This window comes from Vigna unguiculata, chromosome 2 (genome assembly GCF_004118075.2).
Source record: "Vigna unguiculata cultivar IT97K-499-35 chromosome 2, ASM411807v1, whole genome shotgun sequence".
In the NCBI taxonomy this organism is placed as follows: Eukaryota; Viridiplantae; Streptophyta; class Magnoliopsida; order Fabales; family Fabaceae; genus Vigna; species Vigna unguiculata.
In genome coordinates, this window is record NC_040280.1 from 30,192,960 (window position 1) to 30,335,880 (window position 142,921).

General features: G+C 32.0%; 17 protein-coding genes, 1 long non-coding RNA gene and 1 other non-coding gene across 24 annotated transcripts in view; 10 read left to right on the forward strand and 9 right to left on the reverse strand.

The window, feature by feature from the left end:
* The first annotated feature begins 15,929 nt into the window (after window positions 1–15,929).
* LOC114171258 (AT-hook motif nuclear-localized protein 23-like) lies at window positions 15,930–17,557 on the forward strand. Its single transcript, XM_028056400.1, has one exon. The coding sequence runs from the start codon at window positions 16,314–16,316 to the stop codon at window positions 17,124–17,126; it is 813 nt and encodes a 270-aa protein (XP_027912201.1). The 5' UTR covers window positions 15,930–16,313; the 3' UTR covers window positions 17,127–17,557.
* Window positions 17,558–23,503: 5,946 nt separating this feature from the next.
* LOC114174064 (auxin-responsive protein SAUR77-like) lies at window positions 23,504–24,215 on the reverse strand. Its single transcript, XM_028058806.1, has one exon. The coding sequence runs from the start codon at window positions 24,108–24,110 to the stop codon at window positions 23,718–23,720; it is 393 nt and encodes a 130-aa protein (XP_027914607.1). The 5' UTR covers window positions 24,111–24,215; the 3' UTR covers window positions 23,504–23,717.
* A 3,143-nt stretch (window positions 24,216–27,358) lies between these two features.
* On the reverse strand, window positions 27,359–31,551 carry LOC114166607 (AT-hook motif nuclear-localized protein 8-like). Its single transcript, XM_028051361.1, has 5 exons — window positions 30,929–31,551; window positions 30,795–30,847; window positions 30,540–30,683; window positions 28,321–28,482; window positions 27,359–28,182 (listed from the first exon to the last, which is right to left on the reverse strand). Exons 1-5 carry the CDS (start codon window positions 31,323–31,325, stop codon window positions 27,889–27,891), a joined length of 1,050 nt encoding a protein of 349 aa, XP_027907162.1. The 5' UTR covers window positions 31,326–31,551; the 3' UTR covers window positions 27,359–27,888.
* A 3,573-nt stretch (window positions 31,552–35,124) lies between these two features.
* Window positions 35,125–41,551, forward strand: LOC114166596 (AP-2 complex subunit mu). 2 transcript variants are annotated; one of them, XR_003599972.1, is made up of 13 exons: window positions 35,125–35,440; window positions 35,901–36,078; window positions 36,310–36,400; window positions 37,764–37,858; window positions 38,234–38,323; window positions 38,400–38,448; window positions 38,521–38,659; window positions 38,885–39,001; window positions 39,832–39,922; window positions 40,009–40,233; window positions 40,425–40,539; window positions 40,974–41,018; window positions 41,132–41,551. XR_003599972.1 is itself a non-coding variant. In XM_028051346.1 (13 exons), exons 1-13 carry the CDS (start codon window positions 35,358–35,360, stop codon window positions 41,210–41,212), a joined length of 1,317 nt encoding a protein of 438 aa, XP_027907147.1. In that variant the 5' UTR covers window positions 35,127–35,357; the 3' UTR covers window positions 41,213–41,551. The 2 variants fall into 2 exon arrangements, 1 of the variants encoding a protein (XP_027907147.1); XM_028051346.1 differs by having other exon boundaries at window positions 35,127–35,440; window positions 40,009–40,151.
* Window positions 41,552–41,979: 428 nt separating this feature from the next.
* On the forward strand, window positions 41,980–44,487 carry LOC114166617. The gene is made up of 2 exons (XM_028051371.1): window positions 41,980–42,403; window positions 44,052–44,487. The coding sequence occupies exons 1-2, from the start codon at window positions 42,173–42,175 to the stop codon at window positions 44,280–44,282; spliced, it is 462 nt and encodes a 153-aa protein (XP_027907172.1). The 5' UTR covers window positions 41,980–42,172; the 3' UTR covers window positions 44,283–44,487.
* A 1,661-nt stretch (window positions 44,488–46,148) lies between these two features.
* On the reverse strand, window positions 46,149–49,023 carry LOC114174628 (protein LOL1-like). Its single transcript, XM_028059456.1, has 6 exons — window positions 48,951–49,023; window positions 47,587–47,646; window positions 47,074–47,187; window positions 46,847–46,954; window positions 46,621–46,730; window positions 46,149–46,441 (listed from the first exon to the last, which is right to left on the reverse strand). Exons 1-6 carry the CDS (start codon window positions 49,021–49,023, stop codon window positions 46,403–46,405), a joined length of 504 nt encoding a protein of 167 aa, XP_027915257.1. The 3' UTR covers window positions 46,149–46,402.
* A 2,941-nt stretch (window positions 49,024–51,964) lies between these two features.
* Window positions 51,965–55,450, forward strand: LOC114169258 (MND1-interacting protein 1-like). The gene is made up of 3 exons (XM_028054326.1): window positions 51,965–52,119; window positions 52,230–53,739; window positions 54,713–55,450. The coding sequence occupies exons 1-3, from the start codon at window positions 52,082–52,084 to the stop codon at window positions 55,214–55,216; spliced, it is 2,052 nt and encodes a 683-aa protein (XP_027910127.1). The 5' UTR covers window positions 51,965–52,081; the 3' UTR covers window positions 55,217–55,450.
* A 1,638-nt stretch (window positions 55,451–57,088) lies between these two features.
* On the forward strand, window positions 57,089–59,825 carry LOC114173215 (aluminum-activated malate transporter 12-like). The gene is made up of 6 exons (XM_028057475.1): window positions 57,089–57,586; window positions 57,729–57,869; window positions 58,047–58,319; window positions 58,659–58,780; window positions 58,881–59,024; window positions 59,120–59,825. The coding sequence occupies exons 1-6, from the start codon at window positions 57,277–57,279 to the stop codon at window positions 59,732–59,734; spliced, it is 1,605 nt and encodes a 534-aa protein (XP_027913276.1). The 5' UTR covers window positions 57,089–57,276; the 3' UTR covers window positions 59,735–59,825.
* A 1,132-nt stretch (window positions 59,826–60,957) lies between these two features.
* Window positions 60,958–63,049, forward strand: LOC114174209 (protein ABCI7, chloroplastic). The gene is made up of 3 exons (XM_028058998.1): window positions 60,958–61,835; window positions 61,930–62,189; window positions 62,552–63,049. Exons 1-3 carry the CDS (start codon window positions 61,017–61,019, stop codon window positions 62,859–62,861), a joined length of 1,389 nt encoding a protein of 462 aa, XP_027914799.1. The 5' UTR covers window positions 60,958–61,016; the 3' UTR covers window positions 62,862–63,049.
* A 1,408-nt stretch (window positions 63,050–64,457) lies between these two features.
* On the reverse strand, window positions 64,458–69,886 carry LOC114174702 (protein phosphatase 2C 29-like). The gene is made up of 4 exons (XM_028059529.1): window positions 67,953–69,886; window positions 67,273–67,386; window positions 66,407–66,671; window positions 64,458–65,084 (listed from the first exon to the last, which is right to left on the reverse strand). The coding sequence occupies exons 1-4, from the start codon at window positions 69,717–69,719 to the stop codon at window positions 64,960–64,962; spliced, it is 2,271 nt and encodes a 756-aa protein (XP_027915330.1). The 5' UTR covers window positions 69,720–69,886; the 3' UTR covers window positions 64,458–64,959.
* A 10,911-nt stretch (window positions 69,887–80,797) lies between these two features.
* On the forward strand, window positions 80,798–82,018 carry LOC114173111 (glycine cleavage system H protein, mitochondrial). Its single transcript, XM_028057335.1, has 4 exons — window positions 80,798–81,080; window positions 81,164–81,252; window positions 81,494–81,664; window positions 81,787–82,018. Exons 1-4 carry the CDS (start codon window positions 80,972–80,974, stop codon window positions 81,913–81,915), a joined length of 498 nt encoding a protein of 165 aa, XP_027913136.1. The 5' UTR covers window positions 80,798–80,971; the 3' UTR covers window positions 81,916–82,018.
* Window positions 82,019–83,492: 1,474 nt separating this feature from the next.
* On the reverse strand, window positions 83,493–86,100 carry LOC114174667 (beta-amyrin 11-oxidase-like). The gene is made up of 8 exons (XM_028059494.1): window positions 85,862–86,100; window positions 85,216–85,699; window positions 84,815–85,075; window positions 84,609–84,698; window positions 84,454–84,532; window positions 84,248–84,354; window positions 84,010–84,131; window positions 83,493–83,873 (listed from the first exon to the last, which is right to left on the reverse strand). Exons 1-8 carry the CDS (start codon window positions 86,098–86,100, stop codon window positions 83,780–83,782), a joined length of 1,476 nt encoding a protein of 491 aa, XP_027915295.1. The 3' UTR covers window positions 83,493–83,779.
* A 2,217-nt stretch (window positions 86,101–88,317) lies between these two features.
* On the reverse strand, window positions 88,318–90,647 carry LOC114168370. The gene is made up of 2 exons (XR_003600666.1): window positions 90,493–90,647; window positions 88,318–88,749 (listed from the first exon to the last, which is right to left on the reverse strand). It is a non-coding gene; the product is annotated as an uncharacterized LOC114168370 (long non-coding RNA).
* A 16,871-nt stretch (window positions 90,648–107,518) lies between these two features.
* On the forward strand, window positions 107,519–113,268 carry LOC114166398 (protein NRT1/ PTR FAMILY 7.3-like). The gene is made up of 5 exons (XM_028051129.1): window positions 107,519–107,712; window positions 107,955–108,069; window positions 110,996–111,213; window positions 111,323–111,885; window positions 112,059–113,268. The coding sequence occupies exons 1-5, from the start codon at window positions 107,680–107,682 to the stop codon at window positions 112,918–112,920; spliced, it is 1,791 nt and encodes a 596-aa protein (XP_027906930.1). The 5' UTR covers window positions 107,519–107,679; the 3' UTR covers window positions 112,921–113,268.
* An 845-nt stretch (window positions 113,269–114,113) lies between these two features.
* Window positions 114,114–124,129, reverse strand: LOC114173201 (pyruvate kinase isozyme G, chloroplastic). 2 transcript variants are annotated; one of them, XM_028057458.1, is made up of 12 exons: window positions 123,763–124,129; window positions 123,402–123,683; window positions 122,217–122,382; window positions 121,828–121,962; window positions 121,580–121,690; window positions 120,604–120,692; window positions 119,355–119,417; window positions 116,417–116,592; window positions 115,692–115,791; window positions 115,410–115,558; window positions 114,542–114,650; window positions 114,114–114,454 (listed from the first exon to the last, which is right to left on the reverse strand). In XM_028057458.1, the coding sequence occupies exons 1-12, from the start codon at window positions 123,925–123,927 to the stop codon at window positions 114,341–114,343; spliced, it is 1,659 nt and encodes a 552-aa protein (XP_027913259.1). In that variant the 5' UTR covers window positions 123,928–124,129; the 3' UTR covers window positions 114,114–114,340. The 2 variants fall into 2 exon arrangements, with proteins under 2 accessions (XP_027913259.1, XP_027913260.1); XM_028057459.1 differs by lacking the exon at window positions 123,763–124,129 and having other exon boundaries at window positions 122,939–123,569.
* A 10,435-nt stretch (window positions 124,130–134,564) lies between these two features.
* On the forward strand, window positions 134,565–135,987 carry LOC114166972. The gene has a single exon (XM_028051855.1). The coding sequence runs from the start codon at window positions 134,700–134,702 to the stop codon at window positions 135,765–135,767; it is 1,068 nt and encodes a 355-aa protein (XP_027907656.1). The 5' UTR covers window positions 134,565–134,699; the 3' UTR covers window positions 135,768–135,987.
* A 1,361-nt stretch (window positions 135,988–137,348) lies between these two features.
* LOC114174773 lies at window positions 137,349–137,444 on the forward strand. Its single transcript, XR_003602735.1, has one exon. It is a non-coding gene; the product is annotated as a small nucleolar RNA Z101 (small nucleolar RNA).
* Window positions 137,445–137,706: 262 nt separating this feature from the next.
* LOC114169807 (peroxidase 20) lies at window positions 137,707–139,403 on the reverse strand. 2 transcript variants are annotated; one of them, XM_028055134.1, is made up of 4 exons: window positions 138,812–139,403; window positions 138,513–138,704; window positions 138,265–138,430; window positions 137,707–138,166 (listed from the first exon to the last, which is right to left on the reverse strand). In XM_028055134.1, exons 1-4 carry the CDS (start codon window positions 139,022–139,024, stop codon window positions 137,739–137,741), a joined length of 999 nt encoding a protein of 332 aa, XP_027910935.1. In that variant the 5' UTR covers window positions 139,025–139,403; the 3' UTR covers window positions 137,707–137,738. The 2 variants fall into 2 exon arrangements, with proteins under 2 accessions (XP_027910935.1, XP_027910927.1); XM_028055126.1 differs by having other exon boundaries at window positions 137,707–138,181.
* Window positions 139,404–140,432: 1,029 nt separating this feature from the next.
* Window positions 140,433–142,921, reverse strand: part of LOC114169790 (type I inositol polyphosphate 5-phosphatase 2-like) — a 5,033-nt gene continuing 2,544 nt past the window's right edge. For all 3 annotated transcript variants that reach the window (XM_028055098.1, XM_028055106.1, XM_028055114.1), the window contains 6 exons: window positions 142,269–142,921; window positions 141,885–142,069; window positions 141,672–141,780; window positions 141,422–141,570; window positions 141,047–141,301; window positions 140,433–140,810 (listed from right to left, as the gene is read on the reverse strand). The exon at window positions 142,269–142,921 is cut by the window's right edge and continues 146 nt beyond it. In XM_028055098.1, coding sequence (XP_027910899.1) covers window positions 141,094–141,301; window positions 141,422–141,570; window positions 141,672–141,780; window positions 141,885–142,069; window positions 142,269–142,921 — 1,304 coding nt within the window. In that variant the 3' untranslated portion in view covers window positions 140,433–140,810; window positions 141,047–141,093. The remainder of the gene's footprint in view (window positions 140,811–141,046; window positions 141,302–141,421; window positions 141,571–141,671; window positions 141,781–141,884; window positions 142,070–142,268) is intronic.

A 142,921-nucleotide genomic window follows, 5' to 3' on the forward strand; every position in this document is an offset into this window, starting at 1 on the left:
AATTCTTACATTTCTCAGAAAAAAGGGATATTACAAACGAATTAAACCCAAGAAAGTTTAAAAAATAATAATACAACCTAACTATATAAATGTTCAAAAATAGTTTTAGAAAATGCTTTTAATTTATGATACGTTACTGTCACTGTCACATTCTTTACATTGATTTTAACAACGTCATTTCAAGAATGTGAGTCTTCCAACATCAAAGTGTCCCAAATAGCTTTATTCCTTAGTCGCACAACACAATTCGAACATAAAATCCCAAACATATACATATATATATATAGCCACAACTTTTTCTTTCAATTACTTGGACTTAATGATTTGATTAGGTTCAAAATTTCTAATAAATCCCACGAATTAGAAGAAACACACTTGACCTTTTACCAGCCATATATACAAATTAATAAATCAATCAATGAACAAATTTATGAAGAAAGTAGTAAACCAGAAAATGTTGAGATTGCGTATTGCCTTTATTGGACAAGACATAATCAAATCCCAAACAGCAACTGAGACATTCCATCCAAATCTCACAAAATATGTATATTCTGCATTCAAAAAGACGTATGAACCAAACTTTTTCATTGCTCTGACATGTATAAGATTTTGCTGATGTAGTTGTAGCTCTCTCCTTTTCATGAGAATTTGTTGTTAGTTTACAATCTAAACCAATCTTTTGTATAAAAGTAATCAAAATCGTCATGATCTTACATCATACTGGAGAAGATATACCTTCTGAGTGAAAACGTTAGTGTTCAGAGGTATCGGCTTTTCCCACTTTCAATATCACACTTGGTCTCTCCAATAATCACTTACATCAACAACCATCACAATCCCTTAATTCATGCTATGTATGTTCAGAAATTTGAGATATGATTTCTATTTATCCGACAACTTTTTCATTGACTTCAGCGTAAGATTTTTTTTTTACACGAATCTTTTCTTCTATTCCAACAATTAGGAGTGTTCAAATCATCACTCAAATTTTGTCACTTATCTATCTAAAGGTTCACGTTCCAGTAAAATATGATCTGCAAACAATCCCGCCAATCTGTACATTTTTTTTTTATTGTTTTAATACATCTTGAATTTTGTTTATACTTATATATGTGTATGCATGCAGTACTGTGTCTGCATGAAAGTTTTGCTCAAGATATTATGTGTGTGCTTATGCCATTATACAATTTTCTTGTTCGGTTTCTTATTTAATAAAGAAAACTGCGAATTAAAAAATAGTGATATTTAAAAGAGAGGGAACTTTTTTGTCTGGTTGTCTTTATATACGGAGGAATAAAGTAAATGAATAATTTTATAAAATAATTAAAGAGCAACACTAATGCTCTCTTTTGTAGGTTCTTCCTTGTCAACACGCAACTGCCCCAGCAGAAAAACCTTTAAGGATTGAAATGAAAAGTGCAGTAATAAATTACGACCGGACACACTTGAATGCAGCACATATAGGACAATTAGTGAAGAAATTAACATTTCCTGAAGAGAAAACATAGGTTTCTTCGCCAACGAACAAACCAAGAAACACCTTCCATACGTTGTAGTGTCATTGTTTGTGTCGTCCCACTAGTCCATGCCACTAAATTCCCATACAGACATGAAAACTTAGTTAATTTTATAGTTCACTTGCACTACAACTCAACATGTTACGTTCTTCCTTAGTTAAATAAACAATTGCATATATCCTACTTACTGAAGAAGTATATAACGGTACGTTTATAATGCAGTTCAAAGCAATGTTATATTTGTTTCACTGTCTCTGAGTCTAGTGAGTAACGAATTGTTTGGATATTTTAAATTTGTCTTTATCGGATTATTAGCCTTATCGTTCCGAAGTATATTCGTGGTGGCTGGTGTCACCAATTCCCAGCTCTCATCGCTTGTTTTGCAGTTGGATGAGTATGTGATATATCAGATTATTACTAATCCAATAAAAGACAATGATAAAGGTCGCTCAGAAAGAAGACAAAAGGAGAAGAAAGGGAACAATTCTTGGAAACTTGCATCACAACAAATCTTGCATACGTCTCTGTCAGATTAATTAACTAATGTTTCCTAAGGAATGATTACACACTAATAAACTCAGTTAACATACGACTTCGTCTTTAAACTGATTTTTTTTTCTCTCCAATTTATCATAATTATCGATGCTATTATTTCTTCCTGCATTTCTTTTTTCCTGTTAAATATTTTCTCTGATTAGGGTGTACAAAAATAAGTTGAAACAAAATAAATTAAAAATAAAACTAGTATTTTATAAGTCCAAAAGTTACCCGAATCAAGTAAGACAATGTCTCCTGTTTCCTAAATTTTAGTTATATATCAAAAAAGAAAATAATCAATTCTAAAAAAACTTATATTTTATGTTAATTTTGTTTTGAATTTTTTTTTCAAAAACTGTTTACAAATTTTGTTATATTTTATGTTAATTTTTTTGTAAAATATTTTATATAAAATACTTTTCACGATAAATTTTATAAAAGATTCTCAAAAATTTTATAATTTTGTACGAAATAATTATCTATAAAGAAATAATTATTTATAAAGAAATTATCCGTCAATTAAGATTTTTAGTTAATAATACATTATTTTAATAGATTAAAAAAAACTATCTTTAAAAATTGACGGTTAAAGATTTAGTTAATCATTTGGTATCGTGATTACAAAAACTATTCATTTCAGTCTTGTGGCTAAAATAATCTTATTTTAGTTCGTGCGTACTCATACTATTTTCAATTTTTTGCAATCCTTGAAATTGAGCACGTAATAATGTCAAAGCAAATTTCAGGAATCTTTCCTCTCTTTTTTTTCTTGCATACATTTTGGGGGTACTAACAGAAATGGGCTTTCAAGCTAAATGGATATTGTACTGAAGCGTTGTTTAGGGGGGCTTCTCCCTACACCTCCAATAATATCTTCAGTACCCCCAAAACTAATTTTATTCCCATGTTTGCCCATGGTAAAAATGAAGAGTAACTGGATATCTTTTTTTACCGCATCTCTGCACCCCAAAAGCACACACTCTCGCCCTCTGCACCCCCCAAAACGTACCCCAATAAAGTAAAGAGGAATCAGATTCCTTCATCTTCTTGAATATCTCATCAGCATCTTGTGGCACAGGCTCTTGAGCATTTGGATTGGAATCTGACCACTTTGCTTCTTCAGATTGCTTGCTTGCAGCAGCCTCTGACTGATTAACTGCTTTATCATCAAAAGCAAGCTTGAATTTGTCAAGGAAATTGTCTCCTGATTGCCCCAAATCCTTATTTGTTTCTGCCACATTCATGCCCTGAAATGCAAGATCAATTTTGGAAGATTTATTTGAGTTGTCCAAAGCACCAGGCGCACCATGGCTGTCATCAAATCTTGGAGGAAAGGAACCTCTACCAGATTCTCGGAAACGTGGAGGAGGCTGATTAATTGGCTTCCCACCTCTCAAAGGCCTACTTGGAATTGAATCTGACAATCCCTTTTCAACATTATATGCCTCATGGATTTGCTTGCCACCATTGTCTTCAAAACTTGAGTCCGACTGTTGACGAAGAAAATCATCACGTTCCCCAGTAGAATGTTTGCTTCTGCCACTGAAATCATCGGTAAAGCTAAAACGGAATTCAAACCCCTTTTTTTTTTTAAGGAAACGGAATTTGGAATCCGTTTCCCACAGACCTGAAACAGAATTCCAAATCCGTTTCTGTATTTTTTTTTTTTTAAAGGAAACGAAATTTGGAATCCGTTTCCCACAAAGCTGAAATGGAATTCCAAATCCGTTTCTGTTTTTTTTTTTATTAAAACGGAATATGTATTCCGTTTGGTGTTTTTTTTGGTTTTCCATTGGAGAGGTGGAGAGAAGAGTATTAATGATTGAATTTGAATTGGTAAAGGAACACATAGTGGGGTGTGTGCATGAATGGGTGAGGGTGAGGGTGTAATTTTTTAATGAATGGGTGTAAGAAAAAAACAAAATATATCAGAAACGGCATACAGTTTTCATTTCATAAATTTGTGAATACGATTCGGAAACGGCATACACTTTCCATTTCAAAAATTGTGAAAAGGATTCCTCTTCCCAGAGAAAAAGAAAATCCTTATTAAATTAAGAAAGGTAGCATCCCAGAACCAGCTACGAACATGAGAGTAAGGTTTAAAATTAATGGGGTGGGGTGTAATTTTAGCATGGAAAAATCAAAATGCATGTGAAACGGATTCTGTAATCCGTTTCATACAAAAATTTGCAATTTTTTTTGAAACGGAATACAGAATCCGTTTCACAGTATTATGAAACGGAATCTGTATTCCGTTTCAAAAAAAATTGCAAATTTTTTTATGAAACGGATTACAGATTCCGTTTCATAATACTGTGAAACGGATTCTGTAATCCGTTTCATAAAAAAATTTGCAAATTTTTTTATGAAACGGAATACAGATTCCGTTTCACAGGTTTATGAAACGGAATCTGTATTCCATTTTGCATACATTATGATTTTTTTATGAAACGGCTTTTGTATTTCACAGAAGCATGCAAACAGAAAAACAAAAAATTTAACCTGGAAGGCTAACCTGATGATGGAAACTACCACTTAGAGAAGATAACGGAGTTCCTTGCAACCTCCTTCCTTCAAAGAACAACACAACCTTCGATCACAAGAAGCACAAAAGTAAAGACAGTGAGTGAAGAGAGTGAGTCAGAGAATAAATAACATTCCTTAAAAAAGAATAAAGGAAAGTCATACAAACCAGGACCACGAACCAGAGACAATGAAGGAATGACAGAGAAATTATAAGGGACTACGAAGCACAGAACTTTGAGGGACCACGAAGTACAGAGAATGAGAGAAAAATTTTAAATGAATGTCGGGATGGAGAAGAAACGAAACGGAGCCGAAGAAATAACGTTTGGGGGTGTAGGAGTTGGTGACGCAGTAAATGAAATTTACTGCGTCGAACGCACTTTCACCCACTCTCTCACTGCTAATTAATAAGGGTGTAAGAGACATTTTGGGGGGTACAGAAGAATCTTTTGGAGTGCAGGGAGAAGGCCCCGTTGTTTAGTCCTGGAATGTTTTCTTTGTTCTACTTTGGGCTTTTACTGCCTGCACTCTCAATTTTCTCATGCACACTCTAAAATTTTAAAATAACCTTTTTATCCTCTGTCAAAGAGACTTCTACTGAAGTTTTCTCGAATAAGCTTTTTAGAATTTCTAGAATAATATTTCCAGAACAAAAATTTTGAAACAGAATTTTCATAACAAAAATTTCAAAATAAGTATTTAAAGAATGCATGAAATGAATTCCGGAATAAATTTGTTGGAATGCATATAATGTTTTATGGAACCAATTTGTTGGCCTTTATGTCTCTTTACTCTGTAGGGGCCGGTGGTTCAAATCTTACAGAAGCCCAATTTGTGAATAAATTTGATTATAGAGACGTTTAAACGTATCTTGAACCAGATTCATAGTTTTTATATAAGAAATGCTTTAAGTTGAATAGATATGTATGGTGTAAAATGAAGTGCATAATGAGTGCAGTTTCTGGAGCCTACTTAAATAACTATTTTGTAATTAAATATAAGAAGAGTGTTGCATGTGCGAACAGAAAAACGATGTAAAGAACCCACAAATTGAGAAGGTCTACCAATATGAATTATGATAATAAAACGACAATATAGTGTCATTATCACCACGTGGTCCACTGTTTAATGATGTTCTTTTGTTTTAATCGTGCTTAACACTTTTTAATAAACCACAGGCGAGGGAAATAAATTTTTTAAAGTGTGGCCCCTTTCTCGGAAAGAACAAGGAACATTTGATTATTAATTTATGTTGTTAACAAGTTGGCCATTAATGTGTTACAATGAACCAGAGTTTTGTTCCAAACGATGCCCATAATGGGTGTGTTTTCAGAATTTAATTAAGGGTTAAATATATTTTTGGTACTTCAATTTTTAATGAAAATTAAAATTAGTCTTTCTTGAAAATTTTAAACCAATTTAGTTCCTTATTTTTAAGAAATATGTGAATTTAATCCTTTAAACCAAATTTTTTTAAGTTTATTTGACGTTTAAAACGCGTTTCTCAGCTACTATTGAAACGAACATATGTAAAGGGTGTAAACGGTTAGGAATTCAAGTGTGAGTGTAAGTCCCACATTGGCTAGAAATGAGAAAGTAGAACGCTATATAAAAATAAATACCCATAAACCTATTGTCTTCAGATTTTGAGTTGAGAATGATGTTAGTGCTTTATATGGTTGGATTCAGGTTTCGTTGATGTTATATCCCCAGTGAAACCTCCTCCTCTATAAACCCCTAACAAAAGAGACTCACCCATAAAGTTTTAGGTTGAAAAGAGAAAAACATATTTAACTTTTAATTAATAAGTTTTGTTTTTATAGTTGCATATATGGATTATTGTCCTTTCGCGAAGGTTAAAATAATTAACTCTTTTATGTAACTTAATTCTATGTAGAATATGTCAAAGAACAAATCTAATTATAGAGTTCACAAATGAATTAGTCAGCTGACACTTATTGTTGTTCTTTTCTCTATTATTATAGAACAACATTGGATACTTATGTTAGGTATTTTTATAATGATTTATCCGAAAGAGGAAAATATCCTAGGTAGGCATGGCATTTCTATCATCCCAATAATGATCAGGACAAGAAACACATATTATAAATAGTAACTACTGCTTATTGTTATGTCTTTTCAGTTATATAGAAAATTTACTTTAAAGAGTTAATTAGTATATATGACATATATAATTAACATATTAAAATATTTTAATTATTAAGTATAAAAAAGGAATTAAAGCCTAGGTAAGCCCTCGGATTTAAATGTGTTATAAGGTTAAGTTAATACCTATTTGGCTTCCGAATTCTGATTACGAAACTGATGTTACCTAAATTATAATAACGATGTTTAACTTAAACTATTATTAAAAAAAACGACAATTTTGTGTGTGAATTGGCATTAGAGATAACAGTTGCTTTGAAAAACCCGAAAAGGATTAGTTTAATGAATCGTTTACCTTGTTAATTAAAGCCATAACCCTTAATGTAAGTTGAGTTGTAGCCACTGTCATAATCGACATTAATTTAATGAAAAGAAATGGTATTGCAATGAACACATCATACACGTAGGCATAAAACTACAGATACCACTTTTAAATATTCGAAAGGATCATATAATTGGTGACCTTTACATTGTTTTTCTCTTTCACCACTTAATCAACGTACGAAAATGAATAATATTACATAAATATTACATAAACATTACTGTTTGACTTTTCATTTACAGCAAAAAAAAAATTAAAACGACAGCATAGCGGTTAATTAATTACAATATTGGTTCAAAAAACAAATTAAAAGCTAAAGCATGATTGCGTTTTATCATCCATTCTCTTCCTTCAATCGCACCCTTTGAATATCTTTGGGTTTTAATGCTTCACAGTTAAGCTTGTAATCACGATTAATGTTGATGCTGCTGTTATTCAGGTATATCACAGAGCAGAAACATCATTGTCCTCAAAAAGTGTCTAAATATGATGTTGGTAAAGTGAAGAATTCATGAACATATGTATATTGGTTTGAGAATGGGTGATATGAGAAAGTATGATAAATTTGGTGGCAGTGGTTCCGAGGATGGATTAGAATTAGAAGGGTCGAATCATGATAATCATGTCAAGGGTGGTGGTGGTGGTTGTTTAATTTTCCTTAATCTCTTCAAAACTTTATGATAAGGAAACGATCCTCTTCCTCGTCCTCTTTTTTGCCTCCATTGTTGGAAGGTCACAATTGAGCGTGACAACATCAAAATTTAGGAAAGCCTAAATTTCAGGGAACTTTCCTTTCCTAATTCATAGACTTCACCACTTTCTACGTTATTCATCTCTTTCTTAATCTTCATAAACAAGCCCAATCCTCACTCACCTTGTATTATGCAAACCACCATTTATTTATATTTTTAAGGAATATATATTTTAAATTCATTTGATATTTGTATGTTTTTTTTAGTTATATACATCTTATGTAAAACCAGATATTAATGTATAATTCAAAAGAGACTTCATAGTATAGTATAATATGTCCGATAAATAACGAATTTTACTTAGATAGATTTTAGATGACTATAATATATCTTAATAAGTAAATTTTTAAATTAACTCAATCTTTCAATATGGTTTGTCAGATAAAATTTGTACTGCTTTAAATCTATTTTATACTCGACTGATGTAACGATAATGGTAGAAATAGAAAACTCTCTTCGGCTAAAAAAATGTTTTAAAAGAATTAAAGCGTAAATATGTTTTTAGTATCTTAACTTTCAATAAAAACTGAAATAAAAACTGAAATTAATCATCATTGAGTTTTAGTCCTTAAATTTTAGAAATATATAAATTTAGTCATCAGAATATAATAATGTTTAAAATGTATTTTTTTATAGAAAGGTTAGAACATTCATAAGTGTTGTACTATAATTATTTATTAATTTGTTCCTGATAAAAGAAAAATACAAATGATAATAATATTGTAAAATTAGATTATCCCAAATATTATCAAATATCAATTCTTTCACAAATAAAATATTTTTTTATCGCGATTTTTTTTTCACACTAAATCATATTCTCTCAAATTTGTTACTTTGTTTCCACCAGTTTTTTTGTAGTTTTAATTTCTTTTGTGATATTAAGATTATAATAGCAAAAGGGAAAAAATGAATAGTTGAATATTTCAATCAATAAGGTTTACAGAGCTAAAAAAGAATAATAGAGCGAGCAAAATAAACAAAAGTCTACCAGCAAGCCTTATCATAACGCTAATCAGCTTATATGCAGTTTCTGATTGCACGTCAAATATGCCAAAGTAAAAAGCTGAGGCCATTTCTTCTGCTTTTTTTTTTTTCTCATGTTATAGATTATAATTAGAGTTGTCAATGGGTTGGAACTTGCAAGTCAATCTGGCTTACCAAAGGTTTGGATCAGGTTGGGTTGAATTTTTTTTACAAATTTCAATATAGATTGATTTTTGTTCCGGTACATCCAGGTTGAACCCGTGGTAAGCCGGATTAGCTCACCAAACCGCAGATAAAAGGGTCATATAAGTTTTTTTTTTTATGTTAAATTTTACATTTGAGTCATATTAGGTTATTTTTTTAGCCAACACATAAATAATTATATTTTTTTATTTTGATTTGTATTTGGATTGTATTAAAGTTTATTTATATTTTAATTAAAATTATAATTTAGTTTTGACTGAAAAAATAAATAAATAAGTTATTTTTTTTAATTAAGTGAACGTGAGTCAACTCGTTTAATCTGCCAATCCGTGGTGGGTCGGGTCGCGTTTGAATTTTTTTGGCTCACTAAAAAGTGAACTGGGTTGGGTTGACTCACTAAATCATCAACCCAATTATAATGCTATTCCTTTTCCAATTAATAAAAAATGAACATGACTATGATAAAAGATATCTTTAAATACTTAATACTAATACATATTTAAAATCTAAATTTGAAATCCTTGATTAAAACTTAAACTACTTCATATCCCTTATTCATTTAGAAATTTAAATTTACAAAACCAAATATCTCCCTTTTGTCGTGTTTATTTTTAGCAACAATTAGGAAGCAGGAAGGTTTCTGAGAAGTATCAAAATTGCACGCATGCTTTTGAATGTTCACCTAGGCAATAATTATTAGTTACATCTTAATCAAGATAAAACTATGATTACACTTAGACACTCCAACGTCCAGCGACTGTATCTAATAAGGATATGCTTCGCTAAACGACATAATTTGTTTTTTGAACAATCAATTTAATTAATCAAGTGTTTTTTTTTATGAGATTACATATTATTTATAAATTCGTAGTTATAATATATAGTTGTTTTTTATCGAATTTTAACATAATTTCTTTTAACATTTGTTCCTTAAAGCATAAGTAAATTTTTTTAGAAAGATCATTGGGAAGAACGGGTAAAAGTTTTCCCCTGTATTTTGTGGTGTAATCACTTAAAAACAAAAGAAAAATGTGGAAGAACGGTTTGAAGCATTCCAATGAATGTATATGGGATTGGTTGATACTGAAATTTCTTCGTTGGTAAATTGTCGTTTCAGGAAATGGAAACGGCAATTATGTGAAAGTCAGAATCACTTTTGACAACAATGAGAGGGGAAGGTGGAAAATTGATTCCAAGGAAACCTTTTTTTTCTGCTCTCTATATTTTTCATGTCCCAAGCCTCTCCATTTGGCTAATTATTTTTTATTTACAGTACTTAATAATAAAGCCGCATTTCCTATAGTAATTAATTAATAGAGAACTAACGTAACACAGGCGCTATCGTGTCTGTGTGTATGTATTTTTTAAATATATATATATATATATATATATATATAAATTATATTTATTAAAAATAAAGTGAAATATATCAGGACAAATAAAAGAATAATCATTGATAAATAAAAAAGAAAAGAAGAAGTAGAGACATCTGATTTTATAAAAAGTTTGTAAAAATAACGGTCAATTTTTAAAAATTTAATAAATTATTATATTTAAAGGGTAAAATCGGTATTTTGAAAAGTGGACACAAAAAGGGGAATCTCCTTTATATGTTAACCTTTGTCTTGAGTTACGGTACTTACATATGAATTTTATGTTTATTTATTATATTTTAATCAGTGTTTTAGAACATATATAATTAATAAACCAATTAAGATATAATAAATAAGTATAAAATTCATAATTAAGTGTGATATTAAATAAATTTTTTGATCTTAATAATTATTAATATAGTTATATTTTATTTAGATGATAAAAGTGTTTCTAGATGTTATACACCTGTAATTAAATTTTATTTAATATATAAAAGATAAAAGTTAAAATAATTAAATAATTATAATATACATTATAAGACAAAATGTCTTATTAACAACTAATTTTAGTTACCACATATTGTTAGTTAATATAGTGACCAATATAAGTATCAATTTACAAAATAAAAAATTATTAAACGTCAAATAAATTTAACAAAATTGAATTAAAAGAACTAAAATTCATATGTTTTTAGAGATGAATGACTAAATTGGTCAAAATTTTTAACAAGGAATTAATTTCACTTTTTAGTGAAAAATAATGAACCGAAAACATATTTAATCCAAAATTATGAGTTATTAAAATAGTCACTATTATGAATAAAAAATTATAATAGGTCTCTAAATTAGTTTTTAAAATAGTTACCAAACTTTTAACTACCAAAGTTAATTAGTTATTAAACATTAGCTACTAAAATTTGGCTGAAAGAAGAATTTGTTAGCAAAAGCAACGATATCAACATAGGTTATAAATTGGTCGTTAATTGATGAGACCTATTTAATGATTTATTATAACTTTTTATTTATAATATTGAAAATTTTAATAACTAATATTTTTTTATTTTATAAATTGTTAAGGAGATATTTTTTATGGTAATTGTAATATAGTTAAATAAAATTATATTAAAAATATGAATAATATAAAAATCCTTAAATAATTTTAAAAAATGATTAAAAATAGAATAGAAAGGTAGAATGCTTAATATATTGTTTAATAAAAAGTATTTGTGTTTTATAAACGAACTTTCTTATAACTAGCTTATGTGACAAAGATTTTAATATTTTAACGACTTTGCTTTTACAAAAAAAACGATGTTTAACGCATTTAATGGACACCTTCATAGCTATTATATTTTGCTAAATTAATATTTAATTAGAATAACTTTATTATTTTTAAGCTGTCAAGAGGTAAAATATAAATAAAAAATTACAAAAGTCAGACGTCTGAGTACTTATACCACGAGTAAAATCTTATAGTATTTTTTATTAATTATTGACTTTATACATAAGTAAAATCTTATAGTATTTTTTATTAATTATTGACTTTATACATAAGTAAAATGTGAGTAGTGGGTAAATATGACTATATAGATATTTAAGTAATACAAGATTACCAATTTACTCTCATATTATGGAACCGGGTACATGTATTTGTTTTTTTAAATATGACTACATAGTATTATATCCAGATTATACACATTTATATTCTTATCATTATTAATGTAAGAGGTAAAATGAAAAATGTTATTTTTGATATTTAAAAAATATTTTTATGATGGTAAAAAAAATTGTGCATAAAGCAGCTTTTATATACTTAAAAAAAATACATATTTAGGTATTAAAATTGAATTTTGTTTACATAAAAATCTTTAATTATCTATTATTTTGTTCTATATTACCGCAAAAAGTCAGTCCTTATATGAAATTGAATTAAGTGTGAAATCGAATTAAATTCAAGCTGGCCTTATAAAATGCTAAAACCTATAATAAAGTCTGTTGGGATTACAAGCATTTAATAACCTTGTGTTTTTTTTTTTAAAGAAAAAAAAAAGCAATTATATATGAGTAGAATAAAATTTTCCATCATCTCATAAAGATAGATTCTTAGTTAATAATTTACAAATATTTATTTTTAAGAAGAGTATGAAGTTAAATTGTGCAGTTGGAAGTGACAAAGCACACCCACTTGCATCATTCCAAACTGTCTCTTAATTATTAATTAGTAATTCATAATTGTAATTAGAATTATGTGGTGGAGTTAGTAACTTGGGTGGCCGCAGTAGAAGTTTCCGTATGGTCAACTTAAATTACATAAACCGTGGTTCATGTCAACCTCCTAAAGACAACATCCCTTAATTCATGCAAAACTGTTCTCAGCTAACCCCATCCACACATTCTATTCATCTTTACTACTTTTAAATCATTTAGTGCCTGTCTTGTGATGCTTAGGAAATTTTAACTTTCAAAATTTATTTGCATTTATGCTAAAAATTTAAATATCCATACAATAAAATATTTCATTAAAAAATAATTCTAATGATAAAAAATTATTAGTTATTGATAAATTTAGATATCAATTTAAAAAATAAAAAAATTCTTGATTATTAAAATAGTCATATTGAGATATTGACATTGGTTTTATACATATAAGACATTTGATATCAGTTTTACATCAAAACCTTAAGACAATTGTATTATGAGTCTTTATTCTTATATAGTGTTTAACTTTGTTTATTTTATCCAATATGAAACTTTTGACTCACATTTGGACTATTCCCAACACTAATTAATTAAAGACTAATTTATAAACTAATTTCTTTAGTAGAGAAAATCTTAATAGATAATGTTTAGCAACCATTTTTTTTCTTTGGTAGCTAAATTTTAAAAACCAAGTTAAGTATCGATTATAATTTTTTATTCATAATTGTGATTATTTTAGTAACTAATAATTTTTTTATTTGTTAAATTGGTATCTAAATTGATTATTACAGTGACTACTATAAAATTGATTATTAGATAATAGTACAATTAAATCTATGAATCTTATATTTGAGATCATATATATATATATATATATATATATATATAAAGTGACATGTCGGCATGCATTTTCTTTGACTACGCATATGACTAATTTGGATCTGATGTATTGTTGCAAGTTTTGACATTTGAATTGTGATTATAATCGTGTGCCATTTTGTTTCCTGAAAAAAAAAAAGGTAAAATATACTTTTGAGTTTAAATACTTGATGTAGTGAAATGTCAACAACGAATTCAGAGTGTTTTAACCAATGTAGGCGTTGTTGTGGTTTCAAGATTTTTTATAACCCTATTGAGTAACTCTTGCTAATTTAGAAAAACTTCACATATGTTTTTACATTACATAAAATTAACTTCCAAAGTATTAGTTAAATTATAATTTATCATAGTCAACTCTAAAATAATGTAAAAAAGTTAATGTCTTAAGGAAAGGTAAAATATATTTTAATTTTTTTTAACAAATAAATATTTGTGCTGGTGTTATCTTAGAATGCTTATAAAATTTGCTTAATATTCGAACCGGCTAAGCCAACTCTAACAAGATGTAAAAAGTTATTTTCAAAAAAGAAAAAATATAAAAAGCTTAAAAGTTTTTAAATTTTTAAATTTCTTTAGTAAATAAATATTTGTGTTATTGTATATTAGTGTCAATTTAGCTTACATTAAAGAGTCCATTTAATGTGGAACACTAATAAAGTTAGTTTAGTTAATTTTGTTGCGGCACTAACTATTTATTGTTGTATTTATATTTATTTATCATAGACTAAATCAAGACCTATATATATTTTTGGATTGGTGAGTTATTGTGACAATGAATAAGAGTAATCCAATATTTTTAATTTACAGAACTAGAGTTAAAGATGAAAAATCTTGAGTTAGAATTTATCTATTTTAATTTTATATAAATCTCTCCACACTCATCTCTTTTATCTACTCTTATCACCTTCATTCGTACACATCTTTTTCATTCAGACTCTTCTCTATGGTCTCCTACATTCATATTTATCTCTTCATTTCACTCAAATTTGTACAAGATTTTTCTTTTTTTAATTAGTTTCATTAGTATCGTTCAAACCGACACAATTAAATTAAGATTAAAAATAGATTATAGTGAGTGTTGCTGATACTAAATTAAGTAAATTAAAAAAAACATTAACAACAATTTAACCGATGTTAAATTGCTTTAATTAAAAACATCAATTTAACAATCAATGATAAATTAGCATCAGTTAAACTAATGTTATTTAGATTCTACCTTCAAAAGTCTATGTTAAAGCCATTGGGTAACTAATGTTAATTTTTACTTATTAGCATCGGTAAATGACACTAATGCTTATTTTTATTTTTATTCTATGAGATGGAAATCTTTTGCCGAACACTAGTTGTGAATATTAGATAATTATCACAAAAGCATTAGAAAACAAAGATATTAAAAATGATAAATCTTTGACAACATTATTTGTTGTTATATTTGGAATAACACTTACCCGGTTTAAAATTAAAAATGACGTATATAATATGTAAAATGTGGATGACTAAACAATTTTGAATTTTAGAGAAATGAATGTTTTATGATATATTTTGAAGTAAGATAAAATCGTCAGAAATGTTACTGCAATAATTTTCATTTTGTGTACTTTATAAAACATGCTACCATCCAAATACAAAGTTCGTAACAAATCTTATGGTTATGAAATGGAGTTAAGATAATTGAATTGGATGGATGAACAATTTAACATAAGAAGAAAAATGTAGTTATAAAACTTTAATGTGATTTTCATGTCTCCTAATTAATTCCCTTGCAACTTTTTACAAGACATTAAAATTCATTTTGATAGTGAGGTTAATCGAGTTCAGGGGCATTTCATGTGGAGTTTCTTAAACCGTCACAGTTTATGTTTGATATGGAAAGTGCAATAATTGATAAATCATGTAGTAGACAATAATATATTTTGCTTCAGCATATTTAGTACACACAACCATAAATTTTTATTAAAGTCGCATCCACGACTATGATGTTGCATGATAGTCCCTGCAGAGAAGTGGATTATTCCACCTTTGATTAATGTTTTCATTAGGTTTGTTGGTCCAAGGATTGAACATGAGGCAAAGTTGTTGTTGTTAGATGGCCGAACAAATGAAATAACACCACTGTTGTCGATGTCTAGTGCCTCTTACAATTTAGGTTCCATTTTCTGAAAAAACCAAAGGTTACACAAAATAGTTTGCCACAAAGAAAACTCCAAATTCAAGCTTCAGAACTCACACAGCAAGTTCGGGGTTGAATATTTGGGTAAGGGGTATCTATCTATCTATGTATCCAAATCTATTATTAGTTGAATAATTATTTGTAATTAAGGTTGAGTACACTAATTTATCCAATAATGAATTTAGGATCGCGTAGCACGCACGCTCCGGGGATTGGAGTGACGATCACTCGCAACCTATTCTCCCATGCCACCATCGTCCTTTCGAATAAGGAAGATTGAATTTGCCACCCAATTATTAGTATTATTTTACGTCCATTCCTTAAACTTTTTGTTGTCCAAACAAATGACTGCGTTTTAGGTCTCTGTCTCCTCTCTCTCTTCCTTCATTCTTCTTCTTCTTCCTCCTCTCTTCCTTTTCTTTCCCTGCACTTCATCCTCCTTCACTCTCTTTCTCTTCACAACACAAGCTACCTCTGTCCTCTTCTTCATTATCTTATTTCTTTACATAACACCTCTTTTCCTTAAAATAACAATAACCAAAAGCAAGTGAAAAAGAACACACGCTCCTAGTATTACTATTTATTAACATCAACACCTCAAAACAATAAACTACCATTTTTTATTTTTGTTCGTTTTCTTTCAATAAAAATTCAATACCTCTCTCTTCCTTTCATGTGTCTATGTCTATGGCTGGTTTGGATTTAGGCACGGCTTCGCGCTTCGTTCAAAGTCTCCAAAGACCAGACTTCAACCAACACCACCACCACCACGAACCCGAGGAAGACGACAAACAGTCAGACCCTTTTTCCACCGAAGATGGGGCGCAACAAGCCAGCCCCGGCGACCTGGTCGGGCGGCGGCCGAGAGGGCGGCCGCCAGGGTCGAAGAACAAGCCGAAGCCGCCGGTGATCATCACCAGGGAGAGCGCCAACACGCTCCGCGCGCACATCCTCGAGGTGGGCAGCGGCTGCGACGTGTTCGACAGCGTCGCTAGTTACGCGCGGCGGCGGCAGCGCGGGATCTGTATTTTGAGCGGCAGCGGCACCGTGACGAATGTGACCCTGCGGCAGCCGGCGGCGTCGGGGGCGGTGGTGACTCTTCACGGGAGGTTCGAAATACTGTCGCTGGCGGGATCGTTCCTTCCTCCGCCGGCGCCACCGGGAGCGACAAGTCTGAGCGTATACCTGGCCGGAGGACAGGGGCAGGTGGTGGGCGGGAGTGTGGTGGGAGAGTTGACCGCGGCGGGACCGGTGATTGTGATCGCGGCGTCGTTCACGAACGTGGCTTATGAACGTTTACCGTTAGAAGAAGAAGAGGAACAGGTTCAGATATCTGGTGGTGGCGGTGTGGGAAATAATAGTAATAATAATATTATTAACAATAACCCTTTTCCTGATCCTTCTTCGGGACTCCCTTTCTTCAGTTTGCCCATGAATGTTCAGTTCCCGGTGGATGGTTGGGCGGGAAACTCAGCTTCACGTTCACCATTTTGATCATCGCTCCAAAACGGAGTCGTTTTCGACCTTTGTTACTGTCTCTTACATCTTAATCTAATGTGAGATTAATTGATATATCATTAGATGTTGCCAATCGATGAAGATGTACGCGTTGTTGAATTCAGGTCAGCCATTTCATGTACTTCACACAAATTTATATGTTGCTGTTTTTTTCCTGCTGCCAAGGATGTGTGTTTTTCTTAGTGTAAGTCTCACTGGTTTTTCATTTTTTTCTCTGAGATCCTTCTCTTTTGTGGAGCCATGTATATGATATATGACTGATGTATAATGTCTTGAGTTGTTCCGTTGTTTTCTTCTTTTAATTAATTTGAGGGATTCAGATTTCAAACAAACATATGCACTTGTTATAGCCTCGTGTTTCAGATGACTTAATGTTTAACACGAAGCAGTAATTTCCAGCTTGTTAACCACACATTTTTCCTTTCTATTTTCATTCCATCACCAACTTCTTAGTTGCCCTCTACTTTCAATTTCATCTCTCAAACACGAGTCGTTGGTTTAACTAGTTACCATAACATTGTATATACTTAGTTAGGATTTTATGAAGATTAGGGTCTCGTTAAATATAGGAATTGACCAAGTTATAATTATCAGTGTCTTGTGAGCTTTGTTTAATACCTTAAAAATGTTAAAGCAAAGACATTTTCGGCATAGAATTTATTGATTAAAAAATTAATAATGGGTACTGGGGGCAAGAATATATAAGAGAAAGTTTTTTTTTTCTCCCTCAGTGTAGAAGAATTTCTAGCTATTTAAACATGAATTTAAACAGTTTTCTTCAACGAGTCCATACTTGTGACTACTTCTCCATGCTTGATTAAGGGTGAAATCATTCTTGAAAGTTTTACTCTGCATCGATCACTCTTAATGATAAAAGCTTAAATTTGAATTATGACGTATGTTTATCGTGGCTAGAAATCTCAAATTCATAACTATTATGCATGCATACATATCTCTGTCATTTAAATAATATCAATGTGATTTCATTTGATTAACTTATAGCTTTACAAGAACTTTCAATTATTAAACCTTAATGTTATGCAGTTCTGTTAAGCACATACATATAAATGAGCTTAAAAAATATATAAATTCATGGTGATGAAATCAAACTCTAACCAAAAAGCTTTTCATAAAGAAGTGCTTTTAACATATATATTATACCCACCACTTGATTAATTTTGGTTAATACATATTTGATTAATGATAATCTTAAATGGTTAGGAAGGGGTAGGCATATGCTATAGTTATGAAGATATTATAAACTGTGTGATTGATTGCATTCTAAGCCCTTTTTCCCGGCCGGAATCACTCATATATGAGCTCGTTTATTGAGTAGCTTGAAGGGGTTAATTACAAATCGGACCTAATTAATTATATATTTATTTATCCATATAGATCTGCAAATCATTAGTGATGGTTGGATAAGGTAGCTAGGTTTTCGGCGCTGAAGACTTAAATAATTCAAATTGATGTGTTGTGTGAATTATTTCCAGATTTTTTTTTTCATGAGGGTGGTCTCCATTGAAATCACTGGATACCATGTGGAAAAATTCGTTAGACCCAATTTGCAATTAAAGAAATTCGAGTGTTGAATGAAGAAATTTGTCTTCCACGTTGATATTTATCAAACAAATAAGATATCGCTGTTAATTAATTCTTCTTCCATTTCAAAACTCACATCATAAAATCTAAATATTAAGGACGAAGTTTTGGCTACTTGAGATTATTGATTTCAGACCCATTTTAAACCTTGTGGTTACCTAGATAGCATATATATATATATATATATATATATATATATATATATATATATATATATATATATATATATAACCACCTTAATAACACATTTAGACACATAAATCTCCAATACAATTCGAAAAGAAAAAAAAAAAACATCTACCACCACAAAACAATTACAACCACCGATTCAAACAAAACAAATGATTTTAAAAACGTCGACAAACATCAACAACACCATTATTATTGTGAAGGAATATAATTACGAGAAAGAAACTGAGAGCTCTAATTTAAATAATATTACATTAATCCAACATAAATAAGGTATAATTATTTAAAAAAGTTATATTTTTTCATCGATTTTCTCTAAGTATGAGATAAATTATACATGTGAAAGACTGATTTTACACTTAGTGACCAAATTATGAGTCTATAAATATTCCAAATTTGAGGCTGTGGAGAGGAAGTGCGTCTGGTGTTCAAATTTTACTGCGGAATTCAACTCCATCCCGTGGAGACCACTTCCAATTAGGTTCTGAAAAATTATGAAAATTAATATTTTACCTTGTCGTTTTTAACAACTTTCCAGAAAAACATAACAATTTGCAATTCAGACATTTGACCGTGCCTCCTTATTGACTTTATGCAAAGCTATCATATGATCTGGAATTCTTAAAAGTCAAACTTTTCTTATTTTTCAGAACATGTTATTTTAATCCGCAAATAAAAGTGATATATACATAATGTGCTTGAAATTTTCCAACCCATATAAAAAGATTATCCATAGATAAGGAAAATACATAATCTTACGAATTATGAGTTAAATCCATGTCAGAACTCCATCTTATATATAATCATAAGATTTGTAAGTTATTTCAGTGGCGGCTATTCGTACTTGTATTTATATGAGAAAGTTATATTAAATCGCATAAGTATCCAGAAATAATCCAACAAAAACTAATGGCCTTATCTAAAGAGAACATATTCGAATTTTATGAAAATTTGAATTATAATACTATGATAAAGCTTAACAACGAATCCATAAATACAAAGAAGAGGTATATATACGACACCTGAAGGGTAGTTGGGAAGAAAGATTCCTGTTTCCTGTCAATTAACATAAACAAATTGGTGCAAGTGTGGTTAATTATTAAGTAAATAAAACATATAATAAGGTTTAGATAAAGGAATCAGGTTGACTAAGTCGTAAGGTGCAATATAATATTTCATCTAATGTTTCTACCCATTTGTTTCTAAGCTGTCAACTTCTTTTATATATTTCCATAAAATAATACTTTATAGCAATTCAATATTATATTACTTTTGTGTTTGAAATTTAATTATATATATAGTAATTAAACATAGCCACGTTTTGAGTATTGTTTATATAAAAATATTTAGTGTTGTGGCATAGTGGCCCTTGGATGAGGCCAAAATGATAATGATATGTCAAAGTATCGCGAAGTAGCTTTGAGAGTCTTTTAATCAAATGTGAAATTATAAAGGCTTTGAGCCTAATATTTAATTTAAGCTATGATGAATATTTATGTTCATTGCTATATATGTGTAGCAACTAGAGCTTGAAACTTCATGATATGTTATGATACTTTGGTAATGATGTTGAGTTTATTTACCTGTTTATAGTATCCACAAAAACATGGTTGTAATAAGTAGATACTGAATAATATATAATATAGTAACCCAAAGTTTTAGGAAGATCGATCTGTAAAAAAATGAAATTATTTAAAAGAAATCGTGTGATTCCTGATACTGTTGATTTGTTTATGTGATTCTTTAATAAATCGTTTGTTAGGACTTAGGATTTCATATTTTATCTTGGACCTAGTAGATAGATAGTTGTTTTAAGTGTATATATGATTAATTTTACGAGTAGTTTCATATACATTATAATAATACTGTTTAAATTTTTTATTTTATATTATTTGGCAACGTATAAACTTTAATAGAATTAGTATACATATTGGGATATTATATAAAAATGTATAACTTATTAAAATTTAAGAATTTTTTTTTCTACAAAGAAAAGAGAGTATTGTGTTAATTTTAATAAAACGATATATAAATATGATTGTTTCAAAAGACGTAAACCTGACTATTATTGTTATAAAATTTTATTTCATAAAATGTTACAAGTAAATAATAAATAAGTAAGTAATAAATTGGTTATACAAATATGAAAATTGTGTAAGCATATTTGGGTTGTAAATAATACGAATAAATGAGAAAATATTAAAAGCTGATTTTAAAAATTTTATGGCTTTTTCAGCAAAAAACGTGTTTGACTAAAACAAAAGGACTGTGAAAAGAATAAAGATATCATTTTACTTTGAAAAATTAAAGCTGTAATTTATTATAGTCAAATGTTAACAAGGATAGTTCTTTAAAATAAATACTATTTAATAAAGTATATTTGTATGTAATACTCTATATGCGTTAGCTTTTATGTTAGTGTTGGGCCTCAAGCCCTTTTCAGAAAAAAAAAACCCATAGAAGATACTTATGAACAAATCATTTATTATATAAGAAAGGAGTGGGCGTTGCTTAAAAATAAAATTATAAAAATAAATTTTTAAATACTCCATTAAAACAGACAAAATATATTGGGATTTAGATAAAGGAGTCATTTAGCCAACAAAAAACAATTACATTATGGTACCTTATAATTTTTTTTTCCGTTAAAAGGTTGTGGGTAAGAGAAAAAGGAAAGAAATGCAGTTTCTTCTTGTAATTTCTTCCTCATTCCTCATAAATTTATTTTTTTATTTATCCTTTTTTAATTATATAATTTAAAAGTTATTTTACTATAAAAGAATACCTTTGGCAGTACATAATTTCAAAGTCAATGATTTTCTAATAATACAGTTTAGAAGTTAAAAATGAACTTTAATTATATAATTTAAAAGTTAAAAATAATTTTCAGATTTTGTAATGAAATATATTTTATTTCTCAAAAAATAAATTTCATTAACAATATATAAATAAATACCCTTTTTTATATCAACATTTCAATATTTCAGTTTTACCCTTCATTATTATTTTAAAAATTATTTTATAAATAGTTTATCTTTAACCGTTATTCTCAAAATATTTTTTATTTTTAACCGTTATTTTAAAAACTTCTTTTATATACATATTTTATTTTTTTAACTTTATATTTAACAACTATTTTAAAAATTAATTTTTTATTTTTTATTTATCTTAACTCAATTTTTTATGAAAATAAAAAAAAAAATCAAATACACAGGTGGTGCTATCACATATGTATTTTCGCTAGTATTATATAATCTAAATCATTTTTAAGTTTTCAAATTATATAATCTAAAACAATTTTTTAAGGAAAAAGTAGCTTTTAATTAAAAATAATATCCAAATTTCAGAAAGGACAAAATAGGAAAATGCTTATAGGAATGCTGAAAGAAAGTTAAGGATTTTTTAAGGGAAAAAATAGCTTTTAATTAAAAATAATATCCAAATTTCAGAAAGGACAAATTAGGAAAATACTTATAGGAATGCTGAAAGAAAGTTATGGACGTGCAGAAAGCAACTGACCAACCTGAAGAGTCCAGTGACCCAACTTTCAAGTAATATTTGACCAACCTGATCCATACTCCGGTGGACCAACAGCGAAGCCCTTTTTTTATTTCACATGGATCATATCAAATTTTATCGTAGATCATATTAAAAATGAACTAAAGTGTTATAAAATGGGACTATATCTTGTCCACCTTACTTTCAGGATTCTTTCTTTCTGCACCACTATAGTTTATTTCAGTAACTTCGTGGAATACGGATAGAATTCAACATGTCTACGATAAAAGTTATATATTATATTTTTTTATTGAGAATTTGAGGAATGCTGAGAAGCACATTCCTTTTCTATATACTCTCTTATTAGTTTAATTTTTTTTTGAAATCACAAAAAAAAATGTGAAGCATACATCTTATTTAATTATTCTCTCACATATAAATTATTTAAAAAATCATTCAAAAGTGTGTATAGAAAGTAGACTCCTTTTCTTTCCTTTTTTAATGGTAGCTATGTAAAAAACCACCGCAACATCACAAAAAAAAAAATATATAATAATAATAAATTGTAGCGTTTGTAGGAAAAAGTAAAAGATAGAAAAACACAGGTTCTTTTGAAGGCAAGTAGAAGCCAGTTGATTGCTATTGACTTCTGACCAACATTTTTAGATGCTTTTCGAGTGTCTCTGAACACGACAAAAACATTAGCTACTATGATGCATTTGCAGACACCAGTTGAAACATCTTTCGGCAGAGAAATTGTAATAATGAAGGTTTTGTTTTTCTTTCTTATAGGTCGTAAATTCAGAGAAAATGCACCTTTCATCAGAGATGTAACATGAGTGCAGAACACATGTAATAATCACGTAAACAAAAAACAGCATCCTAATCCGTTGCTTGTTTGCATTTGAGAAAAAAAAGCCTTCGAAAGTCAGCAATTAAAATCGAAATTAATTAATAAATACATTAATTAGGCTTAAATTAAACATCTAAGCAAGTTCAGGATGTTGTCGACAGACACACCTCAACCAACAAAGATCAGAAGCCAAGAAACTTAAAAGAAAATCTTCTGTAAAAGGAATTTCTTTTGTCTCAATCAACACAAAATAACAAGGTGGGGTGTGGAACAATTAACCATGGATCGCGTATCAACCACATAGTATGCATTAGAAACTGTATTTTTCCCGTATCTGAAATTTACAAACATAGTATAGTAGCTGTGGTGCGATGAAAGATAAAGGCAGTGTGTGATTAAGATGATGAGTGATTGATTACAGAGATTCAGAGATCGTGAGTATAGAAGTCAATAATCTCCTTCAGATTGAGCTGGAACAACGAAGAAGCATCATTGTGCATGAGCCACAACATGTGCTCGAACAAAATGTCATCCACATCGACAAAGATTACTCTTCTTTGAGAAGACGTGAAATGGAAGTGCTTCTTCTCCGCCGCAGGGTCCTTCTTCATGGATATATCCATCAAAACGCGAAAGGGGCTCTCTTGCAATATGAAAGGCTCCACCATAAACACCCTCTTCTCTTTTCCGACCACCACCGTCACGCTCTTCTCCGATTCTTCCTCCAACAACCCCTCTTTAGGAAGCGCCATGTAACGCAAACGAGAACCAGTGGAACGACGCCGGATCAATGAAACCGGCATCACCAAACAATCCATGGATGCAGCAGAAGCAAGGTACGATGTTCCAGCTGAAAAAGAAAAGAAGAAGAAGAAGAAGACGACGAAGAAAGTGGATGATATCTCTTGTGACTCTAGAACCTGCCAACGAGTTTATATAATAAATATATTAATAATAATAATAATTACATCACGTTATATATTAAATAATAGGTTTGGGATTTTAATAACTATTATTAAATTAATATTTAGGTGACCAGAGAGAAAAGAAAGGGTTACTTTGGATGTATACTTTGGGTGATGACTTCTGCAAATGGGAAATAGCCGTTGGAGAAAGGATCCCTTGGACTGCAAGAGGACACGGCTACCCTAGGCTCGTCAGCAAGCGCGTGGGCGCGTTAACATTTAATTTAATTTTACTAAGAATTTCACTTCCGCTTATAAGACCTATTTTACTTTTAATATAATGAAAACAAAAAAAAAAGTATTTTACTCATATTAAAAATAAAATATGTTAATATCTTTATTAATTTATTTAAAATTTACTAGTATTTGAATAAATCAAATTTTCTTGACGCGTGGGTGAAGTTTGGATTGCCGACTTTGGTGAACAAGACATGACATTGGATTAAACATCTGAAGTGAGATGTTAGCATCGGTAGTAGGCGGCTTTTCTTTTGCACTGTGACGTGTGTTATTTATGAGAAATAATATTCATTTTCTTTTACTATTATTTAATCCAAAGTAATAAAAAGTTAATTGGAGCTCTTTATCATATAATCTCACACAACTCTTAATCATAACGTAATTAGTCTCACTGATGTATGAATAAATCTAATTCTCTGCGCACAGAATAATTAAGTGATTATTAGACACATTTATTGTAACAATTAATTGACAAGTTATGTATTTAGAACCGAAACAAAAATGCAGGGTAGGCTAATCAATGGTGTTATGGTTAAAGGTATGAGTAATATTAATATTACCATACTATACTAGATTTGAAGTTACAAAACATAATGTGCTTTTTTTGTTACATGATAGTGTTCTAGTTATTAACTAATGGATGAACACGAATATTTGAAGTGATTTTAGTTGGAACAGTTATGAAATTAGGTAAACGCGTTTTAGAGTGCAGTTACATTTAGGTTGTCGGTGCTAAAAATTTGGAAATGTCAAATTCCGCGTATTAACGTGCACAAATGCCTGCTCAATGGGTATGTTTTGTTTGAATTTTGACCCGTTTACATTGGAATAATGCTCTCTTTACTTTTACTTTTATTAAAACAAAAATAAAATAATAGTTTTAAGAATTTTAAATTATTGAATACCTTCTTTTGGGATTCTTAAACTAAAATGCTTGTTATGAGTTTTACTAAAATGATAATCCATGATTATTAAAATTAAAAATGGAGAATTGTGTTTTAACTTTTTTTTTTAATCTCTTGGTGTGTTTTTTATTAGTTTTTTATATTAGCTTATTAGAGTAATTTTTTGGGCTAAATAGTAGTTTCATTATTTATATATTTCCTTTATAGTATATTAAGAAAAAACATACAACTTTAGTACAGAATTTTAGTTTGATTACTTCTGTTTTAATTTCTCAACGATAAAATTGAATATGTTTGATGTTTAATAATTTTTTTGTCATGCTTATTTATTAGAAAAATTAATCTAGAGAGAAAATTTACCTTTTACTTTTTAATTTACAAATTTAAAATTCTCCGTAACTCTTTTAAAATTAATTACATATTAATGTTAATTTTTTTTTAATAAACACACATAGATACTAAGTTCTTTTTTATTATATTAAAAATAAAACATAATAAGTATTTACTATTCTACATAGGTTATTTATCTATTTTATATATTCCTTCTCTACAAAGAGATGCCTATTTATTAATATTTTCTCTTTGTTTTCTATATTATCAATCCTTGATGTATTCTTAGAAGATACGATTATTCCATAACGTGACATATTATCTGTATAATAGAATCATCATCATCCTTCAAAAAAAAAATGTAACCGTAAATATTTTATTATTTATCTCTCAACTTATAGATTATATACGATAACAAAATTTAAATATCTTATTATCTAATATTTTGTTAATAACAAAATTAATTTGACTACATTTTTATCGGAATCTCACATGCAATTTTAAGTGGTGGGTGAATAAACTTCATAAACATATAAAAAAAAGTTAAATTATTATTTTGTTTTCGGAGAAGTTAGTTTTCAATAAATAATGATTCTAAAAGTTTAAGTTTGAAATAGTATCTCCTATATAATTGTATCTCTCATTATTAATTATTAATAAGATATAGATGATGATTGAATTTTGTCATACCAAACATTCTTAACTTAAATGATTATTAAAAATTAAAGTTAAACTTTAATTTCTCCTCTTTATTATGAGAACATTATTATTAGATTGGTTATATTAAACATTATATAACTAACTTTATTTATATTTGTAAAACTATATAATACTCATATCTCAAATGATATAAGATGATAAATAGTGTTTGTTTTACCCAAAAAATTTTCAAGGGATTCTAACCATAATATTTATAATTAATTCAATTATCATCTATTTATATATATGGCAAAAATTAAAGTTAGTTGTTTCTTCGTTGGTAGGACTTGTATTATACGCTATTGGGTGTCAACATTCACATAGTTTGACTTATTATGAGTTTGTCTCATGTCACAATTTGTCTAATAATGGTTCAAACAAAATGAAAATATTGGAGTCTTCATAAACTATTGATCCACATATAAGTAAATTTATTTCCTATAAAGGTACACAATCTCTCAGTATTAGTTATAACGAAAGCAATCACGATGGAGGTACTTATTAGAAAAAAGACAATAATTAAAAAATAAAAAGGAAAGAGCTTCTCGGATAAAGAGGGCAGAACTCATACCAGGCTCTCTCTTTCTTCTTCCATCTTCCTAAGTCTTAGTGGCACCCCCATAATTTAAAGAACTATAAAATTACTCCAATGAAGGGTACCAATGTCATAAGTTTTGAATAATTATCCCAATTTTTCTTTTCAATTTATAATACTTCATCCAGAATTTATTTTTATTCCTAAAGAGTTCATGCAGAATAGTTTGAGATGCAGTGATGCAATCATATTCATAGACAGCATCAACACACGAGACGTAGTCATTCAATTAGTAAAACATACAACAAAACACACAAACTCTTCCAGAACACTATTTAAAAATCCAGACCAACTGTTTCAAACAAGAAAAAAAAAAATCAGATGAAGTCTTTCGAAATAAAAAAAATCCAGATCATCTCCATCCAAAATCTACGACAAAAATGCACTTTTTCCCAAAAGTCTAACATAGAGTTGTCGATCTTACAATTATAAATTGTATTATACAGACCACAATTTTTCTCTCCAGATCATCCCATCCCATCCCAAAGGTTGATTTAACCCTTCCAAAAAGGTCTAATTCAAAAACTAACACGCAAAAGAGAAGGACACTGGTCTTTTTTAAAATTATAGGGGTGCAAGAAAAACAGCCCGCATATAGTATATCTAGTGAACGCACAGATCCAACCCTGTAACAAGCTCAAATAATTAAAAGCTATCATTGCTAACATTTTCAAATATGATAAAATTCCTAGTGAACATAAAAATGAAGATAAATAGATTTAGACCTTAAGATAGACTCTCCTAAAACCAGTCCCAAAACCAATAATGCATGTTAGATTTTGGAATTTGACCTCTAGCCACTACCAGGAAGAATCATTATGCCAATGCCCTGCTTCTGCAGTGTTGAAACTAAAAAGCATCATCACTGCTGAGTATGGCCAGCCCATAGATGATGGTACATCTGCAGATTATGATGAATAGGCTGACTAGCATTGTTAGAGAGTCCCGGGCCTCCCAGGCCTCCCGGGCCCTTAATAAAATTATTATTTTCATTATCCTCAGATGACTCGGTTGAAGGCCCCTGAGAAGTAGGAGTGGTTGGAGTCGTAGGAGCACCAAAAGTTAACAATTGCGATGATGGCGTCGTAGAACGTCCAGATTTTACGTTATTTGAGCTAGACTTTTTTCCATCTGCAATAAAGCTACCCACAACGACCTGTTGTTGACATGCATCGAAGTTAGATCAACCCTTTTGCAGAAAAAAAATCCAATAGCCATTAACTTATATACACAACGTTTTTTATAAAAGCAGAAGAAAAATTCCAACATATTTTCCACCCTTTGAGAGAGATACCTGCACTGCCGAAGCTGCAGTAAGAGCTCCAGAAACTTCGCCACCCAATACTCGTCCATCAGGACCTGCTAAACTCACATTTAAGGAACGCATTCCGTTATGACCATTGTTATTTTCAGATTGTTCAGTAAATCCGGAAAGGGATATGATCTCAAATTCACCCTGTAATGTAAAAGACATGTGAATTAAACTTTAATTACAAACGTCTAATATCAGAGTAAACATAATGACACAACCGACCGTGTAAAAATAATGACATTGTGACAATGAAATTATGTAAAATTAAGGAGAACTAAAGATGCAGATAAATTTGGTTCATTCCCAGAAAAATAAAAACATTACCTGTTTGAACCCCATTACTAAATTAAATCACTACATAGTATACCTTTACTAATAGGGACAGTGCATGGAAGATGGGAAGAAGCCTCAAATAAAAGCAGATAAAAGAAACTGTAGGTTTAACAGACGGCATTAACACATAAATCACAAATTTGAACATTGTATTTGGAGAAGGTACAACTAGGACTAGTAATAAGATACACCCTTCACAAAAAGGGAAACCCTGGATTCTATAGGAACACATTTAGCTAATAAATTAGTGCACAAGATTATTACATCACATGCAACAACTTCATATATTCATGTTTTGGATAACATCAAGATAATTAAAGAGATATTTTACTAAGGGTGTGGTCCAAATAAAAAAGGGAAAAAGTAATGTTGCATATCAAATCAGAAAAAATACTGTATTAAAATTATAAAATACAAAAAGATAGCTCTAAACATTCTTTTCATTTCATAGGAAAGACAAGCAGTCTGAAAACTTTTGTACATAGTTAATATAAGTTATATAAACTGAGCTGATAAATTATTCACATTGCCATTTTTAACATGGTAATTATGTTACACAGTTTTACGTAAATGTTCAATCAATTAAAGATATGATGCGTCAAAGCTTTCTTAGCTTAAAGTTTGTAAGCTAATGCAAAATGTCAGCTCAGTTTCTGCGTCTCAAAGAAGAAATTGGTTTGAGGAAGATCAATAACACCTACAATAACTTATGGAACATCTAAATATAAATAAATACTAATTCTTATAACCAACAGATCAAGACTGAAGACCTGACTCTAGAAATGTACTTAACCCATCTTCACCATCCCCAAATTAATCCAATTTCAACTGTTACCTTGACAATACATATTAGACTAGATAAAACCTATATTTACTAGCACCAAACTCCACATCGAAAATTCCCAGCTGATTTCCATGATTGCAGCTTCTAGTAATCAGACGGCATAAATAGCTATATATTTCATGTACTTTCAATGCCTATAAGATTATATTATTCTACACGATGCATACAGATAAAATGTAACTCATTTGTCTTGCTTATTAAACTTCTGTCTTTACAATGCATTCAATACAGATATAAGTCAACAATACAGCAGATGAATCATTTGGTTAACAGATTCAACATTAAAAGCAGAACCCCCAGAGAGCCATAGCATGCTATTAAACCATTGAGTACCACCCAAAACAATAGAAATATAATTTCCATGGAACATTTTTTCTGAACAAATGAAGTATTTTAAAACGAAAAGGAAACATTGCAGAATTTACTCGTTTCACAAATCAGATAGATTCCAATTGTGTAATTTATAACTTTACATCTGTTCATTCACGCAGTTGAATCAGAATTGTGTGGAAGAATTTAAGTGAACTTAACTGAGTAAGAACAATTCGGTTGATATTTCTTTCCATAACAATTCTTAAACCGTAGTAGTTCAACTGACAGATTCAAAATTGTTCTATCCCAAAAAATATCACATGAAATTAAATTAGAGATACGAGAAATAAAAAGAAACCCCGGGTGAATGTTTCTGATAGATTTTATGTTTAAAACCTAAATAAACTCTGTCTTCAAAAATTAAAAAATGTAATTAAGCACATGGACAGGAAGATAATAGGTGAGGGTGTTTCTTCAAATTCTACGGTTAACATGCACACAAGCACACCAAACAGACATTTACATATATAGTACTTCAGATCATTGCCAATCAATATAGAATAACAAAAAAGGTTGACATGGTTTTGGGGCTCACTGAAACTGCACCACCACAACAATAATTATGGCCTCATTGGTCAGAACTTCCAAAATCAACATAATTTAAAACCTTGACAGTTGAGGAGGGTTGTTTAAAGGATGTTAAGAAGATTACCTCATAGGATACGTCAGGACAAGCCAGAGAAGAGGCGGAAGGCGGTTGTCGAATGGTTACATTCCGAATAGGACCGACGGCGGAGAGGATGCAAACTGTCCGTGGCCCTTGTTCACAGAAAGCCATAATCTTTGCAGCAATGTCCTACAAAACAAAAGACATTAAACAAATAAACAAATATACAACAGCGAGAATAATTTACAACAAAACCAAACATTATGATTGTGATGAGTGAACGAGGGATCGTAGTTCTACCTCGCCAGCTTCAGCTGATATTACATGCGGAGTAAAGCCAGTTCCAGTGATTCCTGAGAAAAAAACAAGACAGGATCAAACCACGTAAAAAGCAAAGGTAGCGAGAAAAGCGAAGAAGATAGAGAGATAGATACCAAGTGCGTCCATTTGTTTTTTGCCGGAACCAGGGGGACGTCCGCGGTGTTTCTTGGCGGGAGATTCGGCGGAGGAAGCGGCGGGATGATTAGGAACCAGGCCCAGGGCAATGTTGCCCCCGTCGGAGGAATATTTCCTGGGCCGGCCCCTTTTCTTCTTCGAGGACTCCGAGGAACCCATTCCGAGCGCGCACTGCTTCAGCGCAGCCTCGTGGTGGTTGTCGTTGAGAGGCTCGGGAGGAGGTGGTGGTGGGGGAGGAGGGTTGTGGTGGGGGATGTGGTTGTTGCTGATGAAAGGAAATCGGGCGGTGGCGGGGGCCAACATGGAAGGGTAGGAGGTGGGTCCCATCATCATGTTTGGCAATTGTGGTTGGTGGTGCGGTTCCCGAGAATCCATGACTGGTGAACGGAGAAGAGAATAGAAAAGCAAAATGCGGATCGCAGAGCGGTGGTGGGAGCGAATGCGTGGGGGAAACAGGGATTTGATTTGATCGAAAAAGAAGACGGTGATTGGCGAAGAAGATGCGTGGGAGTGCAGGAAGGAGAAGAAGAAGGAGAAGAAGACGAAGAAAGAAAACGAAAGGGGAGAAGAATATATATATAAGGAAGAGAATAAGAGGGGTAGAGAGGGAACACCCGAAGCGGGCTTTGGGCTGATAGTATTAATTTAGGGTTTTACTTTTAGATTTGGTTTTTATTCCCTCCCTTTTCTCAATTTATTATTCTTACTTTCCTCACACTTTCACAAGATTTCCATTTGGATATGATCTGATAGTTACCCATTTGCCGCTTCCTGTCAACTTCATCCTTCGCTTTCCATCCTCCTCCAATTACCCCTAACATCCATTTTTTCACTTTTTTTCATTTTTTTATTATTTTTAAATTCATAATTATAATATATTATCATACTCATACTCATCTTCATTTTTATTTAATTAATCATGTTCATAAATGTTACTAATTACATCACAGACAATGCATTGAACACAAGTTCATGATGAAAAATTACTCCATATACTTGGGGCATATTATGTGTTAATACTTGTGTATGACTATGCATGGATTATTATCGTACCCATCTCGTTACTTTCTCAAGTTTTAGTTTCAGGATATTCTTTATATTTATGTTTCATCTTTTATCTTTTTATGCTACAATAAACAATATATTAAAGAATCTGTAAAAAATTACAAAGTGCATACTTACTTTATATATATATAATAAATCTCATGTTGAAACATTATTATGATTAAAGTAATCAGAATTGTAGATAATAAATATAACAAACCCGTATTTATAATTTATATTTAAACTAGTTGTTTTAATCTATGTTGTATCTAGGTAATTATAAATAAATGGTGAAAGCACGCGGTTCTCATCATACTAAATATATAGATGATAAACATCAATACAATCTTTAATGTTGTGGATGAATATTCTTTTATATACATATATAAACTTATTATACCTGACACATTAGTATAGCATTCAATGCTAGTAATTATTTATATAAATATATAAAAAATATATATATTTTTATATAGTAACTGTAGAAGACCGAGTCATGGATGAACTACCAGTCACTACGATCACAAACTACTTTGGGAAAAGAGAATTTGAAAGAATAAATTTGATTAAATATAGCATTGGAGTTTTATTTAACAAACTATTATTCTAATTGTCAGCCGTTTTTTAATTTTATCCATAATGCGTTGAAAGTCGGTTATGGTAACACTGGTTCAGAGATATATATCCCATATATCTGTGAAGTTTAAATAATGGGTAATACCACCCAGTATCATTTACTAAACTGGGCGATTTTTTAAAGATGGATTTTTGAAAATATAAGAAAATAGATAAATTGTGTTTACAAAAGACACTATAAACTAATAGTATCTTTTAAACACAACTTTATACAATTAGAAAATGAAATTGTACTTTCAAATTATGATTTTAAACTTTTTATATCATTATAAATAATTTCTTTATTTTCTTTTTCTGTTTCCGTTGTTTTCTTTTATAGTTGGAAGTAATGCATGCGAATTAACATTTTTTTTACGGTTTTTAAAAGATTTATATATCTAAATTAGTTTTTCATAATTTGATTAATTGATTTTAAAAAAATTTAAAACTTTGTACATTTTCGTATAATCATATATTTTTAAATTTTAAGATATTTATTTTAATAAGTTTTTGGTACTCTTCTATATCTTAAATTATTTATTTTTTGAATAATTTGATTAAAGATATTTTCAAATTTTTACAACTTCAATTTTTTATATTGTGAATTTATTTATTAATAAATTATAATTTAAATATTAAAATATTACCATGTTTTAAAATATAATATATATATATATATATGTATATATAAATAACAATGACAAAATAAAAATCATGTATAAAATTCAATAATAAAATTATTAAAAATTTTAAAAAATATCTATATAGAGAGTTAAGAAAACAGAAAACGTTAAATAGTAAACAAATATAATTTTTTGTTTTAATTTATTAATCAAATTATTAAAAAATCCTAAATTGTTTGCACAAAAATTGAAAAAAATTTAAAAATAATTATTCAAATAAAAGTTTAAAATATAAAATATTACCAAATATTTCAAATTATGTAAATAAATAACTCCATATATATAATTTTAAAATAAGAAAAATTTAGAAAGCCAAATAATTAAATTATTAAAAATCAATTTGAAATAAAAATATGTGTATGTAAGAAATTTTAAAAATGTAAAATGTTTGAAGTCTCACGTTAAATCTACTTATAGCATATAAGTTAGTATAAATTATACATATTTCAACTTACATACTTGTTTTATAAAATTAAATTAAACTTAAAATATATATTTTAACATTATATAAAGTATTATATATACAATTCTTTTTTAGTAATATAACAAGTTGAAAGTCATGATCTGACACCATGATATCTTTTAGCAGCATAACCGTGTTTGAAAAATACCATTTTTTTTAATTATATTTTAAAATATAATTTGTCTACTTTTATATATTTTTTAAACTTTACCTAATTCAATGATAAAATTGATTAAAAAATGTGATAAATGATCTTCATATGTAAAAGATAAGTAGTGTTGTTTTTTTATCATGTAGTCCATTGTAATACACAAATCTACATTTATCAAGATCAACTCCCTTTCACATCTATTTCTCACTTTATTATGGTTACACTTCTATTTAAGATACTACTATTAGATATTAAATAATAAATAATACAATCACATAAACATATACTATGTATTTACAGTTATATAAATATAAATTTTTTAATTTTTTATAACAAATATCTACGTATAAAAATAATATAATATCTATACTTGATTTATTACCTATTATCTACAAATAATAAATATTCATAAATATTAAATATCTATTACGAATTTTACCTATAAATATCTACAATGATTTTTTTTCTCATTAGAAAAAAACTAAACAAAAGAACACTGATTTTACAATAAAGCCTACAGATTTTACTGATGTCAAATATTTAAATAGGAAAGAAGGACTATACTAAAAATATTGAAAACTGATGTCAAATATTTATAAATTAACTTTCCTGCTACCTCTTTATTTAATTTTTATTTTTTAAAACATAATAACTGAAAACATGCGAACCTTCTTTTTTTACAAATATGTTTATTTATTTTTTAATATGTCCTACATCACAACTACCAGCTTTTGTGTAGTACCATTTCATTTTTATTTTTTAACATATCATGAAAATATGTTTTAAGAAAATATTACTCGTTTTATAATTATTTAATCATAATATTACCAATAACTAATTTTTTAACTAGAAAGCCACAAACACAACAATTTTTTGCTCGTTGCATATAAATTAAAATCATCAATCTTTATTTATTAACAATGTTAATTTTGTCGGTATAAAAAAAAGATAACAGGGAGGAATTAAAAAAATTCAAGACTAATTTCAAAATTTTAATAACAAAGAACTTAAATTAAACAAACAAAATTAAATAATTGAATTAAGTTTTTACCAAATAGAACATGAGTGGTACATTTTTTCTTTTAAGTGAACTACATAGATTTTTCAAGAACAGCATTCAAGCAAAATTTATATCATGTTGTATTTTGTTTATAATTAAATAAAAAAGAAATCAGTTCACTAAATAAACTCATTAACTCATTGGGGGAGAGTCCACGTGTTGTAGAAGAACATTGGAACAGAGTTGAAGTGTTGCTGTGCTAAGAAACGCTGACTCGTAACTTTTCACATTTTGTTGCTTTCCTTCTTTGGTTCTCTCCGTCCACCACTTTCTGTTGTTGTTGGTATTGTTTTTTCTGCTGCTGCTGCTAGCTTCAGATCTGCATCTGATTGTTACTCTTCTTCGAAAGTTTTTCGTCAGAGAATTTGGAAGCTGATACACCGGATTGGAGATGCCGGTGGCTGCTTCCGCTATATACTTCTTGAACCTCCGCGGCGACGTTCTCATCAATCGCCTCTACCGAGACGATGTTGGGTAATATCTATTCTTTTTTCTCCTTCTTTCGCCTACTCATCGCTCAGTGAAGTCAAAGCGTCAAAGCGAATTATTTCTGCTGTTTGCTCTCTTAAACGTTATAGGACTCAGTTTTCAACATTCTTTTTTTTTTTTTGTGTTTGGAGAATTCTGGAAAGTAAGTCGTACTGTAATTGCTTGTCTCTTCCTCTTAGGTTCGTCCTAATTCCTTGTAGGAAAACAATTACGCCGCACGTTAGAATCGAAACCTACCTTTAGGGACTTAACAGTGTCAATTTTGAACGAAGTTTTGCTATAATGTAGCTAGAACCAGTGAATAGCGTTAAGGATTAAGGAACTTTTGCTTTTGGAATGCTCTTATTGGAACCCTGGAACTTGGTGATTGCGCTTATCGGAAGTTTATTTTTTATTTTCGTGGGGAACAATATCACATCTTCTAACTTATTGTATTACATTGCAGGGGAAATATGGTTGATGCTTTTCGGACACATATAATGCAAACAAAAGAACTTGGTACTTGTCCTGTGAGGCAGATTGGTGGCTGCTCTTTCTTTTACATGAGGATCAGCAATGTTTACGTCGTGATTGTTGTCAGCAGCAATGCTAATGTAGCTTGCGCTTTCAAGTTTGTTGTTGAGGTATTTAACCTCTTGCTACCTCTGTAACTTGTAACTTATCCGATGATGCAGCTTGATCAGTTAAATTAGGATTCATGACATGGGTCTTTTTCATTACATCCTTCCTCGACTTTGGGATGAAGGTTTTGCTGTCTATGTTGCTCGGAGATGGAATTCTGTCTTTCAATCTAGATATTTGATCATCATTAACTTATAGTTGTGTAAATGATCACATATATATCCTCGTTGCAGGCAGTTGCACTATTTAAATCATATTTTGGCGGTGCCTTTGATGAAGATGCAATTCGCAATAATTTTGTACTTATTTATGAGCTCCTAGATGGTATGTAATCATGTGGTGATGAATTAAATTCGTTGAAATTTTATGTTGCAATGCATGCTTATGCTGAAAGTCAGTTCAAGGGTTTTAGTTTCCTATAATTTCAAAATCTGTCATTTGTTTGAAGAATATTTTCTGGATAAGTTTTTATTTTTCTGTTCAAACTTTAAGTGAGTGGTTTAACTGAAGAGGTAGATGCAGGAACATTACTTGTACATTACTAAATAGTTATATGATTTGAATTTTCTGGAAATATTTCATACAGATACACTAGTTAATGTAACTGGGTTTTCACTGGGACAAAACATGAAGAATGTTTTGCTAAACTGATTCATTTATATATGGTGACAAAACCTCAGGCTAGCAGCAAGGGTAATAATACATTTTGTAATTTCATATGCTCTTCAGAATTTGAAAGAATTTCCATATTTATAATTGGTAGTGAAATAGGACTTTACGAGTAAATTGTAACAGAAGCGGCTAGTCTCATATGCATGCATATGTGAAACTGCAACCGTGCAGTTGCTTGGCAACTGTTGTGCATCTATCTGTTTTGTCAACAGATTGAAACAGAAACAGAGGTTTAAATAGCTGCCCTATAGCAGCACAGTGGCCCCGCCAGGGGCTTCCGTAGTGGATAAAGCAGACCAAACAGTAGCCACAGGGGCACTGTGTGAACTAGGGCTTTACTAGTGAAATGTAACAGAAGTGGCTAGTTTCATATGATTGCATTTGTGAATAGTGCGCTATAGTTTTGCTATAGCAGTGTAGCAGTGTGGAGCAGCCCCTGCCTGCTATAGGGGCTGCCTCAGCAAAATCAAATTACAGGCTCATACTCATTAGTGGCTGTTGCAGCACTATTCTATGTGTTGATTCCTGAAATTTCTTTGAAAAATGACATTAAGTCTTTTTTGGGATTTCCATTTCCAATGCTCAAATCTACAGCTGTTATAGTAGTGAAGATGATAAAGAAGACTTGAATTTAAGAGATTGTGATTTACGATGATTCCTCTCGAGGAAACTTATATTTGAATTTAGTTGTTATTTACTGCATGTTTTGTTTAGTGACACACCTATGAATTTTTTTTATTGATTCTGAATGCCACTAATTGAGTAATTTTTTTTGTCACTTTTGAGAATTCCTTGTATATTTTATACATTTTTTTTTTAAAATAGTGGTTATCTTGCTGTAATGTTATTGGGGCTAATTGCTACATGTTATCCAGGATTTCAAACACCAGGATAAAATATTTTTCTAATTCAAACTTTGTGTAATAATAAAAGACTAAATAGTGTTCTCACGAAAAAAATATTTATCATTTGAATTCGAATGAGTTTATGATAAATATTTTACTAATATTTGCAGAAATCATGGATTTTGGTTATCCTCAAAATCTTTCTCCAGAAATCTTAAAGCTTTATATCACTCAGGAAGGAGTGCGTTCCCCATTTTCATCCAAGGTTAGTCTGCACATGCTACTGTAAACAAATACATTGAATTACACGGGTGTTTACTTGATAGAACTGGCATGAATTACATTGAGATGAACAAAATTAGGAAAAAGGAACCTTAGAGAATAGAATATCTATACTTGCATGAGTATATGAAAATACTAAATATCATTTTGTTGGAGGAAACAGAGGGAAACACCTCACCACAGACATACCTATGCAAAATGTGATTTCACATGTTACTGGCTCTGTGTGTGCATATGTTATCTGTCTGTCCACTTGTTTGTTGTTTGAGTTTACATTTCTTAATGTGATGTACTGTTTAAATAACTAACTAAATCCTATAATTCATCCTGTACTGTGCGCAATCCTGGGGTGATACAGCCTTTAGATAGACCTGTTCCAAATGCAACTTTACAAGTTACTGGTGCTGTTGGTTGGCGGAGAGAAGGCCTTGTATACAAAAAGAACGAGGCAAGCTGTGTAGTATCTTCCATTCTTTGTCATTAGTGCCTTACTATTGCAAATTTACATCTTTTATCCATTGCAGGTCTTCTTGGATATTGTGGAGAGCGTGAATCTTCTTATGTCTTCAAAGGGTAGGTCATGAATTTTCCTGTCTCCACAACATTGATGCTTGCTTGATTATGTGTTAATTGTGATGATTTTAGGTGTTGTTCTACGCTGTGATGTTACGGGGAAGATTCTTATGAAGTGCTTTCTTTCTGGAATGCCTGATTTGAAGTTGGGTCTGAATGACAAGATTGGCCTCGAGAAAGAGTCAGAAATTAAATCTCGTCCTACTAAAAGGTAGTTTTCATTTGAACATGATTCCCACATTTTCTTTTTACATTATCATTTGAAACACGTGTTTGTCCTGTTATATTACTGTAGGGAATTGTGTGTTTACTTTTTCTCTTCTAAAGCGTAGTCCATCTTGTGTGTCGTACTGGGAGGACAATTCATCCTTATGTTTTATTTGCTCTACTATAATAGTAATATTGTTTTCTGCTGTCAACAAAATCCATTTTGCAGTGGTAAAACTATTGAGCTTGATGATGTAACTTTCCATCAATGTGTAAATCTGACAAGGTTCAACTCAGAGAAGACAGTTAGTTTTGTGCCACCTGATGGTGAATTTGAACTAATGAAGTAAGCTCTTACCTTCTCTTGAATTTTGTGAACCTACAGCAAACTTCTTGCAAACATGCTTTGGTGGGAAAAGGGGGCAGGTGGATAAATGGATTTATGATTTCTTTCCTTGCTGTTATTCTTCTTGATTAACTATTTCAAAATAACTCTTTGTTGGTTTTTCTACAAGGCACTTGGAAATGTATTTCTCGGTAGAAGAAATGTATTTCTTGGTAGATCTTCATCACCAAACTTAAAATGGGACAATGGATTACTGACATATCTATGATATGATTTAAGCTTCTAAGGAAGAGTTCTATTCCTTCTATGACACCTCAAAAGACCATCAAACGCAACATTGAAAACTATTTTTTCTTTGGTTCATATTGGAATCCAGTTCTCTTTAATACCAAGGAGCTAAGTCAAGGGGTGCATCAGAAATCTGCCTTACAAACATCCATTTCTTTAGTTTGTTAGGTTTTCCTTGCCTTTTCTACAATTTAGCTTGTTTGCTATTACCTAATTTTGCAATGGAAATGTATCGGGTGCTCATACCGTTCACAGTCTATTATCATCGTAGGTTCACTTATTTAGAAAGATGGTTATGCTCCCTGTTGTTAGATTACTTTCTTCCTTTCATAACGTTTGTAGCATTGAAGTGATTCTCATTTTCTGCACAGCATTAGGTTCATCATGAATTCAAATGATATTTAGTAGCTCCAAGAAGTATATTTTACCATTTTGCACCACTTGGTATATAAAATCACAAGTGATTTAGGACCAGGTGAATTCTTAACGGTGCCAGAAGTGGCATTGGTCTTGTCTGATATAAGATTATTTTATATTGATAGATATCGTATCACCGAGGGTGTTAATCTTCCCTTCAAAGTATTGCCCACTATCAAGGAACTTGGTCGAACAAGGATGGAAGTAAATGTTAAGGTTTGAAAATTTAAACTTTGAAGGTCAAACATATTGAATGTCATCTACCCCTCATTCGTTTTACTAGTTATTAACATGCTTTTCAGGTAAAGAGTGTCTTTGGCGCAAAGATGTTTGCACTAGGGGTTGTTGTCAAAATTCCTGTGCCGAAACAAACAGCAAAAACGAGTTTCACAGTCACATCTGGTCGAGCAAAATATAATGCAGCTATTGATTGTTTGGTTTGGAAGTAAGAGTCTCACTTTGTTATGATTACTATGTGAAACAAAGTGGTTTTCCGACCCTAATTCAGCATCTTGAGTAACCTAAATGTATGCTGTTACTTGCTAATTTTATGTTTTAGTAATCATGTTTAAATGTGTTACTATTCATGCTTGAAATATGTTGTTTTACATAGTACGATAGGATAGGATTCCCAGATTTATTTTCTAGTTTAACTTGTCATGGGCACTATTTAATGTGGCTTTCGGTATTAACATCCTATTCTATTCTTAATTTGTAGACTAAGAAAATTTCCTGGGCAAACTGAGCCGACCTTGAGTGCAGAAGTTGAACTTATTTCCACGATGACAGAAAAGAAATCTTGGACTAGACCGCCAATTCAGATGGAGTTTCAGGTTTGTTTTCTGTTGTTTTTACAAATTCCATGAAAATGGCTGGAACATCCTGATTGCCTTAGAAGTATCAGTGAAAGCTTATTCATGAAAATGGTTGGACGTGTAATTAATCAGGTTTTATTATATACATGTCAATTACGGAAATTAGTAATCAGGGCTTGGGACCTGTAAATTCATTACTATATAAATATATATTCAGTTCATTCGTCGATCTAGGAGAAGTGAAATGGTCTTTCCTTTTCTCTCTCCGGACAAAATATATATTTTTTTAAACTTTCCTTTTTTCTTTTTGGGTAAGCTTGGTGGACATTGGCCCTCTGCTGCGGGGATGACATCTGATCTAATATTTCACATTCTCTTGTTGAGAATCAGTCTCGAAACACTTGCTTCCTATATAGTAGCTTGACGTATAAGTCTTATATTTCATAATGCAGGTTCCCATGTTCACGGCATCTGGTTTACGTGTCCGTTTTCTAAAGGTAAGGTATCCAACTTGATTTAAGAGGCTTTTCTTTTCTGTTTTTAACATTGATATGTGGACGCCTCATGTTTTTCTTAGAACTCAGTGGTTTTTGTAATTTACTCTCTGAAGGTGTGGGAAAAGAGTGGATACAACACTGTTGAGTGGGTTCGGTATATAACAAAGGCAGGATCGTACGAGGTAAGGTGCTAGTCGTCACATGGAAAAACATCAGATTAATGGGTGGAGATGGAAGCAAATCCAAATGCAGTTACCAGTTATAGCTTGAGTTTCTTCTTAGCATCATCACATAGAGTGCCGTCAAATGATTGTGGTTGTGAAAAATGAGTCAAAGGCCAGGTTGTTCATGTAAACTCTTAATTGATCCCATCTCCCTTGTACACATTGTATTTTATTTTAATGATAGTGGCGCGTTCAGTAGTTGTTTTTTTCGCGCTAAATGTAGGCATTGAAAAGATAAATATGTGGAGACACTACTTGTAAGTATGTGATGATTCGTTGCTTCAAGGGAAGAAATCATATTTGAGATAAGAAAATCAAGGTTAGGGAAGAAATCATCTTTGAGATAAGAAAATCAAGGTTATGACATAACAAGCAAGGGGCAGGGTTAGTATATTCTTAGTTTCGTTTGTACGAGGAATTCTTCTCACAATTTCCATTCACAATTATATATATTCAAGTAGTATTCGAATATAATATAATGGTTAAATCATTTTAGATAATAAAAAGGTACAAATAATCTCGGGACGATAATAATAAAAATTTGCAAAAATAATGAAAAAAATATAATCATAAGAAATTTATTAAAATGTAAAATTAATATCTAATGAAGTCAAAGTTTAGATACAATGATGTGTTAGCGTTTTAATTTAATAATTTATATCATAAAAAGATATCACATATTATTTAAGAAAAAATAAAATTTAACTGAAAAATAGAATAATAAAAAATGAAAAGGAAGATGGAGGGATGCAGAGCGTATAGAAAGTGAAGGTGAAGGATTGGTTTGGTTGGGTGTATATAGTGTCCCATGGTATCTCATCTTTCGTGCAACGACTGCAGCTGCAAAGTGCAAGCAAACGCGTGCAGTGCAGAGGGATCTTGGCTCGCTGCAACAAACACCACGCCTTTTCTCTATACCCTCTTTGATTCATGGGACTGTTCAGAAGGATTGCTGGATTTCTAGGGATTGGAAACCACGATCACGATTCCAAGGATTCCGCCGCCGATGAACACGATGGCCATCCTAGTACGACACCGTATCGAGTCAGAGAAACCGGTCGTCCTCGTAAAGGCTTTAGCGTCCCTGCCCAGGTCGTCGTCGATCGCCACCACCTCCCACCTGTTCTCACTCCCTCTACGTCTGGCGACGGCGGACTTCAGGTCCTTTCTTTCTCATCATTCCAATTCTGTTGGGTTTTATAACCATGCATTTAAAATTTGGGAAACCTAAAAATTCATGTCATGTTAGCGGCACAATTATTGCTTGGATCTTATACCTCATTTGTAATTGTTGACCTTTTTTCTACATAATTTAATTTTACAGAAAATGGATTAAGTCTAGCACGAGTGCATGGATATGATAAAGGAAAATAGCAAACTCGTGTGCTTACTTTTGTGTATTTGGGATATCAAGGCCCTTGTGAATTCTTGGGACTGTGCAGAGGCTAGTAATATCTTTTAATCCTGGTTTCAAATTGTATTGTTAGGATTGTAAATAACCCGAGTCTATAGTTCCTGTGTTGAGTACTTTTGTATGTTCGTACGCGACAAATGGAACCCTTTTTACGATTGGAACTCCAATGAACATTTTTTTTAAAATGGTACTTCCTCGGGTCTTGAATACAAAAAATAAATAAATTAGTCAGTTTAGTTTAATTGTTCTTCATTTGAAACACAGACATTTTTCCTAAACTACATAAAAATAAGAGAATCATTGGAATAAAATCTCAATTAGACGGAAGACAGATAGGTAAAGTTAGTTGAAATTTGCTTATACTTAAATCCATCTCTCAACCTTTTTTTTCTCTTATATTTGAGATTAAAAGAAGTATCTTATAATGTTTGTGTTTGGGAAAGATAATCCAGCCCTTTGTTTTCTCTTGGACTTCCTACCTCCGAAGCTGAAATTCAAGATCTATTATTTCAGTTATCTTGAGAGGATGTTATGATATCTGATTTCTTCAGGAAAATAGTAGATTGGTATGACTTTGTAATGTTGCAGTGCCAATGTGGATAACTGCTTTTGTCTTTATTTTCTTACTTTGTGCTGTTAATGAGGATCACTCTTTTTTCTAGCTGCTAGGGGAAGCTGAACACTTTTGTAAAAATTGACAGCATTTGGCTTTTATTTGTACTTTAACATAGCAAAATTAGGTTGGAGGTGTCCTACCATTGGCGGAGGGGTGATTCTTATCATATTCCACTGGAATTAGTTCATCTACGTATAATATTAGAGTTTAAATCTGCCGTCAATGTCCCTCACTTGATTGCATGAATGGATGTACTTAACATTCCTTAACCCAAACTCAAAGACGAGTATGGGGAGGGGATTATTTAAAACTTGAATCGGTAATGGCAAATTCTTAGACAGTTCGCTTTGTACCATATTTTGTTTCAAAAGTAGCTATCAGGTCTGTTCTGCTCATGATCAGTGAATCTTATCCTTGTTTCATGATTGGGAGTTGTCATTACAGCTTTTTTTATGCCCAGCCTATTTGGCGGATAGCTTCTATTATTACAGTCACAACATTTGGACGTACTATGTACGAGTTAGGAAAAAATAAACAGCTTTAAGTTAACACACGACTCCAATCAATGATAGATGAAAGAGGGGAGGGGAAATATAGTTGCAAACTAGGGATTTTGGGGCATTCATGACCTTATGCTTGTGCCTCTTACATTTTCTTTTGTCTCCATTGCCTAGTAATTAAGTCTGGGAGTATCATGTTCAGATAAATTTTCCCTTGTCTAGTAATTTACTGCCAGCAGGTGTTTAATATTTTTGGGCTGTTGTGTTTCTCTTCATCAGGGTCTGGGTTGGTATGCTAAGCGTCTTAGGATGGACGAAGATGGAGATTTGGCAGATGAATTCCTTGAAGAGGTATTGTCAGTGACGCCAGAAGTACTTGGAGAAGATCATCATAAAACACAGGCAAGGTTTAAATCGAAGAAGGGGACCAAGGAAGTCAGAGTGAACAAACAAATCCTATTAGATGGGAAAATTATTCTTCATTGTGTGGAACACCAAGGCAGATTGTAGTAAACATTGGTTCGGATATTGGTTCATTCGGCTTTTTCTGTTTAGTTGTGCATACTGTGGAATCTGTAGTTAAACACTAACATTTTAACTGGGCTTTACTTCATGGTTCCTTTTTGCAATTTAGCTGTCTTTTTACTAGCTATGAGTATGTTTGGGAATTGCTACACTTGATGAAAGCTTGTGGGAGTTAAATGTACAATTTAAAGAAGGTAATGGTTCCCAACAAATTTAACTTCCAAATCTCATGTCCAAGCTACATTACGGTGGCTGTCAGATTTGTAGGTCTGGCGATTGTTTTTGCTAGACATTGAGTAACATAGATGGGTATCTTGGCTGAGAGGACCACGTGTGAGATCCACAAAGAAGCTATGAAATCTTGTGAATTATGGTAGTCTCCATTAAGTACTGAAATCCTGGACGTGCTATTCTTCAAACTAATTGTGACAGTTTGTACTTGCTAATTCCTTTCTGGCTACTATTAGCTAATGCTTAAACTGTTGCTATACTTATTAAATTAATTAAATGAAATTTAATCTGAGAAAAGTTGCCATCGATATCGGCGTACCATCTGAATGTTTAAAGAATACGGAGTTATCTGTTTGTTGTTCAGCACTTCTGCTCAAGGTTGAAAATCTTGTTTGAATGCAAGATTCTCGACCTTTACTAATCTTCTGGATTGGTGTGTAATTCCAAGGTGGTTGGCCTAGTTAGAACAATTGGCCTAATGATTAGAATTATATATTTTGTTTACTGTGTGTAAGGGATATCTGAAAAATTGGTAAGAATAGGAAATGATGTCAACTAACATAACCCTATAGGTAAGGGGATGTTAGTTTCTGCTACACGAATATGTATACCTGAAGGATGATAGATGAAGGTCGTTCAAGGTGGTATTTCATATGGAGTTAAATTGCGATAGTGGAAAATAGGAAATTAGACGAAATTTGCGAGAAAATGTTTTGATATTGCTACCATAAAGTATGGTAATTGAAAAAATTGTTGCTGCAAGTGATTTATCATTTGAATTTCTTACTTAAAAAGTCTAGAATTCAATGATAATGCTGATTTTTTTTCATCAATGATAATAGAACTGAGCGAACTCTCATATCTGATTGAGAAGATACTGCGTTGCAGCCACAGTCACAAGCACTTGTTATATGACTATAATAGTATGTAGCAACACACGAGAAATAGTGAAGAGACGACTACCTTAAGTCTTAACCTCATGATGCACGTCTTATACTTACCAAAGACTAATTTTCATTGAATGCGACATTTTAAAACGAGTGGAACACGACTATTAAACCGAGTGAGCAGTGACATATTCAAGGCTGTTGGAGAACACGGGGCAATATCAAAGAAACCACTAACGTAAGAAGAGATGTCCATATCAGTATTCACATTCATCGGTTTTTTCTACCTCATAACGCTTCAAGTTGAATGCCGAAAAACACGTTTCTTGAGTTAATCTACCAAAAAGGGTGACCATGTTGCGATTCAGAGATAAGATTGGTTTTTTCGTTTCCTTTTTAACCTCTCTTTTTATATAAATTTGTTGGCATCTTTGTGTTCTTTACAACCCCATCCTGATGAAGGATAAGTTCTGTTAGAAATTTTACTCTTTTTCTTGAGGATCTTTGGTTGATTCAAGAGGAACTAAAATGCTACATGAAAGAAACAAATGATGTGTTTGATTCTGCTTCAAGCTTCATAAACCAAGTATCAGCAAGGGAAGATAAACCTTATCTAAAGATATGCCAATTTTCTAAAGCACTCAGAATCAATAATCTTATCACAAATAGTTATTCCAAAGTATCTTTTAGGAAGACACTACCTTCGATATTGGAGAACTATATAAAACTGCACTGACATTGACACTGTTGGGGCGACATCGATTCCTTAAGAGGCTTACACTGCTTACAAATAAAGCAGTACATGGTACACCAATATACCAAAATTATTTAATTATTTCAGTAAAGGGAAAAACAGTTCATACATTTGAGGGGAAAATTTTCTCTGATATCACATATGCACTCGTTACTCCTCAAGAGTGATGAGTTGTAACAATTAAAACCAAGGTAGTGGTGCCTGCAACCCATTTTAAAGAACGATTCAACCATTTAAGTACTGAATTTCTGCTCAGCAGTACTTGTTGAGGCCTGCATCATTCGGTAACAACAGTGTAAGCAAGATGCATATAAGAATGCAGGTCAAATTATCGCACTAAGTTGCTAAGAAAGGAAGAATGCATAACAAAATTACACGGTTGCTCTAATAAAAAAAAGTACTTTTGAATCTGACACTGTAAAGTATTAACCAAAGAAGAGATTGTACTGACCCCAACTAATGTTACAAAACTGCAAACGGCACATTTCACGGATCTTGCTCCATATTGGTACCTCAGTAGCATCTTACAGTTCCCACAGTTGACATGTGCCACCTGATTTGCTGTTACAATGTTGATACATACAAAGTAATGACTCAAATAATAACACAGAACAACACAGAAAATTCAGAATTCAGTAGAGAATCCAAATTTCATCAAGCTGTTTATGGTTTAATACCTTCCAAAGCTAGATTGACTGTGTGACAGCAAGAGCATTGCACACTTGTGGCTCCACGGATGTACATGAGTAAAGTGTGACAGCCTCCACACACTAACTGGGCCATTTCTGTGCATATGCAACAAATGCTTATGATTTCATCTTACTCGGTTGATTCAAAAAATTTGAATAGGTAACAAGTTGAACTTCCTAAATAACAAGAATTACAGAGAGAAAGTGCACCGTACCAGGTGGTGGCACGGTTGTGACTGCATTGCAAACAGCACAACACACAGAGGTGGCTCCAACTGGATAAAGCAGAAGGTTTCTACACCCAGAACAGACAAGTTGACTCTGCGGACCTAGTTAAGGAATCTTTTGACATAAGTTATTCGCAAGTATTAAATAAATGACCATTTTTTTTTCCCTTCTCTTTGATGCCATGGCAATGAATGTTCTAGCATTCATCGTGTCATTAATAAAGGTCCAATTTTTCAAAATGGAAAACACAGAACTGTACTAAACACATCTTCTTGTTCAATATTCCATCTGGGAAACGAAATTTCATTCTCCGCTCCCTCCTTTGGGTGAATTGAGCATTTCTGTTTTATATCTGGGAATCGTTCTAAGGGACTTGGTCTTCAAAACAAGCAAAAATTGGACTTTTGATTTTTATGGAAATAATAATTGTGTTATCATTCTACCACCAACATGAATGAGCAAAGAAAGAAAGAAAGAAAGAGAAGAGAAAGAAAAGATACCACTTGGTGGAGGCGTATATGGAGGTGGCGGGGGTAGGGGGCAAGTGGAACCGGCATTATCTCAAGATACTATCTTTACCAAACTCTACGTAGAGAATAAAACTCTTTCTCCTCCCATTGAACAATTCCTGGAAAAAACTGAAACCTGAAACATGACGATGGCATAAGAAAGCATGGAAAATGAACTATAACTTGGCATTAATAGCAGCAGAATCAGGGCAAGAGAGAAACCTTTTATGAAGCAGATTGTGAAAGGAACTAAATTTGCAGACGGGTTAACGTAACAGTCAAACGACAAGTTTTGTTTCCCTTAGGAAGCCATGCATGAAAGAAATGAAAAGGGAGGAATAAAGAAGAAGAAGATGGAAGAGAAGCAAAAAAGAAATGAGATTAAATAGAATGGTGTAGTCCCAGGTGGGGGCAAGCACACGCCTTTGTCAACTGTTACTGCTGAAGTGGAGAGAGATAGAGAGAGTTATAGCATATGTACGAGGACATTTCGAGAAAAATAATGGCCAAGAAAATATGTTAGATACGACAGATATTAATTTAAAGGGTATTCAGTTGTTTTGGTCCTACTCTCGAGTCCACCTAAGATAATTACCAACACTCTTTAGATTCCTCTTCTAAGATTTCAGCGCTGTAGAACGCACTTTGTCATATTTTATCATATTCTAAAGTTAAATATGATAAATTAGATTTAGTATTTTTTTTAATTTTGATTTAATTTAATATTTCAATTTTTAATGAATTATATATATATATATATATATTATAGTCTTACATATATAAAATATTTAATTTTTAATATCAAATCTTAAAATAATGATATTATGCGTCTTTATTCTTATATGATGTTTAATTTTATTTATTTTATCTAATGTAGGACTTTGATTCATACTTAGATTATTCTAAACAATTTTAAAAGTACAAAACATGAATTTAGTCAATTTAACTCAATTTTGTTAAATTTATTTAAAATTTTAAACACGTTTCATGATGATATTTAAATTGTTTATACTATTTACTGTTTGTTACATTTGTTGGTTGAGATGTTATTATGACATATGTTTGAAATCTCAACTAAACTTATGTAACAAAATTGAGTTAAAAAGACTAAATTCATGTATTTCTAAAATTGAGAGACTAAATTAGTCTGAAATTTAAAAAAAAATATTATTTTTGATTTTTACTAAAAATTTAAAATTAAAGGAAAAATATATATTTAATTCTTTAAAGTTTTAATTGTTTTGTACATGAAATAATTGAAGTATGAGATAAATGTGATAAAGTTTACCATTATATAAAAAGAAATTACTTGTTTCGAGATTTTGAAGTTAAAAAAATACTAATTCTTTATATACCTGTTTCTAATAACTCAGAAAAGTCCATGAGTATGTATGATGTAGTGAAGCAGTAAAGGACCACCTTTAACATTTTCCTACGGAATTATTATTACTAAGATACAAGATGAGAGATAAGGATGATGGCTCTTAATCTAAAATTGTGGTCCTCTCTGTCTCACTTCTTTTACCAAAATTCCAATCTCTCCCTTTTCCCAAAAAAAAATTACATTCTTTTCTATTTCATTTTCTTCCCACCCTTAACATTATCGGTTTTTGAATGTACACTCTTCACTTTGGAGATAAACATGGCTAAGCTTTTGAATAATACAACTATTCATAACATTAATAATTTTTTTAATAGTGATATTCATATAAATTCTTTGTTACAATAAACAATTTGAATTCGAAATTATTTGGCAAAAGTAAGGGCTGCTACAACTGGTATAAAACGATGATAGAGAAATAAAAATTCATCTGGAAAAGTTGTTTATGTATGTTGATTTTAACAATTAACATTGCACTAGTATAACGAAAATGTTGTGGTCTTGAAATTTTTTTGAAGATGTCTTGTGTTTTCATCTTGTTCACTCACTTCTTTAGAATTATACAAGACAGGCAAAAGATTCAAAATTTGAAATTATATCCGTACTAATTCAAATCTATGTTGTTTTGAATCCATTTAAATGGATTTATTCTAAATTTAAATGAATAAGAGACTCGTTTCTGTTGAAATATATTATATGTAACACGTTTAGTTATAACAAGTGTTAGCCTCTTAGAAAAATATTATTTTCTTTTTCAAAATATTTTAGAAAGATATATTTCCAAAATGAAAAGGGAATTTAACTTCTTCAAAAAGTACGATATATTTTACTATTTATTTTACTCAACTTAATCGAAACTCAATAATTTAGAAAAATTGTCTGAGTAAGATGAAAGAATTAATCATTAATTTCCTCTCATGTTTCCTATAAAAGCATTGTTGTTTTGCTAAATTTGACGAAAGATTTGGTGGATTGGTCAAATCCATTATATTCTCTTTATCCTATCTTCTACTCGGGAACAATCGAATGTACCATTAATAATACCACTTTCAATCACCAAAATTTATTTTTACTTTTGAATTATACGTGTGATATTTGAAGATACTGAGTTATTTTCATGAAAGTTGACACTACATGATATCAAAATAATACCTTAACAATGGAATAATAAATAACGAAATAAAAAAATCAATTCCAACCAAAAAAAAACATATTACACAAATATTTTTAACTTAAACACTTTTTAGCCCGGTAGTCCCTGTTCATCTTCCTTCTTTATGTTATTTTTAGTAATAATTTCGTCCCACACGTAATACATTTTTTATATACCTAAATAAATTGAGTAGTTCTTATCCTAATAGAATAATAACTATCTACGGAAGAAAAGTTATGAAAGAATAAGTGATAGAAAGGAAAAAGTTATGGGTTCCGGAGTATGAAGGAATAGAATAAAGTATTAACAAAAATGCATATATACTTTGGGAACTAAACTATTGGACTTGAATGGGGAAGAAGTAAATATAGTTTTCTTCGATTTTCTCCCAAAATTATTTTCTAAACTCATTTTATGGTTTAATATAAATATATTCTTACTTTTTAAATTTTGACATAAAATTGAAATTTATGTGTTAAGTTTTGATGCACTTTATTTAAATACCTCAAATTTTATTGACATGTTAAATAATATTTTGAACTTGCATATAAATTATTTACACTATTTACGTATCCTAACTCAAATATCAGTTCAAAATGTTGATTAACACATAAAAGAATTATATTTATTTATTTTTAAAATTTAAAAATTAAAATATATTAAAATTTATGACAAAGACAAATTTTAATTATGCAAATCAATAAATTATAAATATATTTAGCCCTTTTAAAAATATATTTTAGAAATGATTTAAACAAGTAAAATGTAACACATAATGCAAACACTAACCACATCCTAATATTAGAAAATATAATATGTTTAAATGTAAATATTATCGTACAGATTTGAAACATAAATGAAAAATTACTTAAAAAACTAATTTTTCAGTTTCAAACTGAAACTATGTAGACACGTAGTAATGACTTTACATTACCTTGTTATCTTTCCACATCCAATTTGAATTTTAAGTATAAAATCTATTAAGAGATAAATTGTTAAGAAAGTGAGACATATAAATAAAGATAAAAGTCAATTGAGATAAGTGAAAAATAATTTTTAAACTACTTATTAAATGAAATGAACTAAATTTAAAATTAAAACTGAGAATTTAGAAAGGAATAAACAAATTTTCTATAAATTGGAACAATTGTACAATTTTTTAGAAATTTACTCTCTCTATGTTAAATTTCATTTGATTTATCTTTCATCAAGTAGGTGAAATATATTTATCCTTCTGTGCTAATATTCTTTATTCATCAATTGTATTATATCTCTTAGCATCATTGTTACCTCATGTTTATCCTTTTGTGTAAAGTGTTATCAATGAAGCTTGCAAGGATTTGAAGATCCTGGTTCTTTCATTTTGGTGCATGGAGTTTTGACTTGTTTAATGATTTTGCCTATTTTTATTCATTTTACTCTCCGATTTTGTGTTTTAGATCACGATTTATAGGTACCTTTATGTATTAAAATTTGTCAATAAAATATATAAAAAAAGACATTTTAAAATTAAAAAATGGGATTGTTATTTAATAATACAATTTTGATAATATCATAATGAGCAGAGAGTAAACGATCAAATATTATATAATGTATTTCAGAAATTAATACTGTAATATATATTTGCCAATATTTCCCAAAATACATTAATAGCCTTTTTAGAAGAAAAGAAAAGTGTAATAATATTTTCGGCATTCAGTGGGATAGGGAAGTGTGGAAAATAATTCCGGAGGTGCTAAAAGCAATAGTCAAGGCTGGCCCAAATATTTTTGAAGGTGAGGGCCCACATAGAGAAAGCTATAAATTGACCAAACCCGAAACGAAAATTTGCGGTGGCATTGAGCTTCACTGAACTTCACTGAACTTGAGTGATAGAACTGATACAAGCTGAACTCGGCACTCAGATTTTCATTGCTCTCTTCTATCTTCAACGGGACATATAGAAGAGGGCAATGAATTACAGTGATAATATTCTCTCCGATAGTCCCGTGTGAGTGTTACTATTCTTATTCCTTTTCATTTTTATTTTCATTTCGTCTTTATCTCGTTGTGTTGAATTACTTCACATTCACAAAATTATGATAATAATATGGGTTTCAGTGTGAAGAACACAAACAATCAAGATAATTGGAAAGCAATTTGGATGAAAGACTCATCTTCCAATTCGGACAATGGATGGATGGTGCCCTATAAATACTATGACGTCAAGGGTCCCATTTCTGATTCAAACCCTAATGTTGACTCATCCAATTGGTTTTTGTGCAATGAGGTTCAATTGAAAGACATTTCATTAAAACGCATGGAAATTATATACAACGATACTGTGTCAAAGCTTGTTGCTTTGGGGCACAACGAGGATATTGCAGTGAAAGCGATTCTGTACAATGTTTATTGTTATGGCGCCAACGATTTGGCGACAGACCTTCTGCACAACACCTTGTCTTGTTTAGAAAAGGGGAGCTTGGACATGTATGAGTTGAAGCCTGCGTTCTCTGATTTGAAGAAGCTAGAGGAGCACACTCTGATGAATCTTGTGTCTTTGTTGCAAGAAGTGAGACTCGAGTTAGGCAAGGGTGATGCTATGTGGTGTCTCCTCATGAGCGATTACAATGTGTTAAAGGCAATTACCATCCATGTTCCTTTTGTAAGCATGTGTCCTCCTCCGTTAACCGAGCTTGAGAACGAGGAAGGGGGATTTAGAAAAGAGGGAGGCTCAGATATTCCTTTGAAAGGGTTCTTTTGTGGTAAGGAGATGACTTTACGTTTACAGAGAGACATTGAATTCCCGAAAAAATTTGATCTTACTCCTGCCATGATTTGTTCGTTGAAAAGCAATGTTGTAGCGTTTGCTGATGGATACAGGGCCAACTCAAAACATGTGCAGTCAAATGAAGGAAAATTTCCTGCCGTTAAGACTGTTACGAAATTGGACTCTTCATCTGCTTCTGTGTCTGCAGTCCTTGGTGATCTGCCTGGTGATTCTCTCAATATGAATGGCCATGATGACTTGAAGTCGGTGCTGAGTAAATTTCATGATCTAAATATTGATGAGAACTTGGAGTTTGTGGCAGAAGATGAGAAGCATTCGGTGATAGTCACTCTAGTGCATCAGATAAAGGATCTTGAGAAACAGGTCAAGGAGCGGAAAGATTGGGCACATGAGAAGGCAATCCAAGCCGCAAGAAAGCTAAACAGCTACCTAATTGAGCTGAAAACATTCAGGATAGAAAGAGAGGAGAATCAAAGACTGAAGAAGGGGAAAGAGGCAGATGAGGAGCTTGAGGACCCTACCATGGTGAGACTCTTAGAAATGGAGGAGGCCTTGAGAAAGGCTTGTGGTCAAATGGATCTAGCAACTGCAGGAGTTGGGAAACTTGAGACGGAAAAAGCTGAAATCAAAGCAGAGTTAGAAGCATGTAAACTAAGTGCATCAGAGTATGTCGCAAGCTGCTTGCAAATTGCAAAAAGGGAGAAGAAGTGCTTAAAGAAGCTTCTGGCTTGGGAAAAACAGGAAGCGAAGATAAAACAGGATATTTCAGATGAAAAGCAGAAGATTTTGGAGATACAGGAAGAGTTGGCTCAGATTAAACAACGTGCAAAAGAAGCTGAGGTTTGCTCATACGATTTTGAAATCTACATTTTCTGCATAATGGCTTTGAACTATTTTCAGATGAACCATTGAATGTATCTAACCTGAATTTGGAGTTTGTTAAGTGATTTTGACACTTGTCTAATGTTGATTGAGTTTGCGTTTGTATATTACTGGTTTGGTGTAGTATTTACCATAAAATTGTCGTGGTTTTTTTTTTTTGTCCATTACATTAGGATGTCTGTGCTTGTAACAGAACAGTGTATGTACATTGAATCATCAAAAGCAAAAAAGAGGAGCTTTGTTCAATGAGACACGTATCTGACTTGGATATTTGGGCAAGGCACAGAACGGCACCTACAATCTCAACAGGGTGCTTTGAATTCCTCTCGTACATTGCGTGTGCATATGCTTCTTGGGATGTGTATAAATGTATATACACATGCATGGTGTTTTTTGGATTATATGCTTTGTCTGTTATTTTTATTTTAAATCAGCCAAAATTGAAGTGATTTCTCTTGAATGAATTTATCAATTATACTAATATTCTTGATTTGCTCACGTTAATTAAGAAAAGGGCTCCAAATTATCAGGTATAGCCGTGTGTATATGTGTATATATGCCTGTTGACGGATGTGTGAAGAATTAATGTCTTTTAGTCTATGATGATCACACACGCGTTGTGTCTTCTTATTCGTAATCTAGAAAGTGAATCATATGAATATTTGTCATGGATATGCCTAAATTTTCTTCAGTTCTTTGCATTCTGACCGATTAGTATTGATACAGTTTTGTCCGCATTGAATGCACTCAATGCAACTTTCTAACCATTCAACCTCTTTTCCATGAAAATGGCAGTTTTTCTCTAGTGCTTTCTTAATTTTCTGCTCGGTAGTCCTCTTTTCCCGAACTTACTTTATAATTAAACTATTTGTGTATCAGAACATATGCTTGTCTTCAATCCTTTATTCTGCGTAATAATTCCTTATGACAGGTCATGAGGGGTGAAGAGTTAAAGGCTAAGGAGGAAGCCTTAGCACTGATTGAAGAGGAACGCCGTTCTATGGAAGCAGCTGAGGCTAATAGAAAAAGAAACCTTAAGGCTTTAAGCCTGAAGATGGAGATAGATTTCCAGCGTCGCAAGGACGATCTTTTAAGACTGGAGCAGGAGATTTCGTGTCTTAAAGCATCTGCACAGTCGGCTATTTTGCCTACAAGCGAGTCTGAGGATGCAGAGCCCCACACAGAGATAATTGCTAAGCTTCTGCAAGAATTAGATAACGTGCCGGATTTTTCTGGAAAAGAAGCCGCCGGTAATACTGATAGAGAATGCGTTATATGTGGAAAAGATCAGGTTTCCGTAGTTTTCTTGCCATGTGCACACCAAGTTATGTGTGCCAGTTGCAGTGAAGAGTATGGGAGAAATGGCAAAGCTGTTTGTCCATGCTGCTGGGTTCCAATCGAACAGAGAATTCGTACATTTGGGGGAAGTTCGTAGTCTTTGCGGTGGGGCGTGAACATGATCAAGAATAGTTTATTAAAAGCTTTGTTCTGAGTATCTGTTATTAGCTAGAAAATAAGAAATAGGAAAATAGGAAAAGAAGTGTTTTGAAGGCACTACTAATCAAGGATTATAACATAAATAATTGAATATGAGTAAAGACTTTTGAATTAACGCAACAAATGTTAATTTGCCATCAAATACTGTTCGGTCTTTCGATTCCTTGATACGTATTCTGTATTGCATGGTTACTGGGCACGAGACTAAGAAATAAGCAGTATTTAGAAAACACACCAAGGGTGCACGGTATTTTACCTCTCGTTTATTTTTCTCAGGCCACGCTCTGTGATTTGCTGTATCCTAAATCTTTTTAAAATTTGTGCAAAATTCAATAAAATGGCATATTTGTGGTTAATAAGCCTAAAACTGGTTGATAAGCCTAAAACAAAATAGTACAAACTAATGGAATTTGATGTTTTACTTAAACGTTTAAGAGGTTTAAAAATTAAATGAATCGGAAATGTTTGATTATAGGATAATTAAGTCAAATGTATTCTATACCGTTACTAATCTATTTTTTCTTCTTTTTATATGATATTTAATTTTATCAAATTCATGAAATATAGATTTACACTCAGTTATTTTTAACATTTTTTTCAAAACAAAGAGTTTGAGTTTTTATTCTTATACAAGGCCTGACAATATAAACGAGATAGGTTTGTGTGAGGCTTAAACTTTTGTTGACTTATGTAATAGTACGCAAGGATGATCTCATTTTGGATAAAAAAAATTTCCACACCAAAATGAAAGAATCGGACCTATCCCTCTCCTAACATGTTGGAGAAAATTGAAGAATACAGATGGCAATTGGTTTATGGAGGCAGATGTTGAAATCTCAAGCTTCCAACGGATGGAGTCATGAAGAAGTTGGAAATGCACGAGAGAACCGCTTACTAATATAACAAAACAAAAGAAAAAGAAACAAAATCAAGTTACCCCAGCTGTTTGAGGACTACATTTACATTCAAAAAAGCTACCTTAAATATCAAATATATTCATACCATGTTATGGCTATTATTGGTTGCATTCCCGTGAAGCTCAAGGAGTCAACAACACCTTTGAATGCCACAATCACTCTATCATTTGCACAGTGCCATATTGCAGCTGGCAGCAGCACTCTTTAATGCCAATGAAATTAAACTATCAACCAAAAATTATTAGGTAATTCAAGATCTGTAACGTGCTTAGATTCTTGATCAATCTATACCTGAGTTCTGATTTCAAATTAACAACATCTAACTACGTGATGTTAAATGATTCAATGAAGAATTACATGCACTAGCAGCTTCTTGCTTTGCAAATGTGACTCAGTTACAACCTCAATGAGTTAGAGTTAGGTCAACCAGAAGAAGCAGACAGTTTAAACTGGGATTTGCAAACAAATATTGCACCGGCACTTAATTTCTGCATAGTACTTTTATGTACGTAACTTGGTCGGTGCAACTTGTCACCTTCACCATATTCAGCATCAAATTCAAGTATTTCTACATATAATTTACATGTTGTGGTGGAGAAAATTCGAAGCATTCTCTGCCGAATTTTAATGGCTTACATGTTCCCTCACAATATTGACCACCATAAAAATATAATCATCAAGGTAACAGGGAACCAGTCACCACAAAAAATAGTACCTGTGTAATTGGAGTTCTCTTCTCTTTTTCAACTTTTTAAGACTTGAGAGAGATACTCAGTTTAAAGCATTGCCACTTTAATGGATTACACGTGAAGGTAGAAATGACATTGCCAGCTTCCACCTTTCACCCTCCTTATAAAGTTCACACTTGCTTCATGGACAAACTTGGGGTTTCTCTTTCATGCATCTAGACTCCCCATTAACCCACAAAATGACAAAAATATCAGTTCTTTTTCCCTTTTATAAAACTATTTCTTGTGTTATGGCTACTGCAATATGAAACACCTCCTCAGAAGCCAAACTTGTTGCATTTCTACGTTGTCACGGTCTCTACTATAGTGTCGTCTCACGCTATAACTTGATAATGGTTCCCAAAGTTTATGCTGGCCAGGAAATGCAAATGGTTGAAAATGATAGTTGCATAATGAATGGTAACTGGAAGAAACGTGTGCATGTTTTTGGTGAGAGGGTAACGAGAATTCCCACTAAGGCATGGCAAACTACATGGAGGGTGGGGCGTGAAGATCCAAGAAGGTTGATCCATGCATTCAAAGTTGGCTTGTCCCTCACTCTGGTTTCTCTGTTGTACTTGTTGGAGCCATTTTACAAGACCATTGGACAGAGTGCTATTTGGGCTGTCATGACTGTGGTGGTTGTGTTGGAATTCACAGCAGGCAAGTAATTCTCTTAAATATCAGATTTTTGTGACCAAAATTAACTACTCTCATTACTTGGTACTTTCTTATGTACAATAAAAGGCCCTTGCTTGCTGCATGAAATGTTTTGGATGACCTTAACATCTTTGTCTGGTTCCAGGGGCAACTTTGTGCAAAGGACTCAACAGAGGATTGGGAACACTGTTAGCAGGATTATTGGCATTTATTGTTGGGTATATTGCAAATGCATGTGCCAGAGCCTCTCAAGCTATCATCATCGGAGCTGCAGTTTTTCTTATAGGTGCATAGAACTTGAAATTGATGTTCCTGATCAAAAGGGTTATTTTAATGATTCTACCAGTGTTAACATTCTGGTTAATTCACTTCATTCTTGGGTTTTTTTAATGGAGTGAGAAAAATGATCATTAGCATAAAATGAGCCTGTGATGATGACTAAAAGTTAATACTGTTATTGCAGGAGCTCTAGCTACTTATATCAGGTTTATTCCGTATATCAAGAAGAATTATGACTATGGTATAGTTATATTTCTCTTGACTTTCAACCTTATTGCTGTGTCAAGTTACCGGGTTGATAATGTGTTGAAGATTGCACATGAGCGTGTATACACCATTGCCATAGGCTGTGCTGTTTGCCTTCTCATGAGTCTACTGGTATTTCCAAATTGGTCTGGAGAAGACCTCCATAATTCCACTGTTTACAAGCTTGAAGGCCTTGCCAAATCTATAGAAGGTACACAAATTTCTAATACTACTCATCAGACTTAAGAGAAATAGTATCTGGATTTGATCATTTTTACTGTATCTGCACACATCTTCTGTTTCATAGTTTAAGATTATTACTCTGATTAAGTATGTTTGAATGTGTGAAAAAACAGTTAATAACCTGCTATATAGAGATTCTTGAAATCATATACATACCAGTTTTAGTTCTCTATTTTACTTCTTATCATATAGTAAAAAGTTTACTCAGCTATATGATCAAATCAAAGGTAAAAGTTAGTGATACGTATTTTCTTTACCATTCATTTCTCGTGAAATTAACACATTGAAGGTAATTAAAACGTTGCAGCTTGTGTGAATGAATACTTCTATGGAGAGCTAGAAGGATCTGGAGATATAAAATTGTCTGAGGATCCAATATACAAAGGTTATAAGGCTGTTTTGGATTCAAAATCCATTGATGAAACACTGGTAAGACAGTGAGTGAGTCATGTATTAAAATCAGTTCATTCAAACACATTCATTTTCTTTGAATGCAGAGAATCACTCAGTTCTTTTTTGAATTGTGCAGGCACTGCATGCAAGTTGGGAGCCAAGGCACTCTAGGTACTGTCACAGATTTCCATGGCAGCAATATGTGAAAGTTGGAGCTGTTCTGCGTCAATTTGGTTATACTGTGGTGGCCCTGCATGGCTGTTTGAGAACAGAAATTCAGGTGCATTTGATAAAAAGTTCAATCAACATTATATTATATTCTAAATCTCTTATTGAAAAAGACAATTGAAATTTTGCATTTGAAAATGTTTTCAGACACCACGATCGGTGAGAGCCATGTTCAAGGACCCTTGCATTCGACTTGCAGCAGAGGTATCGAAAGTACTGATAGAACTTTCGAACAGCATAAGGAATCGGCGCCATTGTTCTCCAGAAATACTCTCTGATCATCTGCACGAGGCCCTGCAGGATCTGAACACTGCCATAAAATCTCAACCTCGTCTCTTCTTGGGCCCGAAACACAGGCACAACCAAGCGAGCAACATGTTCAAAATAGCTGCTGAACAAGTTGGACATGGAAAGACCTCACTTTCAAGTGTTAAAACGGACTCTTCGGCATTGCTGGAGTGGAAGAACAAAAGGGTTACCACTGAACAGACAAAGGAATCAGAACGAAAATCTCTGAGGCCCCAACTGAGTAAAATTGCAATCACTAGCCTTGAGTTCTCTGAGGCTCTTCCTTTTGCTGCCTTTGCATCTTTGCTTGTGGAAACAGTTGCAAAACTGGATCTTGTGATTGAGGAAGTTGAGGAACTGGGGAGACTCGCATGCTTCAAAGAGTTCATTCCTGGTGATGAGTTTGTTGTGACTTGTGATGAACCTCGAATCGACGTGTTTCAGAACCATTTACCATCTCATGGTGTGGACTAACTGAGAATTAGAGAGACCCCTTTCATGATGCATTAATTATTTTACGGATTTCGATAATCTGTTGTTTGATCAATGATGACGATGATGATGATGATGAATATTAATATAAATAATAATATATTTTAGTATGTTTTAAACTTCTCATATATATATATATACACACGAATATTTCTCAGGAAGATGATATATTTCAGGTCATAAAGGTAATGCATTCGGTGATTATTGAAAACCTTTTAATGATTCTAAAAATGTTAACAGTCTAATTAAATTCACTTCTTCTTTAGTTTTTACGCATCTCTCTTTTCAACTTAAGCATCCAATCCATACAACCAAAATTGTTTAGCTTTTAATTTCTACATGTTGCAAGTGAACTACACATTACTTGGTTTTTTTTTATCTCATAAATACATCTTATTTTACTTTTTGAGTATATAAATATTGTTTATTATTAAAACTGATTTTCTAGGACAGACTAGGTCTGGTTCATGTGTGTAGCAATGATATATATATATATATATATATATATATATATATATATATATATATATATATATATATATATATATATATTCAACTTTAATAATTTAGTAGTTAAATATTTAGATATTATCTGATTTTAATATGGATATTTACTTATTTAAAAGGACATGAATAAGATGAAAGAAAACAAGATTTAAAAAAATTCCTAATTATTTTAATCAGAGGAGTTATAATTTATTTTTCAGGTGTGCCATGAGTTATTTTGGGCTATCATAGGTTTCTCTCCTTTAATTCTAGTTTTTTTTCTAGTTTTTTTTATTTATTTCTCTTGAGTTTTCTAGAAAAGAAAATTGAAGATGTCTTCTCATCCTATAAACAAAATACTTCTCAGTTGTATGGTTAAATTTAATTCAGGTTATTATCATAAGTGAATCACACAAATAACACTAACAATGCTCCTATCATTTGATTATACAAAGGTTGGTGTATTTTTGCATCCTTTTCACCTTTTGTTTTCTTCCCTATGCTTGAAAATTGAAATCTCCCTTCTCATTTTTCACTTCTCAGCTTCAAATCCACGAAAAAGTTCATCAATTCCACGTTAAATTAAAAATATTTAACAAATGTTAAAAATTTTCTTCTATCTATTATTATCCATCATGAGTTGAAAAATGAAGTTGGGTGGAGTGAGTTACTTCGAAATATACTGGTTGATTCATAAGGTAAAAAATATATATATAGTTTGTAGTTAGTATCTATCTGAGTTGAAAGCTTCAGCAGAGGATAGTAAGAGGAAGAAACGATGAACGGTGTAGGATTCTCTCCGGCGGCAATGAGTTCTTTGATCCCTTTTTCATCTTCTTCTTCTTCATCATCATGGATTTCTCAGAAGAAATTGGTGAGACCCAAAGCCCTTACCAGGGCCTTCACCTCAGACCCCTACGTTCTGGAACTGGCCGAAACCCTTGAAGAGAGCATCCCCTCCACACCCTCCACCCCTCTTCCTCTCCACAACCTCCGAAACGTCGCCTCCCAATCGCTCCTCTCCACCGCATGGCCTTCCCGCCGGGACGAGCCCTTCCGCTTCACCGACCTCACCTTCATCCGTCAATCCCGCATCCTCCCCCTCTCCCATCCCTCCGCCGTCAAAATCCTCACTTCCCACCTCCCTCCCGCCGTCTACGTCGGCCCCCTCTCCGCCCTCTCCTCCTCCCCCCTCCTCCACAAAGTCTCCCAATTCCTCCCCCACACCTTCCCCGACGCCGACCTCTTCTGGTCCATCAACGGAATCGCCGCTCCCGATTTAACCCTCGTCTACGTCCCGGAGAACTGCCACCTACAAGACCCCATCCACTTCCACTACACTCCGCCGCAGCCCCCCACCCCCCACCCTTCCGACACCATGTACCTTTCCAATCCCAGGGTCCTCGTCGTGCTCGAGAAAGGCGCACGTGCCCACATAACTGAAGACTTCTCCTCCGCGCCGGGGAACGACAACGACCGGTACTGGAGCAACGCTGCTTTTGAGGCGGTCATCGGAGAAGGTGCCAAGCTTTCTCACTCTTACATCCAGACACAGTCTCTCCGCGCCGCTCACATCAAATGGACCTCCGTTCGCCAGGTCACAACCTTCCATTCCTCAAGCCGTTGCCTTTATATACTTTGCTAGATCGGGTTGTGAGATTCTGGCTTCTGTGTCAATTGTTTTCTTGCAGGAATCGTCTAGTGCTTATGAACTTACAGAGGTAAGCGCCGGAGGAAAACTGGGGAGGCACAATCTTCGTATTCAGCAACTGGGTCCTGATACTGTCACCGAGTTATCCTCTCTGCACTTGTCTGTTGGTGATCAAACGCAGGACCTGCATAGTACTCTTGTATTGGACCATCCACGAGGCTATTCTCGACAACTTCACAAGTGCATTGTTGCTCATTCACAGGGACAGGCAGTTTTTGACGGAAACGTTAAGGTTAACAGGTATGTATATGTATATGTATATGTATATGTATATGTATATGTATATGTATATGTATATGTATATGTATATGTATATGTATATGTATATGTATATGTATAGGTATAGGTATATGTATATACACTTGTGCTGCAATATGTGAATGAAATGCACTCCGTATAATCTAATGAGAGACTAAGGTTCTGGTTGATTTCTACAATGGAAAAAGAAACGAGAAAGTATCTCCCAGTTTTAGATGAGAAATTGATTAGTAAATAGTGTGAAATTGTTTTACAAAATGGTTTCTGAAACTGAAAAAAGTTGGTTCCATGCATTGATCGTGGTAGATAAAGCAGAGGCATGTGTTTTCAATATTTTGGTGCAGGTATGCTCAGCAGACTGATGCAGGTCAGTTAACAAGAAGTCTTCTGCTTGAACCTCGTGCGACTGTGAATGTTAAACCAAATCTCCAAATTGTTGCGGATGATGTGAAGTGCTCCCATGGCGCTGCAATAAGTGATCTGGAAGAAAGTCAGCTTCTGTATTTTCAGGCACGCGGCATCGACCAAAACACTGCTAGAAGAGTTCTAATTTTTGCCTTTGGAGGAGAGGTCATAGATAAGTTTCCTTCTTCTTCCATTAGAGACAGAGTACGAAGTCATATTAAAAATTTGTTGGATCCATCTTCTAATTAAATGTAAACATCTTAAGCTATCCGATGAAATGACAAATTCAAATCTAAATGAAATTCTTTTCATCAGAATTCATTTCTTCGACAACATTGGTGCTTGATGTAGCTGATGAGTGAAATAATTGGTGCTTGATGCTTTTTAGGGAAAATGTATTTGTTTGTAGGAATTACAATCCTTATGGTATTTTACTACATGGAGTACTCAAAGTAAAACTTCTCTAATTAGCTGAAATTTATTGAGAACCATGAGATTATCGGTGAAATTCAGAGTTTGGACTTTGAATCTGATTCATCCATCCAATACTTTGTATTGCTGTTATAGTGCATTCAGCTAGCAATCCATGGCCAGGGTTTCGCATTCAGGTCACATAGAATGTTGGTGATATATTCTTTTGACACTTATTTTGTGTTTCAGCACATTTTATTGAGTTAAAATTCCAATGAGTCTCCTTAGTTTGAACATTAGACCACCACATGAGTGAGATCTGGTATTTAATAGGATTCATGTAAAATTCACTTAATAGGTGTGTCAAAAGAAGAATCTTAGTAGAGTATGTTGCTGTCATTTCTCCTTTACTCAAATCCTAAGATGTAAATAGACTTATGTATTCATGGTTTGTTGTGATGGCCTCTGGTTTGGCAAGTGATGTGCTGTTTCAAACACAATTTTCCCGCTTCAAACAACAAAATCGAAATAATCACTTCTGCAAAGCCATTTTGGTTCTAACAACTCTTATCCAAAAATTACATGGAGTTCATACATAGCGTTAACTAAATCTAACAATTTGGCTTGAAGTTAAGTTTGTGGTTATCAGCACATACACAATGACGGTTATATTATACCCAGAGAATTTTCTTTTAAGAATTAACATTTGCAAGTATATATATGCGATTCCCATAAATGAAGCCATATTACTGGGTCAAAACATGTCATGTATGAGGGTCTGGCAAATATTGCAGGTAAAAGCTATACACACCCAATATGAGATGGATCAATTATCCATTACTAAGAAAATGTGCTAGCATTTTATTGGTTTTTCCTGCCCTTGGTTTGTTATAAAACGTTTTTATATACCTTCTTGATTGATACCTTGCATTTTTAATTGACTTTAAATATCAGTGTTTTAAAGAGTACAAATAAAATTAAACTTTTTGACACCAAAATTATTTTGTTAAAAAATTGAAATTAAAAACCTTTGTTATTAGTAATACATTTAAACTTTCATTTAATTATTAAGGTTAGGTTACCTACATACTTTGAATCCGTTGCATTGTGGTAAATGGCACTGTGACACGTTCCTGGAAAATTCATATTCTTTAACCCAAAAAGATGAGTATACTAAACATTCAAACAAAACTCTGGCGTTACTGATTGAAACTCACTGTTTTATTTCTATTTCTATTTCTCTTTGTATCTCTCTTTAATTTCTATCAAGTCAATAAAATTATACAACTTTTTAAAATACCTTCATTTGATTTTTTTCATAAATTAAAAATTAAATTTTATTTCTTTCTTCTTTAATCCTATCCTCAAAACCAAACAGGATATTAGTTTTGGGCAGGGAATATTTGATTCTACAACTTAAATGCAATGATTAGATTGAGGCTGTAATTCAGAATCATGTTAATCCGCAATGGTTGAAATCCACCTTCACTTACATATTTTCTTCTCTGACTAATGACTGCTCTAAGCTCAGTCAGTACATTTGTATCCCCACCAATATACACCCACATCTCTTGGCTCGAACCAGAGAAAGAAAAAGAGCAAAAAGAAGAAAGAATGGAAAGGGCCTTCGCTACTAAAAATTTCTATCATTTTTCATCTCTATAAACCTGGACAATAGATGGGAAAAGAAATAGACTACGATGACGGAACAAAAAAGAAAACAGTTTAAAAAGGCTTTACATGCTTCTTTCTCCTAAAGAGACTTCCCAAAACCGCTCCACAATGTCCATTCCTAAGCTCATTTCAATTGCATTTCGCATCTCCCAATTCTGAATACCTTCTTGCCATTGACATGTACGGTTCTTCTATTCACAACTTATGTTGCAAGACCAGAATGAACATCGAAAAATGGGTCGATTTTGAGTTGAGCAAGGTCTCACGGATACTTCCCTGATGATTTCCAGATTCTTCCTTCAAGTGATATCACCATAACAGTCACATCATCATGATACTTCCTCCGGTCTCCTTGAGGGATATCCAGCAACTCATGGAAATCCATTCCTGCAACCATTCAGTTTCAAATCACCACTCTAAATCTATAAGCAGTGGTTCACAAGTCCAATCATTTAAGCAAAAACTTAATTCCAATATTGCATGAATAATTTTCTTTTTCTATCATATCATATCTTCTTGTGTTAGCCAACTTAACCCCCACCATAGGCTGCGGTTGTAAAATATAAACTGAACACTAGAACCAACCAATCCTATGCACATAGAAAAGACAACCCTCTAGGATCCGTCCATAAGAGGGATAATATAGATATAAAAAAATGTGAATATGTAAAGTCAGATAACTTCTAAAGAATAAAAAACTGTAAGGTAGGTGCCCAGTGCTCACAAACAAGTAAAGCAGTATCCCAGAAAGTCAAGATATTAAGCATACTATTATAGCAGCACCCAATGAATAACACAATACTACTACTAAGACAAAACATTATTGGAACAAAATTTTCAAAAATAAAAATGGCTCAAAAATACGAGGCAAAACAGCAGTTAAAGACAAAAGAGAACCATATATTAAATCACATGCTCGAGATATAAGGGGGATACATTTCATTCAAGTTTCCAAAATATATACACTGCAACTTTTGTGTAAACAACATAAAATGTCCATTACTTTGTTCTTCAGGCAAAATCCAGTTAAAATAAATATATCCTCAATGTCAAAAGGAAGAGTCACATCACATATGTAATGACTGGTTTTGGCCATAAAAATAGTATAAGTATAGGTCACCGAGTCAACCAATAAAAAAGTTTGACTAAATTGCTATTTTAGTTGGTTGTTAATTCTTGATATGTCATATTGGTCCTCGAGATCTTCAGCAATTTTAGTTCCTACATTTTGACAAAAATCATAATTTTGATCCAATTTTCACTTTTGAACCGTTTTTTATTTTGGATTTTAATTTTAATTTTAATCAATTCAATTATTTCTGTACATTACATTAAATAAATGTTAGATCTAAGATTCAATTAAACCAAAATAAAAGAAAAAAAAACACGTGTGCACAATTTAGAAATAAACCAAAATTGCAAATCTTGACTAAAATCACGGGAGAAAAAAGGGAACCAGCCAAAATGACAGTACAAATTAAAAGGGGACCAAAGTTACACTTTAACCAAGAAGTTTTAATGTTTGACTATTTTTGAACAAACATTGGGAGAAGACAAATACTTTTACTAATTATATAAATGAAGTATCAATTCAAATTTATAAATTAATTGTCATTTCCTCTATTTCTGTCATAAGACAAATTTAACATGTTCACATGAGCATATGCAAAGATATAAGAAAGATTCATGTGAGAAGAAGATCTTTTTACCAGCCTTCTTGGCAGCACGTAGGAGCAGCTCCTCTATTAAATGCTGGGCAGGATCTCCATCCGGAAACTTTTCCATGAAGCTCTCGACCTGAGAAACAACTTCTTGATTGCTTAGGTATTGATACAAACCATCAGATGAGAGGATCAAGAACTGATCTCTAGAGCATAATCTATGGTGACGTAATGAAGGGCAGCATGATATATATGGAGCAGTGCCAATATATTCATTACGAAACATTTCTAGCACCACATCATTCCACTTTGGCTGCAGAAACACGGAAATTATCAAGTCAGCATACATTTTCTTACAATATTTAAGAAATCTAAGAATTGCTTCCTTGAACAAGAGGGATGATGAACAAGCAGGATTTCCATTTTGTGTGAATGAGAATGGGCATGTGCAGCAGTGCCGTAGGCACTAAAAAAAAGTCAGGTAGCATGAAATGAAATGTCCATAGCCAGCGTAGGAAGTTTGGTTTACCCTAAGACCAAGTCTTAAAGCTAGGATGACCCAACCACACATCGAAACACCATCACAAAAACAGAATACACATAAAAGTTATGCACTAGTTCTCCAAGTCCAAAATTAAAAACAATTTTCTGCAGGTTATTCAAAATAATTTAAACTTCGTGTAAGCTTTTCTTGTTGACACTTACGTCCTAACCTGTTCTATGCAAAGAAAATTTTTTATAGAGACCGAATACGTTGTAAAATAGATTATACAGTGCCTAAAAATGGCAATCAATGCTCCTATTGCATAATAGTGGATATCAAAGTCACTAATCTTCTCATATCTGACAGTCAAAAGTACACAAGAATGAAACATTAGTACAAGAAAGTATTTAAATATTAAGAGGCACCAGACCTGTTTCAAAAATCCAGCACCAAAAGCTCTAGTAACCTTAAGACGGCCTTTCACTCTATCATTCACGATACAATGGCTATCATCAGGATGCTCATTCTTAATTCTAATAACTTCCTGCAAAAACATAAGCTTCAAATTTCAGACATGCAATATGTGAATTGATCAGAACATGATTGAAGGAAAAGGAAATGAAACTAATAGTGGCAGAACTTCTATAATTAAGGACACCGCAAATAAGCACAAAGAAAAAAATCTAAATTCAGTATAACAATCACATGACTCATCAATGAAAGCTACAAAGTGAAAAACAACATGCCACATTATAAAAAACAGAATGCTGAATTTGGATCAAATTTTCAAGACACAATCTCATCCCTGGTCTTTGGGATATGATAAGACAAGCAGACACAAACATACAAGAACACACATCACACGAGGAGAGGAGTAGTAAAACCTAAAGGGAAAACGCAGCATCATTAGCAATATATGAATAGAGTATGATATTGCAGAAAGCTACCAAAGGACCAAAGGAAATACAGAACAGTTGAAGGACACTGAAGCCTTATCATTAGCAATATATCATCAGACGAAGGATGAATAAGTATAGACAAAAACAAGACAAGTATTGCAATGTGACAGTCTGAATGAAAACAAGGAGTGTGGCCCAATTACAAACTTGCCTCTTCAATGCTGGTGCTGTGATCAGTGGACAGCTGCAATGCAACCAACCTCCGTTCCCTAGCAGGACCCTCATTCCCCAACACGACACCACGTTCGTCCGGAGCCGAAGACTCCTCCACTATGCACTCCCCGCTTGACCCAGTGCCTCCACCACTTCCCGTTTCCTTACTAGTAGCGTGAACCTCCCCACACTCATAATGTGCCACAATGGCGCGGCTATCCCCCACGTTCATAACATAAACATCCTCATCCCTCATCAACACAGCCAACAGACACGACCCCATCAGAGCAAGCTCCGGATTGGTATCAATCAGCTTATCCGTCATATCCAAATAAGCAAGCTCAGTTATCTCAAGCGCCCTAGACAACGCTCCCAAAACCAACTCATGATCCACAGGCCCCACTTTTCGCTTCCTCCCACCGTGACCCTTCTCCCCCTGCTCCTCTGCCGTCGTTGGATTTTCCACCTCAACCTTCTCCTTCTCCTCCCCCACGCCCAAGTTCCACGGCAAAAATCTCCTCCCATGACCCTCTTTATGCCTCGATAACCCATGCTTCAACTTAGACAAAATCAACCACCGTCTACTACCTCCCGAAGCCTCTTTGCTAGCACTGAGCGCATCATCAACCGAAAACGCAAACCTATCAGACCCGGAAAGATCGAGCCCGTTCTCCGCATCATCCTCCTCAGCCAGAAACTCCCACAGCCTTCTCCTCCTACTTTCAGTCCCCTCCGCTTGAAACGTCACTCTCTTAACCGATCCTCGGAGAGAATTGGAGTCTTCTTCCACCGCCACCTCATTCTGGGGTTCAGCGTCATTATTCTCCACCTCAGGTGCAGGGTTAGTTCCCTGCACCTGCGACTGCGGTTCTTCAAGTTCCCAAAACAAACCCTGGAGCTCTTTGTGAAGGGCACGGTAAAGATTACCCATGAGAAACTCCGGCGCGTCAGGGCCATTGAAACCGTCGTATATCCCTACGAACAACCAGCCCTGTTCTTCCGATACAACGACATGCACACGATCCTCCCCCGCTTTTCCCAGCGCCCACTGCACATTGCTCTCGTTCTCCGTCTCGCTCGTCGCTTCCGTCTTCCCCTTCCGCCCCACCGGCACCACCCAAGGCCGCTTCTTCTCCGAGAGACTCCGCTGGAAGGCTTTTCGCAGCCCGGCAATGCTCTTCTTCCGCTTCTTCTTCACGTACACTCCACTCCCGAGCGGGGCAGAGAAGGGCACTGGCCCAGAACTCGAAACGGCGTCGTCGAGGGGTCCCGAGAGCGCGCCGCTCTCAATTGGCCCCGAGAGAAAGAACGCTTTCCGCTCCCTCTCCGAGGCCGCAGTTTCTCCCCCTCTCGGCGCGGGCTGCAGAGGGAGAGCGCTGAAGGACGCTGTTCCTATGAAGCCATTGACGGTGGTGTCGTCATCCTCGGACTGGAGCACGGCTTTGGGCACCGAGCTGTTGGCGCTGACTGAAGCGCCGGAAATGGCCTTGAATGCGGTTTCGGGGAAATCGGAGCGATGAGAAGGAGAGTAGCGGAGAGAGTTGGAGGGCGAGAGGATGCGATCGGAATGAGAGGGAGAGAGAAAGCGCGCAGAGGATCTGACATAGCAGAAAGAGTGGCCTAGGGTTTCGTCCAATGGCTCTGTCTCCGCAAAAACCAACTGGTTCTGGTTATGGCCATGGCCGTTCCCATGAGCATGGCCATGGCCATGGTTTGAAGCGCCTTTGAAACAAGAAAAGAGATTGCAGAGTCCATTGCTTCCCATCACATTTGAGTTCCCCCACCCAACTTCAACACTCACTCTACAAATTCACCTTCTCTCCACACAATAAAATAAATTCAAAAGGAAGAGAGAAAGAACAAGTAAGGTCAGAAGCAGCAACCCAAAACAAAACAAAGTAGAGAAAAGGGAAAAACAAAAGAAACTACTCTCACTCTCTTACTTACAGACACCAAAATAATACACCCACTTAAATAATCAAATTATTACTTATTATAATATATAATATTATATCATTTTTGCGGTTTTTTTTTTTTTCAAATCAAAATATTTGTTGTCTTCTGTGCCCTGTCCGAGTTTGACGGTTATGTGAGCTGGCATCTCTCTTCTCCTTCCAGTTTTGTTTTTCTATTTTTCTTTCTTCAAACGCCTCTTGCACAGCTCACCCTTAATTAATACTTTTATCTCATATTTATTGTTTTTTCTGTTATTAATTATACTTTCATTAAATTTAATTCTAAATATTAATTACACATTTAATTATTTATCATCTACATAAAGTTTTACAATACCACACCATCAAAATACATGAACTGTATTGTATAATTTTTTACATTTTTATTTTCTTAATTCATGAGTATCATTTCTCAGTTTATATCTTGCACCGATTAAAATAAATAAGTATAATTTTTTTTTAAATTTTTGGATGATAACAATATTTTCTGTTTTATTCAGCGGACATACGCGGTTTAAGAAGACAGTATGAAACTTTATTTTAAAACAGGTATTTGTCCTTTGACATTTTTTAGAAGTGTCAGAGCAGAATAAAGTGTGCAATATTGTATAAAGAAAAAGAAGAAAAACAAAAGGCATTTTTAAAACTTCATATAATAACTTAGTAAATGTTGACTTTTTAAAATCCGAAAAAAATTAAGTAATATAACATCATAAGTAACACGCATATTGTCTAAATTCCTAAAATAGTTTTACATCAACCAAGAGTTTCACTTTTCTCCAGTTTTTCATAATAAAGTTATAATTTTGTAGTTGGGATTTAGGTCGTTTTCAAAAATATGGAAAGAAAAAAAAAGAACAATTGGCCTGGAGTAAAAGTTTAAATTAAATCAAATAAAAAGAGGTTAAAAATATAATACATTAGATAACTTTACCAATAAAAAAATTAATACATTTCAAATTTTTTTATTATTTATTTATTATATTACCATTTTTTTTTTCATATAAGAAACTTACATGAGTTAAACATAAACCATATTTTTTAAAATTATTGTAAATTTTTTAATACATATATTATATATCATATCTTATTAATTTTTAAATAAGCGTTCTTACATATTTATTTCCATAAAAATAAAATTGGAAAAATATATTGAAATTTAAACATTTTATTATTTTATAACAATCAGAAGTGATAAGAAGATTTTAAAGGTTTTTTTTCAAACAAATGATATACTTGAGGAAGTGATTCAACAAAAGTCAATTACATTTTTTTTTGTTACATTAGGTTTATTTGTGCTTTATAAGTATTTAAGTATTTTTTTAAGTTTAGGTTAAAATTTTGAATTCTCTCAATCTTTTATAAAATGAGGAGATGATGAATCATTAAGATCAATTTTATTTTGATTTTTTTATCTTTTAGGTGATAAAAGTTCTTATGAAAATAATCTCACAAGTTTTTTTTTTTACTTGAAAAACAAACATTTATTCACCAAAGGATATTGTGAAAAGGATATTGTGAGTTGTTCTAGTCTTGAAGATACAAAGGTTATGTGTTTTATTGGCTATTTTTCATGAAAAAAAAAAATTTGTGGTCCATTGGTCACTTATCATTAAACAAAATTGCATGATTCATCTGATATGATACTTTTCATGAGATAAAAATGTGTAATTAATATGTTACTTTTCACAAAACAAAACTGTGTGCTCCATCAGATACTTATCAAGAAAGAAAACCCTGTGAGTCATCCGTTATTTTTTCATGAAACAAAACTGTCCAGTTTATCCCTTCCTTCAAAGAAAACAAAACAGCATTCATCCTTCAGTTACTTTAAACAAAACCGTCCAATTCAACAATTATTTTTTTGTTATATTTAAATGAGCGATCCTCCTCAGACCTGATAAACATACTTAAAGTTAAACATTTCATTAATTCATTATTTATTTCGCAATAACTTTATATAAATAAAATTAATTTAAACATTACTCATAATAATTATTGTATGGTCTGTATGTATTACTTTTTATGAAACAAAACTGTGGTCCAGAAAAGAAAAAAAAAAGCAGTATATCAGTTGCGTACCAGTTTTAAAAAAGAAAAAAAATGTTTACCAGTCCTAGAAAAAAAAAAAAACTGTGTAGTTATTTGATATTTTTCATGGAACAAAAATGCATGAATTGTGTGCCTTTTAGTTTAGGAAAGAATAAAACTGTATACCCATCTAATATTTTTCATGATACAAAATTGCATGATCCATTCGTTACTCTCAATAGAATAAGACGTATAGTTAATCCTTTACTTACTCAAATAAAACCGTCCAATTAAACACTTAATTTATAATCATATACATTTAAATTAATGATCTCATAAAATAATAAAAACATACATTTTTTTAATTCATTATAATAGAATGTCAGATATAACAAAATTTAAGCTTAATTTTAATAATATTGTCCACTATTTATTTAGTTTACAACAATTTTATGAAAAAAGATAAATTTAAGTATGACTTTATTAAAAAATAAAATATATATATATATGAAGTATAATCAAATGTTACAATTTTATTATAAATAGTTTTTTATAATAAAATATAATAAATTTTAAAAAAATATTTATACTTGAAAAAAAAGTAAAAATATAAAAAAAAAATGGGACTTAGAATGTAAAATTAGTATAATTGATTTTAAAAAATGTTACTTAAAAGAGAAAAATAAAAAAGAAGAACACAAAATATAACAATCCTCCTCTCTCTCTCTCTCTCTATATATATATATATATATATATATATATATATATATATATATATATATATATTTTCGATGTTATACAAATTTTTTATTTACAATAAAATATTTTCCCTAGTATTTAAATATTAATAATATTCACATCAACTTCAAACAAATAATATTCAGGTTCCCTTACTTTAAAACAAAACTGTCTAATTGATGAATGATCCAGTCAAACGAAATATACATACCTAAAGTGTATCCTTTCATTAATTCATATTAATAAAATGCTAGATATAACCAAAATTAGTGATTTATGTATCATGATACTTACGGTTTATTTTCTTCACAATAGCTTTATATAAAGAAAATAAATTTAAATATTACTTATGAAAATTATTATATAGTCTGTATCCATTACTTCTTATGAAACAAAATCATGTTCTAAAAAAAGAAAACTGTGTACCAGTTTTAGAAAAAAAAAAATTGTGTACTCAATCTAGTATTTGTAATGAAACAAATATGTGTGAACTGTGTGCCAGTTCTAAAAAATAAAAAAACTCTCTGCACACATATGAAATTTTTCATGAAACAAAAATGTGTGATCACGCTTTATTACGAGTATAATAGGTGATATGGTCCATCCTTCACTTAATCAAGTAAAACCGTTAAACTAAACAACTAATTTCTGATCATATAGATTTAAATTAAGGGTTAAATATGTTTTTGGTCCCTTCACTTTCAGTGAATTTTGGAATTAGTCCATTTTGAAACTTTGGACCAATTTAGTCCTCCATCTTTTGAAATGCGTGGATTTAGTCCTTTTAATCAAATTTTGTTAAGTTTATTTGACATTTCAAGCGCGTTTCATAATAGTATTTGAGACTTAACATTAAAGCAAAAATGTGTCAAACAGTATAAACAACTCAAATACAATCCTGAAATGCGTACGAAACATCCAATAAACCAACCAAAATTTGATTAAAAGGACTAAATCCACGTATTTCGAAAGATCAAGGACTAAATTGGTCCAAAGTTTCAAAATGGACTAATTCCAAAATTTACTAAAAGTTAAAGGACCAAAAACATATTTAACCCTTAAATTAATGATATCATAAAATAATAAAAACATAAATTTTTTATTTAATTACAATAAAATGTTAGATATAAAAAAAATTATATTTTTTTAATAATGTTATCCACTATTTATTTAATTTACAATAACTTTATCAAAAAATAAATTTTAGTATTACTTAAAATATATATATATATATATATATATATATATATATATATATATATATATATATATATATATATATAGAGAGAGAGAGAGAGAAAGAGAGACGATGTACATACAATAGTATAATCAAATGTTAGGATTTTATTATAAATAATATGATATAATAAAATTTTAAAAAATAGTTATATTTGAAAAGAAAAAGTATAAATTTTTAAAAAAATGGGACTTAGAATGTATAATTAGTATAATTGATTTTAAGAAAATGTTACTTAAAGAGAAAAATAAAAAAGAATACAAATATAACAATACTCATATTCATATAAATATAACAAGATATTAGTATGATATTATACAAAGTTTTCATTTGCCTTAAAATATTTTCTTTAGTATTTAAATATTATTAATATTCACATCAACTTCAAACAAATAATTTTCATCATTCGTTTAATTTAAAACAAAACTGTCTAATTCAGCAATCAATTTTTAATCATATTTAGATGAATGATTCTGGTCAAATTATATAAACATACCTAAAGTTTAACCTTTTATTAATTCATATCAATAAAATGTCAGATGTAATCAAAATTAATGATTTATATATTATGATACTAATTGTTTATTTTTTCATAATAACTTTATATAAAGAAAATAAATATAAAAATTACTTATAATTATTATTATGTGGTATGCAACAATTACTTCCTATGAAACAAAACCACCTTCTAGAAAAGAAAAAAAACTGTGTACCAAATCTAAAAAAAAAGAAAAAAAAAACTGTGTAACAATTTGGTATTTTTTATGAAACAAAACTCTGTGAAATGTGTGCCAGTTCTACAAAAGAAATAAAAATGTGTACCCATTTAATATTTTTTATGAAAGAAAATTGTGTGGTCCATCCATTAATGTCAGTATAATATGACATATGGTCCATCCTTCACTTATTCAAATAAATCCGTCAAGTTAAACAACTAATTTTTGATCATATACATTTAAATTAATAATCTCATAACATAATTAAAACATACATTTTTAATTCATTAAAATAAAATGTTTGAAATAACGAAAATTAATGTTTTTTTAATAATGTTACTCACTATTTATTTAGTTTAAAATAACTATAAAAAATAAATTTAAGTATTACTTAATATATATATATATATATATATATATATATATATATATATATATATATATATATATATATATATATATCATGAATGTATAATCTAATCGTACAATTTTATTATAAATAGTTTTTTATAATAAAATTTTAAAAAGTAGTTATATTTGAAAAAAACGTATAAATTTAAAACATAATGGCACTTAGAATGTAAGATTAGTATAATTGATTTCAAAAAAAATGTTACTTAAAAGAGCAAAATAAGAAAAAAAAAATACAAAAGATATAACAATACTCCTCTATATTTAAATATAACAAGATATTAGTATAATATTATACAAAGTTTTCATTTGCCTTAAAACATTTTCTTTAATGTTTAAATATTATTAATATTCACATTAACCTCAAACAAATAATTTTCATCATTCATTTACTTTAAAAAAAAATCGTCTAATTGAGCAATCAATTTTTGGTCTTAGATGGATGATCCTGGTCAAACTATATAAACATACCTAAAGTTTAACCTTTTATTAATTCATATCAATAAAATGTCAGATATAACCAAAATTAATGATTTATGTATCATGATACTGACAGTTTATTTATTTCACAATAACTTTATATAAAGAAAATAAATTTAAACAGTTCTTATAGTAATTATTATATGGTCTGTATCCATTACTTTTTTATGAAACAAAACCACGTTCTAGAAAAAAAAAATGTGTACCAGTTTTAGAAAAGAAAAAACTGTGCACACATATGATATTTTTCATGAAACAAATATGTGCGAACTGTCTACCAATTCTAGAAAAGAAAAAACTGTGTACCCACTTGGTATTTTTTATGAAACCAAATTGTGTAGTCCATGCGTTACTAACAGTATAATAAGACATATGATTCATTTTTGATCATATACATTTAAATTAATGATCTCTTAAAATAATAAAAACATAATTTTTATAATTCATTACAATAAAATGTTAGATATAACCAAATTTAATGTTTGTTTAATAATGTTACCCACTATTTATTTAGTTTACAATAACTTTATCAAAAAAATAAATTTAAGTATTACTTTATATATATATATATATAAAATATGAAGTAAAATCAAATGTTACAATTTTATTATAAATAGTTTTTTATAATAAAATATAATAAAGTTTTAAAAAATAGTTATATTTGAAATTAAGAAAAGGTGTAAATTAAAAAAAAATGGTCTTAGAATGTAAGATTAGTATAATTGATTTTTAAAAATGTTACTTAAAAAGCAAAATAAGAAGGAAGAACACAAAATATAACAATACTCCTCTTTATTTAAATAAATAATATATATATATATATATATATATATATATATATATATAAAGATTTACTAAGTCATAACCAATTTATTTATGTATCGTGTTATTAATTATTTACTGATTCATGTTAAATTTATATTGAGAAGTTAAATTATTTAAATATTACTTGTAATCGATATTTTGCTTTTAATATCATAAAACATGAACTTAATCAAATGAAAAAAAAAAACTACTAAATTTTTGATTAATTCAAAACAATAAAACTCTAATATAATTAGATTTAATGACTTCCCAATCCTAACTATATATTTATTTCACCATATATTTATATAAGAAAACAAAATTTTATAATAGTTAGTGTAGTTAAAACCATAATCTAGATATAATAAAATTTTATACTAGTTAGTGTAGTTAAAACGATGATCTAGATATTGATTTTTTTATACAAATTAAACAGTTAAATAATATAAAAAGTTTAGAAAGTTAATTTAATAAATTTTTTACCAAGATCTTTAAGATATTAGTATGATGTTATACAAAGTTTTCATTTACATTGAAATATTCACATCAACTTCAAACAAATAATTTTCATCATTCACTTACTTTAAAACAAAATTATTTAATTCAACAATCAATTTTTGATCATATATAAATGATTCTTGTCAAACTAGATAAACATACTTAAAGTTTAACCAAAATTAATGATTAATGTATCTTGATATTGACTGTTTATTTATTTCACAATAACTTTATATAAAGAAAATAAATTTAAACATTACTTATAATAATTATTATATGGTTTGTATTTATTATTTTCTATGAAACAAAACCACGTTCTAGCAAAGAAAACAAGTTGTGCACCAATTCTAGAAAAGAAAATAATTGTATACTCATATGGTATTTTTCATAAAATAAAACTGTATGAACTGTGTGTCAGTTCTATAAAAGAAAAAAAATTGTGTACGCATATGATAATTTCAAAATTTAAAATATAATTAAACGAAACACAACTATGAAATTTATATATAAAATGAGAGTATTGGATTATATATTAGTATATATTTTATAAGAGTACTTATATAATTTTCACTGTTCACTTCTATATTTAATCAAATACCTTAATCACATTAATATGCATAGGAATCTCGCACACCATAAGAAGACTATATATATATATATATATATATATATATATATATATATATATATTTTTTTTTTTTTGTACTGGAACATTGAATACACTTTTTTAGTAGCATGTGTGATCGTATTGGGAGCAGTTAGTAACTATGCATGACAGAATAGGTACTTTCAAGTTTGAATTCCAGAATCTACCTCAATGCCTCACCTCAAATTCTAAAGTCTCAATCAAACTCCTATATGGTCTCATTTTACTACTCTACCTTCTGCTTTTATAACCAAGATTCACACAAAAAAGTGTAAGATTCAGTCCCAAGTAAAATGCCATTTATGTCACAAGCCTTTTAAATATTTGTTTACATTTATTAAATTTATTTTTCTGGATAATATGTTTTCAAATATGAATAAACAACAGTTGTAAATTTATGTACAAATTAGTACATATAAATATTAAAAATATATTTTCTACACTTCTAAAATAAACATGTTGTCATATAATAATATCAAGATCTGTCTCTTTCTCATCTCTGCAAGTCAAAGAGTTTGTTGGTTGGACGGACGCATGAAGCTAAACGACGAGAAGCATGATTCAAAGTCACGCCACTGCTATGAACTTTTACTTTTTTTTTAAATATTGAAATAAAATCTATAATAAAAATAGAAATATAATAACTAATTTTAAAAATTTGGTGGCCAAATTTCTAAATCCAAGTTTAGTGGGAAGAAACCATATGTCAACGTGATACCGAATATGATATCCTATGCCATGTTCCGTTGAAAATTCTTGATCCTCGCTCGCTACAGTACCCACACTATGTATATTATAATTATATTTTCATTATTTTGTCATAATTAGTAATAGTCTATTATTTAACATTTAATATTTTGGTGTTATCGCAACACAATACGTGTGAGATTTCTAACAGAGCACTTTCTCTTACATTTGGTTCTCGACTTAAGAATGGTTGAGGATGTGAGCGATTGACACGTTGCAAAATTCGTATCATTTCTCATTGTTTGTGAAAACTTTCAATGAAGTTAAGAACTCGTGGACAATGATGTCAACTACTCTGAGCGTGATTCTGCTTTAGCCAATAAAATAGTTCATACAAATTAAATAATTTAATAAATTATCTTCTTAAATTTATACACATGTCTCACGAAATTATTGTAAAAATAATAAATTTTAATACCAAATATTTTTGACATCAAAATTTAAATTTTTTGAGTGTTTAAAAATAATATGATTATTTTATTATGTAACATTTTCTAATAAATTTATTTCATTTCTAAACATTTAAAAATTAGAGTTAAAGTGCAGAAATTAAAAAATTGTGAATAGGCGAATTTATTTGGAGACATGGGTCCAGGACATGTATCAGTTGGTCAACGACCTTTGACAGAGTTGCTGAAACTTAGGTCCACCATTTCCGACTTTGACGTCATCCTTGTCGGGTTTGTGTGTAATATAAAAAGTATTACTGTAATCTTTTATATATCAATAAAAGAATTAATGTAATTACATTTTTAAAATAAGATTATATATATATCAGATTTATTTTCATTATAATAATTTTAAATCTATATTTATATACCAAACTTATCTTACTAAAAGCTATACATATTCCTAATATTTAACAGAGATCAATAAAAACTTAATAGTTTGTAAAAACTATAAAATGTCTTTATTGACTAAGCGGATTGTAGAAAGTATCTGAATTTGAATTATCTCTTATGTTTTTCTGTATTATTCTTATGTTATGTCTTTGGATAAATACTTATGGTCAATATTTTAAAATATATTAAAAGGATTTTTAAAGTACTTATAGTATCAATATAAATGTCGTTTGAAAACATAATAGAGAAAAATAAATAGAAAAAATCCGAAGGATTCGAAATATCCAATAAATAAGTAGAGTTGACAAATAATAGACATGAAGAAAAATTTATATTTTTGAGTTCTTTAAGAGTCCTGTAGGCCTGTGATAGAGTGGAGCATAAACTTTTGGGGATTTCTTTGAGCACCCTCATATTTCCTTTTAGCACTCTCATAAATGTGAAAATTTCCATTTTATTATTAAAAAGTGGGACTATACAATTTGGAAATATTTTTAACTAATGAATTGTGTAATTTGAAAACTTATTTTACTTTTAGATTGTGCAGTTCGGAATTTTTTCTTTTCCAGAATTTTTTTTTTCTGAATTTCACAATTCAAAAATAATTCTTTATAAGAGAAGGATTGGAATTATGTAATTTGGAAGTATCTTTATAATTACACAATCTGAAAATAAAGAAAAATAATTTGAAAGTTTTTTTATAAAAAAATTAACTTTGTTAATTTATAGAGTCTGAAAATAAAAAATAATTTTTGAATTGTGCTATTTATAACACTTCATTCCTTCCTTGAATCCATTTATGACCCAACACATTGATAAGGATAATAACGAGGCAAGGAGGGGGTTTTCTACTTGCAGCCTCATGTTTTCTTCCTCCACCCCATACTTTCTAAAATTTCAATTATACCTTTGCTACATTTAATAAAAAAGGATAGTTTAAGATTTTTTGTGTTTTAATTATAATTTCAAATCGTAAAATTCATAAATATTTCGGATTACACAATCCCAAAATTCAAAAATATCAATTCCACACATTTTGTAAAATCTGAAATGTAGATTACATCTGGAATTCTACAATTTGTAATTAAAATTTAGAATACATTCGGAATATAATTACATCTCGAGTTATAATCAGTAAAGTAAATTCATATTTTGATTTTGAAAATCAACATAGAAGTTCAAATTTTTTAGAAGGGATAACTGAGCCAGTTATAAGACTATCGGTGCAGGAAGAAAATATTGGGGTGCAGGAAGACATACATCTCAGGCCTGGAGGCTACGAGGAAGATTAATCTTTTAACCAACTTCATTGGGCTGCACATGAAAAGTAGGAGCGTGCAAAAAAGAAAAGGCCCAAGATGGTTTGGGCCAAGTGAGCCGACTCAGAAAGACCAAGAAAGTGTGAGGCTAACTTTACTTTTATCTACAAGACTTTCAGCTTTGTACAGTTCTTTAATTTTTCAGTGGTTGCAAATATAGAAGGATTCAGTTAGGCTTTTTAATCCGATAATGGCACACATGCCTTAATATAGTAAAATAAATATATTTTCTTAAAAGATATTATGTTTTACAAAATTTCCACATGTTCCCCCTAATTGTCTTATTACATAACAATATTATTTGAAAAATAAAATAAAAAAGTAAAATAATATAATTATAAGTAACATAAAAAAAACCCTAAAAATAAAGAATAGAGTATGAATCTGGGTTAGGTTTGATTTAATTTGAAGGTTAATAAGAGTAGTGGAAAGAGAATGGTTGATGCATAAAGAGGATGAGGCTTTCGTTGCCCACCATTCATCGAAGATAATATATGAAGAGTTGCATGCACTGTTTGAGTCATAATATTATAATATCTCCTACAACATAAACAGAAACAGAGACAACAACACAACCTCAATCTCTGTCTCTAATGGCGCTAAGGATGTGGGCTTCTTCTACTGCCAATGCACTCAAACTCTCTTCTGCCTCCAGACCCCATCTTCTTCCTCCTTTTTCTTTCTCCAGATGCTTATCTACTGGTATTTTTTTTATTTACACTTCTTTCTCCACATTCATATCTCCATTCACCTCATTTCACAACTTCTTTTTCCTTCTTTCACAGTCTTGGATGGATTTAAGTACGCGGAATCACACGAGTGGGTCAAGCATGAAGGCTCAGTCGCCACCATTGGTATCACTGACCATGCCCAGGTTCGTTCCTTCCACCCCTTAATCAGATAACACTAAATTATCGTTTTTTATTTGTTTTCTGCTTGCAAACATCGAGGTTTGTAGGATAGTGTTATCTTACAATTTGCTTGTGTTTAGAAAACTCTGTTTCTTACAATTTAACAGAAAACTTGAGCAGTTGTTTGTGCAAGGGTGTTGAATTAAACTATAACTAGAACTGAAAGTGAAGTGAAGGCTGAAGCTGTGTAATAATTAATTGCAGGACCATCTTGGAGAGGTTGTGTATTTGGAGCTGCCAGAACCAGGTGTTTCAGTGTCAAAGAATTCTGGGTTTGGAGCTGTTGAAAGTGTGAAAGCATCAAGTGATATAAATTCACCAATCTCCGGGGAGATTGTCGAGGTCAACAAAAAGCTCAAAGAAAAGCCTGGCCTGGTGATAACCCTCTTTCTTTCTACCATTGTTGTGTGATTTGAATTGCAGTGATGATTTTGGGTTTTTGTTGTAATGAGAAGCTTAATTATACTTACTTTTTGCATTTTTGGCACTTAATTAAGGTGAACTCAAGCCCGTACGAAGATGGATGGATAATCAAAGTAAAGCCAAGTGATCCTTCGGAGTTGGATTCGTTGTTGGGTCCAAAGGAATACACAAAACATTGTGAGGAAGAAGGTGGTAGTCATTGAAGTTTGATTTGGCTCCTGCACTTGTATGTTCATGTTTTTATCATCTTATTGTCTTCTGAACAATTTTTTCAATCTGCAATAGAACTGTTTCTTTTCAGTTTTCCTTTCTCTGCTATTCTCTTCTGCCTCCGACACTTCACTGTGTCTGCGTTATGATCTTGTCATAATAATAAACCTGTTTTTTAAAGAAATAGGTATTACTTTAATAGAAAAGTAATTAACATTGATGCATCATTTGAAAGAACACGTTCTGTTTGAAGCAAAAAGAGCTGTGGCTGTATGTTTATGTTTTCTTGTGGCCAAATATTTTTATGTTTGACATTTGCGGGTATGATGTAATGTAACCTTACAAGTTACACCTTAACTCGACTAAATTTACTAAAGTTCTATAATATCATATTAGAAAAAGTTGATTTTAAGTTTTACATAACTTTATAGACTAACTTTATTAAAATGATGTAAAATTGATTTCAGAAAAAAATAGTTCCAACAAACTTTCTTACTCCATCAAATTAAGCACAGTAATATTGAATTCCAGATATTGATTGATTCTTATACCTTATTATATATATATATATATATATATATATATATATATATGAAAGAATTGAATTATGCTAAACTCTTAAAAATTGAATATATAGAATTTGTGAGAAAAAAATTGTATCAAAAGAGTGATTGGTGTCTTGGTTGATGAAACAAATAAAAGATAATCACAGCTAAAATTCGAAAAGTTCTAAAATAAGCTATAATAATAAAATAATTTTGTTTGTGAGATCTTTGATAATATAACATAATTTAAATCTTATCTATCAAAGAGAAGAATTAATATAAAATAATTGATATTTTTCTTTATGTCTTTTATAAGGTGTTTTTCTTTCAACTGTATTTGATTTGACACGTCCTTATTATGATTTTCCTTTTGTGAAAGAGATCAAAACAATTATTTTTATCAAGCTCTTAATAAAATGTTATTATCTACTAAAGGATTTGTAAAATTTTAATTATGGATAAAAATCATTATTAGTTTTTGAATGGTCAATTTGGTTGAAAATAATTTTATGATAATTAATATTTTAAATAGTTGGAGAAAAAGAGTAAACAAGGTGAAAGAGGGCAATAATCATAAATTATAAACTTTTAGATCCTTGAAATCAACTTATTTTTTAAAGATCTTTTTTAAATATCCATTATTAATATTATCCCAAATTTACGCAGGAAATTACAAACTAGACCTTCTTTTTATTTTACAAAACCAGGTAAAATATTTAAAATTATCTTCGTGCCCAGGTGTAAAACAATGACAAAAGAAAGTAGACTGGCTTTAAATATTGGTATAAAATAAAGACCGATACAATATATCAGAGAAATTTTAAGGATTTAAGTTATGACTATTTTCCTGCACGATCAGTGATTTATTATTTTTTGTAAAATTAAATTACATGGTTATGGTATAAGGATCAGATAGCATAAATTTGCTAAAATGGAATACTATAGTACACTTGGAAATATAAAGAAGGATGATATGAACATATTAAATTATAATTATAAAAACTACAGAAATTGTAATTACCGAAATTTGTTCCAAAAAGAAAAACCAAAGCCTTTTTCTTCTTTTTCTCTCCCTATTTTTCCACTGCCCAAAGCGAAAATTACACAACTTTTTCTTTTTTCAAACCAAAGGAATCTCCAATAAAAAAATAAATAAGTTACTCATTTTATTTTCTAAAATTATCATAACTATTACATTCTTTTCGCGTATAAGCTCTGCAAAACTATTTGCAACTTCTGCAAGTGTCGCATCTTAAACTTTGATTTGATCAAATGACTCTCTAAATTTTTTTACTTTTATGTATCCTATGATTTATGTGAGTTTTATAATTCTGGCAGAGCAGTTATCTAAGGGTCTTGGCAATGGTAGATAAGTGATTGGACAATCTGGGTTCACTCTCTCCATCCTGCAACATTCAAATGTTTAAGACCAATCAGATTGAAAACCTTTCTTCACAAAATAATATAAAAACAATGCTTCCTTTGACTAATTAACCTTCTAAGACCAAAAAAATTCAAAAAAAATTCAAAAGTAGATGAAACCTGTAGTTAAGAAGAAAATGATGGAGGAAAATGGTGATCTCAAGTTTGGCCAAGTCACTCCCAGGACAAAATCTGCTTCCTAATCCAAATGGAACAAAAGAACCTGCTCTTGCTGTGTGATTCTGCACAATACATAATTTTACCACAAGTAACATATCATCATCTTCTGTTCTTCAAATCAAACTCAATGTTCAAGAACGAGTGAAAGAACATTTTTTGCAAAGTTAATTACACATACTTCCCATCTGGAAGGATCGAAATCCTTTGGATTGTTGTAAGTTCCAGGGTCCATGTGCACCCCTCGGTTCCAAACCAGAACTTTCCAACCTTTGGGTATGGTAAAACCTGCAAAATTTTTCATTTTTTCGTAAATGCTAAGGTATTGTAATGAACAAAAATTATCAAATGTTGTAAGAAGCACTGATCAAATAACTGTAAACTAACCATTGATGCTGAGGTCCACCTTTGCCTGTCTGAAGTTCGCAAACGAGATAGATGTTTTTCGCAGCATCTCATCGATAACCTATCAGAACACAGTTTTCTCAAAACAGCTTCATTTTTTCATCTTAATGGTTCAAGACCCTCATAAATCTATATACCTTTGAAAGATATTCCATTTGCTTAATTTCCTTCAGGTTCAGCCCTTTCTGGGTGGAGGGTCTTGCTTGCATGATCTCTTCTTGTTCTTTCTGGAAGGTGCAAAGTTTTGTTAGTAAAAAAAAAAAAGAACCCTCATAAACAGTATACAAAAATGAAGCTAAGAAAAGGTAGATTGAGAGAGAAAATTTTATGCAGACACTGATACCTTAGCCCTTTCGAAGAAATTCGAGTGTTGTGTGAGGTAGATGATGGTCCACAATATTCCATGAGCAGAACTTTCGTGACCAGCTAACAAGAACACCAGAAGCAAGTCGATAATGTCTTCATCCCCCAGCTGCTTACCCTCTTCATCTTTCACTTCCATCAATGAATCCATCATATCCCTTTTCGTCTTTCTTTTTCTACCATTGCTCCTTCTCTTTAACTCCACCACACCTTGCAGCAACTTCGTCAACTTCTTTCGTGCCTGAACACGCATACATTAAATATTAAAACCGACACAACATCATAGAATTACAAGTTTCACAAGAAATTACTTAATTAACTAACGTTGTTCCTGACTTTCATTAATTAAGGATGTGGTCTAGGTTTAAAATAATAACTAACCTTGACTGCTTTATAGAAAGCAAAGCCTGGGACATTGATAGGCAGTGACTTAATTCCACGACTAAAATCTCTGTACAAGTTTTCGATGAAGCCAAGATCCACATGGTGAACATCGGAGCCCATGAAAATGGTGGTGATGATATTAAAAGCGAACTTTCTCAGCTCTGTGAGGAACTCAGAAGGGGTGCTCTTGGAAGACAACTCTTCCAGCACTTTGACAGAAGCATCTTCTATGAGAGCTACGTACATGGACAATGCCTCGTGGCCAGTTATGGGAGAGGTGGTTAAGCGACGAAGACGCTTGTGTTCCTCGTTTGAGATGCCATGGAACGATCTCTTTCCAAAGAGGGTGGTGGTGGAAGCAGGGTATCCAAGCTTCAGTTGTTCATCGTCTGTGAGAATCCTACGACATGTCTCTGGCGTGCAAACGATGATGCTAGGGCTTCCAAATAAGAATGTTCTGTACATACCAGTCCTGCCATATCTGATCCAAAACATTATGGGAATGAATTCATGAGTAAACATCCTTATAATTTTTATATAATGTTTCATTACAAGACTTATATTCACATTTAGATTCGCAACGAACATTTTCACTGTGGATTCATTCTTTAAGTAAAGTGTGGAGTGAAGAGAAAAGATATACCTGAAAACAAGATCATAGATAAAGGAATCAGGATCAGATTTGAAAGCTTTGAAGAAGGTGAACATGTTCCCCAAAAAAGGCCAACCCAGATGACCAGGTGGAAGACGGTGTTGAATGTTTCTTTCCACCCTTGAAACATAGTACCATTCATTCACTCTCCAAAGAAATCCAAAGACAAATGCATATCCACCCAACAAAGCTGCAATTAGGATGAACCACAAAGAATGCAGAAACACCATGCTGGTTAGTCACATGCAAAGTCCAAAATTGTTGAGCGGTATTTATAAAGATTTTGAGAGAAATCAACTCATTTATATATGTATTGTCAACTATTAATCCGTTTATATACTGATTATTAAAAGGTTTTACACATCTAATACATAAACTTTTTACTCTTTCATAAATACCTCTTTGACAAGTTATACTGGTTATATAAATTTGATAAGGTACTTTTATAAGTGAAAAAAGGGCTTATATGTGTGAACAGATCACCTTTCCGTACTCCCTCTCTTTGTTGAAAAACTAGGTATTGGTGATTGATATGTTCGTGGTGTGATGGGATTAATATTTGACTAATGAAGGCTAGTTATTTGAGTGAAAATTTAAGCAAAGATCTTTGGGACCCAACTCTAGAATTAATTATTTACTTAATTGGTTAATTAGCATTAATTGTGTTATACTCCAATGTATAAAGAAACGACTTGCCTACTTTATATGGTGAATTAGGTGTCACCTTATAGAATATATAGTTAAATGATACTATTGTGTTTGAGTTCAAAATGTAGGAACATATCAAAATCAGGGAAGAAATTGTAGTTCGTAAACCTGTGAAGTTTGACAGATTCTATGATTCGCATAAACTTTCTTACCATGTTTTTGTTTATGTTTGATTGAATAACGCCCTTGTGTCTGCAAGGTGGCAACAGGTTGGTTGATATGACGTTGTATTTTCACTAAAATGCTCCAATATTACTCAATTTGAAGTGAACAACAAGTTTAGTTCAATGCTCCACGCGTATAACCATTTATATATAATTGTACATTTTAAGTTTATTTATTCTCATAAGTTTCTTTCTTCAAAATTTATACCAAAGTATGAATTTCTTTCTCTTGGAACAAATTTTTCATTTTCTACTCGTATACGTATCCGTGATTTCTTGAGAAGTTATTTGTGCCACTTAACTATATAGTGTTGGAAATGAAATGGAGATGGGGGAGTTGTGTTATTAACTTAATAATGGAAAAAACTATTTTGACAATACACATTCTATAAATAATAATAAATATTGAATTAAAACATAAATTAGTAAAAATAATAAGAGTGTGAAACTATGACATCCTTAAATTTATGTGTTTAATTTGCATACGATTCGGAAGCAGCTGGTTAAATAATATTACAGAATTGACTAATAATGTTGAAAAATGAGGTATATTAAAAATATTTTATTCATAATTTTTTTACTGATAAACTCTTGCAGGAAGTCGCGGGACGGTGTCAGTTCAATGCTTTGGGTTACCTTACTTGATTGGTTCATTCATACGAAGAAACCAAATTAAAGTACTCGTTCAAAGTACTAATATATTTTTAAAATTTTATTAAATTGAATTAAGGAGATGTGCTCTGAATTCAATTTCTCAGAATAATTTGCAAAAGTGTTACAGAGTTGACGATTATACAATTGAAGACGAGGTGTAATTATCGCGATATTTGCAATATAACTACAAAATTTTGTAACTCAGTTTCTTTGATAAATCAGTTGAGTTATCAAAAATAAAATTTAATCAATCGTCTATTTTCTTACTTATTCCTATTAATAGAAATTATTCAGTTAAGGTCTCATCATTAATTAATAAAACCTGACTAATATTAAGCAGTAAATAGCAATATTACAATAAAAAAACATTTTTTTAACAATTTAAGTAACAAATAACTCTTACAATAATAATGATAATAAATATGAAAACATGACACCTTTTAGATTCTTGTTTTTTTGTAAAATTAAAAATTTCTAATTGTAAATAACTCGATTACTTTCATTAAATTTTAAAATTTCAATGTTTAAAAGTCTTTATCTAAACAATGTGTTTAATTATAACATTTTAAATTCTTTGAAAGATAAATCACCCTCTTAAATTCCTTGTCTAAACAAATTATAAGCTACATTTGCTTATATTTTTCACTGAAGGGAAAAAAAATTGAACTCATGCACATTAAGTGAAGAACCAAAAATACATTGAAGTTTTTATTGTTTCCAAAATTACGTAAAAGGTCTCAAATGGAATAAAAACTCAATTCGATCTCATTTTATCTTGGCAAATTTTGTTTTCAAATTTACAAATAGAGATGTCTCCCCATTTTACCATTACTTAGCCAAAAAAAGAAAAATTCTTAACGCATACTCAAAATTGTCATCCACATCCCCCAACCGTAGCAGAACCCAAGATTTTAGTGTCACTTCTCCAGATTGAATTTTCCATTAACATAAACATAACAGACTACAGAACCAGGCATGTGTGACTGGTAAAAACAGGTGATTGAAGATAGTCCACATAGTATAGCCTTAACCAATTTATAACATTCGGTACAGCAGAAATTCAAAACATAATAGTGTAGCATATATTACAGTCTATACTCCTCTTAAGTTTTTTCAGATTTTGACATCGGGAGATTCAACATAGGAGATTGAAATCAATTCAGACCTAAATTTGTCATCCCAATCAACATTTGGTCTTGCAAAGCCATCTGCTTCCTCGCTTTCAGGCACAATATCTGAATCCAGAATTTTATCAGGTAAAGAATCAGAGATAGCAATGAGTAACTCACGTGCCAGCTCCTCAGATGCCTTCTTGCTCGGTGATTTGCAATCCATATAACTTTCTGATATTTCCTACAAGTCCAAATTTGTTTTGAGGATCCAAAAAATCGGATATTCCCAACATAATACCGCTTGTTTCATTCTGCCTAATCAATTACAATCATTATTATTACCACTTTTCTTTTTCTTTTGTCAGTGATACTAATAAGGGGATTGAAACCATTGCATGTGTTTATTGTCTTTGTGTGCATTGCTGGAGAAACCCAGTTTTCTATTATATCTTAATCTCATTCTCATACACGAATCATATGGTAAATAAGTATTAAAAATGAGTTTATGGAGTAAATGAAAATCATTTAGATAAGTATCATCAGAACTAAAACATGGCATCCAATGAAATTAATACAACACACAAATGTAAAAAAATGCTAGTAATTTTGAATGACATATGATCAATATCACCCTTTTCCTTGAAATATTTCCAGAAGAGCCACAAGAAAAAACATTACAGCAGCATATTGAAAGTGAATGCAACGTTCAGATACTACTTTCAGGGCCATTCCCCTAGTATGATAAACCCCCAACACATTGAACAGTTACGAACGTAACCAAGGAAGTACATGCAGCAGATATAGAACTACCAATAAAGAGAATTTAGTGACAGTCACGCCACTGACAAAGTAAGTAATGGCGTGAATTAGCAACAAATGAGGGTAGGTTAAGGCTAAGAATAGTGACAAATGACGAAGCTGTCTAATTTGAATAGTTTAGAGACATCCATAAAACCGGTGAGTTATCAAGAAGGTGAAGATAGGTTCCACATTCTGTGTTACTTGATTATTCAATTTTCTCTGATTGGCTAGTTTCCATTTCATGGAGTACTTTGAGTGGTTTGACAATACAGATGATCAGATAGCATGTTCAACACAGGGAACCAAGGCTTACCTAAAGTTTGGTAGACGGGTGTTGAAGATAGAATAATGAAACACACAGAGAGTTCTTGCATAAGGCAAGGATGGGCTCTTGGAGCCTACATTCCAAGTGGTCCTTGACTCGGAAGGGTACCTTGAATATCCTACAACTAAGAAACTCTGGCCTAACTAGGGGAGACAACCTCTAGGAGGCCGAATGAGATGACAAGAAACAACAAGTCAGATTCCTTTCAACATTTTCAGTTGGCATTCAAAGTCTTCTTCCATTGCACTAATTATCTATAAAGGCAAATGAACGGTAATTGCTAATTCAGTCAGAAGGGTTAGCCAAAAGATTGTCTAACACAACCAAACACTGGGTGGATGCTTACAGAACACTAGGTGTGCATTCTAACTTCATTTTTGTATTCTCGGTTTTATGTCTATCTTCGATCTTCTAAGCCAACATAGATCTGATTTCTTGAAGAAGGATTCACTTGATACTCACACACCCAAAACAGAAAATACCCATTCTGATTCTTCCTGTCAACTACCAAAGAATTCATAAACCCGAAACACCAGAAGGATTATTCAATCAACCATGATTAATTATTACAATTACTATTCTTAGTGGCCTTTTTATCTCTTGAAACTAAAAGTGTAATGAACTGGTTCGATTCCACGGGATCAATATCAATAAAGAATAAATTCAGTATCATATAATCTTGCAACGAATCTAATTTTCTTGCAATTCGTTTGTTGCAGTTGGCGATCAACATCTCGAAAAGAGTTGCTGATTACAAGATGAACCTATATTCACGTGAAAAAAAAAGAGCGACACAGAACATTCCATAATAACGAAAAGCACTATAGAGATTAGGGATCGAAAAATGGACAAGGCTACCTTATTTTCAGCGCTTCAAAGATGAAATCGTCTTGACCCTTTCTTCGCCTTCTCCACCCCAATCTTTTCTTTACTCTTTCCTAATTTCCCGTCCGTTAAGAATTAAGATGATAATGTTTCTATTTTTTCAATAAAAGTTGGCGCTTTATATTTCTAAAATTAGGTATATGTATAAAACAAAAGACAAACTCTTGATTGGATTACTCTAAATTAAAACAAAAATGGACATTAGAATTTTCAAGTTTTACAAATATATATATATATATATATATATATATATATATATATTAGTGTACACAGCACTGTCATGTTTACGTATATGATTTTTTAAATATACATTATATTATATTAATAAATGATGATAATATAATATTATTAAGTTAATATAAAATAAAATTATATTTATTAAAAATAAAATAAAATATATAAAAAAAGATGAAAGAATAATTGTTGATAAATATAAAAAGTAAAATTATAAAAATAACAATTAATTTTTAAAAATATATTAAATAATTATATTTTAAAAAATAAAATTAATATTTTAAATACGGATACAAAAGAGAAAATCTTTTATATATATATATATATATATATATTTTTTTTTCAAAACTTGAAATTCTCATTTTAATATAAAGTTATTGAAAATAATTTCTACGAAATTATTTCTATTTGACATTAAATTATAAAACATGGAATGAGACATCACTTGCATCTTAAAAATGTTTTTTTTTTCTTGGGATGAGTCCATAAACAATAAATTTTAATTAAATTAAGAAATTAAAAAAAAATCAAGAGGAACACGATAATATAAAGTTTATTTGTGAATGGATTAAGATATAATAATATTCTGGATCTTTCAATCTTCTCATGCTGTGTGTGATATTGAAGAGGAACACAATTTTATGAAGTTTATGTGTTTCACTATAACTTAAAAGATTAAATTCATTGTGTTTATTAATTTTTTTTCTACAATTATTTGAATTTAATTTCTTTTAAACCTCTTAATGATTTAGTTTATTTTTTCCAAACTGCTTTTAAAATTTAATTCAGTTTTATATTTATCCAATTCATTTCACATAATTTTTTTCCAAGACCTTGAATTATATCACTATTTTTTACTATGCATATTATCTTACTTTTTCCAAACTAAATAAGTATAACCGACAGTCATCGTGCATATTTATCTGCATAAGGAATCAAATTAGAATTGTATATTGAAATTTGACATTTTATTATTTTATCAAAATTTTTCAAACAAATGATACACTTGAGAAAGTGATTCAGCAAAGGCCAATTACATCTTTTTTGTTACATTACGTTTATTCTCTCGATCTTTTATAAAATAAGAAGATGATGAATCATTAACATCAGTTTTATTTGATATTTTTTACTTTGTAGGTGAAAAAGTTCTTAATAAATAATCTCACACACTTTTTTTTCTTTATACTTGAAAAACAAACATTTATTCAAAGGAATATTGTAAGTTGTTTTAATATTGAAGATACAAAGATTATGTGGACAATAGGTAATTTTTCATAAAACAAAATTGTGTAGTCCATCAGTCATTTATTATTAAACTAAATTGCGTGATTTATCTGATATTTTGTATGAGATAAAACTGTCTGATTAATTACTTCTCACAAAACAAAACTGTGTGCTCTATCAGACACTTACCAGGAAAGAGAACAGTGTGATCAGTCAGTTACTTTCCATAAAACAAAACTGTGTAGTCCATCCGTTACTTTAGAATAAACAAAATTGCATTTATCATTCACTTACTTTAAAACAAAATTGTCCAATTCAACAATCAATTTTTAGTCATATTCAAATGAATGGTCCTCCTCAAACTGAGAAACATACTTAAAGTTGAACCTTTATTAATGATTTATGTACTAAGATACTGACTGTTTATTTATTTCACAATAACTTTATATAAAGAAAATAAATTTAAACATTACTTATAATAATTATTATATGATATGTATCCATTACTTTATATGAAACAAAACCACGTCTTAGAAAAGAAAAATAGTGTGTATTTATCTGATGTTTTTCATGAAACAAAACTGCGCGGTCCATCCTTTACTATTAATAGAATAGAACATATAATACATCATTCACTTATTTAAATTAAACAAAATTAATTTATGATCATATACATTTAAATTAATTTAAATTAATGATCTCATAAAATATAGAAAAACGTATAATTTTTTAACTCATTACAATAAAATATTGTATATAACCAAATTTAATGGTTTCTAATTATGTTACTAACTCTTTATTAGTTTGCAATCACTTTATGAAAAAAAAATTAATATTACTTTAATATTATATATATATTACTTAATTAATATATATATATATATATTAATTAAGTAATATTTAAATTTATTTTTTATTGTAAACTAAATAAATTGTTGGTAAAACACCAGAAATGTACACCTTTTATATAATGAAACATAATTAAATGTTACAATTTTATCATAAATATTTTTTATAATAAAATATAATTAAATTTGAAAAAATAGTTAAATTTAAAAAAAAAGTAAATTTAGAAAAAAATGGACTTATAATGTAAAATTAGTATAATTGATTTTTAAAAAATGTCATTTAAAGAGTAAAATAAGAAACAAGAACACAAAAATATGACAACCCTCCTCTTTTAATATATATAAATAAATTAATTATGACTAGATAAATATTAATATATATATATATATATTAATATTTGTTGAACCTTATATAATTTATTTATATATTATGTTACTAATTATTTACTCTATTCATAATAAATTTATATTGAGAAGATAAATTATTTAAGTATTAATTGTAATCATTATTTTGCTTATCTATCACCTTTTATAAACTAAACTCGCATGAATCATTTACAATGAACTCAGGCAAATGAAAAAAAATATACTAAACTTTTCATTAATTGACAACAATAAAACTCTAATATAATTAGATTTAATGACTTCATGAATTAGCATTTCCAACTATTTATTTATTTCACCATATATTTATACAAGAAAATAAAATTTTATAGTAGTTAGTGTGAGTTAAAACCATTTTCACAATAATGTTATCATTTATAAAAATTTTAATTACTTAACTTATTACTATTAAAAATAATGGTTAATTTATTTAATAATACTATTTTTTAGTTAAAATTACATATGTTTAACTATTGAGACATTAATAGTGTCTCTCAATTTGTTTATTATACTTTTTCTTAACTAAGTTAAAATTTAGTATTGACATTGATTTTAAGTTATATATATATATATATATATATATATATATATATATATAATTTCTATATTAAGCAATAATGTAGAATGTTCAAGGGCTCTTACAAAAGCCCATATTTTCATGGGCTTATTGGGTTCAATGTTCGCATAATGGAAAACTGAACAGTAAAAGGATTTATCTTTTTGTACTTTCATAAATATCAAAATTCTAACCTTGTTATTAAAAAATAATTTTTAAATTGTATAATACGAAAATTATTTTAATTTTTGAATTGTGCAATCTAAAAAATACATAAAAAACTATGTAATCTGAAAATTTTCTTTCTTAAATCTATCCATAACACAATCATAAACAAACTTGTAATTGACATTGGGATAGATTAATCTCTGAACCTTTCCCATGAAGTGCATATGGAAAGAAAAAATAAATATATATCCACATTAAAACTTAAGGAGTCCTCTCTTTATGATTTAGCTTCATTCTATGAAAGTGAATTTAGAGATATGTTATATCAATTATGCACATGTAACATGCATGTTTGTTAAGGTTGTAATGTAAAGAGTTAATAGAATATTAACGTTAATAGCATGAAATTATTTTAGGGTTGGAGAAAATAATATGGAAAGTATGTAATAATTCCAACCTAAACATCTCTTATTTTGGTGACTAATAATTTATTGAAGACATAAATAATTGAAGGTAATGTTGAGATGAGGTAATGGTGTTGGAAATCCAAGTGTCCATTTTTGTTTTCTTTTTTGTTTTTTTTTTGAGACTCTCTCAAAAGTGTTATGTGTTTGACAGAAAGGTCTAAAAAGAAACTGCTACATTTAGGTTTCATTGCCAACATCGTTACTATATATGCATTAAGATTTTAAGATTAAAAAAAGAACGTGAAAGTGCAGTTTTAGTGCTTTTTATTTATTTATTTTTTCATAATTGAAGCATCTATTTACGAAACAGATTTATTAGGCAACCTAATATAGTGGAAAATCCTAAGTGAGGATAATGAATATTGGAAAACAGAGGATTATTGAGAGAAAGCAAAATGTAGTGCTTTGCTTATTCATTAATTTTGTCCTTTCCTTTTTATTAAGGGTCATTTCCATTCAATCACTCTTAATTTAAACCAAAATCACTGGGTAGGTTCTTTCTAACTCCATGTAAGGTTTTTACGTATCCTTTCCACATTATATATATATATATATATATATATATAAACCTATTTAAATTCTGTTTAAGAATTTATATTAAGAAGTGAGTTTTAAGTCGTGCGTGAGACTAGAAATTAATGGATAATTCGTTAGCAATTCGATATTGGGTGGAACATAATGTCCAACCAAGCAATATCGTTAGAATAGACTTTAACGTGACTCTCTGATATCATGTTAAAAAATGAACTTTAAATTCAACTCGACACCATAAAATCGACTTGTAATATGAGAATTATACCTACTTATATATATATTGTGAATTGATCTTATCTCTAATTGACTTGGACCTTCCAACAAGTTAAAAAAAAGTGAATAAGTTTCTTCTTAAATTTATAAAGATTAAAACTAAAAATTTAGATAAATTATATTAAAGTTTCAACGAATTAGCTTGTGCTAAATTAGTTTTCATTTTGTGTATTTTTTCTATTGCTTTTTGTTCAGAAAGTTTTACTGAAAAAATTGTCTGGACAGATAAGAAATGTTTGGAACTAGAAAAGGCAAAAGATTATATTTGTTTTTCTGAAATTGCTTATAAAGATGTTATTTCATAAATGGTGGCACCATGACCGAATAGTGGTTCAACCTTGTACGCAATAACTTCTTTTGCTGTTCAGAGGAATTCAAAATCATATGGCTTTAATAATATGGGATTGGATGGGAAATATTTGTTCTTGTATCAGCTTTATTATTATTTTTCGCAAATTTAATTAATAAATAATAGATGATTCACAATAACTAATAATTCTAAAAGAGTACATTATTTAGGACAGGTTCCTTGCACAAACGTTAAATGATGTAAGAAAACAAAGAGATTATAATTCCCATGTTTCTCAAATTTCAATTGTGAATAAAAATAAAAGTATTTATATTCTTAAATCTAGAGAAAATAAAAATAAAACACTAGCAAAAATAAGACTAAAGAAAGTTTTGCTTACTTGCATTTAGCTAAATTTGAAGCGTTTGAGATACTCCTTCTTCCTCTTTTGGATACAAGTTTTAGATCTTAAATTTTCCTCTTCATTCATCAGTCACAGCTTTTGTGTATATAAGTGAGAACATATTTTATAAAAATGACTTAAGCTTAAATCTATTATTTTAATATTAATCTGATAATATTAATTAATACCAAATATTTATCCTTTGAATAGGAAAAAAAATTCTTTATTCTCTTTCTTATCCATCTCTAATTATATACACAAACAATAAAAAAATAGAAAAATATAATTTCTAAATATATAGAGTATAAGAGGAAGAAAAATCTATTTGTATCTATCGAAGTAATTAAACAAAGTTTCTTAGAAATAAGTAACACAAATAAGACATATATCACGTTTTAGATACAAGTGTAAAAAAAAAAAAGTGCGATTATTGTCAATTGATAAAGTAACATAATTGATAAGTAGTTTGTGGGTTATCTATCATCTATGCTAGTGCCTAAATTTAGGTCTTCAATTACGACATAATTATCACTTGTTTAAAATTCGCTTATTGTTTTTTAAGATGGAAATTTTTTAGGGAGTTCAACTTTTAAATAAATTTAATGTATTATTCACTAAAATAACTTATTTAATTACTACAATTTTGAAAAATTGAAACGATGGGAATTTTATAAAATATTTCTCAAGAAAAAAGAAAAATCAAATATTTAGTGAAGTGAAATTACTTTTTATCTAAATCGCGCATTATTACTTTTCCTTTTTCAAGTAATGGGAGAAGGTGAAAGCAACTTAAAGTGTGACATTTGGTGTTACTGTCGTTATTGCAATTCCTTTCTTAATTGAGAGAATCCAAATTCATCATCAATAGTCCATTTTTAATATAGTTTTAGTTAATTAATTTCTCATGGATTGCACTAGTAAAATTGTTGAATAATATAATTTTAGGGTAGTTCTAAGACCTAAGAGTTAATTCAAGACATAAATCTGAAAACAAATAAAAGATGCAAAGTGCATAAATAAGTTATACGTATTTATTTTTTATTTTATGATCAATTTTATTTTTTTAAATTTTATTTTCTCTAATGTTTTTTTAGAATTATGGAGTTTGACATTATTTATATATTACAAACATATTATATCATCGAGGAGGGTATAACATTGTGGTATTTTAGATGTACACCGAAGAAGAGGAAGCAAGTCAAATTTTCATTTCTAACAATTAAAATCACTATTGACCCATAATTCAAACATAACCCAAAATTTCAATAGTCTCAACAAATTTGATTTGAATACAAGTTTTCAGTAAATTTTCAATTCAATCCAATTCCAACTTAGTCAATTCAATAATTAGCTTAAATTGTATTCAAATTTTCGTACAAAGTTTTGCAATTCACACATCATTTTAACACTAACATTAAAAAACTCTCAAGACCTTACATGATTAATTTACCTCAAAGTTTTTAAATTTTTGGTGCTCAATTCCTTCGCACCCAAACATCAAAATATGTTCACCTAGATCAACTTATCCAATTAGCTTGCACCAAATACTTACACTGAATCAAACCGCCCACAATTTCAAGTACAAAACACTGCATATTCAGAACAAGTTAATTCACTTCATCCACAATTTCTCATACGAAAAAAAAAAACAATTTTTAGGAGAAAAATAATATAGTTCTAGCTTCTAAAGTTCTAATGAGACATACTCTAAATTCCCTTATATTGAAATGATTTGAAGAGGTAAGAACTGAATGGTTGAAAATGAAATGTTGGAGGTAAACCACCAATTTTCCGTAATCGATTAAAGTTTAAAAATCTAAACAAAACAACACCCTTAACCTAATTTCGGAAAAGAACAAAACTGATGCATTAGTTTTTCTCAAATGTTTTTCTTTGATGAACAATTTAAAGTTTTGAAGGGAGACGTACGATAAAGAACACTTACCCTTTGCTCCACTCTACTTCGTACCTGGGTTGTACTCTTAGAAAACCAATTAAGGAAGGGAAAGAAATGAAGAAGAAGGTGAAAACTAGCGTTCTCAATTTGCAAAAATATATATAAATAAGTTCCTTTTAAATTTTAAATTTTTATCTGCATCCCATTGTTGGTATATCCTCATATCTTAAACCAACTTGAAGATTAAAGTTTAAACTATTTAAGAAATCTTGCATTGCTGTTATGAGTTTTGAAAATTTGTGTAATAATTAAATACATATGGAATGGCATTTGAAGATAAATTAAGACGAAAGACGTTTTTAAAGTACATATGAAAAGTGAAGATAAGTGAAGCAAAAATGTTAAAGAATATGAGATTTTAAAGAGGAGTGGCTATGGGAAGGTATGTTTCCACAATTAATTAATACCCAACCATTGTTGATTATACATCTAATTACAGGAATAAGATATGATTATGTGTTGTACATCAAATACAAGTTTACATGATTGGGCAAGCATGCGCTGATGTTTAGTGCACTAACTACTTAATTATCCAACTCTCATACACATGGCAGAGAAAGTTTGTGTGATGGAATCTGCAGAATCAGAAAGAAAACCAAAAAAGCAGTGCCCTCACATCAAATTTTTCTGATATGCGACTATTTAAGCTCCTATAACACTAATGCTAATTAACAATGATAGTAATGGATATCTATTTATATATGAATCTTTCGAGAGAGGATTACCGAGAGATATAATCAAATATAAGAAATTAACACTACTGGTATCATTATTAGGTTGGATGATCCGTTAGTGACCCGAGATAGCAAGTGAATCACCATGTCCAAAAAAATTCGTTAGGATAGACTCTAACTTGGCTCTGATACTATGTTAGAAGTGAGTTTTTAAGCCTAACTCAACTCCACAAAATTAGCTTGTAAGGTGTGAGGATTGCACCCACTTATATATTGTAAATGACCTTATCTCAACGTGGAACTTCCAACATAATTCTACAAAATCGATTTATAATATAAGATTTATACCTATTTATATATTATAAAATTATATTATATAATGAAGATACATATCGGTGATAAGTGAATTGAGAGATTGAAAATTTGAAAGACAATAAAAATAGTAGTTTATTGTGTTGGTAAGGAAATATGCAGAGAAAAAGAAGGAACCAATGAATGTGCATGTGTGTGTGAATCAGTCACTCACCTCTCTTCACCATACCAACACATCAATCAATGACATCATCAACGTTGTTCCGTGAAATTGATTCTTTTATTTTAGGATTCGGTTCGGTCACGACGTTGATGTTTTCTATGAATGATCATGGGTGCCATCTGACACAGAATAATATATATTGTCATAGAATTTAGGAGAGAAAACATCACACTGAAACATGGTAGTCCACGTTAAAAGAGAACCATTTTAAAATTTATACTAATACTCTACTTTCTGTGTCTGTCAGAAGTGACAGTGGTTTTAATCTTCCAAGATACTAAAAATGAACATTTTTAGATGAACTTGCCAGATATTAAATTTTGATAACGACAAAATAAATATTCTCAAATATTTTTTAGTAATGAAAAATATTATTTTCTGTATGTTAAAATGGGTGATTTAGCTATGGGAATGTTTGTGAGAGTGTAGTAAGTAAGAAAATGTGCTTTATGGTGTTATTGGTGATAAGTGAGTTAGATACATGCAATACGAGCAATTCCATTTCACTGTCAAAGTTAATATTGGTTAATCACACAATACCAGAATTCAATCAATCAGTTGTTTTAAAATCCAGATGCTGATCAAATTAAAAAAAAAAACATAATAATGTCTTTTAAAGATAAAAGTGTAACGAAATTAAGAACTTTAACTAATATTTTTTTTCTTTAAATTGAATTATGAGGGAGTATTTCACCTATTCATGAGGTTATCTCTTAACTTATTTGATTAATAGCTTTATTAAGCTAAGTATGCTATATGTTCTAACCAAAACGTTAGAACTTATATATAATCCAAGAGTGTATTAATTGATTACACACTATCCAATGTTGCATCTATTATTGATTAAAATTTATAAAAATTAAAAAGGAAATCTAGTTAGATAAAAAAAATTGGGCTCACAAAATTTTATAATTTTTCGTCAATATTTAAGAAATAAAAAATAAACTGTGGTTGAAAACATGTTTTTGTAACTTTTCCTAAGGAATATCTTTATTATTTTAGCATGTTTAATCTTCATTCTCGCCTTTTTTGAAATCTCTTTTGGATTACAATCTCTAAATATTTTAGTAGACACTATCTAATCCTAACTCAATCTTATTATGATCGAATTTTTTTAATCATTCATATTTTGATACACTAGATTATTAATACTTTTTTGAGATTGTGATCTTTTATTCTTATCCTATAATTCAATCTTTAAAAAGTAACAAAAGCTTTGATTTAATAGTAATTTAAATGTATAAGTATCTAACAAGTATTAGTGTAGTCTTTCAAAAGAAGAAAAATCAAGTATATATATATATATATATATATATATATATATATATATATATATATATATATATATATATATATATATATATATATATAATCTATAAATTATTTTAATGACTATTTACACCAAATAATTTTTATTTGATGGGCTAATAATTTAAAATTTTAGCTAAATTATATTATTTTTTTCAAAAATAATCTATATTAAAAGAGAAGCCGCCAAGTAAATCCATTTGAATGTGTCAGCCCCACTACTGAGTAATTGAAGTGTTGGACCAACAAAAGGACCACCATACTCTTTATTTGTTCACAAATATTAATACAAATTTATTTATAATATATATAATGGTACCTCCAATCATTTCAAAATAAATGAAAATAATTTATTTAATTTTAACTAATAACGTAAAAATTTAAATAATGATTATATTTCATGATATATACGTAATTAATAAAAGAAATAATGTTTGGTATAAATGAAAAGTTACTTATATACTAACTTAGGTCCAAAATAAAATTGTATTTATTATAATTGGAAAAATATTACACTTATTTATTTATTTATATATCACAAAATTATTTATAAGGTCTTTTTACCAATGCTAAGATTAACACAAACTTAAAACAAATTTCCTAGTTATTTAAAACAAATTTGTCTCCAAACTTTAAAACAACAAGAGATATGATTAGCTATCTCTCATCACCATTATTTCCTCCAAGTTATCTAATACAGCACGATATATTTCTAGTATAATGACAACAATAATGAAATAATCTATTTGATTGATTCTATTCAACTTTTAAAAAAATGTTATTAACATTAAATTGATCTTAAATATTAATAACGTCTTATAATTATTTTCTTATTAATATTTATTAAAGAAAAATACACTTCTATAATATTTTATAGAGACAAATAAGAAAAACAAACAAATTTAATGTTTGATATAAATTTTATGAAATTCATCAATTATTTATTATATTGAGTTTGTTTCATTTTCTAAAATATATTTTTTGATGAAATAAATATTTTTAATATGTTAGGATAAACTTATTTTAAAAAATAGAGAGAAAAATTCTCCCTTTTGATTGGAAAATTTAGATGCATTAAAAACGAAAAACTTAAACACGTATTTTTCTTTTGCAATAAACTAACACACAAATGTATATAAAAATAAGTAAATGAAATGAAACTTAATATTTATAAATATAGAAAATAAGTAAGAAAGTTATTAAAAAGTATTATAAAATGAGTCTGTCGAAATAAATTTTTGCGGTGAACACCGAACAAGTTGGTTGTCGTGTAATAAAATAGAAAAATAAGACATTGGTATATTAGAAAAAAAAAAACTCAATTAGGCATAACCAACAAATTTTATATGCAATATCAATATCAACTTCATTTATTGTCATTAGCACTTTCTTATTTTTAAACTATTTCGTCTTCTTTCCACCCCATAACCTCATTAAAAAAATAATAATTTTATTTTTTTATGGAATTTTTTCATTTCTACATATTTTATTAAAGTTAAATTATTATTTTTTTATGAACATAAAAATTTATAAATAATAAGCCATGTACACCCATGCTATAATGCAAAACACTTTTTTTTCTTCCACACAAATGTTTGATAGATTTTTCTTAATAAATCTATGGACAAGAGGACAAAAGATCACCGCTATAAATTAATAAAATAATTTTTAATCAAACAAATTAGAAAACAAAGTGATATAATAAGATAATTTGTGCAAATGCTTTCAAATAGAGAAAATGTAAATTTTAATTCATTTTTTGAGAATATGATTTTCTAAGTTAGAGTGTTTAGTTTAGTAGTTACTAAAGAGTACAACTCAATAAAATACAAATAATATTCGAAATTTGTTCTAATATAACTATCTGCAATTTTAGTGATAAAATATGCATATATGTTTTTGTGTTAGCATTATCCTAATTGCCTATTTATTTTTCTATGGATTGAAAAAATGTGCTACGAAATAAAGAAGTGAGAGCGGGAATGTTGAGTTTTGCAATAAATAAATTTTCTACCTCGGGATTAAATAAAGTTAGATATCCAATTGACTTTTTATACTATTATTTCTAATTATAATTGACGTAAAAAATTAATTTTTATTATTTTTTAAATGTCATCATATATTTTTCCACTGATTTTTAGCTAATTAGCATTACAATATGTATATGTAAATAATTACTTATTTTTATTCACAAGTGTAATTTTTTTGTCAACACAACACAATGCAAATGATAGTTTCTCACTTTCTTGCAAATTTTGTTCACACATGTAATTAAGTTAATTTAAAATTCAAAAGTAAATAAAAGAATAAATAAAATAAATAAATATTGAAATTGGCTTGTGATTGTGATATATAAGGAGATTGAAACATATATGATATATGATGTGAGGTGGTGGACTCGTGCCTAACAGGTGTATTCCTTATTAATCACTTTCTTTTACTTTCTAATTTTGACATCTTGTGGATAAGTGCTTTATGATTAGGACATATATTTAAAAAAAAATTACAGAAAAAATAAACTAATATAATAATATGTGTATATTTAATCACTAAATTAATATAACCAATCTAAGTTATTTATAGGAATTGCTTGTGGCTCTTATAATTCAGGGGTAGGTTGAATTACATAATGACTCAATAAAATAATAAAATATTGTGTTATGTCCAAAATGAATCAATCTCCTCTTTTCATTCATGTCATATTAAAGAGCATAGTCTTATAATATAAAATTTGGTCCTATCTAATTCAATCTAAAAAGATACATTAATTAAGTATTACAGTTCCGTCTTCTTAGAGATATACCAAATTTTATCTAAAAAAAAAATAATACAAGACACTATTATTTTGATAATAATATTTAGTAAAGTTAAGTTTATATTTTAATTGTATTTTTGTAAAATTATAATTCAAGTCAAATTGTTTTGATTATATTATAATAAATATATAAAATAAATTAAAAGAATTAATTATTTGTAATTAAATTAAAATATTAATGTATAGTTCGTGATAAAACTAAAATTTTAGTTCATCAAACAATCAGATAAATTTTGCTAATTTTTAGCTCAATTTTTGATAAATCAATTTGTGTGAAACAGATTAATTATTTTAACATTTATAAGTATTAGAGTAATACAATTAATAATTTAATTGATATAAACATATTCAAATAAATATTTGATTATATATATATATATATATATATATATATATATTACATGCATTCATTTTGGATGCACGTCTTCTAATTCTTCTAAGAATACCCCACCTTTATTGTGTAACTTTGTTATAATTTATATTTTCATGTCTATGAAATTGAAAAAGCTAATTATTAGTTATGTGTTCTGTATTAAAAGGAGACCCAAAATTAGGAAGTTTATGCAGTAACCAAATAAGCACGCTAAATATATCATGTAATTTAAGAAAAGATTAAACTGATAAATTAACGTTTTACTTAGAACTTGAAATAATTTAATTAAATTACTGATTTTGATTTTGATATTTAAGTTAACAAATTAAACCAAATATACATTAATTCATTTAACTTTTCTTATATCTCAATTTTCATTTATGAGTTAAAAAAAAGTATTTTTAAAACTTGATATTTTGATATTTCTAACTCATATTAATGAGATGATGTATGTTTTTATATAGCTTATTGATCTTGCAATATTTTAATTTAGTCTCCACTCTAATGTTGTTGTGGAGAGAAGGAAATGTAAGTTTTCAGTCACTTTTTTTTATTGATTTTTAGTTTAATCTGTTAACATGTGGTATCTCCTATTTTCCGTTGATATTACAAGCAAAATATCCTAAATATTACACTAACTTTCATTAAAGAAAAAAAAAACAAGGTTTTGAAAAAGTTCTCTTATTTGTTTAAGGGTTTATCCAGTAACAAGAATATTTCGCACAACATAATTAAGTTTTTCATACGTCCATATAATAGTAAGTTTTTCATATAATTTCTGAAATAACAATTTTTTATCATTATTTAGTAATAATAATAATTTATAAAAATAATACTGAAAATAATAAATAAAAGCTATGAATAACATGTAAAACAATCAAGTTTTTTATTTATTTACTCTCTTTTGTCTAATTTAAATAATCAAAATTTTATTTTTATTATCATATTTATGTTATTTTACACTTCTAAAAAAAAACTTCACTTTACATTTCCTACCTATCAAAACCTTTACTGTTTTCTCTTAAGTTTATTATACTAGATATAAGATTATTAAGATATATTGCACAAACTTTTCCAGGGAAAAAAAATGATAAATTTTTAATAAATTAATGTATAAAAAAAATGCTATATAGTTTATTTATTTGCAAAACTTATACAAATTAGTTTTAGTTCATGAAAAGGTTATTTATTTGTGTTCTAAAATAACCTATGAAAAAATAAATTATACATCAAACAACTTGTAAAAAAAAAAAAGGTCAATAAATAAATATGTCTCTTATAAGAGGTTAAATAGGAGTTGCTCTCCACTATGAGAAACACACCTTTGAATTATTAATGGAAACTTATCCCTGTATAACTGAGACAAAATCCTAAGAAAAAAACATAAAAAAAATGGATGAAGTGATGTAATAATCATATTTGTAAGGAAACTTTAATTAGAACATAATTGTCACATTTTTTTATCTACTTAATAACTAGATCAGACTTAATAACTATATTTAGCAGGAGTTAATTACACAACTTATATTTTAGGAAAAAAAGAAAAAAGTATTTATGTCATGGTGATTTGGAAGAGCTAAAAGTATGCGTGTCTATCTGGAATGCATCTAAAGAAGTGGAGTTGAAAACTGTGATGACCAAACTAACGTGGGATTAGTACATCAATGTGTTGTCCTTTTTCTTCTGTTACCCAAAATAATAAAATATAAAAAATTTGTTCATGTGGATGAGTTATATTCTAGATGTTCCATAATAGAAATCCATGTACACTTCTACTAATATCATACTTGGTTGCGTACAAATTAAATTATTAAGAATTTAGGTAATTAGATACAATTTGATAATAGAATAGCATTACTTTACAAGATACATATCCTTCTGAACAGTAGTATGTTTTGGTGGTGATTTTAATCATCAATTTTTAAGGAGTTGAAATAATATTTAAAATTTATATATTCAATTTGAGTGTTAATGCAACAAAAATTTATAATTTAATATTAGAATTTTTGTGGATATTTATTTTTGGAAAAATGATTTTTGAGGTTTTATTTCACATTAATCTCATTTTAAATATTTTTTTTTAATTTTGTCTCGTCAATTCATTAAATATTTTCATATTTGAGAAAAAATATTTATATCATATTTTAAATAATTAATATGAATTTCTTCACTTATTATTTTTTTAAATATTAAAAAGGATTCATCTATCGAGAACAATTGAATTATTGGTATCATGTTTCATAGTAAATAAAAAGGTTGAATTTGTATTATTTTCATCTTCAAATATAATTTTAGTTATGAAAGAACGTATAACAATTAATTTTTTTTCTTATGTTCATAACAAAATTACTAAGCAAAAGATTTTTGAGATAAAGAAAATAATGTACTATGAAAATAATATTTTACTCTAAAAAAGGACGATATAAAGTAACATTATTTTTTTAAAATAATAAAATTAAATTAATAAATTTATATTTAATTTTTTTTCCATCGAAGACGTATGCAAACAGTAAATAACTCATAAGGCAATAAGAGAAAATAAAAAAGTTTAATAATTTCATTTCTTATTATATTTAATTTTATGCTTTATAATTTAATAACATTAAATAACATATTTTATAAAAAAAAATAAAGTTTCACTTAATTTAATTATCAGAAATTTTTATTATAATACAAAAGATTTAAAAAGTTTGAAAGATTGGAACATCTGGGGTGCCATGATACTCCACCCTCTCCTTTATCCTAAAAAAAGAATAATTGCTTAAAAGGTAAAAGAAAATTTTTGAATGAGCTTATTTATAAGTTCAACAAATATTTATGTTATTTTACTTTTAATTTTAATTTAATTTACTAAAGTTAAAGAAAATTAATAAACTTGACAATTCCTTGTTGAATCTGTCACCTTCAATAACTTTAAAGACTCTAATTTGGTTACACATTGTAACTAAACTACTTATATTGCTCTATATTAAAGCTAAACTATTTAATTTATCCACACAATGAAAAATAATTGAAACTTTGGACTGCAAGTACTTACAAAAATACAAACATTAAGATTTCAAAAAATCACTCATGGATCCAAAAAAGTCTAACACTAAAAATAATCATTTTTTAACAAGTCTTTGCCTCTCTCCAAAATATGCTCCAACCACAAATGGCACACATAAATAGAAGTCTGTAACCCTAAAAAAGTTAAAAAACTACCTACATATTTACTCTGACTTCCTATAAAAGTACTAGTCCAATCCCTAGTTGCACCATCACTATTCACCTTAAATCAATTGGTAGATTGAATTTGTCATATTACTTTCATAAATAAAATCACCATTTTTTCCTTAGTTTAAATATTGAAAATTTTCAACATTTAAAAATCATAAACATAATATTACTCATATGCTTCTTAAATTTATTTTCAACCATAAGCATTAACTCCTTCGTTTGGAAAATAGTATAAGGAATAACAATTTTCATTTCATTACTTTTATATTCATTAATTTAATTTATATTTTAATTAAATAGTTTAATTCCTTATATTATTATTATTTGCAGATGTTATAAGGATATAGAAACAAAACACTGGTGTCTAACACATCTTTATCCTAACTTCAATCCTCATTCAATGCATTTGTTGTGTATGGAAAGAAAGAGTGAATGCGTTTGAGTTTGTGTTTCCTTTTATTATATACAAAACACTTGAATACAATAAAAGTAAAGTGTAAAATTGTACGTGTCAAAAAATCTCATGTTTTCTTTGTTACATGTAGCAGTTGGATTTGTACATGAAACAGTGATTACAAGAATTATGTACTATTTTCCATAACAACTTTATAATGTTTGTATTATCTTTTTATTTCATAACATTCAATTTAATCTTTTATAAAAGTGCATGTCATACACAGTTTTTGTATGTTTGTAACATGTGGATACCAACTTATTGGTTTACTTCATCACTCCACCGTTCAGGCCAACCTTCATTCATCTATATATTCAACTCTCACACTACTCTTCTCTCTTGTGTAACATTGCTTTCTCTCTTCTCCTTCACCTCAGTCTCAGTCTGCAACAACACCTTCCTCTACCTTATATTTTCAACTTGCCTTCTTCTTTTCATATCACTCATGTCTTGCTTAGAGTCTGAGCTCTGCAAAGAGGTCAGTGTTAAGAGTTTCTACACATACATTACATATTCTTGTTATTCTTCTTCTTTATTCATGATTCTTTTGAAGTGTTTCTTATTCTGTAGCATCAGAGTGTTCATATATTTTATGTCAGATACTAGAAAAATGAATGTGTGTATTTCATCATTTCTGTTCTTTAATTTTATTAGCACTGAATGTGACAAAAACTGAAAAGCCTATATATAATTTGTTTTTGTGTTCAAAACTCTGCACAGAGAAAGTTTGAGGAAGAATCAGAAGAGGTTACTCTTGATGGAAGTGTTGATTTGCATGGTGGTCCTGCTATAAGAGCCAAATCTGGAAGATGGGTTGCTGGAATTATCATACTCTGTAAGCTACTTCCAAAAACATTAACTGCACATCATTTTCTCTAATATCCTATCTTTTTATTACTTTTGGATCTTGGTGAAAAGTAATATATATGATATTATCACATCATATGCATGTATTATTACCCTATAAAAAATTATTTGTTTTGAGTATGTAGGTGATATGAAAATAGAAAAGGACAATAACAACATCTCTCTTATTCTCCCCAATGAGTTGTTATTTCTATGAAGTGAAAGGTTATAGGGTGTACTATAAATATACAAAACATTATAAATATTAACAGATCTTATATTCTTTGAATCTATTAATCTCTGGAGTTTTGATTAAAGAAAATAAAATAAATGGAGATTAATGATACAAATAGATTACTACAAAAATATAATATGAGTAGAACACACGTAACTTAATAGTTTGAGATGAGGAGTGTTGTGTGCAGAAGTTTTGTTATGACTTATGGAATTGTGTGCATATATTTGATATAGCTTATCATAGAAGGAGCACATGGTGAGGTTACTTTATGGTGGAATATGTGCTACTGCAAGCAACTAAGCTTTTAGTCTCCTTCTTAATATTACATCAGAAAAGAAGGAGAAGACAACACTTTAAATACAGGAACGTGTTTCATTTGGTGTGCAAAATCCAAACCAGACATTTCTGTCAGTTTTGTTGCACTGTTTTCCTGTGTAGTGTGTGTGTTTGGCAGACACTTACAGCTATGTCTTGGCTGGCTAGTAACTACTTATTCATCCACCATGCAAAAATACCCTTCTAGAAGAAAATTAGATTAGATTAAATTTAATTACCATAGTTTTTGGATGATGAAGTTCTTTGTATGTTAAAAATAGCAGTATCTGAATGTTAAAAATGAAGGTAGATTGTTGAGAGAAACTATGTGATGTTTTTGGAAAACTTTTGGAGTTTTTAGTATTATTAACTACTTATTTGCTTGAGTTTATTATTGATAAGAAAACAATTGTACTATAAAATAACTCTTTATATTAACACTTCTCTAAAATATGAAAACTCTAATTTGAACTCAAAAAAATTCCTAAATGTGATGGGACAGAGGATAGAGATTTCTGAATGATGCCTGAAGTAGTTTTTTGGCTTTGTCCTTCAAAAGAAATACAGACAAATTAAAGTGAGAAAAATACCTTTCAGAGACGTAACCGCTGTGGAAATTTGCATGACGTGGGTTGCTGCCACGTGTCACCAACATAGACAGATATGCATGCAAATTTGTAACCATTAGCATTTGACAACAACCAAGTAGAAGTGTAAATTTATTTATTAATTTATTAATTCAATAATTAATTAGTATTTGGTCACTACTATTTACTCAGAAAAGAAAAGAAGCATGATGTTTAAGAAACCAGCTGTTCCCCTATATTTCATTCTGAATAACAAAAACTGATATAAGTCACAATCATATAATTATTTAGAACCTCTTATTCTTAAGTTATTTTATTACACATAGCTGCTTGGTGTGATTGATCGTTAGAAATGTTAGTGATACATTATCTTTTTTATTTCTTTTTAAGGGTTTTCCATGTTATCACGCAAAAAAAAATTGTACCATCAACCATTTATTTAGATTATAAACCTGTGATTATCATACAAAGAAATGTAATTAGTTCAGATGATTTTTTATGTTTAATTTTCCAACAATTAATAAAGATTCAATCTTTTCAGTCCTCTTTGAGTGTTAGGTATCTTTAGATTTTATTAGAACTATATAAGAAAGTTACGTACACTATTTGGTATTGTGATTGTGTAAAGTTGTTGTCTGTATATGGATATAAAAGGGCTCGTCCTCCACCTCCTAAAAAAGATGAAAAATGTTTCTTCAATTTTACTTTACCTTCCTTTTACTCTAGATGCTTAACAGTTGTCAAAATTTTCCACGTATAAACACGAAAGAATAATAAAGGTTTTCTTTCCATGAATGTAAGGTTAGATTAAAATAAGTAAATATTAAATGTTTATAAGTGTAATGAGTTTTAAATTTAAAATACACTCAAATAACTATGTTAGAATATTTTTATCATTATATCATTATAGCTTGAGTTATCTATTACTTAAATTTAGAATAAAGATATTATAATGATATGTTTTTTCGGTACATACAGATGTATTGTTCGGATAAAGCTAGGGTTAAAACAAGAGTGTATAGAGTTACAAGTTTTAAATGCATTTGTGCAAAGCCCTGCTGTAAATAAATAATGCACCGTTGTATTAAAAATTAAATTTTGGAATAGTAAAACAAAAGATGCCATGCAAAACACAAGTGTCTTTTTCCCGCTGAACCACGACAAAGACCGAAAGAGTTCAAAAAGTGGATTCAGAATCATGCAAATCACCATATTCTGTTTAGGAAATAGAAGTATAATTTTTTAATAAGCTTGGTCTTCCAAAGTGTTATCACACCTATGAAACCGATAATATTTAATTTTAACAAAAGAAGCCAATACTAATTTCATGGTGTGCCATATAAAGAGAAATCCTAAACGTACCTAACCCTATACCATGAACAGACTTGTTAAAATAGGACCCTGTTAATAGGAAATATTATTTTAGACTATATTGTTTTTAATTCTAAATTTTTATATTTATTAAAATATTATTCGCAGTACTTTATTTTATCTCTTCCCTTTCAAATTTAATGTAGTCTTCTACTATAGAAAGCAGGAATAGAAGTTATAATATCAAGTACCCTTCGTGTACAGTAGTAGCCAGTGGATTATGTGAATGCATGAAATCTTAATCATTGGTAATTTTTATATATCAAATAGCAAAATAAAACATAATTTAAATAAACCTTAGTGAAGACTAATATAGATATAGGAGTAATGAGGATGAACTTACCCATGCATGGTTCAAAGTATTGAGATCACAGTGGCAATGATTTGTTGATTGCATGTATCAGTGAATCAAGCTCTGGCAACCCTTGCATTCTTTGGGATGGGAGTGAACCTAGTGCTGTTTCTGACAAGGGTGGTAGGACAGAATAATGCTGATGCAGCTAACAATGTGAGCAAGTGGACCGGAACAGTTTACATCTTCTCTCTTGTGGGTGCTTTCCTCAGTGATTCTTATTGGGGAAGATATAAGACTTGCGCTGTCTTTCAGGTCATCTTTGTTATAGTAAGTAGCGCTCCATTTTCTCCTCTCATTCATAATCTTTCTCTTTAATTCCTAACTTTTACATTAGCTACTTTACTAATCAACAAATCTGTTTGGCTGAAAATAACAGGGTCTAATGTCCTTATCTCTGTCATCATACCTATTCTTACTTAAGCCTAAAGGTTGTGGGAATGAAAAAATTCATTGTGGAAAACATTCAAGATTGGAGATGGGAATGTTTTACCTCTCAATATATCTAGTTGCCTTGGGAAATGGAGGTTATCAACCAAATATTGCCACATTTGGAGCTGATCAGTTTGACGAGGAACACTCAAAGGAGGGTCACTCTAAGGTGGCCTTCTTTAGCTACTTCTACCTAGCTTTTAATATCGGCCAACTTTTCTCAAACACCATTCTGGTCTATTTCGAGGATGAAGGAATGTGGGCTCTTGGTTTCTGGCTGTCTGCAGGTTCTGCCTTTGCTGCACTGGTCTTGTTTCTTGCATGCACCTCCAGGTACAGACACTTCAAGCCCAGTGGCAACCCTCTTTCCAGGTTCAGCCAAGTCGTAGTGGCTGCATCAAGGAAATCCAAAGTTCAAATGTCATCAAACGGAGAGAACTTGCTTCACATGAATGCAAAGGACACTTCCACGAATGGCAACAGAAAGATTCTCCACACTCACGGGTTCAAGTAAGTAGTGGAGGTTCCTTTCAGCTGAAACTACACAGTGAATGTATTCATGTGTAGCTGAGGCTGTATGGAATGCTTTTCCTGTATTTTAATTAACACACATTTGATTTCCAATCTTGTTTGCAGTGAGCAATAACAGTTTAATCAATTTGCCATTTGTTACTGTATTGCAGGTTCTTGGACAGGGCAGCATTTATATCTTCAAGAGATCTAGATGACCAGAAAGGGACCGGTTACAACCCTTGGCGCATCTGTCCAGTAAGTCAAGTTGAAGAGGTGAAGTGCATACTGAGACTTCTTCCAATTTGGCTCTGCACCATAATATACTCTGTGGTTTTCACACAGATGGCTTCACTTTTTGTGGAGCAAGGCGCTGCCATGAAAACCACTGTCTCCAATTTCAGAATACCACCAGCTAGCATGTCCAGCTTTGATATACTAAGTGTGGCGGTTTTCATTTTCTTCTACCGTCGAGTTCTTGATCCGTTTGTGGGAAAACTAAAAAAGACAGATTCCAAGGGACTTACAGAGCTTCAGAGAATGGGAGTTGGACTTGTTATAGCAGTACTGGCAATGGTTTCAGCTGGATTAGTTGAATGCTATAGACTTAAGTATGCAAAACAAGGATGCCTCCACTGCAATGACACAAGCACTTTAAGCATCTTCTGGCAGATCCCTCAGTACGCATTTATAGGAGCTTCTGAGGTTTTTATGTATGTAGGCCAGTTGGAATTCTTCAACGCTCAGACACCAGACGGCTTGAAGAGCTTCGGAAGTGCACTTTGCATGACATCCATTTCTCTTGGGAACTATGTGAGTAGTTTACTAGTTAGTGTGGTTATGAAGATATCCACCGAAGATCACATGCCAGGGTGGATCCCTGGAAACCTCAATAAAGGTCACTTGGATAGGTTTTACTTCCTCTTAGCTGCCTTGACGTCCATAGATTTGATTGCCTATATTGCATGTGCAAAATGGTACAAGTGCATACAGCTAGAGGAGAAAAGTGAAGAAAATAATGAGTCAAAAGTATAAGTTGCAGGGGATATCAATCAAAGGTCATGGGTACCGCATATATTAATAAGAGAAAGAAAGGGCAACTAGTCAAAAATAAACTAGGTTCTATAGTTGCTGTTGGAAGAAATAGTTTGCAGGTTTGCAGAAAGAGAAGCCCTTCTTACATGAGTTTCTGACTCTCTTACAACTGGACTCTGTATTGTTAAGGCTTAAATATGTTCTTGAAGCCAAGTTGTGTAAAACAAATTTGATGAGACAATGACTGTTTTAGGGTACTTAAGACATTTCCTTTCTCTCATTTGTAAGTGCCATTTTAAAGACGAAGTTACGTCTGCTATGTGGATTTCCTTGTATTTAGGGAATTTAGCTTAGCTTCCCATCCCAGAGCTAACACAAAACTTTCTGTCCTTAATGTCTGTTATTCATGAACAAACAACGAAAACACCAATTAAGGCAATAGTTTCGAAACAGAAAGAGAAAATTTTACAAAACACTTCCTAATATATTTAGATTTAGCTGATCGAATTAATCAACCAAAGAATTTGCGAACTGGCAGTGGCAGACCAAATGCCACGCGGACAAACAAAGAATTATGAATAAGATCAAAAGAACAGCATAAAGCGATAACTTATTGCTGGCAATTATTTGTCAGAATATATATTTTTTTACAATATCACTTAAAAAAGAGAGAACACTAACACGTGATAAAAGAAATTTACAAAATGCACTTAAGGATGCCAACAACTCCCCCAGCAGTGAATCATTATTAGGAAGATTAGTCGTAGCAATCAGAGGAATTGACAGACAATACTTACAGTCCACATAATCAAATTTTGCATAATCGAAATGGGACAAGGTGAAATGAAAGGTGAAAAGTAGGACATAACAAATAATTTCTCTTCTTTATTCTTTTGTTTTATTTATTTATGTGTGTGTATCTAATGTCATCTTTCATTATAGAGCAAAAAATAGGAAAGGTAAAACGGTTGAAAGAAACAAAATATACAAGTAAAATATAAGGGCGAGCCAGTGCACGAGTTCCCAAGTCATAGCGATATGGGCATAATAAGGGTCAGAAGACAGCATTACATAGCCTTACCCTCGTGAGCCAAGAGGAACTCTATGCCCACTTATCATATAAAATCAAATAAATATATCCCACCATGGTTGCGCAAACAGCGAAAGGTCAATGTGATTTCTTTCAGCCAAGATAAAAATATCAACACGACATATTAACAAAATAGACAGTTACAAAAGAACTTTACGGAGAATATGAAATTCCTGATCAATAAATATTTGCCTTTTGAAAATTCCTTTACAATCCAACCCTGGTGTTTCAGGTGCATAATAGCCATAGCTATGAAGTAAGAATAACTAAGATACTGAAGAAGAAAAAAAAACTGTACAGTTACGAGTAACAAAGACCCTTCATAGAATTTTATTCATGAACCTTACGAACTTGTATGTGGTGAGTGGATTCCTCACGCCATATTGGTTGTGCTCCACTTTGAACAAGAGTAACATGCTGTCCCTCGTGTAAATGACCCTTACTCTGAAATATGGAGACTTTTCATAAACGTTTGAAAGAAAAAATACCAAGAAAAATAATGTCTGAGCACTTGATGGAGATATTACTAACCAATAGTAGCTTGAGGGCTCTAGAGAAGGTCTCCTCTGCATCATTTGAAAATTGCATATATATAGGCACAACACCATGATAAAGTGCCAACCTCTGCTTAATCCTTGTTCTGCGAATAGAGAAATCATAAATTTCTGGGTGCAATAGTACATACTTAAGCAGCAATACTACCCTCCAAAAATAAGAAAGCGAAAAAAGAAAAAAAGCACTGCCTATGTTGACCTTCGGATTCCTAGTTTCATTTCTTCTTCTTCGTAATGTATAGCTTTACTTTTAGGGTGGAGGGGTATGTAATAGAAAAATAGCCCCTTACATGTAAGCTTAATAACATCATTAAAAAAAAACGGAGAGGTTGAGGGGTTTCCATCTAGGATAGGAGAAAAATTCATCTAGCAGGATTCCGACAAAACCGAAGAATGGTCAAATGTGATAAAGAAAAAATATTATAGGAGATTAATTTTGATAAAGAGAAAAATACTTGTCAAAACGATCATCCTTAGTTCACATACAAAACCTCAAGCACGGTAAATTTAATTAATTGGATAATCTGTAAAATACTTGAGTTGGCAAGAGAGAAGCTAGCTTCTATCAAGATAACATAAGCTCAAAGCCCATGAAATTAGCAATTTAATTTTCAAATATAAAAAAGTACTACTCCTGAAAAAGTAGTTAGGGCAAACCATGGTAGAGGGGAATTTCATCAAGAAAAGTTTTTATTTTCAGGTTAGTTGAACAAAATTAATAGCACATTAACACAGAAAATACATACGCATGTGCGAATGCAAACATAACTGAGTAAAGCATATAAGGCTAAAAGACAACACACACACACACACATGTATATATAACACATCCTGCCAATGCTTACTCATTTGTGAATGCAAAGATTGTTGAGTAAGGCCTATAATGGCTCAATAGAATAGCCATGGATCCTGTTCTGGTGAAAACAATAATGGGGGTATTAAGAGTGTTAGACATTGTTGTCGCATGGAAAGCAAACATTTCTCCCATGTGGCTCTGTCAACAAGTAAACACAAATTAATTAGATTTTAGTATATCATCAATTTACAATAAAATATATCAATAATAAACCCTCTACGACAAATGAAACAAAATTCCAAAAGTGCCTAATTTTTAATCGAGCACGTACTTCATGAGAACTCAGACTTGGACAAGCAGGACCACTTTGAACACTGGATTCATTCCTAAGAGCCACCGTGTGCATAACTTTAACAGCTTTCAATGGAAATCTGAAGCAATTTAAGTTATATTTATTTATTTAAAATATTAAAAAAAGGTATATTAAATGCATAAATTCATAAGCACAAGACAGAAAAGGTCAGACGTTCTTATGTAATAAAGAAAAGGAATGAAATACATTTTCAAATGAAAAGCAGTTCTATAGTAATTACTACAATAATCCACAGGATGGAAAAGTAAGGATTTGTAGCCAATTTAGGAGTATCTTTTATAATGAATGATGTTTTCCTTCTTGAAAAACATTGCACTCCATAAAATAAAAAAGATAAGTCTCCGAATCATAAACAGCTGAAAATCATTTAATAATGCAAATTATTAAACAGTAATGGATTTTAGGAAGATTCCAATTATAGAGAATCAAGGTAACTAATTCCCCTTTGTTGAACATGCATAGGGATTCATAGGCTTTGTTTAGTTTAGATTCATTCCTATTTGTTATTATTTTTAGGTTTCTCCTAAGCGTATCCTCCTTTTTGTATATCTTTCATTCTCTTCTCTAATAGTAATGATGCTTCTTTTATTTGAAAATGAAAATACTAAAATATGAATACTGAAAAGAAGTTTGAACAACTTAAAAAAATAGGAAACAAGTTCACCAAGTAATAGCAAACTCACTTTCCATGTGCAGTTTCTCCTGAAAGCATGATAGCATCAGCACCTTGTCTTACTGCAATTGCAATGTCCGAGACTTCTGCCCTTGTGGGCGTGGGATGATTAATCATGCTTTCAAGCATATTTGTTGCCACAATAACCGGCTTTTGCATGCTTTGACATCTCCTTATGATGTCCTCCTGCTTGATTAAAAAAAGGTAATGAACTACATCGAACACAGAATTAAGCATAGTAAAAGAAAACTAATAAAATAGAGAACAAAAGCATCAGTTTGAAACTAGTATCCCATAATCTAGTTTGTGAAAGTTATAACAGGAGCTGAGATAAGTGGGTCGAACAAGAATATAATCTTCAAGGAATTTTATTCTCCTGTGCGCAAGGAAGCATCAGAGGAAAGGAAGAGATTTTCTCTTCTGAAATTCTATTTCAGGTTATTGCTTTGTTGCAATAGCCACAAATAAGCACTTTCTTTTATAGGTAAAAAAAAATTAAATATAGAAGTATTAAAACAACAAATGTTATAGCCAAAGTAGCATTACATGCTCCCAGAAGCTTGAGGTGCAGCAGAAAATGATCTGCTTTTCTCTAATCTCAAGTTACCAGACTTTCACATTGCAATTTGTCTCACTAAAATGTGATTACAGTAAGCCTTGTGCAGTAGGTATTGCAGCTTGCAGTGTAGGCACCATCAATTTTAGGAAGTGCTTAGCCAAAGTAGGAGCAAGACATAGCAAAAAACAAGAGGAAAATGACTTGGAAGTAAAATTGAGATAAGATATCATACCACAGGTTTATAAGTTTAAATATTTGGAATCCATTTTAAAAAATTATAGGGAAATTAATGAGGAGGTCATACACAAGATACAAATTAGATAATTAAAATGGAGAAAGGCGTTGAGGGTTGTTTGAATTGAAAAGGACCTGTCAAGCACAAAGGAAAGTTTATCATATTGCTAGACATCTGACTAAAATCTATGTAATAAGTGTTAGACTTCAAAGGGACAACAAAGAATAAATGAGTAACACTGTAGCATGAATGAGAATGTTAAGATAGATTATACACAAGAAAGGGTAATATATGAAATCGTTGTATATGAGAAGGCATTGCAGTGACACCAATTGATGAAAAGGGGATAAAAATCAATTAAAGCGGTTTAGACATGTACAAATAAAGGTCACTGGAAGCACCAATAAGGAGACTAGATGACACGAAGTCCTATGAAAAGAGGGAGAGAGAGAGAGAGAGAGAGAGAGAGAGAGAGAGAGAGAGAGAGAGAGAGACCATGGACGTTAGAGGAAGTTCTTAACAAATATCTCATATGATGAATAATATTTCAAAAGATTTGCTCCATAACCAAGTCCAATGATGTAGTGTGACTCATGCTGTTGAAGTTATCTACTGGGAAAAGACTTATGTTTTTGTTCTTAAGTGGTGCCAACAATTTGTTGGGGAAAACATTCCATTACATAATGAGTATCAAAGGTACGAACCACACACAAAGCAACACCAAAAATAAAAAATAACGAAATACATGGATTTATGTGGTTCAATGTTAGGCAATGAGTCCGTTGGACCATTAATGTTATTTTTCTAAAAGTCTGCTGCTATGATACCATGTCACGTAATAGGGTTCTTATTTTTCGTTCCCCTTCACTTTTCTATTCATCTCCTTAAATAATACATAACATCTACCACTATTAATGACTAGCATAAACACAGGCGCTATCGCGCCTGTGTATACGCATTTTTTGAATTATATTAATAATTGATGATATTGTAATGTTATTAAGTTAATGAACAAAATAAAAGTATATTTATAAAAATTAAAGTGAAATGTATGGAGAAAATATGAGAAAAATAATTTTATAAAAACTTATAAAAGTAACCATTAATTTTTAAAAATTTAATAAATAATTAAATTGTAAAGGGTAAAGTTGGAATTATAAAATGTGAACACAAAAGAGGGAATCCTCTATATATATAGTTATAGATAATTGATCCTAATTCCTAATTTAGGTAGATGCTATGTATTATTTAAGGAGATGAATAGAGAAGTGAAGGGGAACGAAAAATAAGAGCCCTATTTCGTGACATTCAACACCTCTTGCTCACATCCCTAGAACCATCTCAAAAGTATTTCATTCACCATAGCACATTACATGTCTTCAGGACAAATTTGAGAAACTCTTCCATATACCAGACCACCCTCTCTCACATAGGGTGGTTATTCCCTCTCTCTAGGTCAGGTGTGTCTTCTCTCTATACACACTCGTTTTATATATAAATAAATTTATAACTACATCATCATAAATGAGACCAAGTAGACAACTCCACTAACTTTCATTACGGTAGTAGATTCTCCAATGGTCAAGAAACATGCACCTTTTGGCTTTCCACCTAATTTCATTAATGTTTGGAAATTTGGATTTATTTTCCCAACATGAATTTTACAGCTTCATGTGTCTACAAGGGTTCTTCATACCATATGGTGGATAAGATATCCTTTGACATCTAATGGCCTCCTTCATAAACAAAACTTTGATCTTGAAATTTAAAAAGATACAATACTACACATGAACATGTATCTATGGTTGAATTGTGCTTAACAGCTCCATAGCATCCTTTACGAAAAGGTAAGATTACACATGAGAAAGAACATCATTGGGAATTCACTGAACAAGCAGCAAAATAAGGGTTTTCCATAAAATTAATGCACATGACATGACTATCAGTATGATCTTACGAATTGAAATTCACAATAGTTAATGAAGCTCCACTTATTTTGTTAGATTTTTCAGTGATACTAAACATTGCATCCTGACTTAAATGTACCATAGCAATGATTATAAACCTAGATCATCTGATGAAAGAATTTGCATACATCTCACCAATTGTGAACAAAATGACACCTGTATCATGTTACTCTGAGCACCGCATTACCTGCAATAAAGGAACTTCCTCTATTGGAAGTTCAGCTCCAAGATCCCCACGAGCAACCATGGCCTGCAAAATAAATAGAACTCTCAAAATGAAACTGGACGCCAATGTAGATAAAGATCTTGATTTGATCTATGATATTGAATAACACTAAAACATTCTCCAAAATATAAACTGTGAAGGTGTTGAAAAACCTACAGCAGATTCAGAGCAGCTCAAAGTAATGGTTAAATCAGTTCTATGTTAAGGTTTCTCCTCTAGGTCAAAAGATATGCAGTACACTTTCTTAATTAGGCATTTCTCAAATAAATTCATTTCTATTTGTTATTAAGTCTGAAGGAATCTACTATAAATGTATGCCTTGAAAATGATATTGTCTATAAGGTATTTGTAACGTTAATTATGAACATTAAAGGAGAGAGATCATCAGTATGCTTACAAAAACTTAATAGAACAATCTCCACTAAACCAAGTTATTTGATATTTTGATATGTAAATCAAGAAAAATAGTTATCAACCAATAGTGCACAAACAAGCAAGCACCCCAAAACCACCTTTTCCGCTGGAATTAGGCAAGCATTGAATATCTTAAAACGAAAGAATCCCCACCATGACATGATTGTACCGCCATAGGTTTCAGAACAGATATCATGTGAGTGCAATACTAAGACGGGGAAACTAAAGTAACATCTAATCAATCCATAATCAGCTCAAGATGAAATTAGGTTCCTCTTATATCAAACATTGAATGTGAACGCATATTCCTTAGATTTTGAAGAGTACAATTGACAGCCTAATCAACTTACAACCACAAAACAGCAAAGTCGTTACTTAAATTTGTGCATTATACAAGGATTACTAGAATTTTCAAGTCCTCTCGTAGAAATAGTGAGATAATTAACTTTAAATGTTCCATTTGTGCATTATACAAGGATTACTAGAATTTTCAAGTCCTCTCGTAGAAATAGTGAGATAATTAACTTTAAATGTTCCATTTTCCAGTTTCTTTTTTCGGGTATTATGTTCGCATGAAGCACAGAACTTCTATACATTATATTTATCCATTCCTCCATGTAATCAATTCCAGTTCTCGTATGTTGAATACTAACTAGACCAAAATAAATAAATAAAAACATGTAGACCAAAACAATATTGATCACCAACATAATCAAAATTCCAATCCCTTTTAACTGAAAGTTATTGAAGGTATGAAATATCTACAAATACATGATCTGAACGTTATGAAACTAACCCCATCTGAAGCAGAAAGTATGGAATGAAGATTTGGTATGGAATCTGCACTTTCAATTTTTACAATCACGTGTATATCAGCATTATGACCTATAGAAAAAGGTTTACAATAATTTAGTTGATAATGAGAATGATGGGGCCCATACATAATCACTGTCATGAGAACTCACGTATTATTAAATATTGAATAACTCTAATAATAATGGTCATGTTGGCAGCTATGGATAGAAGCTAGGAGCAATAACGTAGTAGTATTTTCTATTAGATCATGTGGTAGTGTTACAGAATAACTTGTCCTGCATTAGTTGTTCCGTATTAAAATTAGAAATTGCCTCTCTGACAGTTGTTTTGAAATGTAATTTAATGCTGAAACAGAACTCACATACAATACATCCACTTTCTACAGATAGTATGCTCTGTCCACAACAGCAAATAACAACACCTTATGACTCATTAGGACCTAACTCAAACCAGCTTTTAAGGCACATAGACACCCTATAATATTTCACTCAACTTTCTCATTAGTTAGAATCCTGTGTCAGTATACTAATGATACTAAGTACTCAAACACATCGGGTACAAAAACACTTACATACTCTACCAAGCAACACATACGATCCAATATGATACTTAGAAACCCCATAATACCCAAGTCTCTATCAACTACCAAAGCTTTATAAACTTTAAGTCATATATGTAGTAGAAAAGGGACTAAACACTACCCTAGGCAACAATTAAGACAACTCCCATAAGAGCTACAACTAAGGTGGGATAAGGGTGACCACAGTTCAGGTGGGTGACAGTAGTTAAAGGGGGTTTCCGACAATGGTTATGACTACACTAATATCTAATAATACATGGTTGTCACATTAGAGAAGCAATAAACACCGAGAAAGAAGAAACTTCCACACAGATGCACAAAGCCACACACCTAGATACAAGAGCATAAAAAGGAAATTAGACATCTAAAATATTACTTTTGAGATACTCTTTTAACTCGTGCACCACTCTAGCATCCTTGACAAATGAGACAGCATAGAAGTCTACTTGATTGTCCACCCCAAACTTGATATCTTCCCAGTCCTTGTCTGTGAAGTTGAAACATAAGGAAACAAAGTGTAAAATTGTCAAGTGCATTTGCATTCTAAAAGTAACCAGCTACAAGTGAATCACTGAATCTTATTGCCCATGCACAGTGTCAACAATAAATAGAACAGAACTATACCAGTTATGGAAGGAAGTGTAGCACTTTTTCCACGGACATTTAAATGACGCCTAGATTTCAGTTCACCACCATCAATTACCTCACATTTAACCAAGTCTTTTGTCTTTGATTTTACAGCAAGAGACATCATTCCTCCTACAACAATAACCAGACCAAATTAGAATCTTCTTTTGAGATAATCAAATTGGCGGTTATCAAACAATTCAATAAACCCCTCTTCTAAATATACTGAGATTATAAAAAATAAATTACTAAAATAGGAGGAACATCTTACTGGTAGCTCATACATAGTTAACAATCAACCACGAGTATAAGTCACAAAACTTGCAGCTAATCCAGCAAGATGACAGAAACAACAATATTTACAAATAAGAAATCATCGTTCTTACCATCAACCAGCAACACATCTCCTACCTCCACATCATTCACAAAATCATCGTAATTCACGCTAACTGTGTTTTCCATGCTGACTCCTCTCCTGGTGGTGAAATAGAACTCTTGCCCCTCTTTAAGTGAAATTGGTTGAGGCACATCCCCGCTTCTAACTTCAGGACCCTGTGAAGCAAGTCATATGACACGACCGTTCTGTCTTCAAATCCAAAATATAAGTTTACATATGGAAATTGAAATTCAGTAACAAAAGCATTGAGTTTTAACTTTGAAGCTTGCAATGAAATTGAAAGTGTTAGCAGACAAAATTAGGTCGAGCTATGTGATAACTCTTTTTATAGAGCTATGTTATTCAGTAACAAAGGCATTCAGTACAGAACTCCGTTTAGAGGGGTCATATGTGTTTCAGGGGATATGCCTCACAAATGGGCTACTTTTCATCGTTTGCAGAATTGTGGTACAATACCAAGTTTCACACATCCACTCAGTTAACTTCATTTGAAGCTATCTATGGGTACCCGCCTGCTCCCCCAACTATGATAATGATAATGATTAGATGGTGGAAGCAGTTAATTACACAATCAAGACTAGGGAAGAAATCTCTCGCCCAGCTGCTACAAGTAAATTTGACCAATGCACAAACCAGGATGAAGTGCAAGGTGTTACGGTCCTTATAAAATATTACACAGAATTGGGACTGTTGCTTACAAATTGGACTTACCACATGGCACAAAGATTCATAACTCCATCTGTCATTATTGAAGAAATACCATGGTGATAAGCCCGCTTCTGGGCAAGTACCTTTATTGAATGATGAAGGAGAATTTGTGCCTCAACCTCTGGCTGTTTTGGCAAGGAGAATGAAGGAGAAATATAAAAACCTAAGACTGAGTAGTTAATACAGTGGAAGGGCAATAATCCTGAGGATGCTGTACGGAGAGAACTACATCAAATGCAGCTTCAATTTCCAGACTTTGATTGGAATGGCTAGTTATAGGCCTTGTAGTCAAGTCCTAAGTTGATGGGAGGAACATTTGCTATAACTCTTTTTTACTTATCTTGTATGTTTTGAGTCTGTGTGGTGAGAACATAACTCCGTTGTGAGGGAGTTAAGCTCACCAGATTCAAATTAATCGTGACAAGCTAAAACGAGGAAAACGGAAGTTATATACGAAGGAGTTGACCTTGGTGTCGAGCATGATAGCTACGACCTTATCCTGAAACTGAGCATTGTACTCTCTCACCAACTCAATAGTCCGCAGGTGCGAGGCGTGGTCCCCGTGCGACATGTTCAAACGCGCCACGTTCATTCCGGCTTCAGCCAGGCTCCATATCATGTCACGTGAGCTCGTGGATGGACCTATCGTGCACACGATCTTAGTTTTCTTACGCGCCTCGGAATTCTCCCCTGCGTGTCCCACGCCATGATCACTCACCTGAACCTCGACCGAAGAGCTTGCGTTGCCCTACGCAATGGATTGAACAACACAGAGAGGTTAGAGACAGCAAAGTGAGATCAGTTTGCGGAAATTACGAGTAACATACGACGGACGGAGAACCGTTGGAGGAGCTGATTTGGGTTGATTGGGCGTGGTTTGCTACAATGGTGATTTTAGGGATGCGTGGGATGCGTTGGGTTCGGTGTTTGGAGGGAGAGAGTTCGGATTGGAAGAGCGAGGAAGTTGCAGAAGAAAAATTAATGGTTGCCATGTTTGTTGATTGAAACGAAGATGAAGATGAACAGCTTTTGGTTGCAGCCAAATAAACAAGTCTCTCCTTTATTTTGTTTGTTGCAGTACCAACCAACCAGGTTCCATTGGCGTGGTGTTAGGGAAATGGCCACTATCTGTATTATATTTCAGTGTTACCTTTACCTCACAGAGCGAGTAGCAGGGATGGCAAAAAGTTCTCTCACCTCATATGTTTGCGGTTAAAATATCTGGTCATATCTTTAACAGATATTTATCGATAATGAATGAGGTTAATGCGACGGTACATATGTTACGAAATTCAACGTACGAATATTTGTTACTTCATAATAAGTATTAATGAATTTTATATTTAATTAAGTTTTGAATTCACAATGAATTTAGAAAATTTCAATTCACGATTTATTGATTTCTTTTAGGTTATTAATTTCTCAAAATTTTAAAATTGAATTAGTGAAGTTGTATTTTTCTGGGACGAGACATGTAACATCCCATTTAATAGTTTTTCCATACTATCAAACAACAAAACATTAGATTTATGATCAAACATAGCAGATAGTAGGAGCAAACACGCAAACGTAGAATAAACATATCCAGTACAGTCCTCCACACGGATACATCTATGAACACATATACATCAGGTAAGAGTGGATGTAAGGGATGCTAGACTACCCCCAAGATCCTAAAAAATATACAGTGAGAGTCTAACTATAATGGCACTCCTTGCCAAACTCCAACTTCTGCTCAAGAGGAAGCGTCTCCATCTGGTTTCCGCTCTGCTCCCACCAAACATAGGTGATCATTGCAAAGGGGTAATATGCAAAAGCAAACACATAACAGGAAGGGTAAGCTAACTGAAAAAGAACAAATATCAATGCACTTCACAACTTAAATTGTCATTTATAGCATGTAATTCAACCAAAAATCCTAGACTCGATATCCGGATTGTGTAAGTGACGTTAGAGCTCTTGGTGGCTTGCACCTGTAACGGTTCCCAGACTCTGCAGAGTCTGGACACATGGGGTATTCATCCGACTGTTCCCAAGGTAAGTCCCCTCCACGTCTAAGACTTGATCGAGTCCGACGACGAGGACCTCCTGCTACTCCTCACGACATAATCCATTCTACTCTACCTGAGCTTGAATGATTATTGGAGTTTCAGGATACCAACCATTATAGATTCCTTACATCCTTACACACACTTAAAATTCCTACTCGAATTTCCCTTGAAATTCCATCCAAACTTCATCTCTTCATACTTACATTCATCCAATTAAATCATTCTATACATCAATGGTAACATTCCAATCATACGGAGTCTAAATTGCACAACGATGCTTTAAAATATATATTTGTACCAAGGAAACAGATTTTGAAACACTACTACTGTAGTGCCCCTCGCTTAGGCTAGAAAGTCTAGCCTAGGCGAGTCAGTCTCGCCTAGGCGAGACACCAACAGTGGCAAAAATAGAAAATTGGGCGAACCCTCGCTCAGGCTAGGCTAGTTCGCTCAGGCGAGATCGTGATCTCGCTCAGGCGACCCCAGCTCGCCTAGGCGAGGCTTCGCACATGAACAGAGGTGCGTTTTCCTGGTATTTTCGCTCAGGCGAGCGGTACTCGCCTAGGCGAAAATATCAGGTCACGAACCTGTTCCTTCATGCAGCAAGCCAGTTTCCCTTTAGCACCAATCAAATACTTATCAATTCACACAATTTCAAACACCAAATCCATAAATCAAACATGCAATTCAAGCTTTTTTTCACGGACTTTCTAGAAACTTTAAAGAAAGGGTTAGCTTCCCTTACCTTCCCACAACAAAGCCCAAGCAAGATCAGCTCTCAACAGAAGAATGGTACCACTTCAACACTTAAGGAGATGAAAGGGAATTCTAGACATGAGTTTATTCCCAAATTTCGACCCAACCACTTAAAGACCCTAAAATCAGAAAGAAGGAAGGTGAACTGAGGAAATTGAAATTTGACTTACGCGTAAGGATGGATCGAACAACTTGGGGAGGAGGTTCTGTGGTGATCTCAGGTTGTGTTGCTGTTGCTGAAAGAATGAAAACAGATTTAGGGATTGAATTTAGGAATCTGAACTTCTTTGGTGGTTAGAGAGAAGGAGGAGAATTGTGAAGTAGAGAGGTGTAGGTGAGTGGAGTATAATCTCCTTGTGTGTTGGCAGAGAGTGTTCTTAGAAAGGGGGAAAAATAAAAGAGGGTTCTCACATTCTCCCCAACAACAAGAATTTTCGTCCCGAAAATTAAGACTTACCGGAAAACAGGTGTGGATACGATTCCCTCACTTCCTTTTCAAGTTCCCATGTAGAATCCCCTGTTCTCCTATCCCAGATGACCTGAACTAGGCTGACCGACTTTCCCTTGCGTTGTCTAGTCTGTCTATCACCAATACTAACCGGTTGAACCTCCACTGAGAGATCTCCTCTAATTTGTAGATTTTCAGACTCTAGCACATGAGAGGGATCAGATACATATTTTCTGAGCTGAGAGACATGGAATACAGAGTCAAGGTTAGACAGCTGAGGAGGTAGAGCGATCTCATAAGCCACTGGCCCAATCTTTCTCAGGATCTGATATGGACCGATGAACTTAGGAGATAGCTTTCTTGAGCGAATAGCCCTCCCCACACCAGTGGTTGGGGTAATCCTCAAGAAAACGTGATCTCCCACTGCAAACTCTAAAGGTCTTCTCCTCTAATCAGCATAGGATTTCTGTCTGCTCTGAGATGCCTTCATTCTTCCTTGTATCTGCTTGACCTTTTCTGTAGTTTGCCTCAGATATTATGGTCCTACAACAACCGACTCTCCGTCTTGGTACCAACACAAGGGGGTCCTGCATCTCCTGCCATAAAGAGCTTCATATGGCGCCATGCCAATGCTCGCATGGAAACTGTTATTATATGTAAACTCCACCAGGGGCAGAATTTCATCCCACGTGCCAAGGTGATCTAGCACACACGTCCGCAAGAGGTCCTCAAGAGACTGTATTGTCCTCTCGGACTGGCCATCCGTCTGAGGGTGGTAAGCTGAGCTCATGGTTAGTCTGCTACCCATGGCATTCTGCAACGTCTGCCAAAAACGGGAGGTGAAACGAGGATCCCTATCAGAGACTATGCTCAACGGCACTCCATGCAGTCTCACAATCTCATTGATATACATCTGTGCCAACTTCGTCATGGACATTCTTAGGTTCACTGCGAGGAAATGGGCACTCTTGGTCAGGCGGTCTACTATAACCCATATAGCATCATGGTTCGTCACCGTCCGTGGTAAATGGGTAACAAAATCCATAGCAATGTTATCCCACTTCCACTCTGGAATCTCCAACTGTTGCAGCATCCCTCCAGGCCTCTGATGTTCTGTCTTAGCCTTTTGACAGGTCAAACAGGATGATACATACCGAGCAATGTCCGACTTCATGCCCGTCCACCAGAACGATTCCCTCAGATCGTGATACATTTTAGTCATGCCTGGGTGCATGCTAAAACGACTCTTGTGGCCCTCTTTAAGAATCATGCCCTTCACCTCCAAATCCTCAGGTATGCAGACCCTGCCCCTGAATCTCAATACTCCATCACCTCCCATCTCAAAGTCCTTGGCCTTCTCTGTACCAAGACATTCCGCTGTCTCCCGTAATTTGGGGTCAGATAACTGTCTCTCCTTTATCAGGACGAGGAAATCACTAGATACGATTAGGCGGTTGCATCTAATGACGCCCTCTCCCAAAGTCACCTGTAACTGCATGTCTCTGAACTGTTCCACCAATTCCAACTCTCTGGCCATCATATAAGAGGCGTGAACTGTTTTTCTGCTTAGAGCGTCCGCCACCACATTTGCTTTCCCCGGGTGATACAAGAGTTCGAAATCAAAGTCTTTTAAAAACTCCATCCAACGTCTTTGCCTCATATTCAATTCTTTCTGGTCGAACAGGTACTTCAGGCTCTTGTGGTCACTGAAAACTTGGAACTGAGCACCGTACAGATAATGTCTCCAGATTTTCAATGCGAAAACCACCGCCGCTAACTCGAGATCGTGTGTGGGGTAGTTCTTCTCATGACTCTTAAGTTGCCTGGAGGCGTAGGCAACCACTCTCCTTTCTTGCATCAGAACACACCCTAACCCCTGCTGGGAGGCATCACAGTATACCACAAAGGGTCTACTGGTATCAGGAATCACCAATACAGGAGCGCTGGTCAGCTTTTGCTTCAACTCTTGAAAGTTATTTTCGCATCGGTCAGTCCAAGCAAAAGGTTGATCCTTACGGGTCAGCTGAGTTAAAGGCGCCACAATCTTAGAAAACCCTTCAATGAACCTCCGGTAGTATCCTGCCAGTCCCACAAAGCTTCTAATCTCAGTCGCTGATCTAGGACGCTCCCATTTTAAAACAGCCTCAACTTTGGATGGGTCTACTGATACGCCCTGGGCCGAGATCACATGCCCCAAGAATTGGACCGTAGTCATCCAAAACTCGCACTTAGACAGCTTTGCATAAAGCTGCTTCTCCCTCAAGATGCTCAGAACTGTTCTCAGATGCTCCGCATGTTCTTCGTGAGTTCGAGAGTATATCAAGATGTCGTCGATGAAAACCACTACGAACTTGTCTAGGAAAGGCCTGAAGATGCGGTTCATATAGTCCATGAACAAGGCAGGGGCGTTGGTCACACTGAAGGGCATCACTACATACTCGTAGTGCCCATATCTAGACCTGAAAGCAGTCTTCTGCACATCACCAGACTTAACTCTAATCTGATGGTATCCTGATCTCAAGTCGATCTTCGAAAACACCGCAGCGCCGTGCAACTGATCCATTAAGTCATCTATCCTTGGCAGAGGATATTTGTTCTTGATGGTTAGCTTATTGAGTTGCCGGTAATCCACACAAAGCCTGGAGCTGCCATCCTTTTTCTTAACTAGCAACATCGGCGCTCCCCAAGGTGATACACTGGACCTGATGAATTGTTTCTCTAGCAGTTCCTCAATCTGCTTTTTCAACTCTGCCAGTTCAGCAGGAGCCATCCTGTAAGGTGATATTGATACTGACCCTGCCCCAGGTACCAGATCAATAGAGAACTCGATTTCTCTGGATGGGGGCAAGCCGGGTACCTCATCAGGGAAAACATCAGAGAATTCCCTCACCACTGCCGTCTCAAGGTGTCCGCCCTCCTTCTCAACAGATAGTTGAGTTAGAATCAAGAAACACTGAGATCCCTCTTGGATGGCTTGATCCACCTGCTGTGAGGACATCAACACAACCTCATCCTCTGAGCTGGGAAACATCACCCTCTTCTCCTTGCAATCGATAAGAATGTGATTAGCAGATAGCCAATCCATTCCCAAGATCACATCTAAGCCCTCCAAAGGTAAACAAATCAGATTTACCCGGTATTGGCGTCCCTCAACCTCAACCCTGCACCTAGCACACACGATTGAGGTTCTGATCAACCCAGAAGCAGGTGTGGATACCACCAAGTCAAACTGGAGCTCCTTCGCCGGAAGACTCAACTCCAACACTATAGACTCCGACACAAAAGAGTGTGTCGCTCCTGAATCGTATAGTACACATAGGCTCCTACCATCAATCATGCAAGACCCAAAGACGAGGTTACCTGCCCGGTTCGCCTCTGTGCCCGTCATGGCATACACTCGGCCAGCTGCCTGAGGTCTAGTACTTCCTCGTGTCTGTTGTGGCTGTGACTGTGTCGAAAGTCTTGGCATTGTGCTCCTGCCAGTGGGACAATCCCTGATAATGTGACCTTCCTGGCCACATTTATAACACGTCCGCCTACTACCAAGCTGAGGACAAGCGCTCCTCATGTGGGGCCCTCCGCACTGAAAACACCGAGGTCGGGAAGAAAGGTGCTGAGGGGACTGATGCTGAGGAGAATGATGTGGCTGTGGTGAGAATCTCCTGGGCCCCTGAGGCGGAGGTCTAGAGTAGGGTTTTCTCCTATCATCCTGTCGGCTCGTGGACCCAGATGGTCCTCCCACCTTCTGTTGAGACCGCTGCTGAGCCTCGACTTCCGCTTTCAGCTTCTCCATTACTCTTGCTTTTTCTACCAAAGCGGGGAACTCCTTTATAGAGAGTGGAGCCACCATGAGTTTGAGATCACCTCTCAACCCATTCTCAAACTTCCTACACTGCCAGTCTTCTGCCATCCTCAAGGTGTGGAATCTGCCCAAGTGCTTGAACCTTTCTGCGTACTCGGATACGGACATCTCCCCTTGCATCAACTGTAAAAACTCCACTTCCTTGGCATACCTCACACTGTCTGGGAAGTACTCAGCATAGAACTTCTTCTTGAATAGCTCCCAAGTGATGGTCTCCCTACTGTCTTCTAACATCATCTTCATGTTAGACCACCAATGAACAGCCTCCCCGGCTAGCAAGTACTCAGAATAGGCCAGTCTACTCTCTGATGGGCATCTTTTGGCCTCAAAAATCCTCTCCATATCTCGCATCCACTGATTTGCCTCGTCGGGAGTGGTCTTGCCGTCAAAGCGGGAAGGATGATGCTTGAGAAAGTCCTCCAAACTCCACTCTTGCACTCGTGGTGGTGGAGCTTGGGAAGATCCAGCCGCAGATCTATTCTCCCCTAGCTGATGTAAGGCTTCCAAGTGCCTCTGTTGGGTGGTCTCTGCTGCGAGTCTAGCAGACTCCATCTGCTGCAAGGCCAAGTTGTGTTGGTTCACCATGTTAGCATTATGTTGTTACATGGCTGCCAACATCGCCTCAATAGTCCCCACCAAGTGAGAGCTATCCGGGTTAGGAATAGGAGGAGGAGGAGGTCTAGGTGCCATAGTTCTGACGACACAAAGAGAGAGAGAGAGAGAGAGAGAGTCATCAGTTTATCTAACAAGCGCCACAAAAGTACCAAAACACTATAAGAAACACGCAACAGAAACTAGGCAAGCTCACACCTACAGACCCTAAAGGAACTACTGCTCTGATACCAAAAATGTAACATCCCATTTAATAGTTTTTCCATACTATCAAACAAAACATTAGATTTATGATCAAACATAGCAGATAGTAGGAGCAAACACGCAAACGTAGAATAAACATATCCAGTACAGTCCTCCACACGGATACATCTATGAACACATATACATCAGGTAAGAGTGGATGTAAGGGATGCTAGACTACCCCCAAGATCCTCAAAAATATACAGTGAGAGTCTAACTATAGTGGCACTCCTTGCCAAACTCCAACTTCTGCTCAAGAGGAAGCGTCTCCATCTGGTTTCCGCTCTGCTCCCACCAAACATAGGTGATCATTGCAAAGGGGTAATATGCAAAAGCAAACACATAACAGGAAGGGTAAGCTAACTGAAAGAGAACAAATATCAATGCACTTCACAACTTAAATTGTCATTTATAGCATGTAATTCAACCAAAAATCCTAGACTCGATATCCAGATTGTGTAAGTGACGTTAGAGCTCTTGGTGGCTTGCACCTGTAACGGTTCCCAGACTCTGCAGAGTCTGGACACATGGGGTATTCACCCGACCGTTCCTAGGGTAAGTCCCCTCCACGTCTAAGACTTGATCGAGTCCGACGACGAGGACCTCCTGCTACTCCTCACGACATAATCCATTCTACTCTACCTGAGCTTGAATGATTATTGGAGTTTCAGGATACCAACCATTATAGATTCCTTACATCCTTACACACACTTAAAATTCCTACTCGAATTTCCCTTGAAATTCCATCCAAACTTCATCTCTTCATACTTACATTCATCCAATTAAATCATTCTATACATCAATGGTAACATTCCAATCATACGGAGTCTAAATTGCACAACGATGCTTTAAAATATATATTTGTACCAAGGAAACAGATTTTGAAACACTACTACTGCAGTGCCCCTCGCTTAGGCTAGAAAGTCTAGCCTAGGCGAGAGGTTATCTCGCTCAGGCGAGTCAGTCTCGCCTAGGCGAGACACCAACAGTGGCAAAAATAGAAAACTGGGCGAACCCTCGCTCTGGCTAGGCTGGTTCGCTCAGGTGAGATCGTGATCTCGCTCAGGCGACCCCAGCTCGCCTAGGCGAGGCTTCGCACATGAACAGAGGTGCGTTTTCCTGGTATTTTCGCTCAGGCGAGCGGTACTCGCCTAGGCGAAAATATCAGGTCACGAACCTGTTCCTTCATGCAGCAAGCCAGTTTCCCTTTAGCACCAATCAAATACTCATCAATTCACACAATTTCAAACACCAAATCCATAAATCAAACATGCAATTCAAGCTTTTTTTCACGGATTTTCTAGAAACCTTAAAGAAAGGGTTAGCTTCCCTTACCTTCCCACAACAAAGCCCAAGCAAGATCAGCTCTCAACAGAAGAATGGTACCACTTCAACACTTAAGGAGCTGAAAGGGAATTCTAGACATGAGTTTATTCCCAAATTTCGACCCAACCACTTAAAGACCCTAAAATCAGAAAGAAGGAAGGTGAACTGAGGAAATTGAAATTCGACTTACGCGTAAGGATGGATCGAACAGCTTGGGGAGGAGGTTCTGTGGTGATCTCAGGTTGTGTTGCTGTTGCTGAAAGAATGAAAACAAATTTAGGGATTGAATTTAGGAATCTGAACTTCTTTGGTGGTTAGAGAGAAGGAGGAGAATTGTGAAGTAGAGAGGTGTAGGTGAGTGGAGTATAATCTCCTTGTGTGTTGGCAGAGAATGTTCTTAGAAAGGGGGAAAAAATAAAAGAGGGTTCTCACATTTTAGCACAACTGGTGACATCTCTCTTGTTGAGAGGGTGTTAAAGGTCAGGTCTGGGGTTCGACCCTGACTGGCAACAACCTACCTGGTGGTCCTTGTGTGGCCTGAGGGGTGAGGGGTTGAGGTGTATTGGGCTGCTGACTTGACACGGCCCTCTTGATTAAGAGGGGTGTTATAAGACAACTATCCTATATTGAATTATCTTATATTGTGATTATGACAAACTTTTTCTTTCAAGGATTTGTTTTATTTAATGGAAATTATTTTTAAATTTCATAAAAATTTAAAAGAAAAACAATTACAAATTTAAAAACGATTATGTAGGTTAAATCTTTGAGGAAATTTTCGTCATCGTGATATTATTGAAACTATTCAAACTTCTCTTAGAAGGTCTACCTGTAGAAAACAAACACCCACGTACTTACGAGACTTTTACACAAAACATTGCGGTAAAATATCATTTGCAAAAACATTTTACATGATAATTTATCTTCAAATTTTAAATACACTATCCTATGGATTTCTATTTTTACCTAGTCACGCAACTACTTTGAGGCTTCCAAATATCCCAAATGGATACAAGCCATAGATGATGAGCTACAATCCTTAAATACTAATCATTTTTGGATCTTCATATACCTTTTTCTTTTTCTTGACAAAATAATTATAGATTACAAATGAATCTACAAAATAAAACAAAGTGTTTGGATGCAGTTGATTGTTTCAAAGCTCGTATAGACCGAAAGATTTGGATTACCTGAACACGTTTGTCCTAGTAACAAAATTTATCGTCATTCATTTATTATTTGTTGATGCTTCAAACCAATGGATTCTCAAAGAACTTGATGTTAAGAACGCTCTTTCTCATGATGATCTTGATGAAGAAGTTTACATATAACCTTCACTTGATTTATCTATCATTAGTCCAGCAAAATTTACAAGCTACTATGCTCTTTATACACCTTTTGGAGAACATGGTACGAATAACTTTCTTCCTTCCTTCCATATTTCTAACATATCTAATATAATCCTTCCCTTTTTCTTAAACATCAAAAATATCACATTGTTAGTACCTTATTGTTTATGTTGATATCATTATTTAAACAAATACTAACAAGATTGACATTAACAACATCACCATGTTGCTTAACTAACCGGTATATAACAAACCTTGAAAATCTTGACATGCAATATTAGTGTCATATTATATAGTTGATAAAAAAATCAAACCGCAAATACTTAATTGAACAAAAATTTAATAGTAACTCGGCCGAGAACTCTAAATATTTGAAAGACTCAAAATTAATTGAGCCTAACTTTTTTTTAAAATATTTAAGTCATTAAAATAAAATATTTTAAAAAATATTAATTATTAAAAATTTGTTTAAAATTTAACTTTATATAATTTTTGTTTTTTATTTAGATTTATGAAATTAAATTTACTTTTCAAAATACTAATTTTTCAAAATTTATATTTTGATGAAACTTTTTAAATTTACATTTTAGAACATCAAATTTATTTACATTATATTTAATGAATAATTAATTTTAAATGTTTTTAAAAATTATTATTTTGATCAAAATTTTTCTTTTTAAGAATTTATTTTTAAATAATTTTATTTAAAATTTTAAAAAAATATATATAAAAATATCTGAAGGTTTCTGTAATATAAAAAAAATAAAGTTTTAGATATATTTGAACACCATCCGAAAAATATGAGAACGTGTAATGAAGAGTTTATCCAGTAGAATGAATAAAATGTATACAAATTTACTAAAATATATATCACAATTGCATAATTGTAAGCCCGAAATTCGAATTTTTAGTAACATGATGTATCATAGTAGATTATTTTGAAGTGAAACAGAGTAAATTTCAGTTATTGATTCCTCGAAAGAAAAAAACAGTAATTAAATTGTTGATAAAAGAAAGCCAAAGATTAGTGTTTGGCCCAAAGACGAGTTCGTTGGTCGTCGTCATCTTCTGTATCTTTCATAGCACGGTGGTTGCAGCAACACACCCCAGCACTCACATGAAGCTGTCCTTGAAGTTCCAGGGTGATGAAAACCACCACCAACACAGCGCACAAATCATGACGGCCAAGGTACCCATTACTATACTCAACAACCCCTTTCTTTCCGCCGTCACCGCCACCACCGCCACCAACTCCGTTTCCGAGTTTTCCTTCTCACTCTCCTCAAACTTCACATCAGGCCCGTCCCTCAGAGTCTCTTACACGCCCACCGCCTCTCAACCCTTCTCCCTCTCCCTCAAGTCGGGCCTGGGCCTGTTGGGCTCCCCGGCCCACTCCCCTCTCGTCTTCTCCGCTAACTTCTCCCTCTCCCCAACCCCAACCCCTTTTTTCTCTCTCCAATTCAAACCCCAATTCGGCCACTTCTCTCTCCACAAAACCGTTTTCTCCGACACCCCACCACCCCCTTCTCCTCTCCCTCCCACACCTCAAATTGTGTCCGACGAGTCTTCCTCGGGTTGGCAGAATCTGAAATTGGAACCGTGCGATAACAGAGACCAATCACACCCTAACGTCTTGGAAAACTCTAACAACGATGGGAAACACGCTCTCTCTCCTGGAATTAGGGTTATGGCTCGGACGGTGGTGCCTGTTACGAAAGGTTTCTTCTTGAACTTCCGATGGGGGGTGAATTTTCCCCGGAATTTCGGTTCCAAAATGCCGAGCTTAACCGTGAATAAGATAGGGTTAGAGAGGGTTGAGGATGGGAAAGAGAATAATAACAATGATAATAGTCAGAAGAAAAGGGTCGGTTCTGAAGTTGATTTGCAGGTGTTGAAGGAAATGTGTTTTTGGATGGGGAGAGATTTGGAGAACGTGGAGAGGGAAAATAGGGAGATGAAAAATGCTCTGGATGAGATGAAAATGGGAATTTCCACCGCCAGAAAAGAAGTGGTGCTGCAACCAAACAGAGTGAGTAAAACCTCTTCTGAGGAGTCGCAGCGTAGAAGAAGCTACAAGAGTGGAAGACAAGAGGATGAGAAAAAAGTGCAGCCAAATAAATCGCAGAGTGTGGCCACTGACGTGGAATCTGAGTTGCAGAAAGCCATTAAGGCTGCTACCTCTTAGCAAGGTCAAGGTTGTTGGCTGTTACCACTTTTTTTATTATGCTTTCAATGTTTGCCTGTCTTGCAATGTTGTATACGACCTCAAGCTTTTCTTTCTTGTTTGTTCTTAACAATTACTGATTAATGTTCAGTGTAACTATACTTTGTAATCTTTTTTGCAACTGTCTATGACCAAGCTATATTTAGTAATATATAGAGAGAAAGAGACCTTCACTTCATAATTCATGGTGTGGATTCAAGATTACGGCGGCGTCATGAAAAATTGAAAGTAACTGTGTGTTGTTGTAGTCCTTCAACAAGGAAAATCTGAATTGATTTTGACAAAAAAATGCTATGAACTGTTACTAAGTGATTGTTTAGTTTTCTGGGTATAAATCACAGTTCTCCTGCAACTGAAATGTTGTATGGTGGCTTATTTCATTAGGTGATTACTACACACACCATTCCAGTTTCTGATATAAGAACTATTTCCCGTAGTTCATGATGATAGTTATGTTAGCAGTAGTTTGCAATAATGAGTTGTTAATTTGATCAATCAGTGTCTACCTTACATTGGACCCAGCTTTTCCTTCTCAGTTCATGCCAATTTTATTGAACTCCCACGCTTGACAGTGATAACTGAACCAAGCCAATGGTGATGAACACCGGGAAAACTACTGAAAGGATTGGTTGGCAATTATTGATATCGTAATTTAGTGTTTGGTAAAATTATTTATACAAAAATACTTAAGAAGCTGAACTTAAATTTTGTCTTACGTTGACTTAATTCTGGATATCAGTTAATTTAGTCTTTCAAATTATAAAAAAAACATTAATATGTAAGTATTGTCTTTAAAATTCTCTTTCTGAATATTTGATATAATTGTTTGGTCATGTTTCAAATTTAAAATCGTAATTAAAGTGAATCAAACTCGAGGGATATAGTATTATCTTTAATAATTTTAAATACTAAAATGATATTTTCATAATTTTAATAATTAAGTCCATTAATATTTATAACTTCAGAATTACTTCAATCACTGGCTCACCCCCTTCAAACAACGGAATTAAACTCTCTTTAAGAAAAAAGGTAAAATGGCGAATAAAAATAAACAAAACACCCGATATACTAAATGTATAAAAAATTATGTTAAAATATTTTTTGTCAATTCTTTTAAATACTTGTTCATAACGTATTCATAATAATCAAAAGGATTAAAATGCATCGAATGGTAATTTACTTTGCAAAATTTGGTATCAATCAAAGATATTAATATATTAAAAAACATTATCCTTTTATTTTATTGGGTAGATAGAATTGGGCCTGTAATACTCAACGGCCCATTCAAAACCCAACCAAAATTCTAACTTCCTCTTACGAAACCCTAATATGTATCTATAAAATGTCACAACCCTTCTTCCCTGTCGAAGTTATAGCATCGCCATGTATGTATACGGTTCAGTAAAGGTTCAAAATGCAGGTGTCGGAAGCGAGTCTCCGGTGGGCTCTCGGTCATTGCCACGTTCTATTTTCTCTCTTTCTTTATTTTTATATTAATTCATATTTTTAAATAATTTATCAAACGATTTTTCCGCTGTTTGAAATGGGCATGTGATGAATCTCATCTTAAAAAATGGGTAATTTGCGTCTGAATTAAATTCATTGATGTTTTATCACCTTGGAGAACTGATGCCCTATTTTTATTTCTTTGTTCTAACTTTTCTTTATGTTTACCAGCATTAACATAATTTGAGTCTGATGAAACGATATACAACTATTGTAATAATTCATCATTATCATTCTTTTTGTGTATTAAAGTGAAATATTTTCCCACTTGCAACTCTGATCTTAAAAGACATGCGTGATTACCAAAATTTTGTTTCCTTCATTTGTTATTTGATGAAGTTCATTTATAATCTATTCTGAATTGGAACTGCAATGAGATTGAGTTCAATTAGTGTATAACAGATCATAAGCAAGTATACATTACTACTAGGCATTGACAAATCTACAATTCCTCCTAATTTCTCCTTCATCACCTGTAAGAACATTGATATTTCCCATCTTAATCATAGATTTAGCAAATGAAGCAAAGAAAAGTTTTTCATTGGATGCATAAGCCCACACATGCTCTGTAATCTGTCCATCCAAATCCTGGCTGATAAGAACATTATCAGAACCTAACAATCCATTCCCTCCAAGAATGTTTATAAAATACTGGTTGTCAAACCTTTTTGGGGTCTGCAAATCAAGGGGTGCAAATTTGTTGTCCCTTCCCTCAACAGGGCAAATAGACCGCAGGATTCTCCTGAAGGTTGTGTACCGTTTGTACCGATCATTGCCATGGTGATATTCATCTTCTTCTTCATATATCCTCTGCCTGAAGTTTAAACATCTTGCTCTTCCTATAGTATGGCTACCTGGTTTTTGTTCACCTGATTAGTTGCATAATCTCTTAATTTTTCAGTTGATTTCATTGTTTGAATTTAGTTACCGTTTGTCAAAATAATATATATACCTGATAGAGTTACCAAGTCTTCTGTGTCAAGGCCTTGTTGCTTGAAGTTATCTATGAGAACCTCTAGAGAAGAATTTGGAGCAGGAATGAAAAGGTTAGCTCCAGTGAAACTTGACTCCAGAGAATCCTTTCTCCCTAGCAACACCTCCCATCTTGGTCCTCCTCTCTGCAAAAGCCAACAACAGAAACTATGGTGAATCAGAAGAACAATACATGTCTGATAAGTAATGACATTCCTTTTTATGTACCAGTTGAACTGCATCACGTGCAGCCATGGCAAGGATGTCTGCACATGAAACAGTGATGGGACATTCCTCTTCCAGCAAATACTTTATGTTGTCTATCAACTCAAACCCACGTAAAGAGTTCACATTTGGCCCTGCCAGTTTTTCGCTTGTCATGCCCTCCACGCTGTCCAGAAGCACCGATGCATCACAACCCTTGTTTCAATTCAACATCCAACAAATGGACAACAAAAAAAGAATCATTGATCGTGGAGATGAAAAGCTCAAGCAAAAGAAGAGAGAAATGGAAGATGGTTACTTACCATGACAAAGCAATCATGGAAGTGTAAGCGAAGTAGAGAAGCTGCCAAACGAGGATCTTTCAAAAGTGCCACCTCCACGTTATGTCTCACGATGTTTTCGGCTATGGGACACTTCTCCTTGTAGTAGTCATGAGCAAGAAGTTCCACTCCACTTAGAGTTGTAGCATTTAACAAAATACCCATCAACAAGAGTGCGATCTTCATACTCTCCATCGAAGGAAATGATGAAAAATGGGAATGGGAAATGCTGGTGCTGTATGTTGCTGCTGTATGTGCTTAAACTGAAGCTTCTGATAAAAATGTTTTCTTGTACAATTTGTTGGTGTTTTCTTCTACGTTTTCAAACCAACATTAGGGAAGAGAATTTTGCCAGGTGCTTTGGTTCCACCAAGAGTTGATACAACCAACTTGACTTTCTGTTTATTGTTTTTAATTCTGTTCTGTTTTATGAGCATTGTATATATTAACTGGGTAGCAGAAGGTGTTGTCATGGGAGAATTATCCACCCTAAGTTGGTTTGAAAATGTGGAAAAGAACAAGGACGAAATTGTATATTATTTGTTTTGATGGTAATTTTCCATGAAGCTATTCAAATTGTATATTGTATTATTGAGTGTTAGGAGAGTTTATGCTGGTGCATGTAGTTTTCTTAGTTAACTTGTATGCAGAGTCAATATTCATGGTCTGTACAAGAAGTCAGAATCATTTTCTGAGCAAAACAATAGTTACACTTTCTTATCTTCTAAATGTTAGTTCTAGTCCTTTTTTAAGTTTTGATATTTTTAGTGTTTGGTATCTTAATTTTTAAAAGCTTCAAAACTCTGTTCATCTATTTAACATTTGTATTACAAAGGAACAAAGTGTTTAAAAACATAATTGAAAATTTTAAAGCTTAATACAAAGGAAAGGAAAAAACAGTAAAACACAAATATTGTAGAGTCTAGTTAATTGATTTTAAATGACTTTTTAGGTAAAAAATGTTATGCATATTTTATAAGAATGTAATGATTTTTCAACAAATTACCTACTGCTTCCATTTTATAAAATTTAATTTATACATTATCAACTTAAATTATGTTGACATAAATATCTAATAAGAATTTTCTAGTATATTAATATATTTCAACTTTTCAATTCTTTTTCACTCCTTTGTTTATCAATTAAAAAAATTCATTTGATGAATTTATTGACAACTTATAACTATATAAATATGTGATAAAGAATTTCATTTACTTCATGTTTCAACAATCTAATCTTTTCACCTCTTCCTCTAGTAATCTTAAGTACTCTTTAAATGTATTTGGTGACAATTCTTTTACTTAAGAAATAAAAAGTAGAAATAATTGGTAAATATTTTTGTGTTGATTGAATAGTGTAGTAAATGTTTTGAAATGTGAATTGAAATTAAAAGGAACATTTTCCCTATTTTTAATATGTTGCTATGAAACTTATGGAATAGCTTGGAATTAATTTCTCCGAATTTATATGTTGTGTGACATTGATGGATTTTAACCAAATGAACTTTCACTATTTCATACTTGATGCAGTGCGCAGGTAAGAGCATAAGAGGATTTTAAGAGACAACTTTTGTGATTGGGGAACAAAAATGCCAACAAGAACAAAAGCAAAGTGGTAAAATTTAATTAGCAACAATCACACCAAAACCATCCAAGGCTCTTTCCCGTTAATGCTTGAAGTTCAATGCTAGGTTATACAGAACTTGTGCACTGTTAAAAAATCACCATCCCATGTTTATTGTCCAAAAATATAAAATAATGGAACACAACACAACTGATGAGGCTAAAATCAAATAATGACTGTTTACTAGGGATGAAAAAAAGGTTCCAAAATCATCTTTTTGTATCAGTATATACAGTTTACTGTTATAGCTATCTCAATGGCTTCCTATGCAATTTAGATTGGCAAAATGATTGATATCACAGTTAATCTCAATGGATTCTTCTTTCTGAGCTAACTTGAGAAGAGTGCTCCTAACACACTGCAGTAGAATAAATCCATGTTAACACATACATGCAAGCCAAATCATGATACAAACACAAAACTCCAACACCCTGATAGCATTAAGCAAACCCCAAAATTTGTTTTGAATGCACAATCATGTATAAGTATTTTTTTTTTCTTCTGTATAATCTATATCTATCCAAAAGAATATCCCACACAGCATGTCAGAAATTGGATTGTTGCAAGGAAAAAATGTAAAACACTATATTTTACCAGAATTTAATACGACTGTAGTTGAATTCAATGAATTTCTAATATGATTATATTTCTCCATCTTCATCAAGGAAGATCTCTGGGTGCACTGCTGCACTAGTGAAATTTAGAGCTCTTTTTAGCTTGCGATGATCAAACACTTCAACTTCAACCAAGAAGGCTGAACTAACTGGTCTATGATCTGAGAGGTTAATTTCTGCACGGCCATATTGTAGTTGTTTTATTCCTTTTCCTAGCCATAATATACGATCACACCTGCATAATCTTACCCCAGATTAAAATATTGCCCCCTACTTTGCCTATTGAATGGTTTTTATAACATATGTGATGTAGCAACAAAATATTCTTAGGTTGATAATCCAGTGTTGCACTTACCATGCTGGAGATCTTCTTTTTTCACCTTCTTTTGGGCTCTGACCAACATATCTATCAGAGTTAATTTCATACTTGTAAGTGGGTGGGAAGTTTATCGACCCCTCTTTCCATCCATCAAACACACGCCCAATACGCAATTCTTTGCTTAGCTGCAAAATTAGTTTAACCAATTACTATTTATCTAAGGCATTCAAGCTCAAATAAAAAGCTAAAACTAAGAATAAGCATATTTTGTAGGCACAAGTCTCACCTGGTCATAATTCATCAATTCATTCCACTTCTTTAGAGCCACCAATTTTCTAACCTCAGCATCCAACATATTGATACGATAGTTCAAATCCCCGAACCAGAAAATCTGGCTGTTAGCAACCAACAGCACTCGATGAACATAGTATCTCTAAGGAAAACTTTGCTGAAATTGTAAAGAAGAAAAAAGGTTTCATCATCACACAGTGAAGCTTACTCGTGAGATGGGATTGTTTGTGGTTGATCTGCATCAAAGGCAGGTGAGAAGCAAGTGCGTCTCAGAATTTCATGAACATCAGAGTTTCTCCTATGTTCAGCTCCTTCCTTCTGACCAGAAGTCAAATGGGAACAAACAAAGCACAGACGTGACTGGAAGAGAGACATACTAATCGAAACTGATCCCTGCATCAGTGACAATGTGTCATCACATCACATCACTCATGTCCAAATGTGTAGGTAGGTACAATACAATCACTGATGGTTAGTGATCACAAAAATAAAACTTTGCTAGGTAACACTTGAAATGCTACCCCTCATTGCTAAGAATGCTTTGAAATATGTCTGCATAATGATGTCACATTCAGTGTGAAACATGTCTTACCTTGTTTCCCATGTAGCCCATAAGACCAACTCCAACTGGGGAAACTTTCAAATTATTAATGTGCCTTCTCAACCTTCTCTGAACCCAAACAGATACATATATCCCTACCATTTGCTTGCTCACAATCCTGACATACCTTGGATTTCCACAAGATTTCATGGTACCTAGTTCATTATCATCTTCCGTGTTCACCATTTCAATGAAAGCATCATCACCCTCAGCTGATAACAAATCAGAGACAGAATCAACCACTTCAGGTATCACTTGCTGTTCTTCCCACAGCAGGCCCAAGTTTCCAGAACTGTGGTGTGAACGTTTCAATCCAACAGTATATTTCAAAGTACTTTCAGTCCTGTTAAAGCCAATTCTGGCTGAACTGCTTAGTACTCTCCGCAACTTTGAGTTGGAATCAACAATTTGGGGGATCGCATCTAATGAGCGTTCAGGCCAGTCAATATCAATGCCATATATTCTCCTCAACTGTAAGTTATTCTCTATTTCAATTATGCTCTTCACTTCTTGCTGTTTCACCTCGTCATGTTCTACTGTTCCTACCAATTCCTCAATCATCATATCTATTGGAATTGGATTATCAACGTCTATAGTATCTGCTAGGAGATCAGCTGCAGAAGAAGTTCTTAACACTGGAGAAG

Coding starts and splice junctions, on each gene's coding strand:
- LOC114171258 (XM_028056400.1), top strand. CDS start 16,314: ATGTCTATGGCTGGTTTGGATTTAGGCACGGCTTCGCGCTTCGTTCAA.
- LOC114174064 (XM_028058806.1), bottom strand. CDS start 24,110: ATGGATTGTTTGGTGATGCCGGTTTCATTGATCCGGCGTCGTTCCACT.
- LOC114166607 (XM_028051361.1), bottom strand. CDS start 31,325: ATGGATTCTCGGGAACCGCACCACCAACCACAATTGCCAAACATGATG. Junction 30,848..30,928: donor AAAACAAATGGACGCACTTG/GTATCTATCTCT, acceptor TTTTTTTCTCAG/GAATCACTGGAACTGGCTTT. Junction 30,684..30,794: donor TATCAGCTGAAGCTGGCGAG/GTAGAACTACGA, acceptor TTTGTTTTGTAG/GACATTGCTGCAAAGATTAT.
- LOC114166596 (XM_028051346.1), top strand. CDS start 35,358: ATGCCGGTGGCTGCTTCCGCTATATACTTCTTGAACCTCCGCGGCGAC. Junction 40,152..40,424: donor ATTGATTGTTTGGTTTGGAA/GTAAGAGTCTCA, acceptor CTTAATTTGTAG/ACTAAGAAAATTTCCTGGGC. Junction 41,019..41,131: donor TACGTGTCCGTTTTCTAAAG/GTAAGGTATCCA, acceptor TACTCTCTGAAG/GTGTGGGAAAAGAGTGGATA.
- LOC114166617 (XM_028051371.1), top strand. CDS start 42,173: ATGGGACTGTTCAGAAGGATTGCTGGATTTCTAGGGATTGGAAACCAC. Junction 42,404..44,051: donor CTGGCGACGGCGGACTTCAG/GTCCTTTCTTTC, acceptor TCTCTTCATCAG/GGTCTGGGTTGGTATGCTAA.
- LOC114174628 (XM_028059456.1), bottom strand. CDS start 49,023: ATGTTAAAGGTGGTCCTTTACTGCTTCACTACATCATACATACTCATG. Junction 47,647..48,950: donor TTCTGAGTTATTAGAAACAG/GTATATAAAGAA, acceptor TAGTATCTTGAG/ATAATGCCGGTTCCACTTGC. Junction 46,442..46,620: donor GTTTTGTAACATTAGTTGGG/GTCAGTACAATC, acceptor CGAATGATGCAG/GCCTCAACAAGTACTGCTGA.
- LOC114169258 (XM_028054326.1), top strand. CDS start 52,082: ATGAATTACAGTGATAATATTCTCTCCGATAGTCCCGT. Junction 52,120..52,229: donor ATTCTCTCCGATAGTCCCGT/GTGAGTGTTACT, acceptor TATGGGTTTCAG/TGTGAAGAACACAAACAATC. Junction 53,740..54,712: donor AACGTGCAAAAGAAGCTGAG/GTTTGCTCATAC, acceptor TCCTTATGACAG/GTCATGAGGGGTGAAGAGTT.
- LOC114173215 (XM_028057475.1), top strand. CDS start 57,277: ATGGTTCCCAAAGTTTATGCTGGCCAGGAAATGCAAATGGTTGAAAAT. Junction 58,320..58,658: donor CCTTGCCAAATCTATAGAAG/GTACACAAATTT, acceptor AAAACGTTGCAG/CTTGTGTGAATGAATACTTC. Junction 59,025..59,119: donor GTTTGAGAACAGAAATTCAG/GTGCATTTGATA, acceptor AAATGTTTTCAG/ACACCACGATCGGTGAGAGC.
- LOC114174209 (XM_028058998.1), top strand. CDS start 61,017: ATGAACGGTGTAGGATTCTCTCCGGCGGCAATGAGTTCTTTGATCCCT. Junction 61,836..61,929: donor AATGGACCTCCGTTCGCCAG/GTCACAACCTTC, acceptor GTTTTCTTGCAG/GAATCGTCTAGTGCTTATGA. Junction 62,190..62,551: donor GGAAACGTTAAGGTTAACAG/GTATGTATATGT, acceptor ATTTTGGTGCAG/GTATGCTCAGCAGACTGATG.
- LOC114174702 (XM_028059529.1), bottom strand. CDS start 69,719: ATGGGAAGCAATGGACTCTGCAATCTCTTTTCTTGTTTCAAAGGCGCT. Junction 66,672..67,272: donor GTGCTGGATTTTTGAAACAG/GTCTGGTGCCTC, acceptor GTGTTTCTGCAG/CCAAAGTGGAATGATGTGGT. Junction 65,085..66,406: donor ACGTGCTGCCAAGAAGGCTG/GTAAAAAGATCT, acceptor GAATGGTTGCAG/GAATGGATTTCCATGAGTTG.
- LOC114173111 (XM_028057335.1), top strand. CDS start 80,972: ATGGCGCTAAGGATGTGGGCTTCTTCTACTGCCAATGCACTCAAACTC. Junction 81,081..81,163: donor CTCCAGATGCTTATCTACTG/GTATTTTTTTTA, acceptor CTTCTTTCACAG/TCTTGGATGGATTTAAGTAC. Junction 81,665..81,786: donor TCAAAGAAAAGCCTGGCCTG/GTGATAACCCTC, acceptor CACTTAATTAAG/GTGAACTCAAGCCCGTACGA.
- LOC114174667 (XM_028059494.1), bottom strand. CDS start 86,100: ATGGTGTTTCTGCATTCTTTGTGGTTCATCCTAATTGCAGCTTTGTTG. Junction 85,700..85,861: donor ATCTATGATCTTGTTTTCAG/GTATATCTTTTC, acceptor GTTTTGGATCAG/ATATGGCAGGACTGGTATGT. Junction 84,699..84,814: donor ATTTCTTCGAAAGGGCTAAG/GTATCAGTGTCT, acceptor TGCACCTTCCAG/AAAGAACAAGAAGAGATCAT.
- LOC114166398 (XM_028051129.1), top strand. CDS start 107,680: ATGTCTTGCTTAGAGTCTGAGCTCTGCAAAGAG. Junction 108,070..110,995: donor TGCTGGAATTATCATACTCT/GTAAGCTACTTC, acceptor TGCATGTATCAG/TGAATCAAGCTCTGGCAACC. Junction 111,886..112,058: donor CTCCACACTCACGGGTTCAA/GTAAGTAGTGGA, acceptor ACTGTATTGCAG/GTTCTTGGACAGGGCAGCAT.
- LOC114173201 (XM_028057458.1), bottom strand. CDS start 123,927: ATGGCAACCATTAATTTTTCTTCTGCAACTTCCTCGCTCTTCCAATCC. Junction 123,684..123,762: donor CCAACGGTTCTCCGTCCGTC/GTATGTTACTCG, acceptor TCCATTGCGTAG/GGCAACGCAAGCTCTTCGGT. Junction 116,593..119,354: donor AGGAAGTTCCTTTATTGCAG/GTAATGCGGTGC, acceptor TTAATCAAGCAG/GAGGACATCATAAGGAGATG.
- LOC114166972 (XM_028051855.1), top strand. CDS start 134,700: ATGAAGCTGTCCTTGAAGTTCCAGGGTGATGAAAACCACCACCAACAC.
- LOC114169807 (XM_028055126.1), bottom strand. CDS start 139,024: ATGGAGAGTATGAAGATCGCACTCTTGTTGATGGGTATTTTGTTAAAT. Junction 138,705..138,811: donor TCCATGATTGCTTTGTCATG/GTAAGTAACCAT, acceptor AATTGAAACAAG/GGTTGTGATGCATCGGTGCT. Junction 138,431..138,512: donor CACGTGATGCAGTTCAACTG/GTACATAAAAAG, acceptor TGGCTTTTGCAG/AGAGGAGGACCAAGATGGGA.